Genomic DNA, 144,179 nt, shown 5'->3' on the forward strand with positions numbered 1-144,179 from the left:
ATCCAAGGCCGGAATTGAACCCAGGTCTCTGGTGCTGTGAGGCAACAGTGCTAACCACTGTGCCGGCATGTCGCCTCTTACACCTTTGGGTATGTTGATTTTGTTGACGAACCGTACTCCTTCAGGTAGCCGGAGTCAATGACCGAGCCACGACACTAGGTTTCCGAAACCCGCAGCTTGACTCCGGCTCCTCAGCGGAACAGAGCACAACAGCTTTGTCCATTAGAGAAATAAGCCAGAATCCAGTGATTGGAGATACCGATGCCGTCATAGCTAGGAGGCGGGTTTCTCCCGTCGCTGACACCGAAATCGCATTTGGCGATCGGCCGGAGAATTCCCCTTTCCAACAAAGTTGGGGGGGTGAGGCGCTTTCGCAATGCTCCTCCCCCTCCCAAGCGGCATACTCTAGGAGTACGCCGTGTGCCATGTCGACGGGTTCAGCACGTTGCCTGAGGCCCATCCCCAGATGTTCCGCCCCCAACCGGCGTGGGTCCCTCATGGTCTCACCTGTCGGGAACTTGGCGTGGCGGCTGCAGACTCAGTCCAGCACCGCCACAGTTGGGGGAGAGACGATCCGTGGGCAGTGGGGACTTTGTCAGGGGCTGGGGGCACTGTTCAGGGGGGCGGACCGTAGCTCGCAAGCCAGCCAAAGGGGGGGGGGCACTATTTTGCAGGTCGGGTCCGCGCACGGCCGGCACCATGTTACATGGCACGGCCGCTGCATGCCGTCGCCCTGCGCATGCACGGCCATGGACCCGGCAATTCTCCGGGCCGTATCGGCAGCTAGAGCTGGGTGCTCTACATTGCCTTCCTGCTAGCTCCCAGCCAAACAGAGGATCGGTGGCCGTTTTGTGCCAAATATTTGTTCGTAAAAGGCCACCGTTCCCATGCCAGCGTCAGGACATAGCCTGAGAGTCAGAGAATCCAGCTCATGATTTTACCAGCTGCTGGTTTATAAGAGTATGACTGAAAGAGGCGCATGATTTGTGTTCCAATGTGTTGGTTTTATGAGATCAAGCTGTTGCATTTCTACATTTACCCCCTCCCCTCAATTTAGGAGATAATGGAACAATTCTCAATGTTGTGTCTAAGTGTGAGGAGGATAGTGAGTGTCGACATTAGAAGTCACAGACTGGAATGGAACTGTGGCCTTAATAGAACCAATGGAAAGGTCTGTTGGAGTGAAAGGATGCTATGAAATAGGGTTTTTGTACCCACTTCGTGTGAAATTTTCTTGGCCAGATTATTGGCAGGTTGTATAGATCATGCATCGGTTAATTAAATGGGTCTTCAACAAAGCAGGAAGGCCCAATTTAGATTGTGGTAAACATTGAGAGTAACTACAACTCCCTTGCCAAAAATGACTGGAAGACTAACTATTTTCAACAAGAGCAATGAAGAGCAGCAGGTGCAGCTTGAAATTAGACTTTCATTAATTGTCAGCAATCTGTACTCTGACGGTTCTGGTTTACAAGCTGGTGTTCTCATTAAAACGGCTAACGGTAATTCAATTAAAACAGTGACATTTTATTTAGTTGCATGATTCGGGAGTTAGAGTGGTTCTGTGTGAGTTTTAATAGCAGCTAATATAAAAATGTCCAACTATGTTACAGGTTAACAATTACCCCTGTGACTCGCTGGGTAAAATGCACTATTCGGTGTGGTATTAAGTCAATCAAATCAGGAAGACTGTTGAATATTTTTATTCTCTGGTTGTGATTTTGGCGAGGCTGGATTTATTGGCCATCACGAGTTGCACTGAAAAGGTGGGGGTGGGCTATCTCCTTGGGTCACTGCCATCCATGTGGTGCAGGTACTTCCAAGATGGTATTCGTTAGGCAATTTCAGATACTGATTTGGCCAGGAGGAAGGGATACCGTGCTGGGCAGCATGGTAGCACAGTGATTAGCACAGTTGCTTCACAGCTCCAGGGTCCCAGGTTCGATTCTCGGCTTGGGTCACTATCTGTGTGGTGTCTGCACTTTCTCCCCGTGTGTGCGTGGGTTTCCTCCGGGTGCTCCGGTTTCCTCCCACAGTCCAAAGATGTGCAGATTAGATGGATTGGCCATGCTAAATTACCCTTAGTGTCCAAAAAGGTTAGGTGGCGTTACTGGGTTACAGGGATAGGTTGGAGGTGTGGGCTTGAGTAGAGTGCTCTTTGCAAGGGCCGGTGCAGACTCAATGGGCCAAATGGCCTCCTTCTGCACTGTAAATTCTATGATTGTATGATAAGGCATGGACAGTTTGTGACTTGGGGTGGAACTTGCAGGTAATGGTGTTGCCCCGCACCTGCTGCCCTTGCCAATCTTGGTGGTAGAGGTCACGAAGTGGGAGATTCTGGTGGTGACCTTGGTGAGTTGGTGCTGTGCATCCTGCAGATTGTAAACAGTGCACCAGTGGGGGGGGAAGATAAAGATTAAGCCCAGTGGCCAGGGCACCAAACAAGCAAAATGCTCTTCTGGATGGTTCTGAAGTGTTGCTGCTTCCGGTGAGTGAAGACTGTTCCATCAAACTTCTGACTTGAAGCGTGAGACAAGATGGGGAAGACTTTAAGGAATCATGAGGTGAGCTACTTGTTGCAAAGTACCCGGTCTTCACCCTGCTCGTGTCGCCATTGTGTTGATGTGGGTTGGTCCAGTTCAAGCTCTGGTTCATAGTGACCCCCAAGAGGTTGATGATGGGGTGCTTGGCAACATTGGTGCTGTTGAAGGCGGATGGCTGGATTTCCGTGTGTTTCCTCATGGACTGAACCACACCAAGAGGGCAGGTGCCCGGCTTCACTGTGCCTGTGTGTCTGAGCCATCTGATCTCAGCTAGCCATGAATACTGCAGCTGCCCATGGCCAGAGTTGGATGAGGATGCAGTGGGGTCCGCCCTGCAACCCTGCATGACAGAGAAGTGCACTGCTACTCTCGCCCATTGAATCGAGGACGAGTGTGAGTCGGTGTCTTTTTGGTGTTGTGAAGGAGGAAGAATGCCGCTGACATTCTCATCAGTCCGGTCTGTTCCACTGACAGACTAATAACCATTTTAACTCTTTCTCATTTTGACAGTCTTCCCCCGTCCAGCAATCCCCTTAATTACTGGCTCTGATGGTGTCTTTCCATCTGACTTTTTAACTATAATTCTAAGACTTGTGTGGGCTTATTTTTCATGTCGCTGCGGTTTTCGCAAAGCCGAGAGAATTCTCCAGCTATCGGTTCTGAACATCTGACGTTTATTCGATGAGAAAGCTGCAACAAAAAAAGGCTGCACCCTGCGTGTGTCGGTGCAGAATGAGTGCATCTGCATCTCCCAGAGCTGGGCAGGCTGCAGGACGGCACACAGCACAGCTCTGCTCCCACCCTGACTTGCCCTGCTCCCTTGCACCACAGACACTCTCACTTCTTGGCCTCGGTGTCATTTCTGGGACGTGGGCTGGCCAAATCCTTCTTGCCAATCCTGGGTCGCCCCCATACAACTGAGTGACTTGCCGGGTCCCTTCGGAGAGCAGCTCAGAAGCAACCGTGCCTGTGTGGGATTTGAAGCCATGTGCAAGGAAGGCCCTCGGGGACAGCACAGGGCCCCTGGATTTGTTTTTGTGCCAATCCCACTGCATATCCACCAAATTCAAAACAGCAAATTTCCAATGGCGGGTTGGCGAACGTAAATTCTCTGGATTATTGATTAGCCTGGCAACAAATATAATTTCCAAAACCGCACCCAAACACACTTCCAGACAAGGAGTCACTGGCAGGATTGCTGGTTCCTTCCCCGCCAGAGATACAACCCCCGCCTCATGAAGGTTCACGGCCATCTCCACTGAGGGCGGCAAACTATGAAGCCCAGGACTTTCCTAGAATCATAGAATTTCCAGTGCAGAAGGAGGCCATTCGGCCCATCGAGTCTGCACTGGCCCTTGCAAAGAGCACTCTACTCAAGCCCACACCTCCAACCTATCCCTGTAACCCAGTAACCCCACCTAACCCTTTTGGACACTAAGGGCAATTTAGCATGGCCAATCTACCTAACCTGCACATTTTTGGACTGTGGGAGGAAACCGGAGTACCCGGAGGAAACCCACGCACACACGGGGAGAACGTGCAGACTCCGCACAGACATTGACTCAAGCTGGTAGTTGAACCTGGGACTCTGGAGCTGTGAAGCAACTGTGCTAACCACTGTGTTACCCTGCCACCCTGTGTGGGGTGGGATGTGGGTGTGTGTGGGGGGGGGGGGGGTAGTGTGAGTGGGGGGAGAGTGTGTGTGTGTGGGGGGAGTGTTGTGTGTGTGGAGTGGGATGTGTGTGTGTGGGGGGGGGAGTGTGGGGGGGGGCAGAGTGTGTGTGTGTGGGGGGGGGGGAATTGTGTATGGGAGGAGTGTTGTGTGTGAAGGGAGAGTGTGTGTGGGGGGGGGTTGTGTGTGTCTGTGGATGGGGAGTGTGTGTGAGGGGGGAGTATGGGGGGGGAGTGTGGGGGGCAATATGTGTGCCACTTTGCACGGTGCACCGCCCCTGGGGAGGAAGAGGAGCTCCCGCTGTGCACGTTGCACCGAGGGGCTTTCAGTGAGCTCTGGATGTCGCAGCTCAGTGAACAGCGCCGTCTGACTGAAGGATGCAGATCGTGAATCAGTTTTCTGCATTTTCATCTGTTTTTTTTTAACTGAATTGGCAGGGGCCGGAATCATCTTCCAGTCAGTGCGACGGCTATTTTGTTGCTTCTTGTTTTCACCCCAGCTGCAGCGGTTTTGCTTTAACTCAGCCCAGCGCCAACTGCACAGAAAGAAAGAGTGTTGTACATCTTCACAGCACAATCTTTAAAAAAGGAGAGGCTCCCTGGCGGAGCAGGGAATCATTTCACCCGATTGCCATGTATCTCATAAAGCACGTGGGTTTCTGGCGGCAATCCCTCCAAATCGACGTTGCCGGCGATTTGTGGAGATTCCTCATTCAGTGTCCCCGGCCCCTGCGGTGTCCCGGACAACATTCATCCCTTGGCCAAAACCCCATCAGCATGTCAACCAAAGTCACCGGTCCTTCCCGTCGCTGTTTTTTGCGGGGATCCTGCCGTTCAGATGGTTTAATCGGGGCTGGGGGCTCTTTTGAGTTGAGTTAGTTGAAATGAAAATCGCTTATTGTCACAAGTAGGCTTCAAATGAAGTTACTGTGAAAAGCCCCTCATCGCCACATTCCGCCGCCTGTTCGGGAAGGCTGGTACGGGAAAGTAGAAATGGTACCAACACACACAGAGCCCCCCCCCCCCCCCCCCTCACACACACTCCCCAGCAAAACCCCCAGACGGTAAAGTGACAATTTAATGAGAAATTCCCCGCCCCCACCCCTCTCTGGAGGTGCTGAAGTGGTCCCAGTGCAAGGCCTTGCCGCCCAGTGACCTGGAGACTGGTGACGATGACATGATTTATGAACCTTGAAAGCCACATCCTGACCTTCTCTCGGTCTGTGCCAGGTGACGTCAATGATGTGTGAGGTTGGTGTGAATGTTCCGTGTGTTTTACTGTGGTGAACACACACACACACACACAGCCTGTCCTCTGGAGGAGGGTTGCTTGCCTCTCAGCGTCCCTGCCCAGGGCTCTACCTGAGCCACCCCCCACCAGGGAGGTCATGGCCACCCGCCAAAATCGACACACAACCTCCACTCTGCCTATCGCCTCACACAGCTGCCTTTGGGATTGCGGACTAGCAGAGTGAGGTACCACTATCCTGGGGCGTCAAAGAAAGACACTGAAGTTGGTAAGTGTGTGATGGGGGGGTTCTGCTGCTGTCAGGGAGATTGGATGTGGCCTTTTCTTACCGCAATAACCAATGCTGTTGACCATAGTCTCTCCGTGGCTTCTTCTCACTGCGCTCGGAGATTGTGATTCCTCTGGGTTTTCAGAGTTTAGTCAGCTTCGTTACCGTCCGTCTCTCTCCACCTCCGGCTCGCTCACCTTTTTAGTCAGCGTTAAGATTTCACCGCCCAATCTCCCACTGGGGGGAGGGGGCATGAAGGGACGAGGGGGGCTCCACGGGCTTCCCATCAAAGGTTTTGAAGGGAATTTAGTGAAGTGGCGGCCAGTTGATGCCAATGTTGAGCTTTGGGAGGTTGGCAGTAAAACTGCCCCAGCCGACAAAAGCGGGGGGGGGGGGGGGGGGGAACTCGAAAGGAATATTCACCGCCGGATCGCAGAATAGGTGTGGGACTGAGCCCAGTCAGCGCAGCAATTCCACATTTCCAGTGTGCATGCTAGCCGGGATCCCAAGGAAACTGGCAGAAGAGTTAGGATGTGACTGGGGGTCAGGGGGGAAGTATATGTGATTGCTTTCTCAGGACAGATGAGGTGTGCCTCTTGTGCAATGCACTTTGTGCAGCGGATTGTTTATTTTTTTGGGGGGGTGGGGGGGATGTTGGATTACTGAACCAGGCCCCATGTCTTGCTGAGAGGGTCGCGCATTGAAGTGCAGGAGTTCGAATTACAGATCACAACGACAGATTGCTTCCATTTTACCGTGTGCTCCCGACAACCGAGCTAAATAAGCAGTCGACTGCCACTATCTGTGTATCTGTGGGAGAAACGGATTACTTCTGGAAAAAACATTGGACTCTCTGTGGAGGAATTGGTCATTTGGTATCGTCATCAACACATACCACCTTCAGGAAATAACGGGCTGAATATCAACCTGTCTGAAAGCACCATTAACGCCACTTGGTCCTGGAATGGGACTTGAACCAGAGACCTCTTGAACCAGACTACCCACTGAGCCACAATACCATCTAAGGAGACGGGAAGTCCACATGAAAACCAATATTGGCACCTGATACCAATTCTGAGTTGCTATATTGCTAATATAGCAATATCCTGTGCCCTTTGTCCCACCACTACTCTCATCCAAGCTTTCAAATATTTAATTCCAGATTTACATCAAAATACAGTCAGGAACAGTGAAAGGAATACTGTGTTTGACACGTACACGTAACTAGGCATAAAGATTGCTTAACTGTCGGTGGTATATTGTGCTGTGTGTTGAGATATTTTATAAGAAGGATCAATGTTAGTAATATACAATCTTATCAAATGTGGCAGACAATGTTAATGGAACAAAACACTGACAGTTACGAGCCCCGTCATCCACTCAACCTGTCCCCACTTTCGGATACCAATTCCTTCATCACACACACACAAAACCTGTCCCACTCTCAGATACCAACTCCTTCATCACACACACACAACCTGTCCCACTTTCAGATACCAACTCCTTCATCACACACACATACACACAAAACCTGTCCCACTCTTGGATGCCAACTCCTTCATCACGCACATATACACACACACATACACACACAAAACCTTTCCCACTCTCAGATACCAACTCCTTCATACTACACACACACAACCTGTCCCACTCTCAGTTTCCAACTCCTTCATCACAGACACAACCTGCCCCACTCTCAAATACCAACTCCTCCATCACACACACACACATAACCTGTCCCACTCTATACCAACTCATCCATCACACACACAACCTGCCCCACTCTCAGGTGCCAACTCCTTCATCACAGCCACAACCTGTCCCACTCTCAAATACCAACTCCTCCATCACACACACACACATAACCTGTCCCACTCAGATACCAACTCATCCATCACACACACAACCTGTCCCACTCTCAGATACCAACTCCTCCATCACACACACATAAACTGTCCTCTGTCATCATCCACTGACAGCCTGTCAGACTCTCAATTATCAACACACACAGCCTGTCCAACTCTCTCATTCCCAGCCCTGTAACAGTGTGTGAAGGTACACAGCCCTGTAACAGTGTGTGAACATACATAGACTTTCAGATTTATATGCAGGCCTGGAACCTCTGTTAGTCTATCCACAACTCTCCACATTTTATGTAGCTCACCTGCAAAATAATCTTCCGATGCTACCTTTATGCTTGCTTCATCTCCTCTTTGCTGCTGTTGAGACATGTGTTGTGTATGCAATTTTATGATAGTGCAAGACATTATCTGGTATACGTGGTGTGTGATGTAATGACTGATCTGCAATTCATCAGACAAGTGACTCTGATATTAAAAATTGTGCTTTTCCTCCACAGAAAGTTCTCACAATGAGCTGCCTCTGGAGGACCCTGCTGACCACAGTGCTCCTTCTCCTATGTAGGCAGACACAATGCAGTAAGTTCAAACTAATTGCATTTTGAAATGAATTTCAATTGTGCCACCATGTCACCTGTGGGGGAAGGTGGGGAGATTTTTGTGGGGCTACGAGGCGGGTTCATGGTCCTCGTGTGATGGGGGTCTTCCGAATTTACGAAACGCAAAGCAGCCTCTGCCTGAGACATGTAGGTGGGTCTGACCTACCATCTCAGAGGCCCACAAACAACATGATGTGGAGCAGGAATGGGGCGGTAACTGATGTTAAACATGTGACAACCAGTTGGTGAAGAAGGAAACCAGTAGTTAATCTTTGCTCAGTTTTAGATTTATTCAGAAAGTGAAACATAACAAATGTTTATCTCCTAACTCTACAACCCACCACCAACCTCACTCAGTATCTCTTTATATGTGCTTATATAAGTAATTACCAAGTGAGTTTGCCTCCCCTGTATACACATAATCTTAATTTATACAATTGGCAACCAAATCATCACAATTTTTGGGAATCCTACCCTCTGTTCTCACGGGGCAGATAATTTTGTGGTAACAAAATTCATTAATTCCATCACCCAAATTATATTAATCACAAAATTAAAAAATGCACGGTTGTTTGTGCTTCAGTTGGAAGTTACATTCTTACTCAGTTCAATGCTCTTCTCAGTCAATAATAGACTCAAGCACTGTTTTTTATTACAGAAATTACTATTACTACTAGTATATACAGGACCAACTGGTTTGTGTGACTCTTATTGACCCGTTATTTTATGTATAATCCCCTGCCAACCCACTTAATTAGACTCCAGCCTGGATATCATTCTATTTGTACACCTTAACCCCAACCCCAAATCCCTTGATTATATTGCAGCCTTGAATTAATTCTGGGAATCCAATACTCGCTATGTAAATCCCCTCAACTCCTCGATTATATTCCAGCCTGCAACTCTCTCCTGGATATCTGTTATTCTGTAAAGACCCTACAAACCCCCGATTATATTCATTCCTGGGAACCTGCTATCCTATATATAAACCAACTCAACCTTTCTATCTAATTCCATCCTGTAACTCATTCCTGGATATTATTCTATATATAGACCCACAGCCTATTCCCAGATCATTTGATTATATTTCATCCTGTAACTCACTCCTGGATATCTGTTATTATAGATATAAACCTCTGAACAACTCAACTATATTCCCGGCAGCAACTCACTCTTGGGTAGTTTGCTGATGACATTGAACTAGGTGGGAAGGTAAGCTGTGGGGAGGCTGCAAAGAAATATAGACAGATTAAGTGAGTGGGTAGCAAGATAGCAGATCGAGTATAATGCAGGGAAGTGTGAAGTTATTCACATTTGGTTGTAAGAATAGAAAACGTGTGAAACTTGTAAGTGTTAATATTTAAAGAGACGAGCATGAACACAGATGTGGCAAGTAATTAGGAAGGCAAAATTAGAAAGGTTTTCTGGGTAGCACGGTGGCGCAGTGGATTTGCCCTGCTGCCTCATGGCGCCGGGGTCCCAGGTTCGATCCCAGCACTGTCCGTGTGGAGTTTGCACATTCTCCCTGTGTTTGCGTGGGTTTCGCCCCCACAACCCAAAAGATGTGTGGGGTAGGTGGATTGGCCATACTTAATTGGAAAAAATGAATTACTCTAAATTTATTTTTTTTAAAAGAAAAATTTGCCTTTATTGCTAGGGGATTGGAGTACAAGAATAAATAAATCTTGCTGCAGGATTTTGGTAAGACAACGTCAAGAATTCTGTGTGCAGTTTTGGTCTCCACATTTGAAAAAGGATATACTGGCATCAGGGGCGGTACAGTGAAGGTTCACTAAACTGGTCCCTCGGATGATGGGGTTCTCCTATGATGAGCGGCAAAGCAAATTGGGCTTCTATTCTCTGGAGTTCAGAAGAATGAGAGGCGATCTCATTGAAAGGTACAGGATTCTGAAGGGGCTTGATAGGATAGACACTGAGAGGTTGTTTCCGCTGGTTGGAGAGTATAAAACACGGGACATAGTGTCAGGATAAAGGGCCAATCAGTTAGGACTGAATAGGAGAAATTACTTCACTCAAAGAGTTGTGCATTTTTGGAATTCTTTATTTCAGAGGATTGTGAATGCTCCATCGTTGAAGACATTTAAGACTGGGATAAATAGGGAATTAAGGGATAATGGGGAGTGGGCGGGAAAATGGAGTTGAAGCCCACGATCAGCCAGGATCGTATTGAATGATGGAACAGGCTTGACAGGCCTTATGGTCAACACCTGCTTATGTTCTTGGTAGCCATTATGCTGCATATAAATTACCCAAACTCCTCAATTAGGTTCTAGTCTATGACTTACTTCTGGGTATCTGTTATTTTAGAGACAATAATGTTAACTTATAGATTGTGTTCTAGTCTCTAAGGGTGGGATTTTCAGCCCCACCTGTTGCAGGGATCATCTGGTCCTGCCCAAATTCAATGAATGTTTGGCTGGGCCGCTGAATCTCCTGTGGCAGGTCCCACCACGATGGGCGTGGAAAACCCTGGCCTAAGTCACTGGAGGAGGTCAATTCTTTCATTTGCTGTGGTATTGCATCAAATCTTGTGAGATATCAAAGATGTGCGGGTTAAGTGGGTTGACTATGTTTAAATTGCCCCTTGGTGTCCAGGGATGGTGTAGGTTAGATTAAGGAATTATTTGGATGGGGTGGGTAAGTGGGCTTGGGTGGAGTGCTCTTTTAGAGGGTCATTGCAGACTCAATGGGCCAACTGGCCTCCTGCACTGTAGGGATCCTATGATTCTATGTTAAGTAAAAATAAGGCAGTCTAATTAAGAAGGAAGTCTGGGAACATTTTCATGCAGTAAGAAAAAGAGAATGCAGAATAGGTTATCAGCGAAAGAAAATGTAAGTTAGGTCAGACGATTATTGGATACTTTTCTGGAGAGAGAGGGAAAGATGAGATGAGATTGAGGATATGAGAAGAAATTGGGAAACTGGGATTAAGGGAGAAACTGATTAGGTATAGTTGAGGGATTGAGGTATATGGGAGAAGGCAGGTAGGTGAGGTTGAGGGATATGGGAGATGGTGGGTATGTGCTGATGCAAATGGGAGAAGGAAGGTGGGATTGAGGGAGATGGGAAGAAAGCGGGTAGGTGGGATTGACGGTATATAGGTGTAGTTGAGGCAGTGGGGAGAGGGGCTGGGGTGGGATTGAGGAATCTAGGGAGGAAGTGGTTGGTGGGATTGAGGAATTTGGGGAGAAAGTGTGTAGGTGGATGTCATAATATGCACCCATGCACATCATGAGGTAAAAGCAGGCAGTGACAGACACCCAGGTGAGCCAATCAATGTACAGAACAGAACACGACCAATCACAAGACAGGACACCAGAGGGGGACTTACACCTATAAAACACATGACGCATCAGCACGTCAGGGTGTACAAATCATTCAACACCTCCAACACGTGGATCAGAGCTAACCTGGTCTAGATAGTTAGTTTTAGTTTACTTAGGGTAGTAGAGAGTCAACCCACAGGCAGCTGTGTGTCTTGTTGCTAGAGTTCAATAAATCTTTTATTGAACCAATGCCTTCGTTTGGTGTATACTTGATCAGTTAATTGCATTGTGTGCAATCCGCGTTACCCCAGGGTGAACAACACGACAGTGGAGTTAATCTGTTAGAAAGGGAAAGGTTTATTGATCGTTCCTCATTTAAGTTTTTATATTTGTCTTGAGGGTTGGGTTGGCACTGGCAAGGTCTCATGAATTGCTTATCCCTAGTTTCCATCAAGACGTTAACAGTCATCCACACACTGTGTGACTGGAGTCATATTTAGGCTCAGACTGATGAAGGACAGCCGTTCCCTTACCTGAAGGACATTGGTGAGAAAGTTAGATTTTTCACCAATCCAACAACTTTCAAATTAGATTATTTCAATTTAATATCACCACTTGTTATCGTGGGATTTGAACTCATGCCCGCTAGGTTTTTGGTCCAGCATCTGAAATCTAGCTTCATGAGTATATAGGACACAACTATCTCTCAGGCACCCCTTCAGTTCAGTTTCTTTACTACTTCAAGCCAACAGTAATGATATATGAAGTTAGAAAACAGTGAAATGTGAGAGAATTTCTCTTTGAAATGTTATGAGCATTAACCAAGGAGGATTCTGCCATCTGCGGCCATCTCATTAATACCTCCCAGTATACAGCTAGTTTTCTGAAGAAATGTAGAATAATTCTTCAGATGGGTTTATGTTGTGTTGGATCTGTTTAGGTAGTTACTTCTGCATTCCTGGCTTTCCCAAGCTTCAGTGAAATTGGAAATTATTACTTCATTCATGACCAAAGCCTCAGAACTGTGAAATTCCACCTCTCACTCAGTCTTTCCAACTCCTACAATCTACAACATTTTAAACCTTGTGCATGAGTCAGCCTGCAGTTTCACTCTGCACTCTGAGATGAGCCTGGTTTCCATTCCAAACTATCTGATTGTAGCTGGCCTGTGATAGGGCCAGATTCACAGGGACAGGGTCACTGACCTCAGTGTCCTAGGTTAGGGAGGGAAAAATCCACTAGAGGCTCCACCTCTGCTCATTGAACAGTGTGGGAAAGAGAGTGAATAGGCAATCATTAGCCCTGAATGGGGATGATATCATGAGTCATGGTTGGGCGTATAATGGGGCATCCCAACACTCAATGTAGAGTCATATGGGGGGATTGGTCAGTGGGGCAAGGTGTCCTTTCTGACCCCATGGATATCTAGCTCAATGAGTTAGTGCTCTCAGGGGAGGAATCCTGATGAGGGATAGGGATGAGGAGAGCAACATTGTCATTCATTAAATAGTAAGGAGAAAATAATTCAGTTTCATTTTGTTCCAAACGACTGGCATCTGACCGATGAGCAGGCTGGCTCAGCACAGTGGGTTAAGACAGCTGGCCTGCAATGCAGAACAAGACCAGCAGCGTGGGTTCAATTCCTGTAACAGCCTCCCCGAACAGGCACCGGAATGTGGCGACTAGAGGCTTTTCACAGTAACTTCATTGAAGCCTACTTGTGACAATAAGCGATTATTATGTGAGCCAGACGGGAGCGTGAGTTGGGGCATGAGTCGTGGGGTAGGGCATGAGTGGGCAGGAGCATGAGCTAATTGGGATCTGAGCTGCAATATTGTATGTGATCTGAAGTCAACTGTGAGATGTTGAGGTGAAGCCAACTTCAGAAACCAGTGTTTGCAGATGTATGTGTCCGGGGTCCTAGCCTGCACAGTTACTTTGTGGTAAAACTTCACTCAGTTTTCAACCCTGAACTGACAACAGTGCTTTGAATTTTGAGAGTCAGGAGAACCCACTAAGGCTGGCCAACCAGGTGTTTAAAATCCTCAACAGCTTCAAATTGTCTCACTACAATTGACTTGCACTCTTCTCTCCTTCTCTCCTGAAATCACTGATACAGTAGCAGGTGGAGGAAATGTGAGAGCTGAGGATGGAGTCTCAAGCCTTGCTAATACATCCAGCTTCCACTCAGTGAGAAAGTAGAAGAGAGCCAACTATGAATCCTTCAGGGTGACTTTGTTACTACTGGGATGTCATGATATTCAGATAAACATCATGGTGCAAACATACATACACACTGATGGACAGATCAACGGACCAATCAATACACACACAACATCACAGCCAATCACAGGCAAGAGCAGACACATTATAAAACGGGGAACACAACACTTCCCGCTGATTCCAGGAGGAGACAGCTCAGGGCACAGAGCTCACAGCAAGCGACTCAGACATTCACCATATGCTGAGTGCTTCTCCAAGATAGTATTAGGGCTAGGTCCACAGGTTAGAGGGTAATGAACGAACCACAGTAACCAGTTTACAGATGTTATTATTGTTAGTAATAAAACTGAGTTGTACCATCCGCAACCGTGTTGGTTCGTCTATGTAGCAGAGCGCCCAACACGACATGGGAGTCCCACATAAACATAAGATTGGGACTCCCAAGAGCCATATGTGCTGGAAACTTAAACAGACGTGGATTAAGAGGCGGCACAGTGTTTGCACTGCTGTCTCACAGTGCCATGGACCCAGCGGGTCCAATTCCGGTCTTGGGTGACCCTCTGTGTGGAGTTTGCACATTCTCCCCATGTCTGCGTGGGTTTCCTCCGGGTGCTCCTGTTTCCTCCCGCAATCCAAAGAAGTGCAGGTTAGGTGGATTGGCCATGCTAAGTTACCCCTTAATGTCCAAAGATAAGTGGGTTAGGTTAATTGGTTATGGGGATAGGACGGGGGAGTGGTCTTGGGTGAAGTGCTCTTTCAGGCTCGATGGGCTGAATGGCCTCCTGCACTGTAGGAATTCTATGATTCTATAAGGAGAGCTAAAATTGATTTATAAAAGTCTAGTTGTGATTCGCAGCCTAATGCTCTGGGCATCAAATCCCCCTGTGGTAGCTGGTTGAATTTAAATTATATTCTGAAACCATAAAACTTTAATTGATTATCCTAAAAAGCCACCTGGTTACCTAATCCCCTTTACAGAAGGAAATCTGCCATCCTTACCTGGTCTGGCCTTATTGTGACTCTCAGTACTCAGACTCTCAGACCCACAGCAGCATGGTTGACTCTTACATGCCCTTCGAAATGGCCGAGCAATCTGCTCAGTTGCATAAAAACTACTACAGAAAAGTCAATAAGGAATGAAACTGTACGGACCACGCATCATCGACCTAGGCCTTCATTGTCACTGAGTCAAAATAATGGAACTTCCTCCCCAACCGCACTGCAGATGTACCTACATCACATGGACTGCAACGTTTCAAGAAGGCAGCTCACCACCACCTTCTCAAGGGCAATTAGGGATAAGCATTCAATGCTGTTCCAGCCAGTGATGCCCACATCCTGCGCAGGATAAAATAAAATTAGCAGAGTTGTTTGAAGATATATGGGGCGCGATTCTCCGACCCCCCACCGGGTCGGAGAATCGCCGGTGGCTGGCGTGAATCCTGCCCCCGCCGTGTCCCAAATTCTCCGCCACCAGAGATTCGGCGGGGGCGGGAATCGCGCCGCGGCGGTCGGTAGGAATCGCGCCGGTCGGCGGGCCCAAACCCGGCGATTCTCCGGCCCGCGATGGGCCGAAGTCCCGCCCCTGTCAACCCGCTCCAGCCGGCGTGGATTAAACCACCTTGTGAACGGCGGGACAAGGCGGCGTAGGCGGGCACCGGGGTCCTGGGGGGGGCGCGGGGCGATCTGGCCCCGGGGGCTGCCCCCACGGTGGCCTGGCCCGCGATCGGGGCCCACCGATCAGCGGGCGGGCCTCTGCCGTGGGGACACTCTTTTTCTTCCGCCTTCGCCATGGTCTTCACTATGGCTGAGGCGGAAGAGACCCCCTCCCCTGCGCATGCGCGGTGATGACGTCAGCAGCCGCTGACGCTCCCGCGCATGCGTCACCCGGCGAAGTCCTTTCGGCGCCGGCTGGCGTGGCGCCAAAGGCCTTTTCCGCCAGCCGGCGGAGCGGAAACCACTCCGGCGCGAGCCTAGCCCCTCAAGGTGAGGGCTTGGCCCCTAAAGGTGCGGAGAATTCCACGCCTTTGGGGCGGCCCTACGCCGGAGTGGTTCCCTCCACTCCATTACGCCGGAACCTCCCGCCCCGCCGGGTAGGGGAGAATCCCGCCCATTAAGTGTATTGATAAAGAAAACGCAGTGGACATGGGGTTTAAAAAGCTATTGAACCAGGTGTCATCTCGGAGACTTGTTAAAAACAAGCTCTCCATGACAGAAGGAATGAGGCAGTACGGGGATAAGTTAGAGGACAACAACACTAATGGTTAATATATGCTTTTCAGACCAGAAGATATAAAGAATGGTGTCACCCAGGGTCAGTGTTTGGAAGGCTGCTCTTCTCAATATAGATAAATGATCCAGACTTGGGAAGATGTACAATACAAATTCCAGGCAATGGAAGAAAAAAGAGCATGGTAACTGTGAAGATTGGACCGATGAAGAAAGCATTTATATTTATACAGGATCATAGTGGGCCGGATCTCGAATAACGACGAGTCAGAATACAGGAGGGAGATAGAGAACCTAGTGGAGTGATGTAGCGACAACAATCTCTCCCTCAATGCCAGCAAAACTAAAGAGCTGGTCATTGACTTCAGGAAGCAAAGTACTGTACACACCCCTGTCAGCATCAACGGGGCCGAGGTGGAGATGGTTAGCAGTTTCAAATTCCTAGGGGTGCACATCTCCAAAAATCTGTCCTGGTCCACCCACGTCGACGCTACCACCAAGAAAGCACAACAGCGCCTATACTTCCTCAGGAAACTAAGGAAATTCAGCATGTCCACATTGACTCTTACCAACCTTTACAGATGCACCATAGAAAGCATCCTATCGGGCTGCATCACATCCTGGTATGGCAACTGCTCGGCCCAGGACCGACTTCAGAGAGTCGTGAACACCGCCCAGTCCATCACACGAACCTGCCTCCCATCCATTGACTCCATCTACACCTCCCGCTGCCTGGGGAAAGCGGGCAGCATAATCAAAGATCCCTCCCGCCCGGCTTACTCACTCTTCCAACTTCTTCCATCGGGCAGGAGATACAGAAGTCTGAGAACACGCACGAACAGACTCAAAAACAGCTTCTTCCCCACTGTCATCAGATTCCTAAATGAGCCTCATATGGACTGACGTCATTAACACTACACCCTGTATGCTTCATCCGATGCCAGTGCTTATGTAGTTACATTGCATATGTTGTGTTGCCCTATTATGTATTTTCTTTTATTCCCTTTTCTTTTCATGTATTTAATGATCTGTTGAGCTGCTCGCAGAAAAATACTTTTCACTGTACCTCGGTACACGTGACAATAAACAAATCCAATCCAATCCAATCCAAATTGGCATTCTCAGAATGTCAGATTAGTTCTTCACAGCTAATTAAGAACTTCTGAAGTGTAGTCAGTGTTGTTTTGCAGGCTATCGCAATGACAAATTTTCACCTAGCAAGCTCCCCAAATGGCAATGAGATAAAGGCCAGATCATGTCGGTTGGGGGATAAATGTTTCACAGGAAATATAGAAGGCGTATAAAATTTAATGCAGTGAAATCTAAGTTAGGAGATGAAATATGCACTACATGATAAAACTCTAAAGAAGCAGAGACCGATGGGGTCAGGTACATAAATCTTAAAAAGTGGAAGAACATATTGATAACGCTATTTTTCTAAAGCTAGGATCTACAGGATTGGGGTACGATGCAAAAGTGAGGAAACAATGTTAAATCTATTCAAATCCATGCTACACGGGTTCGCTATTGTCAAAGAGCGGTCACAGGTGTAATAGGTCAAAGGGGGAAAGGCCACAGGATTGAGACTAGTTGGTTATTTATTTCAGAGATTCGGCACAGCTTTGCTGGGCTGAATGACTTCCTTTTCTGCTATCAAATTCTATGATTTTCATGCTGCAGGAGCCCTCACTAAATGACCATTTGCACAGGCAAGTGAGTGATGAAGCCGACTGGACCACCATAATTCGCTTCGGTCGTGGTTGAGGACCTGCTCGGGAGAATGGAGGGTATTAGTGCTGCCAGCACTTGTATCCCACACAAAAAAAATCTTAAAAACGAATTCACGTGCTGCTTGTAACAATTATAAAGAAAAGCCAACTTTAGTGAAATACTTAGCTTCTTGGGTTTCATGAGTAACGTTTTAGCGTAGTGAATGTTGTCATGTTGGGAAATGCAGCAGCCATCTTATACACAGAAAGCTCACACAAACAGCAATGGATCTTTCACATCGGTGGTGTGGGTTGAGGGAGGAAGCTGTACCTCACAATATGTTAAGAGGGCAACAGGAGTTAAACCCCCTTAATAATAACTTCTTCCAATAATTTCTTCCAAGCTACAGGTTGTGATGGCCTGACCTGTGTCACCGACTACTTAGAGCACATAACATGTAACTGGAGAGTTACAGTGCCACATGAGCCTGGAGTTTCATACCATCTTACTGCAGTGTCGTAAGTATAGAACTATTCAAACTCTCTGAGCAGTTGCATCTTTGATGATCTGTGACATAGTTGAGTAAAAATGAAACCAAATGGCAAACCAATCACATACTTCGCACCGCTCCTTCTTGCATCCTTCGCTTTTACATCACTCACTCTTATATAGCTCACTCTTCCACCGCTCACTCTTAGCTTAATCTCTATTGCACTGCATAGTCTCACATCACTCAGTATTATATCACTCGCTGTTACACCATTTGCTTTTACATTGCCAGCTGTTACACCACTTGCTGTTATATCCTCACCGTCACATTGTGTGCACTTGTATCACTCACTCTCATGTCACTCACTGCTAATGTCATTCACTGTTACGTCGGCTGCTTTGACACCACCAGCTGGGACAGAATTCGCTCATCACACTCTGCTAAATTGCTTGCTCTTACGTCATTGGAATCATGGAATCGTAGATTACCTATAGTGCAGAAGGAGGCCATTCAACACCGTCCCTCTGAAAGAGCACCCTACCCAGGCCCCACTCCCCATAACCTAACCTTTTAACAAAATATATATTTTATTACAAACATATTCAAAAATACAAAAACATAAAGATAAATAAATTGGAGAACATTCTTCACATCCCACAATATACAGTTTGCACAAGTTTCCCCCTCAACTCAAACTTAATCATCACCATCTGGAGAAAGTCGTACAGGTCCCCTCACCAGGCCGTCACCCCCGGTGGCGTTGTCAACCGCCATTCCAGCAAAATCCTTCGCCGGGAACTAGAGATGCGAAGGCCACAACACTGGTCTTCCTTCCCTCCATCAGCTCCGGCATTTCCGATACTCCAAAAATCACCACCAGCCTCTACCCCCACAATCTTTGCTAGCGTCCCAAACTCAAGCTCCGACAGGGTAATGATCACATTTAATAACCGCCTAATGTTATTGGAAAGTTGCCCCCCCTTCACAAAACCCATTTGGTCCTCTGCAACCACCACCAGAACGCATCTTCCCATCCTCCCCGCCACCAATATAGCCAACACTTTCACGTCTTTATTCCACAGTCATATGGACCTGTATGACCCACACTCTAGCGGGTCCTTCCCTTTCTTCGGAATTATCGTGATCGTCACCTGTGCCATTGTCTCCGGCAGCTCCCCCTTCTCCGCCGCCTCACTAAACACCCCCCTGTAAATGTGGGGCCAACTCCGTCGGGAACTCCTTATAGAACTTCACCGGGTAACCGTCCAGCCCCGGGCCTTATCCGACTTCATCCCTTTTATGCTCTCTATCACTCTCGCAACCCTAATGGCTCCTCCAGCACCTGCCTCCCCTCCTCATCCAGCCCGTCCAGAAACCGCCCCATGTCTCTTTCCTCACTCCCCCGGGTTGGCCCTATACGATTTCTCCCAGTACTCCCTGAACGCCTCATTTATCTTCCCACATTTCGACACTGCCTCCCCTTCCCTGTCCGCACTCTCAGGATTTCTCCAGACGAGACCTGCCTCTGTAGCTGAATATTGATATTGAATAAAGATTGATTGAATATTGATATTGATGATTGATTGATTGATATTTATTGTCAAATGTACTGAAGTACAGTGAAAAGTATTTTTCACTGTACATACGTATGTATATTATGTACATACGTACATAGTAGACAAAATAATAATCGACAGAGTACATGTATAAATGGTACATCAACAAATAATGATTGGTTACAGTGCGGAACAAGGACCAAACAAGCAACACATGAGCAAGAGCAGCATAGGGCGTCATGAATAGTGTTCTTACAGGGAACAGGTCAGTCCGAGGGAGAGTCGTTGAGGAGTCTTGTAGCTGTGGGGAAGAAGCTATTCTTGTGTCTGGATGTGCAGATTTCTGTATTTTTTGCCTGATGGAAGGGTCTGGAAGAAGGCAAAGCCTGGGTGGGAGGGTTCGCTGATAATGCTGTCCGCCTTCCTGAAGCAGCGGGAGGTGTATACAGAATCAATGGGAGGATGGCAAGCTTGTGTGATGCGTTGGGCTGAGTTCACCACACTCTGCAGTTTCTTGCGATCTTGGGCCGAGCAGTTGCCATACCAAGCTATGATGCGGTCGGATAGAATGCTCTCTATGGCAAATCTGTAGAAGTTTGTGAGAGTTGATGCAGACATGCCAAATTTCTTTAGCTTCTGTTGGAAGTAGAGACGTTGTTGGGCTTTCTTGACTGTTGCATCAACGTGAGTGGACCAGGACAGACTGTTGGTAATGGTGACCCCCAGGAACTTAAAGCTATCGACCATCTCCACTTCGGAGCCATTGATGCAGATGGGAGTGTGTGTCGTGTTACGCTTCCTGAAGTCGATGATCAGTTCCTTGATCTTTCCAGCATTTAGTGAGAGTTGTTTCCGGTACACCATACAACCAAGTGATCTATCTCCCTTCTGTAGTCTGATTTGTCGTTGTTTGGGATGCGACCCACCACAGTCATATCATCTGCAAACTTACAGATTGAATTAGAGTTGAATTTCGCCACACAGTCATGTGTGTATAGGGAGTACAGTAAAGGACTGAGCGCACATCCTTGCGGGGCCCCGGTGTTCAGGACTATTGTGGAGGAGGTGTTGTTACTTCTCCTGACAGATTGCGGTCTGTTGGTGAGGAAGTCAAGGATCCAGCTGCACAGGGAGGGGTCAAGTCCAAGGTTGCAGAGTTTGGTCATTGTCTTGTTGGGATAAAGGTGTTGAAGGCGGAGCTGTAGTCTATGAACAGCAGCCTGACGTGTGTGTCCTTGTTGTCAAGATGTTCGAGATTTGATTGTAGGGCCAGAGAGATAGCATCTGCTGTGGATCGGTTGCCGTGGTAGGCGAACTGCAGTGGATTGAGACCGCCTGGGAGGCTGGCGTTGATCCGTCTCATGACTAGCCGCTCGAAGCATTTCATGATAATAGACATCAGGGCCACCGGTGGTTAGTTGTTGAGGCATGCTACCGTGTTTTTCTTTGGTACTGATATTATGATGGTCTTCTTGAAGCAGGTGGGGACCTCGGAGCAGAGAAGTGAGGTGTTGAAGGTATCTGCGAATTCACTCGCCAGCTGGCCAGCGCAGGCTCTGAGTGCTCGCCCAGGGTCACCTTCGGGGCCGTCGCTTTCCGCGGGTTTACTTTCAAGAAGGCAGCTCTTACCTCCGAGGCTGTAATAGTGGGTATGGGTGTGTCCAAGGCTGTGCAGGGACACACCTGCAGAGTGCATCACAAAGGGTACCACAAGGCAGGACACCTGAGAAAATGCCCAGTCTCACTTGGCACCATGGAGAGAGCCCTGACATAAAGGCATCAGGGATTGCAGGAAACCAGTGGAAGGGCCATGCACCACACTGCAAGACATCAGTGATATAACCAGTGCCAGAGTAAAGGGCTTTAGGGGAAGAACAACACACACGGTGCAGGACACCACCAGGAAATGGGTGCAGCCCCACAGTTCACCAAGCGATGGGCTGAGGTCATCATCAAGGTTGTAAGGAGAAGGAGAAGATAAATTAAAGCAGGAAATGGTGACACTAAGTTTGGTTTTAAAGACAGCAGTGTAGCAGGGAGGCCAGTCAATGCGGGGTAAAGGGATTCACAGTTTTGAAATTGAGAAGAATGAGTTAAAGCCATAGAATGAGAGAGATGGATTTAGAATGGGGCAGACAGTTGGGGAGACAGATAGAGGGAGAGGGGCAGATTGAGAGTGAAGGACAGAGTAATAGAGGGACTAGTTGGAGAGGGAAACATACAGATGTAAAGAGGGATGATGGAGTTAAGATAGTTGGATTGAGATGGGTCCAGACACAAATATGGAGAGGAACTGTCTAAGACAAGCAGGAGGGAGGAATGAGTCGACAGAGAGCAACAGAATGCTGGGTAGACAGAGGGAAAGAGACAGACAGCAAGAGAAAGCGAGAGACAAGTTAAGTGATGGACACAGAGCTTGACAGAGAACGGACGGCCATACAGGCTGCTGATGGAACAGAGTGTAAGGTATAGCGAAAGCTCGGTAGACAGACTGAGCTATGAATGTCTTTGAAGTCAGGCTGACTGTTTGGATGCTTGAGCTCAGATGTTGTGGTTTCCCCTGAGATCTCGAGCTGTGTTTGAAGTACAGTCTATGCAGAGTTAATGTCATTGCGGTGTGGAGATTGTAGCATAGTCAGTCCCGCTCATGCCCTCTCTCTGCGCCTAGTATAAATAGATCTATAAAACCTGCTGAGAGAACCACTGGTGAAAAAAATAACAGCTCCATTTCAACATTATACAAATAAAGTGACATCACTAAACATTCCGCTGACTTATTCAGTCTTAAATTACAAAATGACACGTGATCCTTTTAAACATCTGTGGCCCTGGGGGAATTTCCAGGTCATTTTATAAAAATTTTAGTTCCAGCTAATTATACTACTATAAGATTTTTTGTGTATTTGTGGGAGTTGTTTTATTACTCAGATAATAATGCTATTGAAATTGATAAAGAAATAAAGTTCCCCTCTGCTCACTGTCCCCATCACTATCGCTTAATATTTTAATTTACTTTCACTTTTACTGCAGAATTCACTGCAGCTTTCCACCAATATGTCTGTTGTGTTTTATTAGCACACTTGTCTCAAACTCAGAAAGTTATAGGGTCAAGTCCGATGAGACTTGAGCCCATAATTCAAGCAGTAGTGAGGGAATGCTGCATTGTTGGAGGCACCCGCTCTTGGATAAGGCCATGTAGGCTTTCTTGGGTGGACATAAACGATCCCATTGCACTGTGTAGCGAAGAGCCCAAATGGCTTAATTGGTGGTGCACCAGCCTCTGAGCTGCAAGCTCCTGGGTCCCACTGAGGGCAGAGTTAAGGAATTTGTCGGTCTGGAGGAATTTTAGGAGGTTAGCGTCGTGGTCCTGCTGATCGTGGCCGCAGATGGTGACGTTATCTAGGTACAGGAAGGTGGCCCGCAGTCCGTACCGGTCAACCATTCGGTCCATCTCACGTTGGAAGACCAAGACCCCATTAGTGTCGCCGAAGGGAACCCTAAGGAAGTGATAGAGGCGGCCATCTGCTTCGAACGCAGTGTATTGGCGGTCCTCCGGGCGGATGGGGAGCTGGTGGTAGGCGGACTTCAGGTCCACTGTGGAAAAGACCCGATACTGCGCAATCTGATTGACCATGGCAGATATGTGTGGGAGGGGGTACGCATTGAGCTGTGTGTACCAATTGATGGTCTGACTGTAGTCAATGACCATCCTGTGTTTCTCCCCAGTCTTTACAACTACCACTTGAGCTCTCCAGGGGCTGTTGCTGGCCTCAATGATGCCTTCCCGCAGAAGCCGTTGGACCTCCGACCTGATGAAGGTCCTGTCCTGGGCACTGTATCGTCTGCTCCTGGTGGCGACAGGTTTGCAATCCGGGGTGAGGTTCGCAAACAAGGAAGGTGGATCGACCTTAAGGGTCATGAGGCGGCCTACGGTGAGGGGGCGTAAGGAGTCCACCGAATTTTAAGGTTAAGCTTTGGAGGTGGCACTGGAAGTCCAGACGAGTAACAGGGCAGCGCAGAGGTGGGGGAGGACGTAGAGCCGGAGGTTGCTCAACTCTACGCCTTGGACGGTGAGGGTCGCGATGCAGTACCCCCGGATTTCCACGGAATAGGATCCAGAGGCCAGGGAGATTTTCTGGGGAACGGAAATCGAGGCGAGCTGTGGCAGATGCTGGGAGGGAGCAGCGCCTTACCGTTGTGGGGTGGATGAAGCTCTCTGTGCTCCCGGAGTCAAAAAGGCAGGTCGTCTCATGCCCATCGATTTTCACCGTCGTTGTTGAGGTTGCGAGGTTGCGGGGCCGGGACTGATCCAAGGTGATCGAGGTGAGCTGCGGCAGATGCTGGGAGGTCCCGGGCTGGTCAGCCGTGGTGGAGGTAGTGGCAGGCAATGAATGGCCAGACGACCAGGGGTCCTGAGGCGCTGTCCAAAATGGCGGCGAAGATGGCGTCGGCCACGGGCCGCACATGGTGGGTGGCATCAAAGATGGCGGCACACACGGGCCGCACGTGGCCTGTGGAGATGAAGATGGCGGCGCCCACGGGTCGCACGTGGCTTGCGAGGAGGAAAATGGCGGCGCCCCTGGGTCGCACTTGGGGGTGCAGTAATGCCGGGCCTGTAAACAACGGCGACCGGCCGCGCCTGGCAAACAGAAACAAAGTGTCCCTTCTTTCCACATCCGTTGCAGGTCGCGCTCCGCGCCGGGCAGCGCTGCCTGGGGTGTTTGTTCTGCCCGCAAAAATAGCATTTGGCCCCCCAAGGTTGGCTGGCTGCCACGTGGTGCAGGCTTGCGATGAGCTGGAGTCGGCAGCTGGTGGGGCCCACGATGCCCAGGAGGGTGCCGCGCGGTCGGGGGCATAGGACTGGACGTTACGGGAGGCCACTTCTAACGAATTAGTGAGCTGCCTAGTTCCCGCAAGATCAAACGTACCCCCTTCCAGTATGCGCTGGCAAACCTCCGCAGACCTCATGCCCGTAACGAAGGCGCCTCGGATTAAACGTTCTGTGTGCTTGTCTGCCGAAACTGCCTGGCAGTCACAGTTCCTCCCCAGGATGTGCAGGGCACGCCAGAAATCGTCCAGAGACTCACCAGGGAGTTGCTGTCTCATGGACAGGAGGTGCCTGGCATATAGTTGGTTGACTGGCCGAACATAATGTCCCTTCAGGTGCTCCATCGCTTCGGAGTAAGTGGGCGCATCCTGGATGAGAGGAAAAATGTCAGGGCTCACCCGTGAATAAAGGACTTGGAGCTTCTGCGCGTCCGAGGGTTCCTCAGCGGATGTTTGGAGGTAGCTTTTGAAGCAGGCTAGCCAGTGGTCAAAAGCGGACGTAGTGTTGGCTGCTTGAGGGCTCAGCTGCAGGCAATCAGGCTTGATGTGAAGATCCATCATTTAAAAAATCTTTGCCCAATAAATTAATGCACTATCAATTACCACAAAGACGAGAGTAGTGGAATAATCGGGCTTTATTGAGCAAAGATGTGGTGCCTCCTGTAGCTGGAACCAGAATGGCTGCAGCACCGGCGAGCACACACATTTATACTCCGCCTACTGGGCGGAGCCAGCAGGCAGGGATTTACCCATGTACCTCTACTATACGGGCAGGGCCGTAATACATCTAATACTGCTAGTGGTGACTACCACACTAGTGTTGCGACCCCCCCCCCCCCCCCCCCCCCCCCGCCATCTTTTCCCTTTGCAGTCTGGCCTCTATCCCTCTTCTGGTCACAGGAGGAGCATTGGCACAGCTCAAAACAGGTTTATAATCAGCCTGCAAAATCCTTCTAACACTCCATTCTCCGAGGGAGAAAGCGAGTCTGGAAATACATGCTGCAAACAAACTATGCAAAGGAGAGCTGGAGAAATTTTCAAATGCCTTTGTCAATATCTTCTTCAAAAAGCGTTCCTAAAACAGATTATCAGATCATTACAGTTTATTGGCTGCTACATTTCCTGCATCACAATAATAATGACTTCCAAAGTACTTGATTATCATATAGCACTACGGTCATGAAAGGCATGACATAAATGCAAGTTACTTGTTTTTTTACTGCCGTTCTTCATGTGCGAGATTAGACATGTTGTTTAAGTGACAGTGTCATAACCAAGTCTGATGCTGCCCTCACTCTAGATCCACACAGCAGGGAATACTGGATAGTGATCAGGAGGAGGAACACTGTGGGGATTGGTTTCAGACTCTGGAGCACCCAGCCCCAGAACCAATACCATCTCTAGCTTGAGATGCCGACTGACGGGGTATCTTGCTCGGAATTTGTCTGCTGTGTCAAGGATCAGCACCGTGCTCATTATGGGGCTCCCTATCAGATGGCAACTCACACGTTATGTCTTCCTATTTTCTACTCCAGGCAGGAAGACGAGATTTCCTGCAATCTAGCTGTGATGTCCTGCTCTGATGGGGATAAGGGTCTCACCGAATACAAGTGTAAACTCTATCAAGACATGGGAATTACAATGGAAAATTACACCATCAGCATCAAAGCGAAAATCAAAGGAGATGAGAAGTTTATTGAGACATGTCCCTACTTCGATACAACGCAAAACAGTAAGTGTGAAAGCAAAACGGTGTCAGTATCAGATGAATTGGTCACCTCAAGTGTTAATGTCTGAGAGAGCAGTGTTGTTGTTGAGAAATAAAACCCTTTCCACATTTAGCCTGTCCCATCCAACACTCCCAAGACAGGTATAACATAAATTAGAGAACATAACATATAACGTTAATTAGATACAGAATAACGCTCCCTGTGCACTAACCTATCAAATACTCCCAGGGCAGATCCAGCACAGGTTAAATAAAGAGTGAAACCATTTGTACATACATGTTAGAAACGAACGATATTTAATTTGATATTAGTTGTTTTCTTTGGATGGACAGTGAATTAAAGTGAGTTTCAAACAGAATTAGGCCCAGTTTTCAAGTGAATGGGGAGACAGTTGTCCACCTACAGATTTTGCACTCTACTAGTAACCACGGGCGGGATTTCCCGGCCGCCCCGCAGCGTGTTTTCTGGAGGCGGCTCGCTTTGGCCACTGCCAGGGAACCCACCGTGGGGGAGGGGGGGTGTTTGTCTTAGGCAGGACCAGAAGATCCCGCTGGTGGGAAGGGCTGGAAATACAACACGGTGTGTAATCGCACAGATACCTTTTCAACAAACCTCCTGATCATCTCTCTCTTTAAATACATCCAATTCCATCTTCACTCCATTTCTTTTCACTTCAAGGTTCTATTCCAGAAATTAATTCCTACACTCTGTTACCCTTTGGTTGAATGTTCCTAAGGCCTCCCTGCTACCTCCTCCTACTTAATTGCATCCTTCTGGGGTTTTCCAAAACCACCAGCGACCTGGTCAATTCACTTCATTACCCAGAGATTTCACACAACCACAACTGCATTCGCAGTGTCTGCTCCACACCCGACCCTGTGAAGACCTTCTGTTCTGCATTAATGTTCATTTTGTAATTAACTTGGAAAACAAATCTTTGTCTCTACAGTTAAACCTCTTGCACCGTTCAATCTGAATGTCTCATATGTTGCTCTATGTGAAACGTACAACTTCACCTGGCAAATCGGCTATGATGAGGATGATTACTTGGACGACTTTGAGTACGAGCTGAGATACAAGAGGAAAGAAGATAGCTGGGAGGTAGGACTGTGGCCTATCCCTCTTCAATAGTGTTACATTCCCTCTTCCAGAGGTTGACCCACTGTACCCAGGCAGTGCTGTTTGTGCATTGTCACCTCCCCTATTGTACTAGAGACACAAATTCTCACTTGGTTTTGATTCTCAATGGGCTATGTGTTCAAGTGGCACAGATTCTCAGTCGGATATGGATTCCAGGCATAAAGGGCGGAATTCTACCCCCCCCCACCCCCACCCCCCCGCCCCCCCACGACGGGGGGGGGGGAGAATCGCCGGGGCGCCGCGCGAGTCCCGGTAAGCCGCCCCGACGCCCGCATGCGATTCTCCCACCCCCCAAACCGGGGCGGCGAGAATCGCGGCTGGCCGCTGGGAGAATCGCCGCTCGCCGTTTGCAACGGGCGAGCGTCAATTCTTCGGCCCGTATGGGCCGAGCAGCCTGCCCAATACGACGTGTTCCCGCCAGCGCCGTCCACACCTGGTCGCTGCCGGCGGGCACAGCGCGGGAACGCTGGGGGGGGAGGCCGGTGGGAGGTGGGGGGGAGTTCCTGCACCGGGGGGCCCTCAAATGGGGTCTGGCCCGCGATGGGTGCCCACCGATCGGCGGGCCGGCCTCTCTGAAGGAGGACCTCCTTTCCTCCTCGCCCCGCAAGATCCATCCGACATTGTGCGGGGCGGCCTCGGGGAGGATGGAAATCACGCATGCGTGGGTGACGTCATTTATGCGGCGCCGGCCGTGTCATTTACGCATAAATGACACAACGCCGCTCCTAGCCCCCCGGCGGGAGAATAGGGGGCTGGATGCAGGCTCCGACGCCACAGTGAAACACTCCGGATTTCACTCCGGCGTTGGCACTTAAGACTCCCGATGGGAGAATTGCGCTAAAAGTCTCCTATCGGCAAATTCTTTCGACAGAAACCAACCCTCATTGTGGTATGGTTTCCACAGTTATTGGGGTGGAGATTCAAGAGGCATGGTCTCCCAGTTCAGTGGGTGTTTCACAGGCACTGATTCTCACTGGGGTACAGTTCCACACACACTGACTCTCACTGGGAGACAGTTACACACACACTGACTCTCACTGGGATACAGTTCCACACACACTGACTCTCACTGGGGTACAGTTCCACAGGCACTGGCTCTCACTGGGACACAGTTACACACACACTGACTCTCATTGGGATACAGTTCCACAGGCACTGACTCTCACTGGGAGACAGTTACACACACACCGACTCTCACTGGGTTACAGTTCCACACACACTGACTCTCACTGGGGTACAGTTCCACACACACTGACTCTCACTGGGGTACAGTTCCACAGGCAATGACTCTCACTGGGTTACAGTTCCACACACACTGACACTCACAGGGGTACAGTTCCTCACACACTGACTCTCACTGGGACACAGTTACACACACACTGAATCTCACTGGGATACAGTTCCACACACACTGACTCTCACTGGAGTACAGTTCCACACACACTGACTCTCACTGGGGTACAGTTCCACACACACTGACTCTCACTAGGATACAGTTCCACACACACTGACTCTCACTGGGGTACAGTTCCACACACACTGACTCTCACTGGGGTACAGTTCCACAGGCACTGACTCTCACTGGGGTACAGTTCCACACACACTGACTCTCACTGGGGTACAGTTCCACACACACTGACTCTCACTGGGGTACAGTTCCACACACACTGACTCTCACTGGGGTACAGTTCCACAGGCACTGACTCTCACTGGGATACAGTTCCACAGGCACTGACTCTCACTGGGGTACAGTTCCACACACACTGACTCTCACTGGGGTACAGTTACACACACACTGAATCTCACTGGGGTACAGTTCCACAGGCACTGACTCTCACTGGGCTACAGTTCCGCACACACTGATTCTCAGTGGGCTACAGTTCCACCGGCACAGACTCTCACTGGGACACAGTTCCACAGGCACTGACTCTCACTGGGGCACAGTTCCACAGGCACTGACTCTCACTGGGTTACAGTTCCACAGGCACTGACTCTCACTGGGGTACAGTTCCACACACACTGACTCTCACTGGGATACAGTTCCACATACACTGACTCTCACTGGAGTACAGTTCCACACACACTGACTCTCACTGGGATACAGTTCCACAGGCACTGACTCTCACTGGGTTACAGTTCCACACACACTGACTCTCACTGGGGTACAGTTCCACAAGCACTGACTCTCACTGGGATACAGTTCCACAGGCACTGACTCTCACTGGGATACAGTTCCACAGGCACTGACTCTCACTGGGTTACAGTTCCACTCACACTGACTCTCACTGGGGTACAGTTACACACACACTGACTCTCACTTGGGTACAGTTCCACAGGCACTGACTCTCACCAGGATACAGTTCCACAGGCACTGACTCTCACTGGGGTACAGTTCCACAGGCACTGACTCTCACTGGGCTACAGTTCCGCACACACTGATTCTCAGTGGGCTACAGTTCCACAGTCACAGACTCTCACTGGGGCACAGTTCCACAGGCACTGACTCTCACTGGGGCACAGTTCCACAGGCACTGACTCTCACTGGGGTACAGTTCCACAGGCACTGACTCTCACTGGGGTACAGTTCCACACATACTGACTCTTACTGGGATACAGTTCCACATACACTGACTCTCACTGGAGTACAGTTCCACACACACTGACTCTCACTGGGATACAGTTCCACAGGCACTGACTCTCACTGGGTTACAGTTCCACACACACTGACTCTCACTGGGGTACAGTTCCACACACACTGACTCTCACTGGGGTACAGTTACACACACACACTGACTCTCACTGGAATACAGTTCCAAACACACTGACTCTCACTGGAGTACAGTTCCACACACACTGACTCTCACTGTGGTACAGTTCCACAAACACTGACTCTCACTAGGATACAGTTCCACACACACTGACTCTCACTGGGGAACAGTTCCACACACACTGACTCTCACTGGGGTACAGTTCCACAGGCACCGACTCTCACTGGGGTACAGTTCCACACACACTGACTCTCACTGGGGTACAGTTCCACACACCCTGACTCTCACTGGGGTACAGTCCCACAGGCACTGACTCTCACTGGGGTACAGTTCCACACACACTGACTCTCACTGGGGTATAGTTCCACACACACTGACTCTCACTGGGGTACAGTTCCACACACACTGACTCTCACTGCGGTACAGTTTTACACACACTGACTCTCACTAGGGTACAGTTCCACAGGCACTGACTCTCACTGGGATACAGTTCCACAGGCACTGACTCTCACTGGGTTACAGTTCCACACAAACTGACTCTCACTGGGGTACAGTTACACACACACTGACTCTCACTGGGGTACAGTTCCACAGGCACTGACTCTCACGAGGATACAGTTCCACAGGCACTGACCCTCACTGGGCTACAGTTCCACAGGCACTGACCCTCACTGGGCTACAGTTCCACAGGCACTGACTCTCACTGGGGCTACAGTTCCACAGGCACAGACTCTCACTGGGGCACAGTTCCACAGGCACTGACTCTCACTGGGGCACAGTTCCACAGGCACTGACTCTCACTGGGGTACAGTTCCACACACACTGACTCTCACTGGAGTACAGTTCCACACACACTGACTCTCACTGGGGTACAGTTCCACACACACTGACTCTCACTAGGATACAGTTCCACACACACTGACTCTCACTGGGGTACAGTTCCACACACACTGACTCTCACTGGGGTACAGTTCCACAGGCACTGACTCTCACTGGGGTACAGTTCCACACACACTGACTCTCTCTGGGGGACAGTTCCACACACACTGACTCTCACTGGGGAACAGTTCCACACACACTGACTCTCACTGGGGTCCAGTTCCACACACACTGACTCTCACTGCGGTACAGTTTTACACACACTGACTCTCACTAGGGTACAGTTCCACAGGCACTGACTCTCACTGGGTACAGTTCCACACACACTGACACTCACTGCGGTACAGTTACACACACACTGACTCTCACTGGGGTACAGTTCCACAGGCACTGACTCTCACCAGGATACAGTTCCACAGGCACTGACTCTCACTGGGGTACAGTTCCACAGGCACTGACTCTCACTGGGCTCCAGTTCCGCACACACTGATTCTCAGTGGGCTACAGTTCCACAGGCACAGACTCTCACTGGGGCACAGTTCCACAGGCACTGACTCTCACTGGGGCACAGTTCCACAGGCACTGACTCTCACTGGGGTACAGTTCCACAGGCACTGACTCTCACTGGGGTACAGTTCCACATACACTGACTCTCACTGGAGTACAGTTCCACACACACTGACTCTCACTGGGATACAGTTCCACAGGCACTGACTCTCACTGGGTTACAGTTCCACACACACTGACTCTCACTGGGGTACAGTTCCTCACACACTGACTCTCACTGGGACACAGTTACACACACACTGACTCTCACTGGGATACAGTTCCACACACACTGACTCTCACTGGAGTACAGTTCCACACACACTGACTCTCACTGGGGTACAGTTCCACAAACACTGACTCTCACTAGGATACAGTTCGACACACACTGACTCTCACTGGGGTACAGTTCCACACACACTGACTCTCACTGGGGTACAGTTCCACAGGCACTGACTCTCACTGGGGTACAGTTCCACACACACTGACTCTCACTGGGGTACAGGTCCACACACCCTGACTCTCACTGGGGTACAGTTCCATACACACTGACTCTCACTGGGGTACAGTTCCACTCACACTGACTCTCACTGGGGTACAGTTCCACAGGCACTGGCTCTCACTGGGACACAGTTACACACACACTGACTCTCACTGGGATACAGTTCCACAGGCACTGACTCTCACTGGATTACAGTTCCACACACACTGACACTCACAGGGGTACAGTTCCTCACACACTGACTCTCACTGGGACACAGTTACACACACACTGACTCTTACTGGGATACAGTTCCGCACACACTGACTCTCACTGGAGTACAGTTCCACACACACTGACTCTCACTGCGGTACAGTTTTACACACACTGACTCTCACTAGGGTACAGTTCCACAGGCACTGACTCTCACTGGGATACAGTTCCACAGGCACTGACTCTCACTGGGATACAGTTCCACAGGCACTGACTCTCACTGGGTTACAGTTCCACTCACACTGACTCTCACTGGGGTACAGTTACACACACACTGACTCTCACTTGGGTACAGTTCCACAGGCACTGACTCTCACCAGGATACAGTTCCACAGGCACTGACTCTCACTGGGGTACAGTTCCACAGGCACTGACTCTCACTGGGCTACAGTTCCGCACACACTGATTCTCAGTGGGCTACAGTTCCACAGGCACAGACTCTCACTGGGGCACAGTTCCACAGGCACTGACTCTCACTGGGGCACTGTTCCACAGGCACTGACTCTCACTGGGGTACAGTTCCACAGGCACTGACTCTCACTGGGGTACAGTTCCACACACACTGACTCTCACTGGGATACAGTTCCACATACACTGACTCTCACTGGAGTACAGTTCCACACACACTGACTCTCACTGGGATACAGTTCCACAGGCACTGACTCTCACTGGGTTACAGTTCCACACACACTGACTCTCACTGGGGTACAGTTCCACACACACTGACTCTCACTGGGGTACAGTTACACACACACTGACTCTCACTGGAATACAGTTCCACACACGCTGACTCTCACTGGAGTACAGTTCCACACACACTGACTCTCACTGCGGTACAGTTCCACAAACACTGACTCTCACTCGGATACAGTTCCACACACACTGACTCTCACTGGGGTACAGTTCCACACACACTGACTCTCACTGGGGTACAGTTCCACAGGCACTGACTCTCACTGGGATACAGTTCCACAGGCACTGACTCTCACTGGGTTACAGTTCCACACATACTGACTCTCACTGGGGTACAGTTACACACACACTGACTCTCACTGGGGTACAGTTCCACAGGCACTGACTCTCACCAGGATACAGTTCCACAGGCACTGACCCTCACTGGGCTACAGTTCCACAGGCACTGACTCTCACTGGGGTACAGTTCCGCACACACTGATTCTCAGTGGGCTACAGTTCCACAGGCACAGACTCTCACTGGGGCACAGTTCCACAGGCACTGACTCTCACTGGGGCACAGTTCCACAGGCACTGACTCTCACTGGGGTACAGTTCCACACACACTGACTCTCACTGGAGTACAGTTCCACACACACTGACTCTCACTTGGGTACAGTTCCACACACACTGACTCTCACTAGGATACAGTTCCACACACACTGACTCTCACTGGGGTACAGTTCCACACACACTGACTCTCACTGGGGTACAGTTCCACAGGCACTGACTCTCACTGGGGTACAGTTCCACACACACTGACTCTCACTGGAGTACAGTTCCACACACACTGACTCTCACTGGGGTACAGTTCCACACACACTGACTCTCACTGGGGTACAGTTCCACACACACTGACTCTCACTGCGGTACAGTTTTACACACACTGACTCTCACTAGGGTACAGTTCCACAGGCACTGACTCTCACTGGGGTACAGTTCCACACACACTGACACTCACTGGGGTACAGTTACACGCACACTGACTCTCACTGGGGTACAGTTCCACAGGCACTGACACTCACCAGGATACAGTTCCACAGGCACTGACTCTCACTGGGGTACAGTTACACAGGCACTGACTCTCACTGGGCTACAGTTCCGCACACACTGATTCTCAGTGGGCTACAGTTCCACAGGCACAGACTCTCACTGGGGCACAGTTCCACAGGCACTGACTCTCACTGGGGCACAGTTCCACAAGCACTGACTCTCACTGGGGTACAGTTCCACAGGCACTGACTCTCACTGGGGTACAGTTCCACACACACTGACTCTCACTGGGATACAGTTCCACATACACTGACTCTCACTGGAGTACAGTTCCACACACACTGACTCTCACTGGGATACAGTTCCACAGGCACTGACTCTCACTGGGTTACAGTTCCACACACACTGACTCTCACTGGGGTACAGTTCCTCACACACTGACTCTCACTGGGGTACAGTTCCAGACACACTGACTCTCACTGGGACACTATTACACACACACTGACTCTCACTGGGATACAGTTCCACACACACTGACTCTCACTGGGTTACAGTTCCACACACACTGACTCTCACTGGGGTACAGTTCCACACACACTGACTCTCACTGGGGTACAGTTCCACAGGCACTGGCTCTCACTGGGACACAGTTACACACACACTGACTCTCACTGGGATACAGTTCCACAGGCTCTGACTCTCACTGGGAGACAGTTACACACACACTGACTCTCACTGGGTTACAGTTCCACACACACTGACTCTCACTGGGGTACAGTTCCACACACACTGACTCTCACTGGGGTACAGTTCCACAGGCACTGGCTCTCACTGGGACACAGTTACACACACATAGACTCTCACTGCCATACAGTTCCACAGGCACTGACTCTCACTGGGTTACAGTTCCACACACACTGACACTCACAGGGGTACAGTTCCTCAGACACTGACTCTCACTGGGACACAGTTACACACACACTGACTCTCACTGGGATACAGTTCCACACACACTGACTCTCACTGGAGTACAGTTCCACACACACTGACTCTCACTGGGGGACAGTTCCACACACACTGACTCTCACTAGGATACAGTTCCACACACACAGACTCTCACTGGGGTACAGTTCCACACACACTGACTCTCACTGGGGTACAGTTCCACAGGCACTGACTCTCACTGGGGTACAGTTCCACACACACTGACTCTCACTGGGGTACAGTTCCACACACACTGACTCTCACTGGGGTACAGTTCCACACACACTGACTCTCACTGGGGTACAGTTCCACAGGCACTGACTCTCACTGGGATACAGTTCCACAGGCACTGACTCTCACTGGGTTACAGTTCCACACACACTGACTCTCACTGGGGTACAGTTACACACACACTGACTCTCACTGGGGTACAGTTCCACAGGCACTGACTCTCACCAGGATACAGTTCCACAGGCACTGACTCTCACTGGGGTACAGTTCCACAGGCACTGACTCTCACAGGGCTACAGTTCCGCACACACTGATTCTCAGTGGGCTACAGTTCCACAGGCACAGACTCTCACTGGGGCACAGTTCCACACACACTGACTGTCACTGGGTTACAGTTCCACACACACTGACTCTCACTGGGGTACAGTTCCTCACACACTGACTCTCACTGGGGTACAGTTCCACACACACTGACTCTCACTGGGGTACAGTTCCACAGGCACTGACTCTCACTGGGGTACAGTTCCACACACACTGACTCTCTCTGGGGTACAGTTCCACAGGCACTGACTCTCACTGGGGTACAGTTCCACACACACTGACTCTCAGTGGGCTACAGTTCCACAGGCACAGACTCTCACTGGGGCACAGTTCCACAGGCACTGACTCTCACTGGGGCACAGTTCCACAGGCACTGACTCTCACTGGGGTACAGTTCCACAGGCACTGACTCTCACTGGGGTACAGTTCCACATACACTGACTCTCACTGGAGTACAGTTCCACACACACTGACTCTCACTGGGATACAGTTCCACAGGCACTGACTCTCACTGGGTTACAGTTCCACACACACTGACTCTCACTGGGGTACAGTTCCTCACACACTGACTCTCACTGGGACACAGTTACACACACACTGACTCTCACTGGGATACAGTTCCACACACACTGACTCTCACTGGAGTACAGTTCCACACACACTGACTCTCACTGGGGTACAGTTCCACAAACACTGACTCTCACTAGGATACAGTTCGACACACACTGACTCTCACTGGGGTACAGTTCCACACACACTGACTCTCACTGGGGTACAGTTCCACAGGCACTGACTCTCACTGGGGTACAGTTCCACACACACTGACTCTCACTGGGGTACAGTTCCACACACCCTGACTCTCACTGGGGTACAGTTCCACACACATTGACTCTCACTGGGGTACAGTTCCACACACACTGACTCTCACTGGGGTACAGTACCACAGGCACTGGCTCTCACTGGGACACAGTTACACACACACTGACTCTCACTGGGATACAGTTCCACAGGCACTGACTCTCACTGGATTACAGTTCCACACACACTGACACTCACAGGGGTACAGTTCCTCACACACTGACTCTCACTGGGACACAGTTACACACACACTGACTCTTTCTGGGATACAGTTCCGCACACACTGACTCTCACTGGAGTACAGTTCCACACACACTGACTCTCACTGCGGTACAGTTTTACACACACTGACTCTCACTAGGGTACAGTTCCACAGGCACTGACTCTCACTGGGATACAGTTCCACAGGCACTGACTCTCACTGGGATACAGTTCCACAGGCACTGACTCTCACTGGGTTACAGTTCCACTCACACTGACTCTCACTGGGGTACAGTTACACACACACTGACTCTCACTTGGGTACAGTTCCACAGGCACTGACTCTCACCAGGATACAGTTCCACAGGCACTGACTCTCACTGGGGTACAGTTCCACAGGCACTGACTCTCACTGGGCTACAGTTCCGCACACACTGATTCTCAGTGGGCTACAGTTCCACAGGCACAGACTCTCACTGGGGCACAGTTCCACAGGCACTGACTCTCACTGGGGCACTGTTCCACAGGCACTGACTCTCACTGGGGTACAGTTCCACAGGCACTGACTCTCACTGGGGTACAGTTCCACACACACTGACTCTCACTGGGATACAGTTCCACATACACTGACTCTCACTGGAGTACAGTTCCACACACACTGACTCTCACTGGGATACAGTTCCACAGGCACTGACTCTCACTGGGTTACAGTTCCACACACACTGACTCTCACTGGGGTACAGTTCCTCACACACTGACTCTCACTGGGGTACAGTTCCAGACACACTGACTCTCACTGGGACACTATTGCACACACACTGACTCTCACTGGGATACAGTTCCACACACACTGACTCTCACTGGGTTACAGTTCCACACACACTGACTCTCACTGGGGTACAGTTCCACACACACTGACTCTCACTGGGGTACAGTTCCACAGGCACTGGCTCTCACTGGGACACAGTTACACACACACTGACTCTCACTGGGATACAGTTCCACAGGCTCTGACTCTCACTGGGAGACAGTTACACACACACTGACTCTCACTGGGTTACAGTTCCACACACACTGACTCTCACTGGGGTACAGTTCCACACACACTGACTCTCACTGGGGTACAGTTCCACAGGCACTGGCTCTCACTGGGACACAGTTACACACACATAGACTCTCACTGCCATACAGTTCCACAGGCACTGACTCTCACTGGGTTACAGTTCCACACACACTGACACTCACAGGGGTACAGTTCCTCAGACACTGACTCTCACTGGGACACAGTTACACACACACTGACTCTCACTGGGATACAGTTCCACACACACTGACTCTCACTGGAGTACAGTTCCACACACACTGACTCTCACTGGGGGACAGTTCCACACACACTGACTCTCACTAGGATACAGTTCCACACACACAGACTCTCACTGGGGTACAGTTCCACACACACTGACTCTCACTGGGGTACAGTTCCACAGGCACTGACTCTCACTGGGGTACAGTTCCACACACACTGACTCTCACTGGGGTACAGTTCCACACACACTGACTCTCACTGGGGTACAGTTCCACACACACTGACTCTCACTGGGGTACAGTTCCACAGGCACTGACTCTCACTGGGATACAGTTCCACAGGCACTGACTCTCACTGGGTTACAGTTCCACACACACTGACTCTCACTGGGGTACAGTTACACACACACTGACTCTCACTGGGGTACAGTTCCACAGGCACTGACTCTCACCAGGATACAGTTCCACAGGCACTGACTCTCACTGGGGTACAGTTCCACAGGCACTGACTCTCACAGGGCTACAGTTCCGCACACACTGATTCTCAGTGGGCTACAGTTCCACAGGCACAGACTCTCACTAGGGCACAGTTCCACACACACTGACTGTCACTGGGTTACAGTTCCACACACACTGACTCTCACTGGGGTACAGTTCCTCACACACTGACTCTCACTGGGGTACAGTTCCACACACACTGACTCTCACTGGGGTACAGTTCCACAGGCACTGACTCTCACTGGGGTACAGTTCCACACACACTGACTCTCTCTGGGGTACAGTTCCACAGGCACTGACTCTCACTGGGGTACAGTTCCACACACACTGACTCTCAGTGGGCTACAGTTCCACAGGCACAGACTCTCACTGGGGCACAGTTCCACAGGCACTGACTCTCACTGGGGCACAGTTCCACAGGCACTGACTCTCACTGGGGTACAGTTCCACAGGCACTGACTCTCACTGGGGTACAGTTCCACATACACTGACTCTCACTGGAGTACAGTTCCACACACACTGACTCTCACTGGGATACAGTTCCACAGGCACTGACTCTCACTGGGTTACAGTTCCACACACACTGACTCTCACTGGGGTACAGTTCCTCACACACTGACTCTCACTGGGACACAGTTACACACACACTGACTCTCACTGGGATACAGTTCCACACACACTGACTCTCACTGGAGTACAGTTCCACACACACTGACTCTCACTGGGGTACAGTTCCACTAACACTGACTCTCACTAGGATACAGTTCGACACACACTGACTCTCACTGGGGTACAGTTCCACACACACTGACTCTCACTGGGGTACAGTTCCACAGGCACTGACTCTCACTGGGGTACAGTTCCACACACACTGACTCTCACTGGGGTACAGTTCCACACACCCTGACTCTCACTGGGGTACAGTTCCACACACATTGACTCTCACTGGGGTACAGTTCCACACACACTGACTCTCACTGGGGTACAGTACCACAGGCACTGGCTCTCACTGGGACACAGTTACACACACACTGACTCTCACTGGGATACAGTTCCACAGGCACTGACTCTCACTGGATTACAGTTCCACACACACTGACACTCACAGGGGTACAGTTCCTCACACACTGACTCTCACTGGGACACAGTTACACACACACTGACTCTTTCTGGGATACAGTTCCGCACACACTGACTCTCACTGGAGTACAGTTCCACACACACTGACTCTCACTGCGGTACAGTTTTACACACACTGACTCTCACTAGGGTACAGTTCCACAGGCACTGACTCTCACTGGGATACAGTTCCACAGGCACTGACTCTCACTGGGATACAGTTCCACAGGCACTGACTCTCACTGGGTTACAGTTCCACTCACACTGACTCTAACTGGGGTACAGTTACACACACACTGACTCTCACTTGGGTACAGTTCCACAGGCACTGACTCTCACCAGGATACAGTTCCACAGGCACTGACTCTCACTGGGGTACAGTTCCACAGGCACTGACTCTCACTGGGCTACAGTTCCGCACACACTGATTCTCAGTGGGCTACAGTTCCACAGGCACAGACTCTCACTGGGGCACAGTTCCACAGGCACTGACTCTCACTGGGGCACTGTTCCACAGGCACTGACTCTCACTGGGGTACAGTTCCACAGGCACTGACTCTCACTGGGGTACAGTTCCACACACACTGACTCTCACTGAGATACAGTTCCACATACACTGACTCTCACTGGAGTACAGTTCCACACACACTGACTCTCACTGGGATACAGTTCCACAGGCACTGACTCTCACTGGGTTACAGTTCCACACACACTGACTCTCACTGGGGTACAGTTCCACACACACTGACTCTCACTGGGGTACAGTTACACACACACTGACTCTCACTGGAATACAGTTCCACACACGCTGACTCTCACTGGAGTACAGTTCCACACACACTGACTCTCACTGCGGTACAGTTCCAAAAACACTGACTCTCACTAGGATACAGTTCCACACACACTGACTCTCACTGGGGTACAGTTCCACACACACTGACTCTCACTGGGGTACAGTTCCACAGGCACTGACTCTCACTGGGATACAGTTCCACAGGCACTGACTCTCACTGGGTTACAGTTCCACACATACTGACTCTCACTGGGGTACAGTTACACACACACTGACTCTCACTGGGGTACAGTTCCACAGGCACTGACTCTCACCAGGATACAGTTCCACAGGCACTGACCCTCACTGGGCTACAGTTCCACAGGCACTGACTCTCACTGGGGTACAGTTCCGCACACACTGATTCTCAGTGGGCTACAGTTCCACAGGCACAGACTCTCACTGGGGCACAGTTCCACAGGCACTGACTCTCACTGGGGCACAGTTCCACAGGCACTGACTCTCACTGGGGTACAGTTCCACACACACTGACTCTCACTGGAGTACAGTTCCACACACACTGACTCTCACTGGGGTACAGTTCCACACACACTGACTCTCACTAGGATACAGTTCCACACACACTGACTCTCACTGGGGTACAGTTCCACACACACTGACTCTCACTGGGGTACAGTTCCACAGGCACTGACTCTCACTGGGGTACAGTTCCACACACACTGACTCTCACTGGAGTACAGTTCCACACACACTGACTCTCACTGGGGTACAGTTCCACACACACTGACTCTCACTGGGGTACAGTTCCACACACACTGACTCTCACTGCGGTACAGTTTTACACACACTGACTCTCACTAGGGTACAGTTCCACAGGCACTGACTCTCACTGGGGTACAGTTCCACACACACTGACACTCACTGGGGTACAGTTACACGCACACTGACTCTCACTGGGGTACAGTTCCACAGGCACTGACACTCACCAGGATACAGTTCCACAGGCACTGACTCTCAGTGGGCTACAGTTCCACAGGCACAGACTCTCACTGGGGCACAGTTCCACAGGCACTGACTCTCACTGGGGCACAGTTCCACAAGCACTGACTCTCACTGGGGTACAGTTCCACAGGCACTGACTCTCACTGAGGTACAGTTCCACACACACTGACTCTCACTGGGATACAGTTCCACATACACTGACTCTCACTGGAGTACAGTTCCACACACACTGACTCTCACTGGGATACAGTTCCACAGGCACTGACTCTTACTGGGTTACAGTTCCACACACACTGACTCTCACTGGGGTACAGTTCCTCACACACTGACTCGCACTGGGGTACAGTTCCAGACACACTGACTCTCACTGGGACACTATTACACACACACTGACTCTCACTGGGATACAGTTCCACACACACTGACTCTCACTGGGTTACAGTTCCACACACACTGACTCTCACTGGGGTACAGTTCCACACACACTGACTCTCACTGGGGTACAGTTCCACAGGCACTGGCTCTCACTGGGACACAGTTACACACACACTGACTCTCACTGGGATACAGTTCCACAGGCTCTGACTCTCACTGGGAGACAGTTACACACACACTGACTCTCACTGGGTTACAGTTCCACACACACTGACTCTCACTGGGGTACAGTTCCACACACACTGACTCTCACTGGGGTACAGTTCCACAGGCACTGGCTCTCACTGGGACACAGTTACACACACACTGACTCTCACTGCCATACAGTTCCACAGGCACTGACTCTCACTGGGTTACAGTTCCACACACACTGACACTCACAGGGGTACAGTTCCTCAGACACTGACTCTCACTGGGGGACAGTTCCACACACACTGACTCTCACTAGGATACAGTTCCACACACACAGACTCTCACTGGGGTACAGTTCCACACACACTGACTCTCACTGGGGTACAGTTCCACAGGCACTGACTCTCACTGGGGTACAGTTCCACACACACTGACTCTCACTGGGGTACAGTTCCACACACACTGACTCTCACTGGGGTACAGTTCCACACACACTGACTCTCACTGGGGTACAGTTCCACAGGCACTGACTCTCACTGGGATACAGTTCCACAGGCACTGACTCTCACTGGGTTACAGTTCCACACACACTGACTCTCACTGGGGTACAGTTACACACACACTGACTCTCACTGGGGTACAGTTCCACAGGCACTGACTCTCACCAGGATACAGTTCCACAGGCACTGACTCTCACTGGGGTACAGTTCCACAGGCACTGACTCTCACTGGGCTACAGTTTCGCACACACTGATTCTCAGTGGGCTACAGTTCCACAGGCACAGACTCTCACTGGGGCACAGTTCCACACACACTGACTGTCACTGGGTTACAGTTCCACACACACTGACTCTCACTGGGGTACAGTTCCTCACACACTGACTCTCACTGGGACACAGTTACACACACACTGACTGTCACTGGGATACAGTTCCACACGCACTGACTCTCACTGGAGTACAGTTCCACACACACTGACTCTCACTGGGGTACAGTTCCACAAACACTGACTCTCACTAGGATACAGTTCGACACACACTGACTCTCACTGGGGTACAGTTCCACAGGCACTGGCTCTCACTGGGACACAGTTACACACACACTGACTCTCACTGGGATACAGTTCCACAGGCTCTGACTCTCACTGGGAGACAGTTACACACACACTGACTCTCACTGGGTTACAGTTCCACACACACTGACTCTCACTGGGGTACAGTTCCACACACACTGACTCTCACTGGGGTACAGTTCCACAGGCACTGGCTCTCACTGGGACACAGTTACACACACACTGACTCTCACTGCCATACAGTTCCACAGGCACTGACTCTCACTGGGTTACAGTTCCACACACACTGACACTCACAGGGGTACAGTTCCTCAGACACTGACTCTCACTGGGGGACAGTTCCACACACACTGACTCTCACTAGGATACAGTTCCACACACACAGACTCTCACTGGGGTACAGTTCCACACACACTGACTCTCACTGGGGTACAGTTCCACAGGCACTGACTCTCACTGGGGTACAGTTCCACACACACTGACTCTCACTGGGGTACAGTTCCACACACACTGACTCTCACTGGGGTACAGTTCCACACACACTGACTCTCACTGGGGTACAGTTCCACAGGCACTGACTCTCACTGGGATACAGTTCCACAGGCACTGACTCTCACTGGGTTACAGTTCCACACACACTGACTCTCACTGGGGTACAGTTACACACACACTGACTCTCACTGGGGTACAGTTCCACAGGCACTGACTCTCACCAGGATACAGTTCCACAGGCACTGACTCTCACTGGGGTACAGTTCCACTGGCACTGACTCTCACTGGGCTACAGTTTCGCACACACTGATTCTCAGTGGGCTACAGTTCCACAGGCACAGACTCTCACTGGGGCACAGTTCCACACACACTGACTGTCACTGGGTTACAGTTCCACACACACTGACTCTCACTGGGGTACAGTTCCTCACACACTGACTCTCACTGGGACACAGTTACACACACACTGACTGTCACTGGGATACAGTTCCACACGCACTGACTCTCACTGGAGTACAGTTCCACACACACTGACTCTCACTGGGGTACAGTTCCACAAACACTGACTCTCACTAGGATACAGTTCGACACACACTGACTCTCACTGTGGTACAGTTCCACACACACTGACTCTCACTGGGGTAGAGTTCCACAGGCACTGACTCTCACTGGGGTACAGTTCCACACACACTGACTCTCACTGGGGTACAGTTCCACACACCCTAACTCTCACTGGGGTACAGTTCCACACACACTGACTCTCACTGGGGTACAGTTCCACACACACTGACTCTCACTGGGGTACAGTTCCACAGGCACTGGCTCTCACTGGGACACAGTTACACACACACAGACTCTCACTGGGATACAGTTCCACAGGCACTGACTCTCACTGGGTTACAGTTCCACACACACTGACACTCACAGGGGTACAGTTCCTCACACACTGACTCTCACTGGGACACAGTTACACACACACTGACTCTCACTGGGATACAGTTCCGCACACACTGACTCTCACTGGAGTACAGTTCCACACACACTGACTCTCGCTGGGGTACAGTTCCACACACACTGACTCTCACTGGGGTACAGTTCCACACACACTGACTCTCACTGGGGTACAGTTCCACAGGCACTGACTCTCACTGGGGTACAGTTCCACACACACTGACTCTCACTGGGGTACAGTTCCACACACACTGACTCTCACTGGGGTACAGTTCCACACACACTGACTCTCACTGGGGTACAGTTCCACACACACTGACTCTCACTGCGGTACAGTTTTACACACACTGACTCTCACTAGGGTACAGTTCCACTGGCACTGAATCTCACTGGGATACAGTTCCACAGGCACTGACTCTCACTGGGGCACAGTTCCACAGGCATTGACTCTCATTGGCGTACGGTTCCACACACACTGATTCTCAGTGGGGTATAGCTCCACAGGCACTGACTCTCACTGGGGTACAGTTCCACAGGCACTGACTCTCACTGGGGTACAGTTCCGCACACACTGATTCTCAGTGGGCTACAGTTCCACAGGCACTGACTCTCACTGGGGCACAGTTCCACAGGCACTGACTCTCACTGGGGTACAGTTCCACAGGCACTGACTCTCACTGGGGTACAGTTCCACACACACTGACTCTCACTGGGCCACAGTTCCACAGGCACTGACTCTCACTGGGGTACAGTTCCACACACACTGATTCTCAGTGGGGTACAGTTCCACACACACTGACTCTCACTGGGGTACAGTTCCACACACACTGATTCTCAGTGGGATACAGTTCCACAGGCACTGACTCACTGGGGCACAGTTCCACACACACAGACTCTCACTGGGGTACAGTTCCACAGGCACTGACTCTCACTGGGGTACAGTTCCACACACACTGACTCTCACTGGGCCACAGTTCCACAGGCACTGACTCTCACTGGGGTACAGTTCCACACACACTGATTCTCAGTGGGGTACAGTTCCACACACACTGACTCTCACTGGGGTACAGTTCCACACACTCTGATTCTCAGTGGGATACAGTTCCACAGGCACTGACTCTCACTGGGGTACAGTTCCACAGGCACTGACTCTCACCAGGATACAGTTCCACAGGCACTGAATCTCACTGGGTTACAGTTGCACATACACTGACACTCACTGGGGTACAGTTCCACAGGCACTGGCTCTCACTGGGACACAGTTCCACACACACTGACTCTCACTGGGGTACAGTTCCACAGGCACTGACTCTCACTGGGGTACAGTTCCACAGGCACTGACTCTCACCAGGATACAGTTCCACAGCCCCGGAATCCCTCTGGGGTACAGTTCCAGAGGCACTGACTCTCACTGTGGTACAGTTCCACAGGCACTGACTCTCACTGGGGCACAGTTCCACAGGCATTGACTCTCACTGGGGTATAGTTCCACACACACTGATTCTCAGTGGGGTACAGTTCCACAGGCCCTGACTCTCACTGGGGTACAGTTCCACAGGCACTGACTCTCACTGGGGTACAGTTCCGCACACACTGATTCTCAGTGGGCTACCGTTCCACAGGCACAGACACTCACTGGGGCACAGTTCCACAGGCACTGACTCTCACTGGGGTACAGTTCCACACACACTGATTCTCAGTGGGGTACAGTTCCACAGGCATTGACTCTCACTGGGGTACAGTTCCACAGGCACTGACTCTCACTGGGGCACAGTTCCACACACACTGACTCTCACTGGGGCACAGTTCCACACACACTGACTCTCACTGGGATACAGTTCCACAGGCACTGACTCTCACTGGAGTACAGTTCCACACACACTGACTCTCACTGTGGTACAGATCCGCACACACTGGCTCTCACTGGGGTACAGTTCCACAGGCACTGACTCTCACTGGGGCACAGTTCCACACACACTGACTCTCACTGGGGCACAGTTCCACACACACTGACTCTCACTGGGATACAGTTCCACATACACTGACTCTCACTGGAGTACAGTTCCACACACACTGACTCTCACTGTGGTACAGATCCGCACACACTGGCTCTCACTGGGACACAGTTCCACACACACTGACTCTCACTGGGGTACAGTTCCACACACACTGACTCTCACTGGGATAAAGTTCCACACACACTGACTCTCACTGGGGTACAGTTCCACACACACTGACTCTCACTGGGGTACAGTTACACAGGCACTGACTCTCACTGGGATACAGTTCCACAGGCACTGACTCTCACTGGGGTACAGTTCCACAGGCACTGACTCTCACCAGGATACAGTTCCACAGGCACAGAATCTCACTGGGGTACAGTTCCACAGGCACTGACTCTCACGGGGGTACAGTTCCACAGGCACTGACTCTCACTGGGGCACAGGTCCACAGGCATTGACTCTCATTGGGGTACAGTTCCACACACACTGATTCTCAGTGGGCTACAGTTCCACAGGCACTGACTCTCACTGGGGTACAGTTCCACAGGCACTGACTCTCACTGGGGCACAGTTCCACAGGCATTCACTCTCATTGGGGTACAGTTCCACACACACTGACTCTCACTGGGATACAGTTTCACACACACTGACTCTCACTGGGGTACAGTTCCACAGGCACTGACTCTCACTGGGGCACCGTTTCACACACACTTACTCTCACTGGGATACAGTTCCACATACACTGACTCTCACTGCAGTACAGTTCCACACACACTGACTCTCACTGGGTTACAGTTCCACACACACTGACTCTCACTGGGGTACAGTTCCACACACACCGACTCTCACTGGGATACAGTTCCACACACACCGACTCTCACTGGGGTACAGTTCCACACACGCAGACTCTCACTGGGGTACCGTTCCACACACACTGATTCTTAGTGGGGTACAATTCCACAGGCACTGACTCTCACCACGATACAGTTCCACAGGCACTGACTCTCACTGGGGTACAGTTCCACAGGCACTGACTCTCACTGGGGTACAGTTCCACACACACTGATTCTCAGTGGGGTACAGTTCCACAGGCACTGATTCTCAGTGGGGTACAGTTCCACAGGCACTGACTCTCACTGGGGCACAGTTCCACACACACTGACTCTCACTGGGGCACAGTTCCACTCACACTGACTCTCACTGGGGTACAGTTCCACACACACTGACACTCACGGGGTACAGTTCCACACACACTGACTCTCACTGGGGTACAGTTCCACAGGCCCTGACTCTCACTGGGGTACAGTTCCACAGGCACTGACTCTCACTGGGGTACAGTTCCGCACACACTGACCCTCACTGGGGTACAGTTCCACACACACTGACTCTCACTGGGGTACAGTTCCACACACACTGACTCTCACTGGGGTACAGTTCCACAGGCACAGACTCTCAGTGGGGTACAGTTCCATACACACTGAATCTCACTGGGGTACAGTTCCACACACACTGACTCTCCCTTGGGTAGAGTTCCACAGGCACTGACTCTCACTGGGGTACAGTTCCACATACACTGACTCTCACTGGGGTACAGTTCCACACACACTGACTCTCACTGGGGCACAGTTCCACACACACTGACTCTCACTGGGGTACAGTTCCACGCACACTGATTCTCAGTGGGGTACAGTTCCACAGGCACTGACTCTCACCGGGGTACAGTTCCACAGGCACTGACTCTCACTGGGGTACAGTTCCACACACACTGGCTCTCACTGGGGTACAGTTCCACACACACTGACTCTCACAGGGGTACAGTTCCACAGGCACTAACTCTCACTGGGATACAGTTCCACACACACTGACTCTCGCTGGGGTACAGTTCCACAGGCACTGACTCTCACTGGGGTACAGTTCCACTCACACTGACTCTCACTGGGGTACAGTTACATACACACTGACTCTCACTGGGGTACAGTTCCACAGACACTGACTCTCACTGGGGTACAGTTCCACACACACTGAGTCTCACTGGGGTACAGTTCCACAGGCACTGACTCTCAGTGGGGTACAGTTCCATACACACTGAATCTCACTGGGGTACAGTTCCACACACACTGACTCTCATTGGGGTACAGTTCCACAGGCACTGACTCTCACTGGGGTACAGTTCCACAGGCACTGACTCTCACTGGGGTACAGTTCCACACACACTGACTCTCACTGGGGTACAGTTCCACACACACTGACTCTCACTGGGGTACAGTTCCACACACACTGACTCTCACTGGGGTACAGTTCCACAGGCACTGACTCTCACTGGGATACAGTTCCACACATACTGACACTCACTGGGGTACAGTTCCACAGGCACTGACTCTCATTGGGTACAGTTCCACACAGACTTACTCTCACTGGGGTACAGTTCCACACACACTGACTCTCCCTTGGGTAGAGTTCCACAGGCACTGACTCTCACTGGGGTACAGTTCCACATACACTGACTCTCACTGGGGTACAGTTCCACACACACTGACTCTCACTGGGGTACAGTTCCACACACACTGACTCTCACTGGGGTACAGTTCCACACACACTGACTCTCACCGGGGTACAGTTCCACACACACTTACTCTCACTGGGGTACAGTTCCACACACACTGACTCTCTCTGGGGTACAGTTACATACACACTGACTCTCACTGGGTTACTGTTCCACAGGCACTGACTCTCACTGGGGTACAGTTCCACACACACTGACTCTCACTGGGGTACAGTTCCACACACACTGACTCTCACTGGGGTACAGTTCCACACACGCAGACTCTCACTGGGGTACCGTTCCACACACACTGATTCTTAGTGGGGTACAATTCCACAGGCACTGACTCTCACCACGATACAGTTCCACAGGCACTGACTCTCACTGGGGTACAGTTCCACAGGCACTGACTCTCACTGGGGTACAGTTCCACACACACTGATTCTCAGTGGGGTACAGTTCCACAGGCACTGATTCTCAGTGGGGTACAGTTCCACAGGCACTGACTCTCACTGGGGCACAGTTCCACACACACTGACTCTCACTGGGGCACAGTTCCACTCACACTGACTCTCACTGGGGTACAGTTCCACACACACTGACACTCACGGGGTACAGTTCCACACACACTGACTCTCACTGGGGTACAGTTCCACAGGCCCTGACTCTCACTGGGGTACAGTTCCACAGGCACTGACTCTCACTGGGGTACAGTTCCGCACACACTGACCCTCACTGGGGTACAGTTCCACACACACTGACTCTCACTGGGGTACAGTTCCACACACACTGACTCTCACTGGGGTACAGTTCCACAGGCACAGACTCTCAGTGGGGTACAGTTCCATACACACTGAATCTCACTGGGGTACAGTTCCACACACACTGACTCTCCCTTGGGTAGAGTTCCACAGGCACTGACTCTCACTGGGGTACAGTTCCACATACACTGACTCTCACTGGGGTACAGTTCCACACACACTGACTCTCACTGGGGCACAGTTCCACACACACTGACTCTCACTGGGGTACAGTTCCACGCACACTGATTCTCAGTGGGGTACAGTTCCACAGGCACTGACTCTCACCGGGGTACAGTTCCACAGGCACTGACTCTCACTGGGGTACAGTTCCACACACACTGGCTCTCACTGGGGTACAGTTCCACACACACTGACTCTCACAGGGGTACAGTTCCACAGGCACTAACTCTCACTGGGATACAGTTCCACACACACTGACTCTCGCTGGGGTACAGTTCCACAGGCACTGACTCTCACTGGGGTACAGTTCCACTCACACTGACTCTCACTGGGGTACAGTTACATACACACTGACTCTCACTGGGGTACAGTTCCACAGACACTGACTCTCACTGGGGTACAGTTCCACACACACTGAGTCTCACTGGGGTACAGTTCCACAGGCACTGACTCTCAGTGGGGTACAGTTCCATACACACTGAATCTCACTGGGGTACAGTTCCACACACACTGACTCTCATTGGGGTACAGTTCCACAGGCACTGACTCTCACTGGGGTACAGTTCCACAGGCACTGACTCTCACTGGGGTACAGTTCCACACACACTGACTCTCACTGGGGTACAGTTCCACACACACTGACTCTCACTGGGGTACAGTTCCACACACACTGACTCTCACTGGGGTACAGTTCCACAGGCACTGACTCTCACTGGGATACAGTTCCACACATACTGACACTCACTGGGGTACAGTTCCACAGGCACTGACTCTCATTGGGTACAGTTCCACACAGACTTACTCTCACTGGGGTACAGTTCCACACACACTGACTCTCCCTTGGGTAGAGTTCCACAGGCACTGACTCTCACTGGGGTACAGTTCCACATACACTGACTCTCACTGGGGTACAGTTCCACACACACTGACTCTCACTGGGGTACAGTTCCACACACACTGACTCTCACTGGGGTACAGTTCCACACACACTGACTCTCACCGGGGTACAGTTCCACACACACTTACTCTCACTGGGGTACAGTTCCACACACACTGACTCTCTCTGGGGTACAGTTACATACACACTGACTCTCACTGGGTTACTGTTCCACAGGCACTGACTCTCACTGGGGTACAGTTCCACACACACTGACTCTCACTGGGGTACAGTTCCACACACACTGACTCTCACTGGGGTACAGTTCCACACACACTTACTCTCACTGGGGTACAGTTCCACACACACTGACTCTCACTGGGGTACAGTTCCACACACACTGACTCTCACTGGGGTACAGTTCCACAGGCACTGGGCTCGATTCTCTGCTCCCGCGACTAAGTGCCCACGCCGACGAGGTTCACGACGGCGCAAAACGGCCCCGGTCTCGACCGTTTCAGGGCCCGACAATGGGCTAGGATCGGGGCCACGAGAATCTCGGGGGGCGTGTCGCTAAAGCAGCATCGTCAGCGCGCGCCGGGCATTGGCGCCGCATAAATTTGGCGCCACGTCATCCGCCGCCTAACTGGCTTCACCCGCGCATGTGAGGATTGGCCGGCCCCAGCCGGCCCCAACCCGCGCATGCGTGGTTGCCGTCCTTCCCGATGCCCCCCCGCAAGGAGATGTCGGATTGATCTTGCGGGGCGTGGAGGAAAGGAGGTCCTCCTTCAGAGAGGCCGGCCCGTCGATCAGTGGGCACCGATCGCGGGCCAGACCTCTTTTGAGTTCTTCCCCGGTGAAAGAACCCCCCTCGCCCCCCCCCCCCCCCCCCCCCACAGGCCAACCCCAGCGTTCCTGCCCTGTTTCCGCTGGCAGCGACCAGGTGTGGATGGTGCGGCGGGAAGCCGTCGTTTTGGGCAAGCCGCTCGGCCCATCCGGGCCTGAGAATAGCGGGGGTGGCGGAGAATCTCCATTTTGGGTGTCTCGGTCGATTCACCGGACTGTGCCGCGCAGAACTAGATAGTGCCGATCTCGCTGCTTGGGTGCATCGCGGGAGGGCGTCGGACCGGCGTCGCGTGAATAAATGGCGCCCCAGGCGATTCTCCCAAACGGCGCGGCATCGGAGAATCGCGCCCACTGACTCTCACTGGGGCACAGTTCCAAACACACTGACTCTCACTGGGGTACAGTTCCGACATCATAATCTACAGATACCTCTTCGACAATAATGCTGACATCTCACTAGCTCCACCTCCCAAGCTACTTTGTAAAAGTAATGTCCAAATTTATTTTGGCCATTTCATCTGTTTAGCGACCTTTTTCAAAAGAAATAAAGAATGCTTCCACATCCTTTTCCTCAATTTCTGGAAGAGCTTTTATAAATGTAAACATTTCCCCACTAGGTTCATGTCTGGAACTACTTCCTTCCTCAACCTACTTTAGTGTCTCTTGTTTAACTTCCAACATTTTAAGTTTAACTGCTCTCTCTTTCCCCTTTTCCCTTTCTGCCACTGCTAACTTCAACATTTCCATGTCAAGTTTCTTCATTTCCACTTCCCTTTGAAAAATTCTCTTTCTTTTGCCTGCATTTCTAATTTCTTCATTTCCATTTATAATTGAATTTGAGCTAATTGAATTTCCTCACTTTTCGGCGAGCTTGGTCTATTTGACAACCCTTGCAATTTTAAATGTTTCACTCTGCTTTCAATAATCACAGCTTTCCTTACCCCTGTAGGCAATCCCAACTCCAATTTATCTGCTAATTCAGTTAACAGACTCTTGGGGCGGGATTCTCCGACCCTCCGCCGGGTCGGAGAATCGCCGGGGGAGGGTGGCGTGAATCCCGGCGGGGATTTGGCGGGGGCGGGAATCAGGCCCGCCGGTCGTCGGCCACTTGCAGCGGCCCCTCTGGCGATTCTCTGGCCCGCGATGGGCCAAGTGGCCGCCCGTTTTCGGCCAGTCCCGGCCAGGCCAGGTATTTGCCGGCGGGACCTGGCTGCGCGGGCGGCCTCCGGGGTCCTCGGGTGGTGCCCCCACGGTGGCCTGGCCCGCGGATCGGGGCCCACCAATCCGCGGGCGGGCCAGTGCCGTGGGGGCACTCTATTCTTCCGCGTCGGCCGCTGTGGTCCTCCGCGATGGCCGACGCGGAGATGGACCCCCCCCCTGCGCATGCGCCAACTCTCGCCGGCCGGCAGAGGCCCTTCGGCGCCGGTTGGCGTGGCGCCAAGCCCTTCTGCACCTTTGGGGCGGCCCGACGCTGGAGTGGTTCACGCCACTCCTTCGCTCGGGAGTTGCCCGCCCCGCCGATTCCAGCAGAATCCTGCCCCACGTTACTTTCTGTCAACCAGTCAGAGTTACATCTCCCATCTTTAGGAAAATCTTAGCAATTTCCAACACCACTTCCAGCCTGTACAATATACCTCACAGTAACTCCAGCCTCAGTACCCCACTTTTTTTATTAAAGATTCATCGATCCCACAATTTAACCATGAATTTCAGAACAAGTTTCACTATTCAGCATCCAGTACCTTGCTTTGCACGTTTAAAAATCTCCCAACAAATTATAACTGGCCAGCATCCAACAACCCTTTCTCCACATTCTGAAATCCTGCAAGAGCCCCCACTTTCGTTATGATTCCAGATAATGGTATCACTGAATGAAAAGATCCCAGAATGGAACCCTGCCTAAAAAGACTGGGGGCGGGATTCTCCGATTATTTTAGAAGCCTTTAGAAACTTAGCTTTTCACCAGCCAATCCCTTCTCAACTTTGCCTGTGCTGCCCACAAACATTATCCTGTTCTATTTCCAGACTCCTAGAACTAACCATCCTTTAGTTCCTCTGGAGCTAGCTTTCTTGCATTTTACTGCCTTGATCTGAGCTATGGGAGCTGCCTTCTTGCCCTCTTCCTGTCTCCAACTGCTGTTAGCAGTTCCCTCTCTGGCGGACTACACTAACCGCCCTGACGTCCAATTAAAACTAAAGAACAAAGGGAAGTTTTTTTTCCCCTTATCATTGCCATTTTGTGGACCTTCAGCCACTTTGAGTGGCGTCCACCAGGATGAAAAGCATCAAACTTTGAAATTGGTGTGCATGCGGGCTCAAGGGTGCCCGGCCACTCCCAAGGGTGCAGGGGTACCGTCGTGGGGAGCTGCTGGTGCGCTTCACAGATGGAACACTGCTGAATCAACATCTCGATATCCATGTCCAAACCCGGCCACCAGACGTAGCTTCTCGCCAGCATCTTCATTTTGGACATTCCTGGTTGTCCGTTGTGAAGATTCTTCAACACGATAGCCTGTCCTTTTCCCGGGATAGCAACCCTCGTGCCCCATTGGAGGATGCCGTCCTCCACGGTCAGCTGCAACAAAGCCTTCAACTCCCCTGATAGCAGCCGATGCTGCCCACCGTATAGCACGAGATGTCCAACCTTGGCAAGTACAAGGTCGGTTTGTGTCCAGTCACGAACACATGAGTCAGTGACGAGCAAGGAGACTGTGAAGTTCGTGACAGTAACCTCTTTGTTTGTCGTAGGGGGGTTCGCGGATTTGATCTTCAGGGAAATCGGCCCAACGCATCCGCATGTGCAATTTTGGCCTCTGGGCGGTACTTGAAAGTGTATTTGTAAGCAGCCAGTAATAAAGCCCAGTGCTGAATCCTCACAGATGCTATAGCAGAATCGTCCTGTCATCACGGCAGAGACCTAGCAATGGCTTTTGATCGGTGACAGTAAACAAATGGCAGCCATAGATATATTGATGAAACTGCTTTACACCGAATACAACCACCTTTCTCAATCTGGGCATATTTTCTGGGCCGCAGCCAGCGTATAGGGGGCGAAAGCGATCGCACGGTCACGGCCGTCGCTCATCCGATGGGACAGATCTGCCCCAATGCCCTATGGTGAAGCATTGCACGTTACATATAACGGTTTTGAGGAGCCAAAATGTTTGAACATCCCTGAAGAAGACAATCGCCACTTCACCTTTCTAAATGCTGCATCCTGGGCCTTAGCCCAAGGCTGGCACTTCTTCAAGAGCAAGCGGAAGGGGGCTCGGACGGTAGTTAAAATTAGGAATAAATCGCCCATAGTAATTTACTGGTTGAAAAAGAGAGTGAAGTTCTGTGGTGTCCCGCGGAGCCGTGTGTTGCGGTTCTACTCGGTGACCGTGTGTAGGCTGTCCCAGTCCACCCGATATCCCAAATATACCACTTCTATCGCGTGAAACATGTACTTTGCGTGACGCAGGCGGACCCCATGGGCGTCATTCTCCAACCCCCCGCCGGGTCGGAGAATGGCCGTTGGACACCGCGAATCCCGCCCCCGCCCCCGCCGAAGTCTCCGGTACCGGAGATTGGGCGGGGGCGGGAATCGGGCTGCGCCGGTTGGCGGGACCCCCCCGCTCAATTCTCCGGCCCAGATGGGCCGAAGTCCCGCCCAGAAATTGCCTGTCCCGCCGGCGTAAATCAAAGCTGGTATTTACCGGCGGGACCAGGCGGCGTGGGTGGGCTCCGGGGTCCTGGGGGGGGGGCGCGGGGCGATCTGACTCTGGGAGGTGCCCCCACAGTGGCCTGGCCCGCGATCGGGGCCCACCGATCCGCGGGCGGGCCTGTGCCGTGGGGGCACTCTTTCCCTTCCGCCTCTGCCACGGCCTCCACCATGGCGGAGGCGGAAGAGACTCTCCCCACTGCGCATGCGCGGAAACTGTCGGCGGCCGCTGATGCTCCCGCGCATGCGCCGCATTTCCGCGCCAGCTGGCGGGGCAACAAACGCCATTTCCGCCAGCTGGCGGGGCGGAAATCCCTCCGGCGCCAGCCTAGCCCCTCACCCTCAATGTTGGGGCACGGCCCCCAAAGATGCGGAGCATTCCGCACCTTTGGGCCGGCGCAATGCCCGTCTGATTGGCGCCGTTTTTGGCGCCAGTCGGCGGACATCGCGCCGTTGGGGGAGAATTCCGCCCCATATTCGGAAAACTGCATCAACACCGCCTCGATGGTCTGGAGATGTTCTTGGTCTGTGGCCCCTGTGAGTATCACATTGCCTAAGTAAACCGCAACACACGGCAAACCACGTAGGATGTTCTCCATGATGCGCTTGAAGATTGTGCATGTCGAGGATACTCTGAAGGGGAGCCGGGTGTGCTCATAGAGTCCCTTGTACATAATGATTGTGACGTACATCCGTGACGATTTATTGAGCACCAGCAGTAGATAAGCGTTGCTCATGTCCAGTTTAGTGAATGTACAGCCACCGGCCGATGTTACATACAAATCCTCCATGCGCGGCAAAGAGTAACGGTCTAATCTTGAAGCTATGTTAACCGTCAATTTACCGCTGCTCCTATATTCAGCTCATTCACTTGAATCATAACACGAATAGGAGCCACACGAGGCGGTGCCAAACTGTTCAGCTGCATCCCAGCCTCATCCTCGGCCTTTTCAGGGTCACCCAGATACAAGGCTTGGCCCCGGGGCTGATGCTGACCTTGACCAGGGCGCCTGGAGCACTGTCCTCCTGCTGCCTGTGGGCACGCCTTGGCCAGCGTCCACACATCGCACACGGGCTGGAATCACCTTCAGCTGGCTCTGGGGATGTCCCACGTCTTGGCGGCCGGCTCTTCGCTTAGAGCCACAGCGGCGTTCGGTCCACACAGCAAGGATATGACGTGAGAGGTGACGTCTGCAAAGCGTTCACTTCCATCCCTTGTATCTCTTGCACACCATATTTGTGCTTTCTTGGGACAGGGAAGCACCTGCTGAATAATTAGGGAGACTTTGCCCAAAAGCTTTTTCTGAATCTCCATATTATTGATTCCGCAGACCAATTGATCACGGAGCATATCGGACAAAGCAGTTCCATACTCACAAAACCCGGCTATCTTTTTGTAGCCGAAACTAGTTGACGGACTCACCGGTGGACCTCTCCGCCGTATTACACCGATACGTCTGAACGATTATTGACAGGGTTGGGTTAAAATGTTGCGCCACAAGTGTCACGAGCTGGTCAAATGGTAGCGTATCCGGCGTCCCTGGATACGTGAGACTCCGGGTCACCCTGAATGTATGCACTCCACAGGCTGTCACAGTATGTCCGCTTGGCGCTCGTTCTCCGTGATAATTTAGGCCTGGAAGAAATAACCCATTCGTTAAGCGTATTGGTTCCCGTCTTCAACACCAGCGCAAATGCATCTAACCGCCCAAACAGAGACATAATGAATGAAAGAAATCCAAACCTGGGTCCAGAAAATCGGGGAGGTGGCTCGGCTGAGTAGGTCGCAGCGTTGACAGCCAGCCAGTTGTCAGTTTAATAAGGACACGGGGAGTTCACACTGAGTAAAATAAGAACAAAGTTTTAGTTATACAAAAAATATGTACACTGCCCGTAGCTCCCTAACGGTTTTCTACTCTGGTCGGTGACCTTTTATACATTGTGTAATGAGATAGCCCTAGTGGGGAAACCCGTACTCTGCAAGGAGCAAGGGGAAGACGAGCGTTCCCATCCCATAGGTCCCGTGCGGGATATTACACTCGACGCCACCTTGAATAAAGTTTAACCTTCACTCTATACACTCACATTGCGTTGCACAGAGGTAGCAGCGTGTACTGTCTGCAAGACGCACTGCAGCAAGTTGTAAAGGCTCCTTTGACAGTGCATTCCAAACACCCCACCTCCACCAGCTAGAAGAACAACGCCATTGGACACATGGAACTCCACCACCTGCAAATTCCTCTCTGTGTCCCACACCATCCTGACTTGGATCTGTTTCGCTGTTCCTTCACCCTACTTAAGCTCACACCTCCACCCTATCCCGAAACCCAGCAACCCCACCTAACCTTAAGGGCAATTTAGCTGGGTCAAAGTCATGGAGCTCCCTTGTACCAGATGGACTTGTACCAGATGGACTCTGGCAGTGCATGAAGGCTACCACCTTCTCGAGGGCAATTAAGGATGGGCAAGAAATGATGTCATTGCCTGCGACTCCTAAATCCCATGAACTAACAAAGAAAATTGCTTCCTCTAGTCAATGAGACCATTAATTCCAAGAGGTGCACATTTACTATAAAATAAACTTGGGAAATATCTTTACACAGAATGCAGGATTCTGATAACAATCCCAGGTTGGAAAAAGTCCAGGAATTTTACAAAATGATAATTAGATGGTTGCCTGAACTGGGTAAATATTAACGAGTACAGGAAGCACGGCAGCACAAGTGATTAGGCAGCACGGTAGCACAAGTGATTAGCACTGTGGCTTCACAGCGCCAGGGTCCCAGGTTCGATTCCCCGCTGGGTCACTGTCTGTGCGGAGTTTGCACGTTCTCCCCGTGTCCGCGTGGGTTTCCTCCGGGTGCTCCGGTTTCCTCCCACAGTCCAAAGACGTGCAGGTTAGGTGGATTGGCCATGATAAATTACCCGTAGTGTCCATAAGGGTTGGGAGGGGTTATTGGGTTGCGGGGATAAGGTGGAAGTGAGGGATTAATGTGGGTCGGTGCAGACTCGATGGGCCGAATGGCCTCCTTCTGCACTGTATGTTCTATCTATCTATCTATCTATGAAGTGAGCAGGTGAGTGTGATTATATAGTGGGTGACAAGTCAGCAAGTGAATGGGAGAGTGGGATTAGACTGGATGAGGTACTGTAGGGTACAGGGAGTGAGCTGGGGGTGGGATTAGACTGCGTGGTTCATGTGGACTTGATGGGGTTGTGTCCTGGGACATTCTATGGTCCTATGTTCACTTTGAGCTGCTGGTTATCAAGTTGATCTCTTGTGAAATTGTCATCTTGCAGCCCCCTCCAGTGGCTGCTTGATGTACTGCACCATTCATAAAATCATAGAATTTACAGTGCAGAAGGAGGCCATTCGGTCCATCCAGTCTGTACTGGCTCTTGGAAAGAGCGCCCTACTTAAGCTCACAACCCCACTCTATCCCATAGAGCAGCACGTATTCAGTACTGACCCTCTGACAGTACAGCACTCCCTCAGTGCTGACCCTCTGACAGTGCAGCACTCTCTCAGTGCTGACCCTCTGACAGTGCAGCATTCCCTCAGTGCTGACCCTCTGACAGTGCAGCACTCTCTCAGTACTGACCCTCTGACAGTGCAGCACTCCCTCAGTACTGACCCTCTGACAGTGCAGCACTCCATCAGTACTGACCCTCCGATAGTGAAGCACTCTCTCAGTACTGCCTCTCTGACAGTGCAGCACTCCCTCAGTGCTGAGCCTCTGACAGTGCAGCATTCTCTCAGTGCTGACCGTCTGACAGTGCAGCACTCTCAGTACTGATCCTCTGACAGCGCAGCACTCCCTCAGCGCTGACCCTCTGACAGTGCAGCACTCTCTCAGTACTGAACCTCCGATAGTGCAACACTCTCTCAGTACTGACCCTCCAATAGTGCAGCACTCCCTCAGTACTGACCCTCCGATAGTGCAGCACTCCCTCAGTACTGACCCTCTGAAAGTGCAGCACTCCATCAGTACTGACCCTCCGATAGTGAAGCACTCTCTCAGTACTGCCTCTCTGACAGTGCAGCACTCCCTCAGTGCTGACCCTCTGACAGTGCAGCACTCTCTCAGTGCTGACCGTCTGACAGTGCAGCACTCCCTCAGTGCTGACCGTCTGACAGTGCAGCACTCTCTCAGTGCTGACCCTCTGACAGTGCAGCACTCCCTCAGTGCTGACCGTCTGACAGTGCAGCACTCTCTCAGTACTGACCCCCTGACAGGGCAGCACTCCCTCAGCGCTGACCCTCTGACAGTGCAGCACTCTCTCAGTACTGAACCTCCGATAGTGCAACACTCTCTCAGTACTGACCCTCCAATAGTGCAGCACTCCCTCAGTATTGACCCTCCGATAGTGAAGCACTCTCTCAGTACTGCCTCTCTGACAGTGCAGCACTCCCTCAGTACTGAACCTCTGACAGTGCAGCGCTCCCTTAGTACTGAACCTCTGACACTGCAGCACTCCCTCAGTACTGACCCTCTGATAGTGCAACACTCTCTCGGTACTGAACCTCTGACAGTGCAGCGCTCCCTCAGTACTGAACCTCTGACAGTGCAGCGCTCCCTCAGTACTGAACCTCTGATAGTGCAACACTCTCTCAGTACTGAACCTCCAATAGTGCAGCACTCTCTCAGTACTTGCCCTCTGACAGTGCAGCACTCCCTCAGTGCTGACCCTCTGACAGTGCAGCACTCTCTCAGTGCTGACCGTCTGACAGTGCAGCACTCCCTCAGTGCTGACCGTCTGACAGTGCAGCACTCTCTCAGTGCTGACCCTCTGACAGTGCAGCACTCTCTCAGTGCTGACCGTCTGACAGTGCAGCACTCTCTCAGTACTTGCCCTCTGACAGTGCAGCACTCCCTCAGTACTGAACCTCTGACAGTGCAGCACTCGCTCAGTACTGAACCTCTGACAGTGCAGCGCTCCCTCAGTACTGAACCTCTGGTAGTGCAACACTCTCTCAGTACTGAACCTCCAATAGTGCAGCACTCTCTCGCTCTCTCAGTACTGACCCTCTGACAGTGCAGCACTCCCTCAGTACTGGACCTCCGATAGTGCAGCACTCTCTCAGTACTGAACCTCCGATAGTGCAGCACTCACTCAATACTGACCCTCTGACAGTGCAGCACTCCCTCAGTCCTGAACCTCCGATAGTGCAACACTCTCTCGGTACTGAACCTCTGACAGTGCAGCGCTCCCTCAGTACTGAACCTCTGACAGTGCAGCACTCCCTCAGTACTGAACCTCTGACAGTGCAACGCTCCCTCAGCACTGAACCTCTGATAGTGCAACACTCTCTCAGTACTGAACCTCCAATAGTGCAGCACTCTCTCGCTCTCTCAGTACTGACCCTCTGACAGTGCAGCACTCCCTCAGTACTGAACCTCCGATAGTGCAGCACTCTCTCGGTACTGAACCTCTGACAGTGCAGCACTCACTCAATACTGACCCTCTGACAGTGCAGCACTCCCTCAGTCCTGAACCTCCGATAGTGCAACACTCTCTCGGTACTGAACCTCTGACAGTGCAGCGCTCCCTCAGTACTGAATCTCTGATAGTGCAACACTCTCTCAGTACTGAACCTCCAATAGTGCAGCACTCTCTCAGTACTTGCCCTCTGACAGTGCAGCACTCCCTCAGTACTGAACCTCTGACAGTGCAGCGCTCCCTCAGTACTGAACCTCTGATAGTGCAACACTCTCTCAGTACTGAACCTCCAATAGTGCAGCACTCTCTCGCTCTCTCAGTACTGACCCTCTGACAGTGCAGCACTCCCTCAGTACTGAACCTCTGATCGTGCAACACTCTCTCAGTACTGAACCTCCGATAGTGCAGCACTCCCTCAGTCCTGAACCTCCGATAATGCAGCACTGACCCTCTGACAGTGCAGCACTCCTTGTTCTACACGCTAATGGAACATTAAACATAACCTTCTGTCTCCGGGCAAGAGTGCTGCCCACTAAGCCGCATTCAATTATGAAATTTAATGAACTGGCTGATAATTACCATGGCGATCAGGCCGACAGGGTGGGTGTGATGACCACAATCGGTCCGCAAGAAACAGCTGATGCAGCTCCGAGGCAAAGGGTTTATATTTTCAACGATTAATTAAATTATTGCTTTTGATTTACAGAGCCAGAAAGTCAAGTGGATAAGAAATGGCCAAACAGTTTTCCCACTGGTGGCCTCGGAGTTGGTCTCAGGCACAGAGTATGCAGCAGAGATCCGCAGTTGCCCTGCAGAAGGCTCTGGTTACGTCGGGACCTGGAGTGACTGGAGCCCCCCTGTGAAGTGGAGGACAGGTTAGTGACACACTCAGAATGATGGGAGGGATCAATGGATTTCTTTGTTCAAAGAGTCACAAACCTGGGCAGAATTGGAGAACGGTAAATTCCCACAGGTCTGAACTCCATATTAGCAGAATATGGGGGAGGCGCTTGGAGTGGGCAAGGGAGGAGAGGAGGGGGCTGAGGTGGAGAGGAGTGAGGAGGGGCAGAGAATAGAGGGGTTAAGGAGAAGGGGAGAGAGGAAGGGCATAAAGGGTGATGTGGAACGGGCTGAGGCAGAGCACCGAGGAGAGGAGATGACCGAGGAGGAATGGATGTGGGTGTGAGGCGAGGGTAGGAGAGGGAGAGTGAGGTGCAGGGTGAAGAGGCGTTCCACTCTGTGCCTCTCACTTTGCTCCGCAGCATCACTAGCGATATGAAGCTAATTCTGTCATGACTGATAGAACACCCTGTTGTATAAAACTCATCTCAGTCCCTCAGAGGTCAGTCACTTCCGACTGGGACTGTTTAGCTTTGTTCCCCCCTCGCTCTCTAGTTCCCCACTGCTTTCCAGAATTGCCAATTCCTTCTGGGACTCAGTTCCACTGGCTGCTGCAGCCCCCGATCAAGCAACCATTCTCTAAGTGTTGGAAATGAGTATTGGCAGTGTTGACAGGTTCAGAGGTCACAGAGGTCTCCTCCACTGATGCAGCCATGTGCAGGCGTCCTTGATCTGATTCCCATTCCTGTCCAGGTGCTGAGACACCTGCTAAAGGTGCTGCCTGTTTTGTTATGTACTCTGGGATAACACAGGCTGCAACTTGATGCAGCTTTGACCAAAAGATACTCCAGACTTTGAAGTAAGTGAAGGGATTTATTGAACCATTAGCACAGTTCTCTATGGGTTTGACTCTCCTGCTAATCTTGCTATAGTAACTCAGTCTAACTAACCAGTCTGCTCTAAGCCACGTGGTGGGTGTGATGCTTCTGATCTGCCCCTGTCCTACTCTCCAAGTGTCACCTGTGGAAAGAGACAGAGCATGTGTGTCCTGTCCTTATATATGGGTTGTGTAATGCCCCCTTGTGGTAGTGTCACCTCTGGGTGTCTTGACTGCCCATTGGTCGTGTCCTATTCTATGTGTTCATTAGCTGTATGTCTGCATGCCATGACGTCTCTGGTGCTCCCTCTAGTGGTTCCTTAGTTGTAGTGTATTTACATTAACCCCTTGTGTATTTACAGTGATGCATATCACCACACTGCCATAATTGCCATTTCTTCACTCAAGCGCTAACTGTTTGTCTATGGTGGGTATCACAGCTATCCAATCCTATGTTTGTACCACTCACAACATCCCCACCTGTATCTGTGGATCCCTGAATAATGATCAAGTGTTAGGACAGTGGCTACTTTGCTTTGCTCTCCATTGTTCAGGCCAATCATCAGAGCATAATAAAGTCAGAAAATATTGGAAATACTTATGTTACTCTGGCAGTATCTGTGGAGAGGGAAACAGAATTAACGTTTCAGGTCAACAACCTTTCATCAGAATTGAGAGTACTTTGAGATGTAATATTTTTAAACAAAGAGGGGAAGATCGGGAAAAGAACAAAAGAAAGGAAGCAGGATTCTCCGTTTCAGAAACTAAGTGTTGACACCGGGACTGAATTGATTTCTACGATAGTTAAAGTTGCACTGGCCCCGGAGCTTTTCATGCCCCATTAGTGGGCTAGCACCGGCACCATGTAGAACTCAATCAATTCCACTGTAAAACGGTGTCTGATTCGTTGGGCTTGAGATGCCACTCGAGAGGCTGGCAAGCTGCAGCCGCATATCAGCAGCACTCCACTCCCCACTCATCCCAGCCAACAAGATGGCAGCACGGAGAGCAGCACCCTGGTGTCTGGACTCAGAGCGTGAGACCCTGCTGGACCCTGTGGAGGAGAGGCGGGCCACCCTGTTCTCTGGGGTGGGAAGGAGGCTGCCGCCTGCCGCCTACATCAGGCCTGGGCGCAGGTGGCAGAGCTCATGCGCCCCATGGGCCCACTGCCAGGACTGGTCAGTAGTGTAGGAAGAAGCACCTTGACCTCCTCAGTGGGGCCAGCGTGAGTAACCAGCACCATGCCCCTCGCACCAAGCCCTGTTCCACACACCCATAACGCCCCACCCTCTGGCGCTGTGAAGCAACAATGCTAACCATTGTGCTAACGTGAAATTCTGAAGATCGGAGTGATGGTTCGCTATGCGGTGGGGGAAAGTCTCCCGATCAAAGAAGTGGTCGTGGTGTAGAGACCAAAAGCAAATTGTGTAACTGAGAAATTGAGAAACACCTCCATTCAGACCCCAAACCTCTGGTCGCTTATTGTATTAATTCCCCACTCCGCTCTCACTCCAACCTTTCTGTCCCCAGCCTTCTACATTGTTCCAAAGAAGCTCGAAGCCTGGGCCTCTGGACTGCTAGTCCAGTGACGTTACCATTGTGCCATCGTCTTGTCAATGTGCACTTGCAATGCTGCAATGTACAGAGCTATGGCCCATGATCTGGAAAGTGGGATTAGGGTGGATAATCCTTTCACGGCCAGCAGACAAAATGGGCCAAATGGACTTCGTTTGTGCAGTACTTTTTCTCTTGTTTCTTTGATTCTATATAAATTCATGGAGAATACGTTGGGCGGCATGGTAGCACAGTGGTTAGCACTGTTACTTCACAGCACCAGCGACCCAGGTTCAATACTCGGGTCACTGTCTGTGCGGAGTTCTCCCCCTCTCTGCGTGGGTTTCCGCCTGGTGCTCTGGTTTCCTACCACAAGTCCCGAAAGACGTGCTGTTAGGTGATTTGGACATTCTATGTTCTCCCTCTGTACATGAACAGGCGCCGGTGTGTGGCGACTAGGGGCTTTTCACAGTGACTTCACTGCAGTGTTAATGTAAGCCTACTTGTGACACTAATAAAGATTATTATTATTTCCTTGGACCCCTCCATTTCGCCTCTTGTCCTCTCTAGATTTTTTCATCGCCAACTACCACCGTGACATCAGCCATCTGAATTTCTCTATTCCTCTCAATCATTCTCACCCATGTCCCTCTGAACTTGCAGCATTCCATTCTCTCAGGTCTAATCCCAACACTATCATCGAACCTGTTGTTTTTTTCGCAAACCTTTATCTCGCCAATTGAGAACACCAACACTCTGGCTCTTTCTCCTCCTAACTCCCACTGGACCAGGTATATTGATGATTGCATCAGCACTGTTTCCTGCTCTCACCCTGGATTGACAAATTTCATCAACTGGAATTCCAATTTCCATCCTTCCCTCATCAGAATCTACTACTTTCATGCCTCGATTTCTCTGTTAGCTACTGTTGTTCACATTTGGCTTCTTGTAAAGACTCCATTCCATTCTCACAGATTCACCATCTCCACGGTTTTGACAATGCAACCTCTTACACCAGCACTTTCAATATATCTTCCTTCTTCCATATCCAGGGATTCATTGTCCACCCTGGTCTCACAACCATGTCTGTTCCATTTCCCGCATCTCTGCCCTGTCCTTTTCCCCTTTCCAAAACCACCGTGAGTTTCCCCTTGTCTTTACCTTACAGCCTCTGCATTGAATGGTCCACCCTCAGCCATTTTCCCCACCTCCAGCATGAGGCCACCGCAAATACATCTTACCATCCCCATTTAGCATTCCCAGGGCACTGTTCCCTCTGCAACACCTTGGCTCACTTCTCAATCATCTCCTATATGCCCCTCCCTTTCCACAGCATCTTCCCATGGAAGTGCTGAAGATACAATACGGCCTTTTTACCTCTTCCATCTTCACTGTCTACGGCCCCAAACACTCCTTCCAGGTGAAATACAGTTTACTTGTACTTCTTTCATGCAGCTCACTCTGTGGTCTCCTCTACATTGGGGAGACCAAACACAGATTGGGTGGCCGCTTTGTATAATGCCTCTCATCAGTCCATGAGCATGATCGCGAACTTCCAACCACCTATCATTTTTATTCTCCGCCTCTTCCCCTCAGATCTTGTCCTCTTTCACTGCTCCAATGAAGCTCAATGTAAGTCTGAGAAACAGTACCTCATCTTTTGACTAGACATTTTGCAGCCTTCCAGACTCAATACAGGTAGCATCTGCCCCCATTATGTTCCATGTTTTTGGACAGCAACTATTGGTGATGACTTTACTTTGCACATTCACATCTCCTCAGGATACATTTTTTGTTTCTTTACTTGTCCCATTACCATCTCCTTTTGTCTTGCACTATCATCCCTGTAGTATACGGGTATGTGGCAGAGAAAGGTTAATGTGGGATGGGAAACAGTACTGCCCACAGTATAAAGATTTACATGAACTGAGACTAGAGAGAGTTGTGGACTGGACAGAGACCTGTACAGAGGCAAGCATGGAGTTAGCTCATAGTTTGGGCTATACCTTGTTTATATGTACGTAGTATGAAGTCTCACAACACCAAGTTAAAGTCCATAGGTTGGGCTATACCCTGTTTATATGTACATAGTATAAAGTCTCACAACACCAGGTTAAAGTCCAACAGGTTTGTTTCAAATCACTAGCTTGATGAATCACTAGCTTCATTGTGTCTAATCACTAGCTTCATCACTAGGTGATGAAGGGGCTGCGCTCCGAAAGCTAGTGATTTGAAACAAACCTGTTGGACTTTAACCTGATGTTGTAAGACTTCTTACTGTGCTCACCCCAGTCCAACGCCAGCATCTCCACATTATATGTACATAGTTATGTTTTGCCAATAAATAGTTAAGAGTGTGATCTACCAGCCACGCTGCACCTGAAAATCAGTGTGCCGCAGTGCAACATGGCCGGTAAACGACTGGAGATCCTGCTCCCTGGATCTACCCGGCTCGCGATGTGAAGCCCGCCCATTGTGGGCAGGGTCATCTTTTGGCAAATCTGCATATTAGAGCGAGACAGCTAGCAGGCATGAGCAAAACATTCCGTGGTAAGCCAGTTTAAAAAGCTTCAGTGCTGTAAAGAAAAGTCAGAGCAACTTGTCCCTGAAAGCACTGTGGCCTGCCCAGTTCACAATCGGCGCCATATTGTGTGGTGGCCAAGCTCATTGTAAGAAAAGAAAGGCATAAGATTTTAAAAACCTCATCCAAAGCTGGGGATCCATTGTAAAACGCTCAAAAATCCTCTGATATTCCAGGGAAGGCCCCCAATTGTTGAGTTCACAGATCGCTGCAAAGAGCTAGACCCCAAAGAGATCAGGACTACCATTACCGTGGGAACGGACCAAATCGTGACGAGTGGGGGAGTCTTTGTGCAGCATTTAAAGCTGTACTCACCTGAACTTGGACAACAAATAAACATTACCAGACCAATCTGAACTTATCCAAGGGCCAGACCAAATCCAAAATTGGGGACTTTGATGGAAAGATTGTTAAGATACATGATAGCTTCAGGACTAGATAAAAATATAGAAGTTGAACGAGTGAATGCACCTCTTTATTCAGTAGGTACGATAGACAATGATATAATTGTGAGGCAAGGAATAAACAAATCCTCAGATAAATTTAATGAAGTTCTAAAATATTTTGATACATATTTTAATCTAAGAAGCAATAAAAATTTAGAGAGTGCGAAATTGAAAAAATATGTCCAATAGTCTAGAGAACCAGTTGTCTCTTTTATAAACAAATTGTGCAGATTGGCTTCAGGTTGTGACTATGGTAACCTTAATTCAGAACTCAGGAGGGACAGAATTGTTGTCAGAGTGGCTGATGATGCCCTTTCAGACACACTACAGGCCAAGGAAGATCTGACTCTAGAAAAGACCTTCCGTAAAGTCAGACAGTCAAAAATCCGTCAAGGCCACTGATCCATTTTATATGGTGAAAGCAAGCCATGGTACAGAGCGACTCCAACTGTCCCACCAGTAAAGCAACAAGGGGGCAGAGAAAATCTGGGCCAAAGAAGGCTGACCACAAAAGGGTGGTCGACCATGTCAGACAAAGTGGAGTTCAACTCCAAGGAGTGGAAACACTGTATCAGAAAAAGACAACCAAGTGCCAGAAACACAAACTCCAACAAAGATTGCTCAAGTCAACAGAGGCTATTACTCCTCCAAATGTGACCGGATCGAAATCTGGAAGAATCGTCAAAGTTCCAGATCATCTGAGTTTATAAAATTAAAGGCTTGAGAGGGAGAGAAGGGGGAGCCTGAATGAAGACTTGGGGGTGGCGGGGATAAGGTTATGCGGCATTGCAAGGGTTAATGTGGGACTGGGAAACATTACTTCCCGCAGTATGATGTAAAAATACACTTGAACTGAGACTAGAGAGTTGTGGAACTGGGCAGAGACCTATGTAGAAGCAAGCATGGAATTAGTTCATAGTTTGAGCTATATACTAGAAATGTACATAGTTATGTGTTACCAGCAAACAGTTAATGTTCAACGATACAAGACTCAGAACCTCTTTGTGAGACCTACTGAACATCCAACAACCCATTTTGTCATTTTCTCTCCCCTGCCTTCCTCCATGTCACAGATCTTCCAGTTTGCCCTTTAGTCCCCACCCTCCCTTTCCCTGCTCCACTAAAATGTGTTACATCTCAAAGTGCTCCCAGTTCTGATGAAGTGGGCCACTGACCTGAAAAGTTAGCTCTATTTCTCTGTCCACAGGTGCTGCCAGACCTGCTGAATATTTCCAACATCTGGAGTGCCTTGCTCTTGTGCAATATCAGAGCAGCTGCTTGCATAATGCTAATATAGACTTGAACCGTGGTACAAGCTTTCAGGGGAGAAAACACTTTTAAAACTGAAAGCACGATTAAAATTTAAAACTGCCACCACTTTTAATGTAATAATAATCTAGTCTTTTTTCGCACTCTACAGCAGTGTGCAAGACAGAACTTGGACAGATACCCTGGCTTCCATTCCTCTACTGCCTTATCCCTGCACTGATTGGAGTGGTGGTGTTTGTGACACTCAACGTACCTCAAAGGTAAGATTACCTGACACCTCCCTCACTTCTTGTCATGTCTATTGGTTCTATCATTATCCACAAATTCTATTCAGTGGGTATGATGTTGGCATGATAGTGCATTACATGCCACTTCATTCCTGATGCACAACCCAGGATCTTCTGCATCCTTTTTGTGCACACACACACATGCACACACACCACATGTGCACACACCACACAGACCAGATGCGCACACACACACAGACCACACACACACCATGCATACACACACACCACACAAAAACGCACACATCATGCACACACACCACACACACACTCACACAAACCATACATACATACAGCACACACATCATATACACACATTGCACACATATACCATACACATACACCATACGCAGACACAAATAGCACGCACATACACCCACTCACACATCATATTGTGGTAGTCAACACTAGTAGTATATTACATGTATTACGGCACTGCCCGTATGATAGAGGTACATGGGTAAATCCCTGCCTGCTGGCTCCGCCCAGTAGGCGGAGTATAAATGTGTGTGCTCGCCGGTGCTGCAGCCATTCTGGTTCCAGCTACAGGAGGCACAACATCTTTGCTCAATAAAGCCTTGATTATTCCACTACTCTCATCTTTGTGGTAATTGATAGTGCATCAATTTATTGAACAAGATTTTTTAAACGATGGATCTCTGCATCAAGCCTGATCACCTGCAGCTGAGCCCTCAAGCAGCCAACACTACGTCCGCCTTTTACCACTGGCTAGCCTGCTTCGAAAGCTACCTCCGAACAGCCGCTGAGGAACCCTCGGACTCGCAGAAGCTCCAAGTCCTCTATTCACGGGTGAGCCCTGACATTTTTCCTCTCATCCGTGATGCGCCCACTTACTCCGAAGCGATGGAGCTCCTGAAGGGACATTACGTTCGACCAGTCAATCAACTATACGCTAGGCACCTCCTGGCCACGAGACAGCAACTCCCCGGGGAGTCTCTGGATGATTTCTGGCGTGCCCTGCACATACTAGGTAGGAACTGTGACTGCCAGGCAGTTTCGGCAGTCCAGCACACCAACATTTTAATTCAAGACGCTTACGTTACGGGCATGAAGTCTGCGTACGTCCGCCAGCGGCTACTGAAAGGAGCCACGCTTGATCTTGCGGGAACTAGGCAGCTCACTAACTCGTTAGAAGTGGCCTCCCATAACATCCAGTCCTATGCCACCGACCACGCAACACCCTCGTGGGCATCATGGGCCCCACCAGCTGCCGACACCAGCTCACCAAAAGCCTGCGCCGCGCGGCAGCCCGCCGATTCTGGGGGGGGCCCAAGTGCTATTTTTGCGGGCAAAACAAACACCCTAGGCAGCGCTGCCCGGCGCGGAGCGCGACCTGCAACGGCTGTGGGAAGAAGGAACATTTTGTTTCTGTTTGCCAGGCCCGGTCAGTCGCTGCTGTTTCCAGGCCTGGCGTTCCTACACACCTCACGTGTGACCCACGGGCGCCGCCATTTTCCCCTTCGCAAGACACATGCGGCCTGTGGGCGCCGCCATCTTCTTCACCACAAGCCACGTGCGGCCCGTGGGCGCTGCCATCTTTGATGTTGCCCGCCATGTGCGCCCCGTGGGCACCGCCATCTTCGGCGCTATTTTGGACAGCGTCTCAGGACCCCTGCTCATCTAACCATTCATCGCCTGCCGCTATCTCCACCACCGCTGACCAGCCCGGGCCCTCCCAGCATCTGCCGCAGCTTGCCTCTATCACCCTGGATCAGACCGCGACAACGACGGTGAAGATCGATGGGCATGAGACGACCTGCCTTTTTGACTCCGGGAGCACAGAGAGCTTCATCCACCCCACTACGGTAAGGCGCTGCTCCCTCCCAGTACACCCCGTCACCCAGAAAATCTCCCTGGCTTCCGGATCCAATTCCGTGGAAATCCGGGGGTACTGCATCGCAACCCTCACCATCCAAGGCGTAGAGTTCAGCAACTTCCAGCTCTATATCCTCCCCCACCTCTGCGCTGCCCTGTTACTCGGCCTGGACTTTCAGTGCCATCTCCAAAGCCTAACCTTACCGTGCCATCTCCAAAGCCTAACCTTACCGTATGCGGCCTCACGACCCTTAAAGTCGATCCACCTTCCCTGTTTGCGAACCTCACCCCGTATTGCAAACCTGTCACCACTAGGAGCAGACGGTACAGTTCCCAGGACAGGACCTTCATCAGGTCGGAGGTCCAATGGCTTCTGCGGGAAGGGGTCATTGAGGCCAGCAACAGCCCCTGGAGAGCTCAAGTGGTAGTAGTAAAGACTGGGGAGAAGCACAGGATGGTCATTGACTACAGTCAGACCATCAATCGGTACACGCAGCTCCACGCGTACCCCCTTCCACGCATATCTGACATGGTCAATTAGATTGCGCAGTATCGAGTCTTTTCCACAGTGGACCTGAAGTCCGCCTACCACCAGCTCCCCATCTGCCCAGAGGACCGCCAATACACTGCGTTCGAAGCAGATGGCCGCCTCTATCACTTCCTTAGGGTTCCCTTCGGCGTCACTAATGGGGTCTCGGTCTTCCAGCGAGAGATGGACCGAATGCTTGACCGGTACGGACTGTGGGCCACCTGCCTGTACCTAGATAACCATCTGCGGCCACGATCAGCAGGACCACGATGCGAACCACCTAAAATTCCTCCAGACCGCCAAACTCCTTAATCTCACATACAATAAGGAGAAAGTGTGTTCCGCACCAACCGCTTAGCCATCCTTGGCTATGTCGTGGAAAATGGAGTCCTAGGGCCCGACCCCGACCGCATGCACCCCCTCATGGAACTCCCACAGCCCCAAGGCACTGAAACGATGCCTGGGGTTTTTCTCCTACTATGCCCAGTGGGTCCCTAATTATGTGGACAAGGCCCGCCCACTCATTTAGGCCACAGTTTTTCTCCTAACGGCTGAGGCCCGCCAGGCCTTCAGCCGTATCAAGGCAGACATCGCCAAGGCCACGATGCACGCGGTCGACGAGTCCCTCCCCTTCCAGGTCGAGAGCGATGCATCGGACGTAGCTCTGGCCACCACCCTCAACCAGGCGGGCAGGCCCGTGGCCTTCTTTTCCCGCACCCTCCATGCCTCCGAAATTTGGCACTCCTCTATCGAAAAGGAGGCCTAAGCCATTGTGGAAGCTGTGCGACATTGGAGGCATTACCTGGAGATTCACTCTCCTCACTGACCAACGGTCGGTCGCCTTTATATTTAATAATACACAGCGGGGCAAGATCAAAAATGACAAGGTCTTGAGGTGGAGTATTGAACTCTCCACCTATAATTATGAGATCTTGTATCGCCCGGGGAAGCTCAACGAACCCCCTGATGCCCTATCCCGCGGTACATGTGCCAGCGCACAAGAGGGACGTTTTCGTGATTGCGCATGCACGGCGACTCGCGCATGCGCAAACGGACCTTCCCGTTCTGTGCACTTCTCGCGCAACTGCACAGGTGCAGTCCCTTTAGAAAGATGGCCGCCGATCAAAGTTGTTCTCTGCTCCGGGATCTCGGCCTCGAGGTGAGTACTGCCGCTTCTCTTACCTTTTCTTGCTGGTTGGAGTGTGTTTTCCTCACAGTATTTGCCGAATTTTTCCAAGACTGCCTGGAAGTCGCTCCTGTTTTGCCCTTTGGAGAACTTGAATTTTTAAAAGATTTCTTCTGCTCTGGCACCGGCGATGGTGAGCAGAAGCTCTGTCTTTTCAGCATCGGCTACGTCTTGTAGGTCGGCTGCTACCAGGAAGATTTCAAACTTTTGCCGGAATGCCCGCCAGTTTTCGCGGAGATCGCCGTGGCACTGGAGCTGGTGCGGAACCCGGATCTCGAACATCTTGCCTGGGTATCATTGCTGGTTGTCACTGGACGCTGAGGTATGGCTATCTGGATTGAAACAGTTCAGTCCTGGTGCCATGATTTGTTATGCTCTCGGTGTAGCATAAGCAGCTTCCTTGTGGTGCACTTGACAAAGGAAGGTGCAGACGTGGAGATAACTTCAACACGTTTATTAAACTATTCACACTTCTATTACTCGGGTTCGACACTACTGCTAATCCTACTATAGCTACCCAGACTGACTAACCAGTTTGCTACAATCCACGTGGTGGGAGTGATATTGAATCAACCCTGTGTCTGTACTCACTGACTGTCTCCACTGGAAAGAGGCAGATCAGGGGCGTCATTCTCCGACCCCCCCGCCGGGTCGGAGAATGGCCGTTGGCCGCCGTGAATCCCGCCCCCGCCCCCGCCGAAGTCTCCGCTCCCGGAGATTGGGCGGGGGCGGGAATCGGGCCGCGCCGGTTGGCGGGACCCCCCGCTCAATTCTCCGGCCCGTATGGGCCAAAGTCCCGCCCAGAAATTGCCTGTCCCACCGGCGTAACTCAAAGCTGGTATTTACCAGCGGACCAGGCGGCGTGGGCGGGTTCCGGGGTCCTGGGGGGGGCGCGGGGCAATCTGACCCCGGGGGGTGCCCCCACGGTGGCCTGGCCCGCGATCGGGGCCCACCGATCCGCGGGCGGGCCTGTGCCGTGGGGGCACTCTTTCCCTTCCGCCTCCGCCACGGCCTCCACCATGGCGGAGGCGGAAGAGACTCTCCCCACTGCGCATGCGCGGGAAACTGTCGGCGGCCGCTGACGCTCCCGCGCATGCGCCACATTTCTGCGCCAGCTGGCGGGGCACCAAACGCCATTTCCGCCAGCTGGCGGGGCAACAAACGCCATTTCCGCCAGCTGGCGGGGCGGAAATCCCTCCGGCGCCGGCCTAGCCCCTCAATGTTGGGGCTCGGCCCCCAAAGATGCGGAGCATTCCGCACCTTTGGGCCGGCGCGATGCCCGTCTGATTGGCGCCGTTTTTGGCGCCAGTCAGCGGACATCGCTCCGTTGGGGGAGAATTTCGCCCCATGTGTATGGTGTCCTTTATATATGGGTTGGTGTAATGCGGTTGTGTCACCTCTGTGTGTATCGTGAATGTCCATTGGTCGTGTCCTATCTATTGGTTGTGTGTGTGTGTGTGATGTCTCTGGTGCTCCCTCTAGTGTCTAGCTAGCCTACGTGTATTTACATTAACCCCCTGTGTACCCACAGTGATGCACATTACCACACACACCCTCTCTCTCTCTCTCTAAATTTTACAACCCCTTCTTTCTCATGAACCTTCTCCTATTCTCCTCCTGGACCCTTTCCTCCTCCGTCCTTCTCTTATTCCACAAAGGATGCTCTTTACAAGGAAGTTGTTACGCAGGTTCTCAGAAAAACTATCAGATCGCACCCATGCTGCAATGTTGTAGAAATACCCTTAGTTGGTAAGATATGGCAGGGGAGGAGATGTGGATTATGGAGTTTAACATTGAGATTAATTTCAGAGGAACTTGATGAAGTCCCCCATTCCTGGGATGTCAGTGATCCCAGTATATAGTAACTGATCTCGCCCTAATGGTTCCAATTGATTAATAACTGAAACTGATGTGGAGTAATCATAATGAATTAATTAATAAATTAGTGTTTGAGATGTTATGTTGTACCACATCCTCAGTCAATTGTCTCAATTGGGTCCTTTCAGTCAACACAATCAACAAGAGTAAAATGTTGAAAATCTTCAATATGGGGAATGTGACGGGGTTGAGTTGTTGCCTCAGATAACGTTCCACACAGTGTGTCATCCAAGAGTTTAAATCCCTCCATAACAAGGCGGCTCGGTGGTGCAGTGGTTAGCACTGCTGCCTTACAGCGCCGAGGAACCGGGGTCGACCCCGGCCCCGGGTCACTGTCCATGTGGAGTTTGCACATTCTCCCCATGTTTGCTTGGGTCTCACCCCCAAAACCCAAGGGTGTGCAGGGTAGGTGGATTGGCCTCGTTAAAATTGCCCCTTAATTTGAAAAAAAAAGAATTGGCTACTCTAAATTTATATATTTTTTAAATCCCTCCATAATTTGACCCCTCCCTATCTCTGTAATCTCCTCCAGGTCTACAGCATTTCCGCATTCCTCCAACTCCCATCTCTTGTGTATTTCCTACTTCCTTCGCCCACCCCTTGACAGCTGTGTGTAAACCCTAAGCTCTGGAACTTCTTCCCTAAATCCCGCTACCTCTTTCTTCTTTAAGCATGCCTTAAAACCTAATTCTTTGGTTTATATTTGACCAGGTTCTTAGACCTCTTAATTTCTTCTTCATTAGTTCAGCATCCAGATTTTCCTCGTTATGCTCTGGTGAAGCGCCTTGCGATGTTTTTCTGTGTTAAGGGCGCTTATTGTTATTGAGTGTCAAGTACATAGCAGCACTCCCCAGTTAGAGATTCAGCTGTTCCCAATAGGAATGTCTCAGGGTTATTCTGTGAGATTCCAGTCCCAAATTAACAGATCTCATGGCTCAGGATTCCTGGCTTAAAAAGAACAAAAATCTGTCAAGGGCCAAGGGGGGTCATGCCCATGAAACGAGGGGGGAGGGGGGGGGGGTTGATGGGCGGGGCAGCTAAGTAGGGGCCTCCAGGAGGTTGGAAGGGGGTGATTGGTGTGGGTCCTAGAAGGGAGGGGATGCTGTCAGAGGGCTTGGGGGGCCTGAAGAGGGGACCCCACAGCGGAATGTCCTCACTTGGGAGGTGTGGGGTAGTGTCCAAGTGTGTGAGGGGTGACATTGCCCTGGGTGCAGGATGTGGGAGACCCACAAACTCACTTAGAGATCAGGACACCCTTTCAAAATGGTGGCCCGATCTCTGCGTTCAGCTCACCACTGCTAAAAAAAATTCTAAGTGTGGGCTAAACCGGTGAGAAACTCCCCAGGGCATAAAAAAGTGACTGAGTGTCATTGAATAGCGGTGGGGAACTTGCCGGACAGCGGGAAACTCCCTGAAAAAAACGCCACAAGTTAACTTAGAAATTTTGGGGGAGAATGGCACCCTCTGCTTCAGTCTCAGCAGATGCTGCCAGACCTGCTGAGCTTATTCAGCGTTTTCTGCTTTTATTCCTTCCTTCTAAAGTTCACAGCAACATTTTCTGAGAGATGACAAAATGCTTTGTAATGTTGTGTATGGATCAGATTTGACTAATGATTGGTTTGAGTGATCAACTCAGGTTCTATCTTTTGGCCCCTCTGAGGAATTATTGAAAACCATAGTCCTTTATACAGCATATTAAGCTCATGTTAAAGGTACATGACATTTGACGCCAGTCGATTCATGTAATCAGTTGTAATTCTTTGCTGCAAACCTATTTCCCTGAAACTGGACTTCCTGGTGTAACTGTTCTTAAATCCCTTTAAAAACAGGCTTTATCAACTGTTATCTCTACCTCTATCATGTTTCTTACCCGAGCCCCTAAAGTTACTCTTCAATTTACTCACGGCTGCTGTCATTACTCTCATGTATTCCTTTATAGAACAGAAGACAAGGCCATGCTTTCCTTCAATGACATTTCACATCCACTGTGCTTATGTTGGAAAGTCTGTTGCTCCATGATGAAATGTTCAACTCCCTATCCCTTTAGCTCTCCACAATGTTTAACAGATTCCTGTCCCTAATCACTGTCCAGTCACTCCGGGAAAGTTTGCGAAATCAGGCCATTATCAAATAAAGAATCAAAACACAGTCAGAAAACGCTTTTAGGGGGCGTCATTCTCCGACCCCCCCTCCGGGTCGGAGAATGGCCGTTGGCCGCCGTGAATCCCGCCCCCGCCGAAGTCTCCGCTCCCGGAGATTGGGCGGGGGCGGGAATCGGGCCGCGCCGGTTGGCGGGACCCCCCGCTGGATTCTCCGGCCCGCATGGGCCGAAGTCCCGCCCAGGAATTGCCTGTCCCGCCGACGTAAATCAAACCTGGTATTTACCGGCGGGACCAGGCAGCGTGGGCGGGCTCCGGGGTCCTGGGGGGGGGGGTGCGGGGCGATCTGACCCCGGGGGGTGCCCCCACGGTGGCCTGGCCCACGATCGGGGCCCACCGATCCGCGGGCGGGCCTGTGCCGCGGGGGCACTCTTTCCCTTCCGCCTCCGCTACGGCCTCCACCATGGCGGAGGCGGAAGAGACTCTCCCCACTGCGCATGCGCGGGAAACTGACAGCGGCCTCTGACGCTCCCGCGCATGCGCTGGGAAACTGACAGCGGCCGCTGACGCTCCCGCGCATGCGCCACATTTCCGCGCCAGCTGGCGGGGAAACAAACGCCATTTCCGCCAGCTGGCGGGGCGGAAATCCCTCCGGCGTCGGCCTAGCCCCTCAATGTTGGGGCTAGGCCGCCAAAGATGCGGAGCCTTCCGCACCTTTGGGCCGGCGCGATGCCCGTCTGATTGGCGCCGGCTTTGGCGCCAGTCGGCGGACATCCCGCCGTTGGGGGAGAATTTCGCCCTAGTCTATCAATAAAACAAATTATTCCAATTCATTTCCAGAATCTCAATGGATCAAAGCCTCCCCAATTCACATCCTTTGTATATAATTCCAATGGATGAAACCCCTGCAAAGTCACTCCTCGCATCCAGAATTCCAGTGGAGGAAGCCCCTTTGCATTCATTCCCAGTCTGCAAGATGCCAACATACCAAACCCCTTCCATTCCTCATGTGTGAAACCAACGGTCACCCTTGGCAGGGTATTTCACCATGGGGACATCACAGGCCACACCAATATTCATCTCATCAGAGAAAGACACATACATTTTCAACAGAGATAACTGGAGTAATCAGGACCAGAAAGCAGTGCTCATATTCCTTGCTGATCCCAAGGGACCCAAAGCCATTAATAGAAACCTTACTTCCATTACAGTTGAGAGAAACTAACCCCACATAGATTGGGGATCAAGTCTTGAGTGTGCTGATGTGAATGACTCAGTTCCACATCGACCATTGATTTATCAAATCGATATTTAGGGGGCCTAATGTTGTAAAATCAGATTGTAAGAGTCTAGGGGAGGCTGTGGAGTGTAGTGCACAGTGTGGAAAAAATCTAGAGACTGCATTGCCACCTCTATCAAAGAGACATTCTGCCGGCTTGGCTGTTGTTCCTCGCCGCCTCCTCTCATTTTTACTCAATCATATTTCCTCAGGAAGCTGCTTGTCAGCTTAGCTAAAAATATAAAAACGCAAACAGGGCAGACAGACCCTAAAAATAAAAACCTGCAGCTGCAGCATCAACCTCAAACAAAGCCATTAGTCTTCGTAAAAGTCACGTCTGTGCAGTCCTCTTAGAGATACTCACTTTGACTTGGCTGCTGTCCTCAAATTACAACTCGTTACAATCATACAGAATGGTAATGGAAAAACAGGACATTCAGCCCAATCAATCCTCCATCCTGTTCCCATATCCCTTTAATCCCCCTCTCCTTAAACCACCAGTCCAACCTATCCTCAAATGTTGACATGCTTCAATCACAGTGATCTGTCCAAAGGTGTTGAGCGATGGGTTTTCAAAGTTGAATAGGTATATGATTCCCCCTATTCGGGAGTCCATGACAAAGGAATAAAATAATTAGAAGGATGAAGAGAGAGGATAGGAGTCATATCTTCACACAGAGAATTGTTGCGGAATGCACAGTTTTTTCAGGAAGGCTGGGCTGAATTATGCAGGCAACCGGGAGGCAGTAAGATGGTCATGCACATGGAAGCAGTAGGAAAGCTGAGTTTGTTAAAAAGTCATTGGGTGCGATCTATCGGCCTCGCCGCTCCCGACTTAGGATGCAACAAGGCCGGTAGATCTCATGAGAGGCCTCTCTCGAGATTAATCGGCGGCATCGTGCTCAGGTTCCCGCCCAGTGAGGGCGGGACCCAGATTTGCACATTTAAGTTGAGCAGTTAGTCTCACTTGAATACATCAATGCCGGATCTACCCAGCGCCCGGGACCTAATGGCCTCACCTCGGAGACCCTAAGCGGGCATCGTTTAGCACTGGTTTCCACAAATGTGGGCCAGGCACTTGGGGGGTCTCCCAAGCGATCGGGGGCCCCTGGGTGGCACTGACTTGCTGTCAGGGGCACTATTGCACCTTGCCCGTGTTGGGGATCGGGCCCGGGGGAGCCTTGTCCTTATGAGGTGGGGGTGCGGGGGGCTCAATGATCCCCTTATTGGTGAGTTGGGAAATTGGGGGATCCAAAGGCCATGGTGGGGGGGGGGGGGGTCTAGAGATCGGGGCTATGTATGGCCTCGGAGGGGCGGTCCTTGCAGAGTCCCGTTTAATAGCGGTGTTGTTCTCAGCATTGCCTGCGGCGGCCGGAAGATCGCGCCCTAAGCCAATTTCTGATATTCTCGTACCTGGGCTTCAGCACTGATAAATCTCATGCTATGTGCCTGAAGTGAAAGTTACGAGTCTCTGAGAATGGACTTTTCTCTGTTTGTTTCTCTGTTCTCCCTCCTGCTGTTTCACCCTCTCATATCGTTCAAGGTAATATTCGCTTTTAGTTTCTGTTGCAGAGCTGAACATTGTGCACTCAATCTCCTTCCTATCAGCAACTCTGATGCTGAGAAACCGTTTTGTAATGATGATGTGCTGTAACTAAAAAACTAAATTAAGACCTCCATTCTCCTTCATCAAGTCTTTGATGGCTCACAAACCTCTCTCAGCTTCTCCATTTGCCTGAGGATACTGAGGTGAGCTGATTATGCGAATCAATCGTATTCTTTTGCAAAGTTTTGGAATAACTCATTCGCAAATTGCGGACCATTGTCTAACAATACAATGTCTGGAATGCCATGTGTTGCATAAATTCTCTTCAGTGACAAAATAATTGTTGCCGTCATGTTACTGTTCAATCTGTTCACTTCAATCAACGTTGACTGGCAATCAACAACAATAAGGAATATCTTGTTTCGAAAAGTCCATTCTCAGGCACTCCCATGGCCTTGATGGAAAAGTAGACGATGATAGTGTTTCTTTTTGCTCATGGCCATTCACTGCTCACATAAGACAATTCAAAATCATTTCTTCTATAAAATGATTAATGCCTGACCAGCAGGCTGATTGCTGGGCCTTGGCTCAGCATTTTGCTGTCCCTAGGTGACCTTGGTGAAGTCTTTGAAGAAGATCAAGGCGAGGTGTTCTCGGAATGATTATTCTGTCTTTAAAATCCATGATCGTGAGGTTTTTTTCTCTGCTTGAAGTACTGACGTGGTACTAGACTTTTGAGACTATAGTCTGGACACATTCATCATCTTCCTGCTGTGCTTGTTTTGTCTCCTGCAACTTCTTTGCAGTAGTGGTTGGGGTGTTAAGTATGAGAAATGTACATGCATCCACCCCCTGGACGAAATTCAAATCCTCTAAATTGGTTCCTTCAACAGGAATTGTTGATAGTGTATCTGCGTGTACTCTGCTATGGAATCATATCTCATTAAACGTAATCAGAACGATTGGATTCAAGGCGGTATCTCCGCAATCACTTTCATGTTCAGAAGAGCCATTCGTGGCTTAAGTTTTGTTTCAATTTTGAACCACAATCCCATCACATAGTCCAAGAATTTCTCGCATGCCAGTGTTGCTGCCAATCTTTCCTTTTCAATTGCAGCATATATTTTCTCTGTGTCTTGTTGCTCTTTTTAGCCTTAGTTTATTAGCTCTGATTACGTCACCTTTGCTCACGAGTCGCCAGGTATCTTTCTGATACCGCCACGTGGTTCAAGTTATGGTTAATAAGTCAGCCCACCGCTTAGTAAGATTGAAATCAACGGTCATTTATTATATACAACAATTAATGCTTACACAATAATCCTACTATCTATATAATAAACCTATCACTACTGGCCAATACTTAACTTTAGGAAGAACCCACCAGGTCAGGGAAACAAATGGCTTATCCAATCGGATCTGGCCCGCGGGATTCAAAAGGCTGCTACAGGTCGATGGCTAGGAGTCTTTATCAGATAGCGATCGCTGGACTCAAACTTACGGTTGCCGGTTGCTGTTCTTGCGGAGGACTCGAGCAGGCGAAGAAGGGAGAGAGAGAGATCTGAATTTGGCCCCTCACTTTATAGGGCCCAGGGGCTTCCCGCCTCTCGGGGCGGCCCTTGACCCTGAGTCCCAAGTGATTGGATTTGTTCCCAATCCCTGGGGTCGATGTGTCCAATGGTGAGGCGATTCCTCGATCGGGGGGTGGTCGTTCACCTGCCTTTGTTTCGGCCACTGCAGGCGCCGACAGGTCTGGCCCGGTATTCAATTGCTAATATGTTGCAATTGTTCCCAGGGATTGCTCATTACACTGCAGCAGATGTCTGGGTGGATGGGCTGTTAATAGTCCTGAGTATCAATCTGGGCCAACTTCCCCAGAGCCGAATATGCTATTCTGTCTGCAGCTGTCCGTTTCTGTCTTGTTACCTGCTTTTCCCAGCAGCCTTTCCGGTTAGCCATTTTAAATCGGGTTTTGGCCAAATTAATCGGGACGCAGCCATTTTACGTGGCTACAGTCTGTGAATGGCCTTGAGGTAAAGTAAACTGGTCTACGTTTACCGTCTCTTTGTACTTAAAATAATACTGCACCCAGACTTGTAGATGATGCATCTGCTGCTATTATGGTCGGTAATTCTGGGTCATAATGTGCTGAAATTTCAGAGGAAATCAGATTATTATTTTTCTGAAAAGCATTTTGCTGGCCCAGATTCCAGCAACACTGTTGACCCTGTCTCAACAGCTGTCTCAAAGACTCATTGACTTCTGACAAATTTGGCCGGAACATGAAACAAAAACAGAAAATGCTGGACAATCTCAGCAGGTCTGGAGCTAACGTTACGAGCCTGGGTGAATCTTTGTCCAGTATTTTCAGTTTTTGTTTCAGATTCCAGCATCCGCAGTAATTTGCTTTATTTTGGTAGGAACTTGTCTACTTGACTGACCACCGCGAGAAATCTGTCATGTTCAGTAATGTACTCGGGTTGGAGAAACTGTCTGATACCTTTGCTTTGTTATGCCAGAGGTATGTGCAATATGATCTACAAATGTAATCATAAGTTTGGCCAACTCACATTTGTCATTCAGTATTAAGCCAGCATCCTGTAAGACTTTCAGGACTGCTCTAGTTCTAGTGTCATGCTCTTCTCTTATGGACCCAAATACAAGTATGTTGCCCAAATTGCAAATTAGTCTTTCCATGCCTTCTTGGTTTGAGACATTGTTCTCTGGAAAATTTCAGGAGCGGACACGGTTCCAAATGTCATTAAAGCAATAAAGAGATCTTGGCGTTATAAGTGGTCAGCAATCTGGATTCTTCGTCCAGCGGCAAATGCCCAAATTTGCTGTTTGCATCCAATTTGTTGAATAGAGTTCGCTTGGCCAATTTGGCAAGACTCTCATCCACTGAGGCCATTAGGTGGATCTCACATTCCGCTGATTTGTTTAGTTAAGTTAAATCCGCAAAGATTCTAATTGAGCAATTTGCTTTGGTATTGTGATCATTCCTGAACTCTGTTTTGTTGACATGCTTACTGGTGAGATAACCCATTGCTGTAGCATGTTTTCAATTCACAGGAACATATAAAATAGAAGCAGGAGGAGGACATTCAGCCCTTTGAGCCTACTCTGCCATTCATTATGATCATGGCTGATCATCAAGTTCAATACCCTGACCAGCCTTCCCATGATCCCCCGAAGAGCTATATCTAATCCCTTCTTGAAATTACACAATGTTTTAGCCTCAACTAGTGGTAGTGAATTCCACAGATTCACCACTCTCTGGGTGAAGAAATTTCTCCTCACCTCAATCCTAATTGGTTTACCCCTTATCCTCAAACTATGATCCCTAGTTCTGGACTTCCCCTAGGTCTTAAGGGACTTTCCACAACATAAAGAGAAAATTAGTTTAGCATCAAAGCTCTTAACGGTGATATGGGGCAAAATTCTCCCCAAACGGCGCGATGTCCGCCGACTGGCGCCCAAAACGGCGCCAATCAGACGGGCATCGCGCCGCCCTAAAGGTGCGGAATGCTCCGCATCTTTGGGGGCCGAGCCCCAACATTGAGGGGCTAGGCCGACGCCGGAGGGATTTCCGCCGCGCCAGCTGGCGGAAACGGCCTTTGTTGCCCCGCCAGCTGGCGCGGAAATGACATATCGGGGCGGCGCATGCGCGGGAGCGTCAGTGGCCGCTGACAGTTTCCCGCGCATGCGCAGTGGAGGGAGTCTCTTCCGCCTCCGCCATGGTGGAGACCGTGGCGGAGGCGGAAGGGAAAGAGTGCCCCCGCGGCATAGACCCGCCCGCGGATCGGTGGGCCCCGAACGCGGGCCAGGCCACCGTGGGGGCACCCCCCGGGGTCAGATCGCCCCGCGCCCTCCCGAGGACCCCGGAGCCCGCCCACGCCGCCTTGTCCCGCCGGTAAGAAAGGTACTTTAATTTACGCCGGCGGGACAGGCAATTTATCGGCGTGACTTCGGCCCATCCGGGCCGGAGAATCGAGCAGGGGGACCCGCCAACTGGCGCGGCCCGATTCCCGCCCCCGCCGAATATCCGGTACCGGAGACTTCGGCAACCGGCGGGGGCGGGATTCACGGCAGCCCCCGGCGATTCTCCAACCTGGCGGGGGGTCGGAGAATGTCGCCCCTGGTACTCAGTCTTCACTCTTCTCTAGCCTATAAATAATCTTGGAAATTATTTCTGTCCTGCTCATCAGCAACTTGATCGATTTTATAGATCAGCTTCAATTTTAAGCATGCCTTCCTTCGTAGTAAAGAAGATTCTTGATTCTGGATGACATACAGAGGTTCAACAATTTCCCTGGGTGGGATTCTCAGTTGGTCGACGCCGCAATTGCGAAAGGCGATTGGGCGGAGAATCGATTCTGACGCCGAAATCGCAGCAGGTGCCGATTTGACGCCAAATCGCGATTCTCTGTCACTTTGACAGTGGCGACAATGCTTTCTGGAACACACGTACAGTAAACACCGTTTGCATGTCATTAGCAAGCCCGACCCGGTATTCTCCGGGGCCTCCACGATTCTCCTCCTCTAATGAGCCGAGTTCCCGACGCCATGGTTCACCTGTGCTTTTACAAATCGTGAAACCAGTATGGTGGCTGCTGAGGGAGCAAGGGTACAGAAAGTGTCCAACATCACCATGTTTGCTGACACTTGTGCCGCTGGCCGGGGGCTTCTGCCAAGGCCAAGGGGAGTAGCGGCAGGTGGCCAGGAGGTGGGCTGTGGGGTCGGGGTGGATGAGCACGGAACACCATTGCTGGAAAAGCAGCCATGCAACTGTGCACGTCGTTGACAGCCCACTGTGAACTTAGGGCCATGGGTCGTATAGGTCCCCCCCAGGCCACTCCCCCTGGGTGCCCTCTGGCCCCAGCCAACCCATCAGCTGTATGGACACGCTCCAGCACAACCAGTGCCATGTAGTTGGCTGGGGTGAATGTGTGTGGGGATTGTAATGTGTATGTGCGGCTGCAGCTTGTCAGCCTCCCGACTGTCAATCACAGACCCGGAGAATCCTGCACCGTTTTTCATTGCAATTGATTGTGTTCCACGTGGTGCCGGTGCGAGCCCCTCCACAGTACTGGAATCGGTCCAGGCGCGATGCCAGTTTTGCCGTCGTGAAAGTCCACGAGTTCTGCGTTGGTGTCAACACTCAGTCTCAGAAATGGAGAATCCTGCCCCTGATCTTTGTACTTCAATTTTGCCTCGTGTTGGCCTTTGCCTTTCAGTGTAATCCCACCTGGACCCTGTAACATGATAGATGGCGGTTGTGGTGTAATATGCTTAAACCACATTGTTGGATAGGACAGAAACTCCTGCCTCTTGTTACTAACTTTAAACTCTGAGGGAAGTCCATCCACTTTAATTTTAATACTCCATAATTTATTTTCCATTTCATCTAATTCCCCAAGGAAAGTTATTTCCTTTTTCTGTGGTTTTCCACTAATTGTATGTGCTTTGTCTTTCATATTTTTTCCTTCTTTTTTCAGGCTGTGTTCAATCAGCAGATAATTTTGAAATGTCCTATTTTTCCACAGTTGAGGCACTCTGCTCCCCTTGCTGAGCATTCTTCCTGCTTGTGCAGGTTTTACCCTCCACACCGTGCAGTTGTCCCAGTGCTCGAGCCTGTTGTCAGTCTTCAGTGCTGGTAGATTCCATACTTGTAATAGTTGTTGCTTCACTGGTGCTGCTTGCTGCTCCTGGTCTGTGCCCACTACTGTCTGCACTCCGGGTCTGTCTCTCATTTTGCATCTGCTGCACTCGAGGTCCTCTGACCTTTTGATGAGTTTTGAATCTGTTCCTTTCTTCCTTCTGTTGAGGATCTCTTGACTTTACAGGTCTGCGGCTATTCCTTGGAGTTTTTTCTGACTCCTTTACTCATTGTTCTCTCCCACCACCACAGCCACCATGTTTCGCCATGTGTGTTCAGGGTCCAAACGGAATTCTTTGAGGCTTGTCCATTCTCCCAAAGTAAGCTGCTTGAGATTGTAGTCTATTAAAACCCAAAGTAAGCTGCTGCTCCGTCCAGATCTCTGTTACTCAATCATGTTACGCCACCATTACATCAGTATCATGTGCTTTTGATGTACGTCCTTTACATTATCCAGATGAGGCCTCAGACTCTGAGGGGAAGGTTAGTCATTGTGGGTCTGCCTTCGATTGGATTAGAAACTTCAACTAAAATGGAGGCGAGGCTGTTTCAAGTTTAATGACAGCTGAGCTTCATCAGTGACAGGATTTATTGAGTTGCCCTAAGATGTCTGCCTCCAGAGAGCCAGCCTCATGGCAGAGCCACATAACTACGGGAAGCCAGGTGTGACATCAGACTGATTATATTTCAAAATTCAAACCGAGGCCAGTAAACCTGTAGAGCTGACGGACAGCTAGGAAGAGCAGAGGGGCACGTGTAGGACATTCCTGCACAGGAATAGCCGAGCTGGGCTGATTGTTTCCCCATGCTCATTGAAACCGTGAGCTTCCCTGCTGTGGATGGGGTAGCTTACCCAGCACTCGTATAAAAGGTCGGCCACTGCAGAGCCAAATAGAAAGGAAAGAGGACCCGGTGAAGTGTAACTGGGCCTCGTGTAGATAATGTTGTTAAACTTGTCGGACTCCCCTCGCTTTACTAAAATAATAAAAGGGCAAGTGGGCGAGACATGGGATTCATCCACCCAGTCCTCCTGGGCCCACAAGCATCGGAGAGCCGCAGAGGAAGGGCGCACCAGGCCCCGGAGCCACCAATGATTCGCAACAGCAGCAGCAAGAGAGGCAGGACTGGCCACAGACGGAAGCCATGGGGGAAATGGCAACAAGGGAGAGCCCAAAGTATTCCGGAATTGCATGAACAATCTCCAGCCATCAAAGTGGCAGTGCCAGGGAAGACTGTGGCTGTTAAAGGAGTCCATCACCGATCGCTGTTTGATACTGTGACCAATGGGACTGGGTGGACACCCAATGCCAGTGATGATTGAAATCATCACAACACTAAATTTCTAAACCTCTGGCTCCTTCCAAAGATCCACTGGGGATATGTGCAGGATATCCCAGGAGGCTACATGCAGCTGTATTAGGGAAGTGACCAGTGCAGTGTTTAAGAAGGTTGGTGTCTTGATGTGTTACCACATTGACCGTGATAACCGGCTGAGGGGTCTGTTGGTTTCAGATCATTGCAGGCTTTCCACAGGTGCAGCATGTAATCAATAGCACCCATCAAAGCTTCCTTGAACCAGCCTGCAGTCTTCAGAAACTGGAAGGGTTTCTACTCAATAAATATCCCAACTTGGTTTTGATTGCCGAAAGTGCATCCTGCAGGTAAGTGCCTGCTTCCTGAGGAGCACTCATGATGCCTGTGCGCTTCAACATTCCCAGGAGTTGTTTCAGCTTTGTCCACTGTTCCGGGGAAGGATCCTCCGTGATAAGGGGTACCTTCTCAAAAGCCGGCTGTTGACCCCAGTGAGGAACCCTCGCACAGCAGCTAAGGAACTTCACTGTGCCTGTCATGGGCCAACCTGGGCTACAATTGAACAGACAATTGGCGTACTCATGAAATGGTTCTGCTGCCTAGACTGCTCTGGGGCAGCTCTGCCAATATGACCCAGTGAGGGACTCCACCACCAGGCCACTGGAAGACCACCAGGCGGCCTTGCCCTCAAATGTCATAACACTTGGCACTTACCAGCATCCATTGCTCAGCCTCTTGCAGCTCTGTGACCTGTACACGGAGATGGCAAGACGTGGCCTTCACCCCTACTAACGGGCAGATGAGGGTTCACAATGCCAGTCAGAAGCCATCAGTCACTGAATAAAGTAGTCTCCTTGGTTGGATCTACTCAGCTGGCACATGATGCAGTCTTCCAGTTGTCACTTTCCATGTCTATTCTCATGGGACTTGGAGAATGCTGGCATCGAGGGGCAGATGCCTATCACCATATGAAGCAATTCAACCTGAGGCAGCTGCTTCTGGGGTATGCTGTTCATTCACCCACCCAGTTGATCCCTCCCCACATTGAGACACCAAGCATATTGCCCCCTGGGCAGCCACGTTGTGCTCAGCATTCACTCAGAATCACTCTAGCAGTGCGGAGGAGGTCATTGATCTGCTTTTGACACTGGACCCAGGTGTTTTGCTGGGCCTCAAATCTGCTAATCTCTGTTGCTGTCTCCATCCAGACGTCATAGGTCAGGCAGGAGGGTCCCTTCCTGCCATCTGTTGGAAACAGGCAGGAAGACATTACTGAACTGTGCAGCCATCCCTTTTCTGCCCAGCAATATTCCACAGATGACAGCCTCCTGCATTACTCCGTGGATTGAGTTCTTCAGACAGACACAGGAGACTTTAGCTGTTGGTCTAGACCTGAAGACGGATCTAGTCTTGGAGCTGAGCGGTCTGTCTTGGAGCTCAAGGATCTATGTCTTGGAGCTGGGGAATAATCTTGTAGCTCAAGGATCTACTCTTGAGCTGAGGGATATGTCTTGGAGCTAAAGGATCTATGACTTGGAGATGAGGGATATGTCTTGGAGCTAAAGGATCTATTCTTGAGCTGAGGGCTCTATTTTTTGGAGATGAATGATCTACGTCTTGCAGGTGAAGGCTGCTGGTCCGTGCTGGAAGGTGGGTCCTCATAGTGGCAGGCATGACAACGCAGAATGTTTTGAGGCAGTGCAGGCAGCTCTTACTGCCATTTTAAAAATAGCATCAGCAACCATGTCTGTATCACCTGACAGGGAACTAGCACCTTCTTGCCCACCTCCGGCACTTGATTCACCAGACCCCGCCCCTCCATCTGGTTAATCGGCCTGCCACTACATGATCATATTTGGCCAGACAACACTGCTAACATTAAACTCCGTTCAGGGTGTGATTGAGGCAGAGACCATAGCATCTTTTAAGGGAAAACTGAATAAATATTTGAACACGAAGATTCATAGCACCAGGAGTAGGCCATTCAGTACCCTGAGCCTGTTAAGTCATATTCTTGACCGTTGCTATATGTTTTTTGCATCCCTATCCCTGGACACTCTTACCTCATAAAAATGTTAATCACAGGTATAAAAATTTCAATTCCCCCCCCCCCCCCCCCCCCTCCCCCTCCCCCCACCCCCACCCCCCACAAGCTTTGGGAGAGTGAGTTCCAGATTTCCAATAACCATTGTGTGAAAAGGTTCTTCAGAGTTTTCCTCCCAACCAGCCTACCTCTTATTTTTTTCCAATTAAGGGGCCACTCCACCTACCCTGCAAATCGTTTGGGTTGTGGGGATGAGACCCACGCAGACACGGGGCAGAGTGTTTAAACTCCACACAGACAGTGACTCGGGGCCGGGGATTGAACCTGGGACCTCAGCGCCGTGAGGCAGCAGTGCTAACCACTGTGTGCCGCCGCAGCCTCCCTTTTATTTTAAAACTGCGGTGTTCTGGATTCCCAACAAGAGGAACTTGTTGCTCCGTTCTACCCTATCAAATTATTTTATCATTTTCACACCTCGATCAGACCTCTCCTCAACCTGGAATACACTGAATGGAAAACAAACCGAGTGTGTGCAACCCGCAGTCATTTTCTGACCCATAATTTTCTGACGAATCTGCACTGTACCCCTTCAAGATCAGTAGATTCTTCCTGATTGGATTGGATTGGATTGGATTTGTTTATTGTCATGTGTACCGAGGTACAGTGAAAAGTATTTTTCTGCGAGCAGCTCAACAGATCATTAAGTACATGGGAAGAAAAGGGAATAAAAGAAAATACATAATAGGGCAACACAACATATACAATGTAACCACATAAGCACTGGCATCGGATGAAGCATACAGGGTGTAGTGTTAATGAGGTCAGTCCATAAGAGGGTCATTTAGGAGTCTGGTGACAGTGGGGAAGAAGCTGTTTTTGAGTCTGTTCGTGCGTGTTCTCAGACTTCTGTATCTCCTGCCCGATGGAAGATGTTGGAAGAGTGAGTAAGCCGGTTGGGAGGGATCTTTGATTATACTGCCCGCTTTCCCCAGGCAGCGGGAAGTGTAGATGGAGTCAATGGATGGGAGGCAGGTTCGTGTGATGGACTGGGCGGTGTTCACGACTCTCTGAAGTTTCTTGTTGCACTTAGAACTGAATGCAGTTCAGATGGTGTCTGACAAAGGCTCTGTACAGCTGAAGCATTACATGCTCCCTTTTGTATTTCAACAATCCAGTAATATTTTCTATTACCTGTGCACCAATGTTTTGTGTACCTGGACACCCAAATACCTTGGCTCCCCCACAGTTTCTGGTCTCTCTTAATTAAGAAACTATTCCAGTTTAACTTCCTTAAATCCAATGGAATACTTCACACTAAACTCCATCTGCCATAGATTTTTGCTCACTCATTTTGTGTCTCTTTGACGGGTCCCTTTCACAGCCAGACAAGTTGTTGACTATGGAGAAAGGGTGGGGCAGTGAGATTAGGGGTGGGATTCTCCGGTCCCCCAGCCGCATGTTTCTTGGTGGCGGGATTCTCTGTTTCCCCCACTTTTAATGGGAAAGAGAATCCCGCTGCGAGTGAATGGCTGGAGAATTCCGGCCTAGGTTTTGGATTGCCCTAGGAAAGAGCCAGCAGAGAATTCTATGCACCCCAAGCAAAGTAAAGTGGAATAGAGGGAGTGGAGAGCAATAACATCAGGGCTGGGGTGTACTGAGGCCTGGTAAGAGCATCTCGATGAGGCTGTTCCCAGGTTCCCTCCTCACTCTCGGTATCCCACAACCTCAGTGGAGAACTCTGCGCACTGAAAACTGGTGGATGTCCAGCTGGATGAGACCATGATGAACATCTCAGGTGTAATCCGGTCGACAAACAGAAATTGACTACCTGTGCTCTGCGACATTGCGCCACCACAAATCCATCGTGTAACTAGCACAGCACGATTCTGTGAAAGAGTGCACGAAAATCCTGATCTGCCATTTGTGGGAGATACCACCCACCCTCCCAGAAAACACCTAATCTCAAGGTGGCCAACCTGCCCGAGCTGGGCAGTTCTGGTGTGAACCTGTGGAAGGACCTGTGGCACAACACAGCCCAGAATCAGCACTTGGTTGGTGATCCCAAGTTAGAAATCCCAGGCTTCGACTGCCCGTGTGGCAAAATCGGTCAAACCGAACAGGTTTCACACTGGACCCTGCCACAACAATCTCTTCCGTTGGGGACACTGTGACAGGGGCAGCATGGTAGCATTATGGATAGCACAATTGCTTCACAGCTCCAGAGTCCCAGGTTCGATTCCGGCTTGGGTCACTGTCTGCGCGGAGTCTGCACATTCTCCCCGTGTGTGTGTGGGTTTCCTCCGGGTGCTCCGGTTTCCACCCACAGTCCAAAGATGTGCAGATTAGGTGGATTGGCCATGATAAATTGCCCTTCGTGTCCAAAATTGCCCTTAGTGTTGGGTGGGGTTACTGGGTTATGGGGATAGGGAGGAGTTTGGAGCTTGGGTAGGGTGCTCTTTCCAAGAGCCGGTGCAGACTCGATGGGCCGAATGGCCTCCTTCTGCACTGTAAATTCTATGATATGTAAATTCTATGATATGTAGACCCCTGTGCAACTGTAGTGAAGTGTAAACCGCGGTGATTGTAATCGACAATTGTCGCGGCCTGTGCTTCAGTGACCATCTCACTACCCTACACCAGGCTGATGAGGAGTCTGCCAATTGGCTGAAGAATTTGAAATTTGATATCTAGCTGTTCGTTGACAGTGGTAGTCGTGGAGGAATGACAGGTAAAACCCGAGCGCAGGGAATGTTTTCTATGTGCATGTCAAATCGGAACATTTCAGGGACTATCAGACTTCCAGTCAGTCACCCAGCACTAGACAATCTTCTGTCTTGGAATCGCTGCCCCATCTGAAGGGCTACCAATGGGTAACCAGAGAGGATAATCATTCCTCTCGCCATTCATTGATTTATGGTCTGCTGTGCACAGAATTATGAGGTTCTTGGGAAAATATTCAGTGGGAAGCACTCAGAAGCAGAAGTGCACGTGATGTTAAAACAGTGGCTCCTTCTTTATTTCTCTTAGACCCCCTTCAGCAGGTACATGTTTGTATGGTGGCCTCGTGTGGGCAAAATACACATTGCAACTTTTAATACAGTACAGAAATTGCTGCTGCATTTGCCTGGACTTTAAAAGGAATTCATTGTCTGCAGTATTTGAAATATAAGTGCAGGCTTTGACTCTCTCAATTTCTCTTACTAACGAATCTCCTTTTACAGGCTGCGGAAGAAGCTTTGGGTGATGACTCCCAATCCAGCCCCATTCTTCAAACCGCTGTTCGTGGATCACGGAGGAAATTTCACGGTAATGATCAGTCAAATGTTTAATGGGAGTTTGGTTACTGTGGATTCCTGCAGCACGGAGCAAATGCCTCAACTTTAAGTCTCAACTTTAAGTCAGGGGCATTGGAAACTAAAATAGCCTGTGACATATGAATGTAACGGCAGTGCAGAGTGATACAGGGAGTAAGGTTAGTGACACACTTTGATATCCACAATGCAGAGTGATACAGGAAGTGAGGTTAGCGACACAATTACATATCCGCAATGCAGAGTGATACAGGGAGTGAGGTTAGCGACACACTTCCATATCCACAATGCAGAGTGTCATGTGAGAGTGCCTTTAAGAAATTGGTGTTTATAAATGGGTGTGTATATAAATATCTGTAGTGAGAGTTCCTTTAAGAAATGGGTGTTTATAAATGGGTGTGTATATAAGTATCTGTAGTGAGAGTTCCTTTAAGAAATGGGTGTTCATTACTTCAGTGCTGTCAGAGAGTGGGTGGAGCTGGGCTGTCTGTCCGCTTTTTACTGTCGTTTTAGGCTGTTTGCTGCAGGGTGTGTTTTAGTTTAGTTTTCAGAGCTGGATAGCAGCAGTCACAGCCAGAAGGTGCATTAGAGTCTCTCTCTGTAATCTAAAGACTGTAAATCAATCCTGGTGATTTAAAACTAATAACAGTAGTGACGTTAACCTGATGTGCTTCTGGTAAAAGGTGTTTTAAGTCTTTGGATGTTAAAAGGAAAGCTTAAAGGATTACTTAATGTTGTATTCTTTGGAGGTTGTAATAGAATTAATGGTTGCTAAGATGTTAACTGTATGTTTTGAAAAGGTTAACTTGAGTTCATAGAATAAACATTGTTTTGCTTTAAAAAATACTTTTCCATTTCTGCTGTATCACACCTGTACAGTGGGCCGTGGCCTCCCCATACCACAATCTATTAAACGTTGTGGGTCAGGTGAACTCCATGATACATTTTGGGGTTCTCTAAACCCTGGCCCATAACAAGAGTGATACAGTGAGTGAGGTTAGCAACACGCTTACATATCCACAATGCAGAGTGATACAGTGAGTGAGGTTAGTAACACACTTACATATGTACAGTGCAGAGTGATACAGTGAGTGAGGTTAGTAACACACTTACATATCTACAGTGCAGAGTGATACAGGGAGTGAGGTTAGTGACACACTTACATATCTACAGTGCAGAGTGATACAGTGAGTGAGGTTAGTAACACACTTACATATTTACAGCGCATGGAGTGATAGAGGGAGTGAGGTTAGCGACACACTTACATATCTACAGTGCAGAGTGATACAGTGAGTGAGGTTATTAACACACTTACATATTTACATTGTGGAGTGATACAGGGAGTGAGGTTAGCGACACACTTACATATCCACAGTGCAGAGTGACACAGGGAGTGAGGTTAGTGACACACTTACATATCCACAATGCAGAGTGATACAGTGAGTGAGGTTAGTAACACACTTACATATGTACAGTGCAGAGTGATACAGTGAGTGAGGTTAGTAACACACTTACATATCTACAGTGCAGAGTGATACAGGGAGTGAGGTTAGTGACACACTTACATATCTACAGTGCAGAGTGATACAGTGAGTGAGGTTAGTAACACACTTACATATTTACAGCGCATGGAGTGATAGAGGGAGTGAGGTTAGCGACACACTTACATATCTACAGTGCAGAGTGATACAGTGAGTGAGGTTATTAACACACTTACATATTTACATTGTGGAGTGATACAGGGAGTGAGGTTAGCGACACACTTACATATCCACAATGCAGAGTGATACAGGGAGTGAGGTTAGCGACACACTTACATATCCACAATGCAGAGTGATACAGGGAGTGAGGTTAGTGACACACTTACATGTCTACAGTGCAGAGTGACACAGGGAGTGAGGTTAGTGACACAATTACATATCCGCAATGCAGAGTGATACAGGGAGTGCGGTTAGTGACACACTTACATATCCACAATGCAGAGTGATACAGGGAGTGAGGTTAGCGACACAGTTACATATCTACAGTGCAGAGTGATACAGGGAATGAGGTTAGCGACACACTTACATATCCACAATGCAGAGTGATACAGGGAGTGAGGTTAGTAACACACTTACATATCCACAATGCAGAGTGATACAGGGAGTGAGGTTAGCGACACAGTTACATATCCGCAATGCAGAGTGATACAGGGAATGAGGTTAGTGACACACTTACATATCCACAATGCAGAGTGATACAGGGAGTGAGGTTAGCGACACACTTACATATCCACAATGCAGAGTGATACAGGGAGTGAGGTTAGTAACACACTTACATATCCACAATGCAGAGTGATACAGGGAGTGAGGTTAGTAACACACTTACATATCCACAATGCAGAGTGATACAGGGAGTGAGGTTAGCGACACAGTTACATATCTACAATGCAGAGTGATACAGGGAGTGAGGTTAGTAACACACTTACATATCCACAATGCAGAGTGATACAGGGAGTGAGGTTAGTGACACACTTACATATCTACAGTGCAGAGTGATATAGGGAGTGAGGTTAGTGACACACTTACGTATCCACAATGCAGAGTGATACAGTGAGTAGGGGAACACAACTTGCTGCAAGTTAAGACGTGGGCAGCAGAATTTATGCTGACCTGGAGTTTACAGAGGGTGGAGTGTGGGACAGCAGCCAGGGGTGCACTGGAACAGTCAAGGCTAGTGATAACTACGGCATGAGATGCAACAGGGGTGAAGTCAGGCAATGTGACATCATGGTTGCGAAGAGACTGCTTTAATCTCGAGACTGTTGCCAGGAAGAGGGGTGGAGTGGTAGCTAGGGAACTGAGTTTAAATCGAGGATTGGCTCGAGGCTTCCCAGTATTTAATTTCTGCTCGTCGAGGATTGGCGGTCTGGTGAGCAGACTGGCAGTTTAATGACAGTGGAGGAATTGTGAGGAGCAGTGGTGGGGTAGAGCTGGGTGCTGTCAGTGTACTTTAAGTACAGCCAGCCTTTCCAGTACCTCTTCTTTATCAATTTTAAGTCCATCCAGCGTCTCAACCACTCACCAAGACTGGAAGCCAGCTGCGGTGGGAGGCCACACATCTGATAGCAATAAAGCCTCAGTTGGATTCAACTATCGTCTTTGTCCAATTGAGCGTGCCTCAATTTATTGCTATCAGTTTCGAAGGATGGACCTCCGTATCAAACCGGATCGCCTGCAGCTGGATCCGCACACAAGCGACGCCAGAAAGGACTTCCAGCACTGGCTAGCTTGCTTTGAAGCGTATATCAACGTGGCACCAACCCCTGTTCCGGAGGCTCAGAAGATTCAGATTTTATATTCCTGGTTGAGCTCCAAAGTCTTTCCGTTAATCCAGGACGCGCCGAACTACGCCGAAGCCATGACTCGACTCAAGAACAACTACGCACAGGAAACAAACACGCTCTTCGCCAGGCACGCACTCGCCACTCACTCTTAACTCCCTGGTGAGTCCATAGAAGACTCTGGCGGGCCCTAATCCCACTAATCCGGAACTGTGACTGTCAGGCCGTTACGGCCACGGAACACTCAGACCTCCTGATGCGGGACGCTTTTGTGACTGGAATTGGATCAGATCTCATACGCCAGCGGCTCCTAGAAGGGAGACTAAAACGCTAGCGCTCTCCATGACGGTTGCCCTGCGCAATGTCCAGTCCTACACCCCCAACCGCATGGCCTACCCCTCCTACGCTTCGTGGACCCCACAGACAGCCGCCCCAGCGGGGGCGCTGGCCAGCCTGCGCGGCACGCCAGCCAGCGAACCCCGGGGGCCCCCAATGCTATTTTTGCAACCAACAGAAGCACCCCTGCCAACGCTGCCCGGCCCGCGCTGCCCTTTGTAAAGCCTGCGGGAAGATGGGCCACTTCGCCGTGGTGTGCCAGGCCCGCTCAGTAGCCGCTATCGCCCCACCCCCCTCCGTCACAGACAACATCTTCCCCTCCGCGCAACACGTGCGTTCCTTGGGCGCTGCCACCTTGTTCTACCCCCGCAATGTGCGTTCCATGGGCGCCGCCATTTTGTTACCCTCAAGATCTTCGGGCGCCGCCATCTTGTCTGTCCCTCAGCACATGGGCACCACCAGCACTCCAGGACCCGGGCTCACCAGCTGTCCCATTACCCGATGACCAACCAAGACTCGCCTCCATGTCAATCGACCAGTCTCGTCGGCATAACTTGACCAACGCATCCACCAGCGTGAAAGTCAACGGACATGTAACCTCCTGCCTGCTGGACTCCGGGAGCACCGAAAGCTTCAAACACCCGGATACGGAAAGGCGCTGCTCCCTCACAATACACCCCGCCAACCAAAAAATCTCCCTGGCCTCCGGATCCCATTGCGTAGCGATCCAGGGGGACTGCACGGTCACGCTCACGGTCCAGGGCGTAGAATTCAGCGGCTTCCGCCTCTACGTCCTCCCTAACCTCTGCGCTGTACTAATCCTCGGCCTGGACTTCCAGTGTAACCTCCAGAGCCTAAATCTGAAATTCGGCGGGCCCTTACCACCCCTCACTGTGTGCGGCCTCGCGACCCTAAAGCTCGACTCACCTTTCCTCTTTGCCAATCTAACTCCAGATTGCAAACCCGTCGCCACCAGGAGCAGACGATACAGCACCCAGGACAAGACCTTCCCCAGGTCCGAAGTCCAGCGGCTGCTTCGGGAAGGCATCATCGAGGCCAGCAACAGCCCCTGGAGAGCCCAAGTGGTAGTGGTTAAAACTGGGGAGAAACACCGAATGGTCGTGGACTACAGCCAGACCATCAACCGGTACACACAGCTCAACGCGTACTCCCTCCCACGCATATCTGACATGGTTAACCAGATTGCACAGTACCGGGTCTTCTCAACTGTAGACCTGAAATCCGCCTACCACCAGCTCCCCATCCGTAAATCGGACCATCCATACACCGCCTTCGAGGCAGACGGCCGCCTCTACCACTTCCTTCGGTGTCACAAACGGGATCTCGGTCTTCCAAAGGGAGATGGACCGAATGGTCGACCGGTACAGGTTGCGGGCCACCATTCCGTACCTAGACAACGTCACCATCTGTGGCCATGATCAGCAGGACCACGACGCCAACCTTGCTAAATTTCTCCACACCGCAACTCCTCTAAACCCCACTTACAACAAGGAGAAGTGCGTATTCAGCACGAACCGCTTAGCCATCCTCGGCTATATAGTCCAGAACGGAGTTCTGGGGCCCGATCCCGACCGCATGCGCCCCCTCATGGAGCTCCCCCTCCCCCACTACCCCAAGGCCCTCAAACGCTGCCTGGGGTTCTTTTCGTACTACGCCCAGTGGGTCCCAAACTATGCGGACAAGGCCCGCCCACTCATACAGTCCACCCAGTTTCCCCTCACGGCCGAGGCCCAATAGGCCTTCGCCCGGATCAGAGCTGATATTGCCAAGGCCACAATGCACGATGTAGATGAGACACTGCCCTTCCAAGTAGAAAGCGACGCATCAGACGTCGCCCTTGCCGCCACACTCAACCAGGCAGGCAGGCCCGTGGCATTCTTTTCATGCCTCAGAAATCCGGCACTCATCCGTCGAAAAGGAGGCCCAAGCTATCGTTGAAGCTGTGCGGCATAGGAGGCATTACCTGGCCGGCAGGAGATTCACTCTCCTCACTGACCAACGGTCGGTAGCCTTCATGTTCAATAACACACAGCGGGGTAAGATCAAAAATGATAAAATCTTGTGGTGGAGAATCGAGCTCTCCACCGACAATTACGAGATTATGTATCGCCTCAGCAAACTCAACGAACCTCCAGACGCCTGATCACGAGGTACATGTGCCAGCACATAGGTAGACCGACTCCGGGCCCTGCACGACAACCTTTGTCACCCAGGAGTCACACGGTTGTGCCACTTCATCAAGGCACAAAATCTGCCCTACTCCATTGAGGAAGTAAGGACAATCACCAGGGATTGCCAGGTCTGTGCGGAGTGCAAGCCGCACTTCTACCGGCCAGACCGCGCGCGCCTTGTGAAGGCCTCCCGCCCCTTTGAACGCCTCAGCGTGGGCTTCAAAGGCCTCCTCCCCTCCACCGACCGCCACACATATTTTCTCAGTGTGATCGACGAATACTCCAGATTCCCCTTTGCCATCCCATGCCCCGACATGACGTCTGCTAAAGCCCTCAACACAATCTTCGCTCTGTTCGGTTTCCCCGCCTACATCCATTGTGACAGGGGATCCTCATCCATGAGCGATGAGCTGCGTCAGTTCCTGCTCAGCAGGGGTATCGCCTCCAGCAGAACGACAAGCTACAACCCCCGGGGAAACGGACAGGTAGAAAGGGGGAATGGGACGGTATGTAGGGCCGTCCAGCTGGCCCTACGGTTCAGAAACCTCCCGGCCTCCCACTGGCAAGAGGTCCTCCCTGATGCACTCCACTCCATTCACTCATTACTCTGCACTACCACTAACAATACACCCCATGAACGTCTATTTGCCTTCCCCAGGAAGTCCACATCCGGGGTGTCGCTCCCGACTTGGCTCACAGCTCCGGGAACCGTGCTCCTCCGTAAGCATGTCTGACTCCACAAGGCGGACCCGTTGGTGGAGAGGGTGCAGTTGCTCCACGCAAACCCCCAGTAGGCCTACGTGGCATTCCCCGACGTCCGCCAGGATACTGTCTCCCTCAGGAACCTGGCACCAGCAGGTTCCACCCCCACACACCCTCCGCCCCCGGCACCACCCTCCCCACCCCGTCGCTCCTAACAGCACCCCCCCCCCCACCCCAGGACCATCTGCCCCCCCCCCCCCCCCCCCCGCCCCTGCCCACGCCTGACGATGAAGAGGATTTCAGCACGCTCCCGGAGTCACCACTGACCAGATCAGCACCAACATCGCCGACACCACTGCGTCGCTCCCAGAGGAACATCAAGGCCCCGGACCGGCTAAACCTCTGACCGGTCCACCGGACATCAAAGGACACTTGTTTGCTCAAATCTTGTAAATATTAATTCAATGTTGTATATAGTTATCCACTACCCCTGCCGGGCTCAATTTTTAACAGGGGGTGAATGTGGTAAACCACTGTTGCACCTATATTAGGTGATGTACGGTAGGACCTGTACTACAGGTTCGCTGGTAATCCCTGCCTGCTGGCTCCGCCTAGGAAGCGAGGTATAAATATGCATGTCCTCCAGCCAGCAGCCATTTCGCCAGCTGCGGTGGGAGGTCACACATCTGCTAGCAATAAAGCCTCAGTTGGATTCAACTATCGTCTTTGTCCAATTGATCGTGCCTCATCACGTTTGACAGGTCCTCCGGGTAGAGCCCGGTGGTTCCTCACCTCTGCGACATCCACCAGCCTCCGCGTGGGTGACCGCTCTGTCCTCGGCAACACCGGTCACCTCCAGGGCCGGCTCCTCGAAGGTGGTGAGGATTCTTATGTCCAGCACACCACCGCCAGTCTGGGCCCTCTCCCGGTGATTGTGGGGGAGCTTTTCCTGAGGAGACACAGAGAGGGCATCGTTAGTTACACGTGTAGTTAACAGTGGTGGGAGGGGGGGGGGTGAAGGAAAGGTTGGGGGGTTTAAGGGGTTGTGGTGGTGGAGGGCGGGTTGGGGCCACATGGAGAGTTGGGGGTGGATGCTCCCATGGGGGCAGAAATGTCTCCGGGGTGGGTGGGGAGCATTGGTGCCTACTCAATGCTCTCGTGCTGCCCGCTGTAAGTCGTTGACGTTTTTCCTGCACAGGAAGCCAGTCCTGGCCGCACTCCCCGAGCTGACAGCTGCCGCCACCTCATCCCAGGCAGCACTGGCTGCCCTATGGCTGACCCTCCCAGACCCTTGGAGGCACACCCCTCCTGGCCTCCACAGCGTCTAGCTGCCTCCATGGGTCAGCATCCCCGAACCTTGGAGCTGGCCTCCTCGGTGTCACTATTGCGAGCTGGCTGGGGTTGGCTGAGCAAGTGCAGCTTAAGTGCTGCTCGACCTCGTTAGCGGGGGGCCGGCGGGCGCAGTGCCAGCGAGTCAGCTGGCGAGCCTTCATTTGCGGCGAGAAGCCCGCGAGGCCTCGTTCAGTGGAGCGAATAATGTTGAATAGCATTTCCGGCCTCAATGGGCCGAGCGCCGGGAAGTTTGCGGCCGTTCCTGCTCGCCACAACAGTTCAAAATCTTTCCGGAGAATCGCACCCTCCGTCTCTTTCATTACCCAGGAAGCTGTTGCCTTGAGTTGCCTTACCTTCTGTTGTCTTCCTCATTGAAGTATACTTCGACTGTACCCAAACAAACTTCTCTCTAAGGGCAGCACATTATTCCACTGTAGTTTTGCCAGCCGTTCTTTCATTTCAGCTTACCTGGGCCAGAGCTGATCTTACCCCATTCAATTAATTAATTTTACTATAGATTGCTCTTCATCCTTTTCCAAAGCTAACCTAAATCCTATCATACTCTGCCCACTGGCCCTTGAATGTTCCCCTAGTGATACTTGATCCACTGGACCCAACTTATTTCCCAGAACTGTATCTCGCTTTCTTCCCCGATTTTCAATTCATCTCCACTTCTTTCCTACTTTCCTGAATTGTGGTGATGTCGTGCACTGTGGAAATGACTTATTCTCTTGGTCCCCTGCTCGCACATCTCAGCCTTTCACCTGAGAAAACAGAGCTCGTAAGCTGAATGGGAAAACATCTGAAAAGTTTATGAGTTTCCGATCTGATCCCTGGTTAAAAAGGATGCAAAGCTTCAGTTGCCTGCACTATTCAGTTCCACCACAAGATGTCATGCAGGTGCTGCACAAATTGCCTGTTGCTGTTTAACTGCCCATCCTCACACTGCGCGCTACTAATTATTTGCTGGCGAGCGACGAGTTTTGCTGGTTAGGCAATTGATGGAGTGAGGAGGAAGTAAAGAGAGAGGCTGCAGGTTGCACATAAAAATGAGCTATTAAAGTAAGCTTCCTCTAATCTGCCCCACCAACACACCCAGGACCTTTAGTGACTCTCCCAAGGGATGTCTGAGCGTCTCTGCTAAGATCAGCATTTTCTATCCTTCCCTAATTGTCCTTGAGAAAGCGGTGGGGAACCGCCTTCCTGAATTGCTGTCATCTGGCTGGTGTGGGTGCACTCAAGAGTGCTAGGGAGGGGGTTCCAGCTTTTTGGCCGAGCAACAAAGGGAATGAATGGCGTTGTATTTCCAGGTAAGGGTGGTGTGTGGCTCAGAGGTGAATCTGCAGGTGGTGCTGTTCCCATATATCTGCTGCCCTTGCCTTCCTGGGTGGCGCAAGTTGCGGGTTCGGAAGGTGCTGCCGAAGGAGCGTTGCTGAGTTGCTGCAGTGCATCTTGTTGACGGTACACACTGCTGCCACTGTGCGTGGGTGGTGGAGGGAGTGAATGCTGAAGGTGGTGGATGGGGATGCCAATCAAGCAGGCTGCTTTGTCCTGGATGCTGCTGAGCTTCTTGAGTATTGCTAAAACTACACTTATCCATTCCATCATCCTCCTGATTTGTGCCTTGTAGATGGTGGACAGTCTTTACACAGCATGGCATCAATACATAGTACTGAGCAGTTTGGAGCTGTCTTTACACTGTCCCATTAAACACTCGCAGGACAGTTACAGAACAGGTTAGATGCAGAGTGGATTGGAAAAATCTCCCTTACAATTTTGCCAATTCCTACAGTCTTACGTGATGCAGCCTGCACCCAATCGTCCCCAGCGTTCTCATTTCCCACCATTAGTCATCAGGCGCCCGCCCAGGCTAAAAATTGAGACTGGGCAGGGAAATGCCCTTAACTGGCCACTAAGGTGCCATAATTGGGAAAGGGCTCTGTCTGTCCCAGTGTAAAATTGTGTCTGGATCTGGGCGGGCGGGATCCTGGAGAGAATCCTGTCCATATTACTTAATACTCCTGCAGCCCACCAGGGGGAGCACAAAATTCTGGCCCATATGAAAGGTACCCAGAATGTGAAGAGGGGGCTTTTTCTGTGCAATGGGCACTCCTACCAATACTGGCCCATATCTCCGAAATGGCCATAAGGTGATACGTAATTATTTATTTCAACGCCGGTTGTGCAGAGCAACAATTTCTTACATCAAATTGAATCTTCAGTCGATCTTCAGTCGATTTCTGGTTGCATTGTGATATAAAACATCACTGGACGCTGACTGTACAACAAAAGGGATGTTCAAAAAAATTTGTGATGCCCACAGATGCCAATCATTGACCTTATTAAGATAAAAAGAATGAAAACATCCGGCTATTGATGCAGTGACAGGAAGCTCAGCCTACAGTAGATTTTGCAGCAGTTGATACTCTCAAATACTTGAAGATTAAGGAGATAGACTTCCTGAATGTTGCACTTATCAAGACCTATATCTGTCTCTTCCTTTACAACATTTGGCAATTGCTCTTTGCAGGTATATTACAGCAGTGTGCACATTGAATAACCTGTTTGGAATTCCAATGATGCAAACCCTTTCCCATTCAGTCTTGTTGTATAGAATCCCAATGATGCAAACTCTTTCCCATTCAGTCTTGTTGTATAGAATCCCAATGATGCAAACTCTTTCCCATTCAGTCTCATTGTACAGAATCCCAATGGTGCAAACTCTTTCCCATTCAGTCTTGTTGTATAGAATCCCAATGATGCAAACTCTTTCCTATTCAGTCTTGTTGTATAGAATCCCAATGATGCAAACTCTTTCCCATTCAGTCTCATTGTACAGAATCCCAATGGTGCAAACTCTTTCCCATTCAGTCTTGTTGTATAGAATCCCAATGATGCAAACTCTTTCCCATTCAGTCTCATTGTACAGAATCCCAATGGTGCAAACTCTTTCCCATTCAGTCTTGTTGTATAGAATCCCAATGATGCAAACTCTTTCCCATTCAGTCTCATTGTACAGAATCCCAATGGTGCAAACTCTTTCCCATTCAGTCTTGTTGTATAGAATCCCAATGATGCAAACTCTTTCCCATTCAGTCTCATTGCACAGAATCCCAATGATGCAAACTCTTTCCCATTCAGTCTTGTTGTACAGAATCCCAATGGACCAAAGCTCTTCCAAATCCATTTTGATTATATAGAATTCCAATGGTGCAAACCCTTTTCTCATTCACCCCCAATATAAAGAATCCCAATGGGCCAACCCCCTTTTCCATGCAGGAATGTTGGAGATTGGAACCCCATTTGGAATCGCCACATTCAGGAGAGGAAAGGACCTAAACTCCAGCAAAACCCAGAACCTTCAGGAACCTGAAACCAGTGAGAGTCAGGGACCTCAGGGGAGCTGTGAAGAAAATTAGTCTTCACGGTAACCATCATCAATACTGACACATGTTCCCAATGGAAGTGCTGAACCCCCTTCAACCTTTCCAGAATTCTGATACCACCACTGAGATTCATGAGCGGTGGTTCATAGAGAACTTTTTCAAAAAGAATACTGCCCTGGAATTCAACTCAACCCTTGAGTGACACTTGATGGGATGCAAAAATATATCAGTGGCTTCAGGCGGGCTTCGTCTTCGTGTTATTGATTGGTTGAACCAGTTGTCATGCAGCGGGTTTGGTCTGAAGTGTTGAGTTCTCCTCCCATCTGATCATCCTTTGATAAAAAAAATGGAAATAACATAACTTAGCAGTTGCCCAGAGAATTGAACATGCTCATGAAACAACTCCACTTTGCAGTCCTGTACAGGCTGATTGTTGGTGGGGAATACACTAGATCAAGGAGGACTTTCAATAACAAAGCACACTGCTGCTCTTACGTTCCAACAGTTTCTGACTGTGTGCATCTGCTCAATACACTGTGAGTAACCAGGACTGGAAAATCATTTTTAAAAACATACTGTTATTAGGATCACAAGAATTGGGCAGCACGGCGGCACAGTGGTTAACACTGCTGCCTACAGCGCTGAGGACCTGGGTTCGATCCTGGCCCCGGGTCACTGTCTGTGTGGAGTTTGCATGTCTGCGTGGGTTTCATTCCCACAACCCAAAGATGTGCAGAGTAGGTGAGTTGGCCACACTAAATTACCCCTTAATTGGGGGAAAAAAAATTGGATACTCTTCTGATACCACCACTGAGATTCATGAGCGGTGGTTTACCAAAAAAAAGGATCACAAGAATAGATCAGATTGAGAAAGTCTTTCAGTACAAATAATCTTGGCCTTCTAGATTAACGATCCCACCTGAGCAATGGTGAAACCTATCAAATCCACTGGTCTCAATGTCCATCCCAATATGCAATAACTCTACATGTAGTTTGAACCAAAGCTTTGACTGAGTTGGTTGTCTTCATTGGCTGAGTTTACCCTTTAATGGGCCAATTCTGCCGTTATAGGCAGAGGAGAGAGAAACAGAATTGATGGGCAGAATATTCCCAGCCTCAGAGTGGCAGATTTGAAGGCTTGGGGGGGGGGGGGGGCATGGATGGGGGTGGGTCACTCTGCCAACAGCAAAATGCTGGCACGCTAAATCACCCTTAATTGGAGGCTTCATTATTTAAATTGGCTGCCCGCCTCCATTCAACTGGCATCAATCCACACCCAGACCCGTCTCTGGAAATGCTTGTTAGCTATTGGCATGCACTGAGGAATATTAACACAGCTGCCTGTTGTGCTCTGAGGACATTTTGTTGTTGGCAGAGTGACCCACCCCTATCCATGCATCACTCCTCCCCTGATATGGGAGGTTGCCCACGCAATGGAGGCAGTCTCCCTGCAGCAGGACGACGGGCTATCCCACATAGAGGAGGCCAATTAGGAGGGTGTCTCTGGAAACATAGTCTGGATCCCAGCAACATGATCAACCTTAATGCTGCGTTTTTCCATGGGCTCAAGAATCCATTTGTTCTTGACCTGGAGGCCTCAAAGCCCCTTGGGTTTGACTGGAAGATTTAGCCCAACCTTTCAGGTTGATGGCCTCTCACCAGAATGGCCTTTCATCAGCTCCGGCTGCTGAGTTGACCTACATAACGATACCCTCTGAACTTCAAGGCATTTGTAGCCTGACACATTCAGAAACATGCCAAAGTGATGAGCACTATTAATGCAAATACACACCATTAAACCCTCTTCTGACAAGCTTCAACTCAGATGCCAGCCATCTGGTGAGGGTGGGGGGGCGGGGGGGGGGGGGGGGGGGGGGGTAGCAGTTGGAGAATAAACCATTTTTTCTAGTTTGAGCTATAGAAAAATAACATTCTAAGTAATCCAAAGAGGAACTGTCATCATTGAGATCCCCCTTTGAAAGGATGGAATGCCGTGTGGACCTTCTTTCAGGAAAGGGTCTTCCCTGAAGAGAAGAGGCTATTAACCCTCTTCCCACCAAGCTGGCTCCTTAGAGAGTTCCATCCACTTAGTCCCATTCTCTTCTCCCCTTCTATCATGTTTTATTTTTGAAATATTTGTCCACTGCCTTGTCCTGTTTTCTACTGTTTCTGGTCAGATAATCTATGTTCTAACAATGCTCTGTATTAAAAAAAAATCATACCTACCCTTTGATCTTGAACTTCAACTTATACCCACTGCTCACTGTTCATCCATGATTGGGAATAGGTTTTCTTGATTTGCCTTTTTTTAAATTCATTTTTCCGGGATGTGGGCTTCGCCGGTTAGACCGGTGTTTATTGCCCATCCCTAATTGCCCTTGAGAAGGTGGTGATGATCTGCTTTTATGAACCGCTGCAGTCCCTCAGGTGTAGATATGCCCACTGTGCTGTTTGGGAGGGAATTCAAGGACTTTGACCACCGATAGAGAAGGAACGGTCAATATATTTCCAAGTCAGGATGGTGAGTGACTTGGATGGGAACTTCCAGGTGGTGATGTTCCCATGTGTCTGCTGCCCTTGTCCTTCTCTGTGGTAGTGGTCATGGGTTTTGAAGGTGCTGTCTAAGGAACCTTGGTGAATTCCTGCAGTGCATCTTGTAGATGGTTCACACTGCTGCCATTGATCGTCGGTGGTGGAGGGAGTGAATGTTTGTGGATGGGGTGCTAATCAAGCTGGCTGCTTTGTCCTGGATGGTGCTGAGCTTCTTGAGCGTTGCTGGTGTTGCACTCATCCGGGCAAAGTGGAGAGTATTCCACCACGCTCTTGACTTGTGCCTTGTAGATGGTGGGTAGGCCTTATTAAAATTTATTAAAAGCTCCTCATAATTTACTTGACCCCCATCACCACCGTAATACAGAATAAACACTTTAGTGCACAACCAGTATGATGCCTCTGTCACTTTCTACCGCAATGCGGGATGACCTCCGAACCCTTGGCCCACCCTCCCCACTCCCCATGGCACTCACCCACCCTCCAGCCATGGACATGTCCCCGGAGCTGTGTCCCATCCCCTGGGTGTTCAGATGCTGGCTGCTGCGTGTGTGGGGTTGCCTCCCGCAGTGTTCAAGCTCTGTGTCAATGCATCAAAGTGTGATTGGAATGCTGGGCAATGACTCCCACATGCTACTTGGCCCACCCATGGGAATCCACTAGGGTTGTGTGAAGTGCTCACTTAACCACGATTGCCAACTCCCTATTAGCATGAGCCTTCAGCCACATGGCCAGAGGCCTCGGCAGTCAATGGGTGTTATGGGTGGTCGGTGGGGCGGAAGGCAGGGACAAGGATTGCCCCAGAACAGGTACACATGATCCAGGGGTTGGCATGGTGGTGCCGCGCATGGTTGTCCCCCGGCCGCCCCCCCCAGCCTCCAATGGCGCCCACCCCTGCGGAGGGTCCCCCACCCCCAGCCATGGGTCCCCCACCCCCCACCAAGCACTGGGGTGTCAGGCCCAGCACCCTCAGGTTCTTTGCCTGTGAGCACAGATGGCTACTCACCTCGTCGGCTCCCCACAGAAGCCTTTCTGTCAGGATCACCTTTTTCAAAAGGAGTACTAATCGGCGGCAGCGTGACAACCTGCTGGGGAGGCCAGTGACTGGCAGGAAGCCGTTGATTGTGGGGTGTCATTCATTAATTGTGTGGTAATAGTGCTTAAGTGGTGATAATTAGTTTCTCGCCATGCTATGACGAGATCCCGATTTCACCTACGGGAGCGGACAGGTTGCATCGTAAACATTTTGGCACCCGGCATGGTTCTTGTTTTCTCCCTCTCCCACTATTCACCGGCCTCGTTTGGCTTGAGCGAAAGCGCAACGAGGCCGGTCAATTGCGCCCCTTGAAGAGTTGTTCATACTTTTTCCTGTTTGGCGGTCCCATTAGATAATGATATAGAAATTAATTAAAATGAGGAATTTGCAGGTTCTCACCCGCTTTGGATGAGAACCTCATCTGGGACAGCACCAGATCTGTCAAAACGAAATAGCAAGTGAGAAAACCTCAAAGCTGGCTCAACACTTTCACAGAGAGGGAGAGTGACGCAACAGTTTCCTCTCCAAAGCAGATCTACAGCGCGTACTGTGATGAAACAGGAATTGGTGTGCAGGACTTGCTGTCACTGTGGTAATACCGCTAACACAGCACATCTATCTGTGCTTCACTGCATGAGACCCCTGCTTTCGCTTTTTTAATCCATTACTATCATAGAATTATAGCGGGAGATTCTCCATGGCTGCATGCCCCAAGCGGGAATTGCGATGGCCTGGTGAACCAAACGTGAGGGCAAAAACAGGATTCCCACCCGGCATCATACCCGTTGCAAGCCTCCCGCCCTGCTGGCCCAGGCGAGGTTCTCATCCACAACGGTGATAACCTGCAAACTCCTCATTTTAATTCATTTCTATATCATTATCAGGCAGTAAGCCTGATTCACCAGCCTCCTGGGATTCTCCAGTACCCCCTGCCGGGAGTTCCACTAGCATGAATTGGTGCAATTCCTGACTGATGGGGACCTGGCGCTTTCCACACAGAGGCAGGACAAGGGATGGTGGGGGACGAGGGAGGGGATCCTTCAGGGGAGGTGGGGGGTCCTTCAGGGGAGGTGAGGGTCGAGGGGGGGGGCTGGGCTGGAGGGCCTCAGGTTGGCAGACGGCAAGTCGTCCCACTTGTAGACTTGAAAATCATGAAACTGTCATTCAGCGTGTCAAGTTTCAGTTTAAAGTCTTCCTTCTGATGTGTTGTAACCATTTGATGTCACTCCCAGCATGTTTAGTTCAAAGATCTGTAGCCTTAAAACCATTAAAATCTCTCCCAACATGTCAATAACAATGATTCCTTTTTGTTATTTATTTATGTTCGAATGCGGGCCGTTGTTTGGGGGTTGGTGGGAGGATGGGATTGTTGTTGATATGGGGATTGACGTTATATTCGTTACTGCTTATTGTTTATTGTTGGTGGGTGTAAGTTTGGGAGGAAATGTGAAAAAGGAGGAGAACAAAAATATTTTTTAAATAAAGGTAAAAGTCTTCCCTTTAATGTGTTGGAAACCTTTGAAGTGCTTTTTTCACAGCCAATTTAATGCCTCTTTAACTTTTGTAAGCCTCTGGGCATGCTTAAAAGCCTAAAAGCTTTGAACCGCCTGGTCTCAAGCCGCTGGGCATGCTTAGACGCCTTAATGCTTTGAACTGCCTGATTTACATTCAATTTCACAATACATTACCTTTTACAAGCTACTTCCTTGACAGGTCCAGGCAATTTCAAAGGAGATAAAGTGCAGGTGTGGGACAGCACTCAGACAGAGCACCTGTTTTTTCTAGGCTCTTCAGAATAAAGAAACAACCTCTTTTTAAAAATGCAGTCAGAAAGAAAACCTGCTCAAAAGAGGAAGCACTTCAGAGTTAATGGGCCCCTGCAGAACTATAAAAACAAACAACAGTAATCCTTTCACTTGAAATTGCCTGGACCTCCCATTTCCCTTTTGAACGTAGATGCTAAGCTCCTGGCCAAGGTGATGGCGACGAGGATAGAGGACTGTGTCCCGGGGGTGGTCCATGAGGATCAAACTGGGTTCGTTAAGGGGAGACAGCTGAACACGAACATACGGAGGCTGCTAGGGGTGATGATGATGCCCCCACCAGAGGGGGAGGCGGAGATAGTGGTGGCGATGGACACCGAGAAAGCATTCGACAGAGTGGAGTGGGATTATCTGTGGGAAGTGTTGAGGAGATTTGGCTTTGGAGAAGGGTTTATTGGATGGGTACAGCTGCTATATAGGGCCCCGGTGGCAAGTGAGGTCACGAACAGGCAGAGGTCTGACTACTTCCGTCTTTATAGAGGGACGAGGCAGGGGTGTCCCCTGTCTCCATTACTGTTTGTATTGGTAATTGAGCCCCTGGCCATAGCACTGAGGGGCTCCAGGAAGTGGAGAGGAGTACTCAGGGGAGGAGAAGAACACCGGGTATCATTGTATGCAGATGATTTATTGCTGTATGTTGCGGACCCGGTGGAGGGGATGCCTGAGATAATGTGGACACTCAGGGAGTTTGGGGAATTTTCGGGGTACAAATTGAATATGAGGAAGAGTGAGTTGTTTGTGGTGCATCCGGGGGAGCAGAGCAGGGGAATAGAGGATTTACCGCTGAGGAAGGTAACAAGAGATTTCCGGTACTTAGGGATTCAGATAGCCAGGAGTTGGGGAACCTTACATAGGCTTAATCTAACACGATTGGTGGAACAGATGGAGGAGGATTTTAAGAGATGGGACATGGTGCCCCTGTCACTGGTGGGTAGGGTGCAGGCGGTCAAAATGGTAGTCCTCCCGAGATTCCCTTTTGTGTTTCAGTGCCTCCCGGTGATGGTCACGAAGGCTTTTCTCAAGAAAATCGAGATAAGTGTTATGAGTTTTGTGTGGGCTGGGAAGACCCCGAGAGTGAGGAGGGTTTTTTTGCAGCGTAGCAGGGATAGGGGGGGACTGGCACTACCGAGTTTAAGTGAGTACTATTGGGCCGCCAATATCTCAATGGTGTGTAAGTGGATGGGAGAAGGGGAGGGAACGGCGTGGAAGAGATTGGAGATGGCGTCCTGCAAAGGAACCAGCCTACAAGCACTGGCGACGGCGCCGTTGCCGTTCTCCCCGAAGAAATACACCACAAGTCCAGTAGTGGTGGCAACGCTGAAAATTTGAGGGCAGTGGAGACGGCATAGGGGAATGACGGGAGCCTCGGTGCGGTCCCCGATAAGAAATAATCATAGGTTTGTCCCGGGGAGAATAGATGGGGGATTTAGAGCATGGCAGAGAGCTGGGATTGTGCAACTGAGGGATCTGTTCTTAGACGGGACGTTTGCGAGTCTGGGAGCGCTGACGGAAAAATATGGGTTGCCCCAAGGGAATGCATTTCGGTACATGCAACTGAGGGCTTTTGCGAGGCAACAGGTGAGGGAATTCCCGCAGCTCCTGACGCAGGAGATTCAGGATAGAGTGATCTCAGGGACATGGGTGGGGGATGGTAGGGTGTCGGATATATACAGGGAAATGAGAGACGAGGGGGAGATCATGGTGGATGAGCTGAAGGGAAAATGGGAAGAAGAGCTGGGGGACGAGATTGAAGAGGGGCTGTGGGCAGATGCCCTACATAGGGTAAACTCTTCGTCCTCGTGCGCCAGGCTTAGCCTGATACAATTCAAGGTTTTGCACAGGGCACATATGACCGGAGCAAGGCTCAGTAAATCTTTCGGGGTAGAGGATAGGTGTGGGAGATGCTCGAGGAGCCCAGCAAACCACACCCACATGTTTTGGTCATGCCCGGCACTGCAGGGGTTCTGGGTGGGGGTGGCGAATGTGCTTTCGAAGGTGGTGGGGGTCCGGGTCGAGCCAAGCTGGGGGTTGGCTATATTTGGGGTTGCAGAAGAGCTGGGAGTGCAGGAGGCGAGAGAGGCTGATGTTTTGGCCTTTGCTTCCCTAGTAGCCCGGCGAAGGATATTGCTTATGTGGAAGGAAGCCAAACCCCCGGGCGTGGAGACCTGGATAAATGACATGGCAGGGTTTATAAAACTAGAACGGATAAAGTTTGCAACAAGGGGTTCGGCTCAGGGGTTCACCAGGCGGTGGCAACCGTTCATTAACTACCTCGCAGAACGATAAAGGAAATGGGAAGGTAACAGCAGCAACCCGGGGGGGGGGGGCTCAGGTGGGTCCTCAGGGGTGTTTTTGTATCGATATTTGTACTTGGTTATGTATATTGGATTGTTTGATTTTATTATTTGGGAGAGCTATTATTTTTGTTATGGAAGCTGCCATTTAGTTTATATATCATTTATCTATTTGTTAAAAAACGGTCACTGTTATTTATATTGTTTTATTGTTGTAAAAAGGGAAAAACCTTTGTACGGTTTTGTTTGGCCGAAAAATTTGAATAAAATATATATTTAAAAAAAAAGAAATTGCCTGGACCTGTCAATCAAGAGGCTTGTAAAATGTAGTGGACCGTGAAATTGAATGTAAACAATGCAATTCAAAGCTTTTATGCTTCTCAGCATGCCCAGAGGCTTGAAAACATTAAATGGGAGTGAAATTGACTGAAAAAGCACTTTAAAGTTTTCCGACAAATTAAAGAAAAGACTTTCACCGTAATCTGACATATCATTGCATTTGATGCAGCTCAAAGGAGGTTCACTCGATTGATTATTGAACTTGACATGCTGGAAGAGACATCAGAGGGAAGACTTTAAACTAAAACTTGACATGCTGAATACAGTTTAATGATTTTCAAAGCTACAGAGGGACGACCAGCCACACAACCCTGATCCCGGAAAAGATTCAATGCTTCCCTCTGCTTTCCAGCCTTGTCTCTTCTGAGCACTGAGGGTCCCAATACTCTGTAATCTCTTCCCTCCAGCTTTGCTCTATAGAAGTCAAATGTGATCAGAGATTTCTACTCCGATTCACTCTCCCCAACACCTAAATCCTGAAAACCCTCCAATCAGGCTTCCACCCTTGTCACAGTACCAAATCAGCTCTCAACAAAATCACAAATGGCATCTTATGAGACTGCAAGGTAAACGTTCCCTCCCTCATCCTATTTGACTTGTCCACTCTATCCTAAAATGCCAATCCACTGTCAACCAGCTGAGTGGAACTGCACTCGTGTGGTTCCCTTCTTATTTATTGGCAATATCATCCAATGGCAAAATGTTAGATTTCACATCTACGTTGATGACATCAAGCTCCATCTCACCACCACCTCTCTACACCTTGTGCTAAAATATCAGACCTCTTATCGGACATCCAGTACTGGATGAACAAATATTTCCTCCAATTAATATTGGAAGGACTGAAGCCATTATTTGCTGTTCGCACTACAATCTCCGTTCCCTAATTAACCAATCTCATCCCACTCCAATTGGCCTGTTCAAAGCCTCGGTGTCACATTTGATCCCGAAATGAGCTTCCGACTTCATATTTATGCCACCACCAAGACCTCCTATTTTCACCACCATATCATTGTCATCTTCACTCTGTTGTAGTTCATCTGCTGCTGAAACCCTCATTCATGCCTTTGTTACCTCTAGACTCAACTATTCTTACAGACTCCTGGTTAGTTTCCCACATTTCTACCCCCCATAATTTTCAGGTCATCTGTGTCTTAACTCGCACCATATCCCCCCATCACCCCTGTGCTTGCTGACCTATGTTGACCTCCCAGGCAAGCATCCTTGCCTTCAAATCCCTCCAGAGCCTCGGCCCTCATTATTTATGTAATCTCTTCCAGCTCTACAACCGTCTGAGATATCTGCACGCCTCTAATTTTGGCCTCTTTTGAACCCCCAATTTTAATTGCTCCACTATTGGTGCCTGTGCCTTCAATTGTCCAGGACCTATGCCTAGGTCACAAACAGTATTATAGAGATGCAAGTTCTATTTTTATTTCTATCTTGGCAGTGATTTGCATAATGCCCTTTACCTGGTTTTCTATGCTTCAAAAAGGCAGACCTGATTGAAAATGAAATGAAAATCACTTATTGTCACCAGTAGGCTTTAATGAAGTTACTGTGAAAAGCCCCTAGTCGCCACATTCTGGCACCTGTTCGGGGAGGCTGGTACAGGAATTGAACCCACGCTGCTGGCCTGCCTTGGTCTGCTTTAAAAGCCAGCGATTTAGCCCAGTGTGCTAAACCAGCCCCTTGTCCTTCTTCAATTATACCTACCTGTTATCATGTTAACTTGTTTCCTTTGATCCCACATAAATTCAGCAGAATGTTTTTACATAGAGGTGAAAAGGGCCATTCTGAGATGTGATGCTGTTGAATTTGCAGTATCAACTAATATATGATATTGGTTGACAAATGTTAGTTGATTTATATTAAGAAGTTGGTTGTATTTTGTAATCCCTAGTATAGTGCAGTTATTTTATTGATCCAAATATTTCACTCCATATCCTCTATTCAAACTGGTTGATAAAATTATTTTGGTAGAAATATTGTAATACTAGTCGACGACTTGCCATCTTTAGTTAATTTTAACTGTCTCTCTCTTTACCATTTCAGAGCTGGGTTAATGCCCAACACCCAGATGCATTGTATGAAGTCAATGAGAAAAATGTAATGGTCTTGGAGAAGGGGGACAGTGTACAGGTATACGATGAACCTATTGCTATGGAGAAAAGGTTGATGATGGGATTGAAACCCTGGGACAAACAGTCAGAGATCCATTCCTCGTGGCAGGCCTTGTGTGGTCCAAGTTCTTGTGTTTCATCTCACTCTCGGGGCCAATTTGGCAACAACATCCAACAGTGGAAGGATAAATCCTATGGACTGGTATCTATCGACACTGTAACAGTGACTGATGAGGTTGTACCTTGTTGTTCGCAGTGCAGTTACAAATGCAAGTCAACCAGACCACCCTACTTGACCCAGTGCAATAGCAATTCTGATTCAGACAATTCAAATAAGCAGGATTATCCTAATGGTAACCAACTGTTCAATCATTTGTACCCAGTTACATCAGAAACCCCTCAGAGTTGTGACAGCGCCACACCACTGAACACCATTATGTCCCGGTTTCAATTCTCCGATTCCCAAGAAGGGACAAGTGGGAATGTTCTTGATCTTCATTGCCTCAATATGGCTGATTGGGGATCAGAAAATGAACATGTTCCTTTGAATGTTGATGAAGATGCCTCTTGGAATGACAGAAATGTAGGTGACGGTGGTTCTTGGAGTGATGGGAGCCTTGATACCATCTCATCAAGCAGTAGGCTAGAACCAGACCTTGGTTATCCAAAGATATCACTGGATTTAGACACTGTTGACAGTGGATTCATTGAGACTGACACCGATTCTATGACTGCCGTGGATTCTGGATATAAAACAAACAAGGACACAGGTGGAATAATCAAGGCTGAACAGGAACAAGAATCGGATGATAACAGCTCTGTTAATTCAGAGCAGGAAGAGCAGTATTACAGAAGCTATGTCAAGCAGTGGGCCAGGTCCACTACAACCTATACAGACTGCAGCAGCCATGGATAGTGCCGCCGGTTACTTTCTGATCTCCACTAGAAGGCATGGCTCCATGGGAATGTTTTGCACTGGTCTCAATTCCTAAAAATGACAGCACTTTGTGGGAGTGGTTGATATTGACAAAAAAATTCACCACTTATTTTTCTTTGACTTGATTTCACATGGAGAAAAGTTGAATTGTGTTGCAGAATATGTGTCTGTACAGATATTTTTAAATGATAGGCCAAACCTTATCATACATGACATCTATTTCTAATTAATTTTGTTTAGATTTCCTGCCAATGTGATGCTTCAGAAATACTGCTAATTCACTCAATCTTGCAAAACTGCTAACATCCTGCATCCCCGGTATTGTTAGGTCTTAGTTAATATAGGAAATTTTAAAACTCACATTTCGGCAACACTTATCTTGTGAAAATTGCTTTCAGCTCATCCTCTGATCGTTCCCAGAAGCAGTAACCACTGTGCAACAGAATCTGTAATTATACTACTGGCTGCTCCTGTTCGTCAAACTTTTTTCAACCAATTTATATGTCAGTTTTAAATAAATAAAGCCAATTTGAGCTGAACCTAACCATAGTTAAACCCACATAAAAGTAATCGAGCAGAGAAGGACTGATCGCCCTGAAGAATCAGAAGCCAACCAGCGGATTAACACAAATCAGGGACTAGTCAGTCACCTTGTTCTAAAATGCGGAGGATAAATTTTCCTAAGGTTCAAACTTGAGAATATTGGGGAAATATTAAGAATCAGAGGGCTTGGGACAAGCTTGAAGATTTCAATTTCTCGCTGCACTATTGGACTTGTTCTTGGCTTTGAAATTCTAACTTTTATCATTAAAAAGTGTATTATTCTGAAAGCTTGACCCTGATGGACTGCACTATTCCACAAAGCATCATCAATAGAGTCGGTGTTAAATCCTGTTATATAATATTAGCATTTTACAAAACAAGTCTGGAGATTCTCAACACTGGACCTTGGAGTTTAAATTGAATGAATAAATTCATTTAAATCTCCTAAAAGAGAGAGAAAAAATCAATCCATTGAAAGCTTTATATTCAGGGCCATAGAGAGAAGAAATTCAACAAAGAATGAAGATTTACTGTGTGCACGTGGAAATTATATATGAAGGTTCAAATTTGTTCTCAGATTTGGAATCTTTATCTACCTGAATAAAATAGACTTTCTACCATAATTACATTACTGAATGATGCAACTGTTGTTTCCTGCTTGTGTTTGTTCAATAAACGTTCCAAAGATTAACCTAAATCAAAGTCTAAAAGGTGTGACGCCGTACTCACTCATCACATTTCAAAGAGGTCCTATGAAGGGAATATATAAGTTTGGTGGCTTCATCGGATGTTTGCCAGTGATGACCAAACAGGTTTGTCTGGACACATTACTCAAAGCTTATCTAGACTATCACGGTTAGGGTAGACTTTCCTGACAGTCCGAGAGTTGCGTTTTACACATGGAGATAATCCAAGTTACAAGAGTTAAAATAACATGAAGTCAAAATAGTAAAATACAGTCCAAGCATAACCTGGGATTTCACTGATATTTTCCTTCTACTCTTTGGCTCCAACTCTCACTGCGCAACATTCAGTTGCATTGTGTGGAGACTGACCAGAGGTTTCCACATATGCAGTTTGCTGATGACCACTTGCTGCACTGGAATGGAGTGATACATGCAGGTGCCAATCCACCTAATCTGCACGTCCTTTGGGCTGTAGTGGAAAACCGGAGCACCCGGAGGAAACCCACGCAGATACGGGGGCAACGTGCAAACACCACACAGACATTTACCCAAAGCTGGAATCGAACCCAGATCCCTGGCGCTGTGAGGCAGCAGAGCTAACCACTGTGCCACCATGACAGTTTTATCACTCCTTTGAAGTATCCCTTTTCCTGGCCTGTTCATATTGGCATGTGATCAGTTATTTATGCTGGGATCGCATAATGGTTATTCAATTCAGCTATTTGTGTTTCTTATCAGACTATTGAAAAGAAAGTGTTTGCACTAAGGCTTGCACGCTAATTAACTTAGGCATTCCAGAAAGCATTTCTTAATAAGGCACAGTTTAGCTGGAAGGCTGATGCACAATCAATTACTCTCGAGACAAGGTGAGTCATAACTAATAGGCTTTAATCTGCTAGAACTGTTCCCCAGCAGCTTCAATACAGAAAGTGAAGGCTGCTGGGATGGCATTGGTTCTTATACGCCCCCGCTCAGGGCGGAGCTATGTACATTAGCCAATGATAGACTCCTAGGTCTAGCCAATGGTCATCCACCTCTCAGGTACTGCAATACCTGGTATTACCACATTCACCCCCTGTTAAAAAGAACCCGGCGGGGTGATGGCCAGCGTTAATGTCGCCTTTCACATGGTAGGACCAGGTATGGAGGTACCGTGATGTCGAGGGTAACAGAAAAGTGTTCATGGTGCAACAATCAGTCGATCGGGTGGCCTGGTCGTCCTTCTGGAGTGTCTGAGCTTCGGCGATGATCCTGGTGGGGGCCCCGGCGGTTGCGACTCCGGGAACGTGGTGTCTTCCTCCCAGGCAGCTTCATCACCCCTAGGCGGCGCTGTTGGGGCGAAAAGTGGGCAGGGGGGAGGGGCGCCTGTAGGGGGCGTCGGTGCTTGTTCGGCGCTGGGTAGGGGCGGCGGCAGTACTGACCCTCTGGTCAGGTGCTGCGGGGAGGGTGGGGGTGGGGGCAATGGTGCGGGTGCGCGTGGGGCTCCGGCGGGCGCCAGGTCCCGAAGGGAGACCGTATCTTGGCGGCCGTCAGGGAACGCTACGTAGGCGTACTGGGGGTTGGCATGCAGCAGGTGGACCCTCTCGACCAACGGGTCCGACTTGTGCGCCCTCACATGTCTCCGAAGCAGGACGGGTCCGGGTGTCGCTAGCCAGGTTGGGAGCGAGGTCCCGGAGGAGGACTTCCTGGGGAAAACAAGGAGACATTCGTGAGGTGTCTGGTTTGTGGTAGTACAGAGCAGCGACCGGATGGAGTGAAGGGTCACCGGGAGGACTTCTTGCCAGCGGGAGACTGGGAGATTCCTGGACCGTAGGGCCAGCAGGATGGTCTTCCAGACCGTTCCGTTCTCCCTTTCTACCTGCCCGTTTCCCCGGGGGTTGTAACTGGTCGTCCTGCTGGAGGCGATGCCTTTGCTGAGCAGGAATTGACGCAGTTCGTCGCTCATAAAGGAGGACCCCCTATCACTGTGAATGTATGCGGGGAAACCGAACAGTGTAAAGATCCCCTGGAGGGCAATGATGACGGTGGTTATGGTCATGTCTGGGCAGGGGATGTCGAATGGGAAACGGGAATATACGTCAATCACGTTCAGGAAGTACGTGTTGTGGTCAGTGGAGGGGAGGGGGCCTTTGAAATCCATGCTGAGGCGTTCAAAGGAGCGGGAAGCCTTTATTAGGTGCGCTCTCTCTGGCCGGTAGAAGTGCGGCTTGCACTCCGCACAGATTTGGCAGTCCCTGGTGACTGTCCTGACCTCCTCGATGGAGTAGGGCAGGTTGCAGGTCTTGATGAAATGAAGGAAACGAGTGACCCCCGGGTGGCAGAGGTCCTTGTGGAGGGCTCGGAGGCGGTCCACTTGTGCGGTGGCACAAGTGCCGCGGGACAGGGCATCAGGAGGCTCGTTCAGCTTCCTGGGACGGTACAAGATCTCGTAATTGTAGGTGGAGAGTTCTATCCTCCACCGCAAGATCTTGTCGTTCTTAATCTTGCCCCGCTGTGCGTTATTGAACATGAAGGCAACCGACCGTTGGTCCGTGAGGAGAGTGAATCTACTGCCGGCCAGGTAATGCCTCCAGTGTCGCACAGCTTCTACTATGGCCTGGGCCTCCTTTTCCACTGAGGAGTGGCGGATTTCGGAAGCATGGAGGGTACGGGAGAAGAAAGCCACGGGCCTGCCCGCTTGATTGAGGGTGGCCGCCAGAGCTACGTCGGACGCATCGCTCTCGACCTGGAAGGGGAGGGACTCGTTGATGGCGCGCATCGTGGCTTTTGCGATGTCTGCTTTGATGCGGCAGAAGGCCTGGCGGGCCTCCATCGACAGGGGGAAGGTTGTGGATTGGATCAGGGGACGGGCCTTGTCTGTGTAATTAGGGATTCATTGTGCATAATAGCTGAAGAAGCCGAGGCAGCGCTTTAGGGCCTTGGGGCAGTGAGGGAGGGGGAACTCCATGAGGGGACGCATGCGTTCAGGGTCGGGGCCTATGACTCCACTTCGCACTACGTAGCCTAGGATGGCTAGACGGTCGGTGCTAAACACGCATTTATCCTTATTGTAGGTCAGATTAAGGATATTTGCGGTCTGGAGAAATTTTCGGAGGTTGGTGTCGTGGTCCTGCTGGTCATGGCCGCAGATGGTGACGTTATCAAGATACGAGAATGTTGCGCGTAAGCCGCACCGGTCAACCATTCAGTCCATCTCACGTTAGAAGACCGAGACCCCGTTCGTGACACCGAAGGGAACCCTTAAAAAGTGATAGTGCCACCCATCTGCTTCGAAGGCAGTGTACTGGCGGTCACCATTACGGAGGGGTAGCTGGTGGTAGGCAGACCTGAGATCCACCGTGGAGAAAACCTTGTATTGCGCAATCCTGTTTACCAGGTCGGCTATACGGGGGAGAGGGTACGCATCCAGCTGCGTAAACCTGTTGATGGTCTGGCTATAGTCGATGACCATCCTATGCTTCTCCCCGGTCTTTACCACCACTACTTGAGCCCTCCAGAGGCTGTTGCTTGCTTCGATGACCCCTTCCTTCAGCAGCCTTTGGACCTCGGAACTGATGAAGGTCCGGTCCTGGGCACTGTACCGTCTGCTCCTGGTGGCGACGGGTTTGCAATCCGGGGTGAGGTTCACAAACAGGGAAGGCGGGTCGACCTTAAGGGTCGCGAGGCCGCAGACGGTAAGGGGGGGTATAGGGCCGCCAAATTTAAAGGTCAGGCTTTGCAGGTGGCACTGGAAATCCAGCCCAAGAAGGGTAGCTGAGCAGAGGTGCGGCAGAACGTACAGGCGGAAAGTTCGGAATTCCCTGCCTTGGACAGTGAGTTTCGCTAGGCAGAACCCCTTTGTCTCCACTGCGTGTGACCCAGAGGCCAGGGAGATCCGTTGGTTTACGGGACGGGTGACAAGAGAACAGCGCCTTACCGTGTCGGGGTGGACAAAGCTTTCCATGCTCCCGGAGTCGATCAGGCACGACGTCACGTGGCCGTTGATGGCGATCATTGTAGTGGCTTTCGCTAGCGTCCGGGGCCGACTCTGGTCCAGGGTAACGGAGGCCAGCTGCAGTAAGGAGGAGTTCTGGTCGGGCAGTGAGTAGTCGACTGTGCTGGGGGCCTGAGACCCCATCCAAGATGGCGCCAGCCACGGGTCGCACATGGAGTCCGGGGATGTCGAAGATGGCGGCGGCGAGGGACAAAATGGCGGCGCCCACCCATCCAGCGTGGTGGCCGGGGGGCAAAATGGCCACGGCCGTGGGTCGCACGCTGCCTGGGGATAGGAGGGCGGCGGTGGGCCTTGGACGACCGGGGCCTGAAAGAAAGGCTGCTGATAGTCGCTGGAGACCGCGGCCACGGCGCGGGCCTGGCAGACCGCGACATAGTGGCCTTTCTTGCCGCACCCTTTGCAGGTGGCGGCGCGGGCCGGGCAACGCGCGCGCGGATGATTCGCCTGCCCGCAGAAGAAGCAGCGTTGGCCGGCGGTGATAGCCGCGCAGGCCTGCGGGGTTAGTGGAAAAGTCTGGGGGCTGCCGCGACGGGGTGCCATGCAGCCCAGGGGGGCGCCGCGCGTCCGGGAGCAAAAGCCAGTGCGTTTTTATACGCAACGTCCATGGACCCCGCCATGGCCCGTGCCTCAGTGAGGCTCAGTGTGTCCATTTCAAGGAGCCTTCGGCGGATGTCGGGGGAAGTCATACCTGCCACGAAAGCATCCCGAATTAAAAGTTCCGTGTGCTCGTTCCTCGTAACTGGTGGGCAGCCACAGTTTCGGCCCAGCACTAGTAGTGCCCGATAGAAGTCTTCCAGTGTTTCTTCAGGGCGGATGTAATGTCCATCTAGCAGCTCGATAGCTGCAGCATAGTTCGCCGCCTCTTCGATCAGAGGGTAGATCCCAGGGCTGACCCGTGAGCGTAGAAGGTGCATTTTCTGCCTTTCCGTGGGGGTGTCGGCGGCCGTGTCGAGGTAGCCCTTAAAACACGCCAGCCAATGCTTGAAGATAGCAGCGGAGTTGTCTGCGTGGGGGCTGAGCTGAAGGCACTCCGGCTTGATGCGGAGATCCATCCTTTCAGAAGTAATAGCTGATTAAATTGATGCACAATCAATTACTCTCGAGACAAGGTGAGTCATAACTAATAGGCTTTAATCAGCTAGAACTGTTCCCCAGCAGCTTCGATACAAAAAGTGAAGGCTGCTGGGATGGCATTGGTTCTTATACTCCCCCTCTCAGGGCGGAGCTATGTCTAGGTCTAGCCAATGGTCATCCACCTCTCAGGTACTGCAATACCTGGTATTACCACAAAGGCTGAACACAACTTTGGAGCAAGGTTGACAGATGGTTGTAGTCCTATGACTGTGAACCGAGGACAGCACGGTGGCGCAGTGGTTAGCATCGCTGCCTCACGGCACCGAGGTCCCAGGTTTGATCCTGGCTCTGGGTCACTGTCCGTGTGGAGTTTGCACTTTCTCCCCGTGTTTGTGTGGGTTTCGCCCCCACAACCCAAAGATGTGCAGGCTAGGTGGATTGGCCACACTAAATTATCCCTGAATTGGAAAAAAATGAATTGGGTACACTAAATTATAAAGAAAATGACTGTGATAAACATTCCTTGGTCTGAAAGTGCTGCTTCCTATCACAGTCCATGGTTCTTGCTTATCTGTGAACAAGCAGCAGTGGCTTTTAGCAGGTTACTTCAAAACATCTTGTTTGGCCTTACAAAGCATGGTGGTTAAATTTGATCAATTTTTAAGTTATTGGTCAATGACAGCAGACCTGCATTTTTACACAAATTGTGGAGGGAGTGACTGCTTCAAGTGATGGATGGGCTGCCAATCAAGCAGACTACCTTGTCCTGAACAGTGTCTAGCTTCTTGAGCACTGATGACCTGCACTCGTCCAAGCAAGTAAAAAGTGCCAAGATGACAAACAGGCTGAACTGTCCCAGTAAGTTTCTCAGAGACATTAATGAGAAAAATGGGCGAAATTCTCCACCCCGCCCCGCCACATTTCTGCGCCGACCGGCCGGCGGGAGTCTCCGTAACACCGGCCGGTCAATGGGGTTTCCCATTGTGGGGCAGCCCCACGCCGTCGGGAAACCCCCGGGCGCCGGCAAAACGGAGACTCCCGCCGGCAGAGAATGATGCCCCAGTTATTGGATTAAAAGGTGAGAACAGATTACTTGTTCCTGATAATCACTATAATATCTGACTAAATAGAATCTAGTCGTTTACAGCTTTCCTCTCCTTATTTACTGACATGCAAGCTAAGGATGTGTGTGAGTAATCTAATAATTGCCAAGCTAGTGAGAAGATTCAAAGGTAGTATTATTATGTAATGTATCCACGGTGAGCGTAATTCTCCCAAAATATTAATTAGGGCACGATTCTCTGGCCTCGGTGCGCTCTTGTGAGACGAGGCAGGCGAATAGCAGGTGAGGCGGAAAACGAGAACTGTGCCAGGTGCAACCCGCCCGCTCCCGTAGGCGAAGTCAGGAGCGTGGCAAGAAACCAATTATCACCATTTCAGCCCTAATTTCATACAAATAATGAGAACGATCCCACTTCCAACGGCCTCCCGTGATTCAGCAACCTCCCCAGCAAGTGGTCATGCTGCCGCCGATTAGTACGCCTTTTGAAAAATGTGAACCTGGCGGATGAGTTACTGTGGGGAGTTAAGAAGGTGAGCAGCCATCTTCGCTCTTAGGCAATGAGCCTGGGGGCACTGGGCATGCTGCCCCTGTGTTCGGAGGGCGGATGGCAACCATGGGGGGCAGCCATGTGGGTGGGCCACTGAGGGGGGGGGGGCTTGTGGGGTTGGCTGTGCATATGTTGTTTAATTGCTGCTCGACCTTGTTAACAGGAGGGCTGGCAAGCGCAGTCCGGCGAATCGGCTGGCGAGCCTTCGTTTGTGGCGTGAAGCCTGCGGGACCTCATTAAGTGGATCAATTAAAGCTGGATAGCATTGCCGGCCTCGCTGGGCTGAGCACCGGGAGGCTCACGGCAGTTCCCGCTCGCTTGCACACTTAGGGCTGGATTCTCTGGCCGCTCCCGCCCGGTGACCGGAGAATCCCGTCCGAGGTCAATGGACTTTTCCATTGTCTGCCCTGGCGGCGGGCGGGCGGAAGAATCCAGCCCTTAGAAACGTTTCTGGAGAATCGTGCCCTGAGTGTCATCTCTGGCGGGAAATGCTGTGCGATTCCCGCCAGGTGAGGCGGCGGGATCCCAATCGCAATCCTGCTGTACTTAAGTCATTATTTATGGAGAGGGATGTGTTTTGCACCAGCATTGAGAGAGGCGGCGCCTAAACACGCTGGCAGATCCGGCTCCTCAGGTGATCTCAAAGTTAAGAGACAGGCACACTTCCACGACCATGTCGTATGCACCCCCCTCCAACCCCCACCCCTCCGGGAATGAGCCAGTGGTCTGTCATCAGAAAGCCGTAAGTCAGACTTTTTCAGGTTATGAGCAGCACCACTGCTTTCCTCACAGTCATCAAACTCCTGCCTTACGAGACCTGCTGACACTGCCAGCCCAGCCCCATCACCCTGGTGTGATGTACACTTGACCCTTGGAAGGGGTGGGTGGAGAGCACTGGTTGTGGGATGGGGGAAAAGGTTGAAGGAAAGGGGGGGGGGATTTCTGGCAAGAGGGGTGCACAAGGATTATGAGGAGAGAGCAAGGGATTTTGCAAGGCAGGGTTTGAGAGTAAAGGGGGTGGTGGTAATAGAGTTGCCGCACAAAGAGCCTCCCAGTTGCTAATACTGGAGGCTATGACAGCCTCCTTCTTAGCCATGTAGGACCCTGGTTACCGCCTGTCCACCATCCTCCGGGTCCTCCTTGGACTCTTCCTCGACCCCTTCCTGGTCCACCTCCTGGGATGACGAGGCTTCGTGTTCCTCCTCCTCCATGTTGGTCTGCTGCTGCGCCAGGCTGTGGAAGACACAGTGTGTGACCACGATTCGCTAGACCCTCTGGGGGCTGTATTGGAGAGCCCCACCAAAGGGGTCCAGATAGCAGAACTGCATCTTCAGAAGACCTATGCACCATTTGATGATGCTCCTGGTGGCAGAGTGGGTCTCATGGTATTGGGTTTGCGCATCGGCCTCAGGCTTTCCCACTGACATCATTAGTCATGATCTTAGTAGGTAACCCTTGTCCCCCACTAGCCAACCCCTCAGCCGAGGGCGACCCTTGAAGACAGCAGACACCTTGAGTGTGCCAAGATTATATAATCATAGAACTCTACAGTACAGAAGGAGGCCATCGTGTCTGCGCCAACTCTGAAAGAGCACCCATATCACTGCAACCCTGTAACCCACTTAACCCACACATCCCTGGAAACTAAGGAACAATTTAGCATGGCCAATCCACCTAACCTGCACTTTTCTTTTGGATTGTGGGAGGAAACCGGAGCTCCCGGATGAAACCCATGCAGACACGGGGAGTAAGTGCAAACTCCACACAGACAGTCACCCAAGGCTGGAATTGAACCCGGGTCCCTGGTGCTGTGAGGCAGCAGTGCTAATCACTGTGCCACCGTGCCGCCCCGGATGTAGGTGTCGTGCACATTACATGCATGATGTTCAGTTGGTGGTTGCACATTATCTGGACTTTAAGGGAGTGGAACCCCTTCCTGTTTATGAAGGGCACCCCCTGTCGAGATGATGGGGCATCCCATTGAGAACCCTGCTCCCTGGGCATCCTGTTGGGCCTGGTCCACGTGAAATGTGATGTAGTCCGATGCCTTGGCATACAGGGCATTCGTCACATCATGGATGTACCTGTGCACTTATGTCTGAGATAGACTGCACAGGTTCCCGCTCGAGCCCTGCTAAGAGCAGGAGGCAAAGAAATTCAGGGCAGCCGAGAGTTTAATGGTCGCCGGGAGTGGGTGTTCTCTTCATCTTGGTGCCAGATGTGCGAGAACCTGGCACAAGTGCCGCACTGCCTCCCTGTTAAGCTGGAATCTTCGCCGGCACATGTTGTGCGAAAGATTGTTACAAGACCAGCGGTTCCTGCAGACACATGGCCTACAGTAGCGCTGTCTTCTGACCCCCTTCCTCGGCCTGCTGTGCAGCCAGCACATGAGCCTCAGCGGCAGCCCCTTGATGTTATGGTGCAGGTTCATGTGCTGCTGGGTCAAGCCTGGGCTTGCTCTGGTGCTCTCGCCATCGTGTATCTGCCTCAGCAGCAGTTATCAAGGAATATTACTCGCTAAACTTTTGTGATTTTAAAAGAAGATACATGTTGATTACTCAACACCTGAAATGTATTCAAATACTACCCAATCAAACACTCATAGAGACACACATACACTCAAGAAAAGATGTTGATTGCAAAAACAGTAGTGAAGGGGGATGTCGTGAGATGAGACCCCTTAAAACCGGACACCTAGGATAACACTAGAATAGTTCTACATAAGTTAGTTTATTAAGGATTGAGATTAATCAAAGAAAGTATACCCAGTAATCATTATTAACTATTAAACATTTATTTCTAGGACATAGCAGTAATAAGCATTCAAACTCATTCTAAAAGCTGTGGCCGCAATGCATGATGGGATTTAAGCTAGCTAACTTGCCCATGTTTTTGAGACAAACAGGATTAGATAGAAATAGTGACACAGTCAGCCCAGTAAACGGTTCTTATCAGTGCCCCCAATATCCTGTCTTAGACATGGTGTAAAGAGGAACCATCTTCAGCATCCTGCCGCTAGATGAAGTATGAGATGGACAGGAACTGCCTGCGATAAGTAAGATGGGAATGTCAGAAAAACAACTTTATAATGGATACAGTATCCGAGTAAACAATAAGTGGCAGGATGGGGTTAAATCATGAGCTGGTCACAGTCATCAGGTTACTTAAAGTACATTTCGCTGGTCAATGTAAAATTGACAGCTCCAAGGATTGGATCAAGTCCAACTGGGGCGGGCTATTGATTTTTGGAAAACTGTATAATTGGTGTGTTTGTACAGGTGTTAGGTAGAGTGATGTTGGCATTTATCCAGATCACTCTTCCACGTACATGGACCGAGCTTGGAAAAATAAAGCCACCTTAACCGGAATTGATGTGAATTGTCTGTGTGTTCAGCTGAGCTGTAATTAAGCGGTAGGAACCCCACGTAAAAGCTAGCTCAATACTCAGTCCTTGGAAACGCTCCTACAGGTAGCATGTACTTAGGTCACAAGAGTCCCAAAAATTCACAGTCATATTTGCTTCTTTTGGGATGAAACCTTGAAACACTGCAGGGCTATGACTATTTTTTTGATTCACTGCAGAAATAAAGCTTGGTGGTTGATGAAGGCAGATCTGAAGTGGCTTGCTCTTTGCAGTGCCAGACTTATCTTGCAGCAGTCTGGACCAATTGCAATTGAACTGTTGAAGTGAAAACCTGGTTTGATTCTTCAAATATGTAGGTGAAGGTTAGCCCTAATTCCCTATCTTCTGATGGATCTTACGAGGGTCCTGTTCCTTTGCGAGTCTGGATCTTTTTTCTTCCCTTTTTTTCTTCCAAATATGTGTCTTATCAAATGTCCATTATTAGAACCCTGTTTTTCGTTATGTGACCATAGTATGTGTTTTTTAATTATTTGGATATGGGCAGTCATTAATCCACAGGAAAGGTATGTTAATGACTTTTCAGTAAGATGTCCAGAAAGTTTGTTTGCATTTCAATGCTTTCTCCAGACATGAAGGCTAGCTCCTTGTGTAGTTCCATGTATATTACAGGAAAGCAAAGGTCATCGGACCTCCCAACTCAATTTTGCTTTTTTTTAAGTGAAGGACCTATTTTACATTTTTGTTTTAAAACAAAGTATCCATTCTCCATAAATGCACAAGCCCTTATTACATGAACCATAGCCGGACACTATTAAAGAAAAAGCATCCAGAAGCCAAAATGTTCTAAGCAGACAGGATATAAAATCAGAAAAATGATGCTAAACATGAACAGATCATTGGTTATGACTAACATTAGAATATTTTGGGCATCTCACTTTTCTCAAGGGAGATACATTCAAGTAATGCCAGGTTTAGGGGCTTCAATTTTAGAGATAAATTGAACAAACTGTAGAGGGTGCCATCTCTGCTACTCCACTACTGGGCCGATATCTGGGGTTTGAATATCTGTGTGTGTCTCTCTCCAGCTGGCACTGAAACTTCAGAGGCCAGGGGATGCCGCACTGGGACACTTCCTCTGAAGAGAGCACTGAATCAAGCCTGCCGTTTATCCCTAACCGGCAGCCTGAGGCTTATATCACACAGATCTACAGACCCCTACCAATACCCAGGTGATTCTCTCTCTTGCCGGTGGTGCAACACCCACCCGGTTCCTACTTCGCTAGAGTAGCTTTCCCAAGAGAGAGAATAGGACACTGCTGTTTATTCCCTAACCAGCAGTCTGTCCTGAGTGAATCGCTCAAGATGACCCTTGATTCTTGAACCCGGAATTAAGGTGAGGAATATTTTAACAATGACTTGGTCAGAGATCGCTGGTGAAAGATTGAAGAATTTAAACGACTCCAATTATCAGCAAATCAAGGTTTATTGCAAAACCCAGGTCAAAATCATCAACAGAAGAAAATATAATAAAATCTTAAACTCTAACACAAACTAAGTCTATTCAAAAAAAAGCACTATAACGGACACAACGAAAATTCTTATGATTACACAGTTTTAGCAATAGCACAAGACACAAAACAAGTTCCCTTCCCCAAAGCCTCAACCACTATTAAAGTCAAGGGAGTTTCGCAAGCTGCTGCAGGGTACTTACGGTCACAGGCTGCAGAGGTCAAGTCAGGGGTGCAGAGGTCGAGCCAAGAACGAAGAGACCCTCAATCGAAACACCGCCCCTTTTATATTGTTTTACCTGGCTTTTTCCTGTGTTCGGCCAGCCCCTTTTGCATTGAAAAGGTAAGGTTTAAAGTTCCCGCTGGTCCCGCCCCCTTTGAGCCGGTCAGAGCTGTATGTTTCCGGGTATTCCTCGCAGGTCCGCTCCTTCCAGCTAGGCAGACCTGCGCGATTTGAATTTGGCGCCGACTCCGCCCCCTCCTTCCAGTGAGTTCCTGCCGGTAGCTTCTGTCAAGATTGGAGTACCTCCCCCAGGTCCGCCTCCAACTTGGTTTTTTTTCCTACCGTCCGCGATTTGAATTTGGCGCTGGCTCCGCCCCCCTCCTCCCAGTGAGTTTCTGCCGGTAGCTTCTGTCAAGATTGGAGTACCTCCCCCAGGTCCGCCTCCAACTTGGTTTTTTCTACCGCTTATCTTCTAGGGGCTTTTCCAGCGCAATATACTGAACCCAGACAGTCTGTTTTCTAGGATAACGAGGTTAGGCTCTCTTGTGGAGAATTTCAGTGTCTTCCAGCTGCTCCGGAGATGGCTGCTATTCTCACCTCGCTATGTTGATGGGGTGTTAATTGGATTCTGCTCTGGTGGAGGCCAGGTCATTTACATTTGCATGGGGCTATGACCATCCCATTGTCCTGCTTGCAGGCAGGCCTCCTGTGTATTCCCGTGCCCCTTTGTCTGTGTTTTGATGTTATCTCGTTGTCTGGCTCCTTCTTCCTTGTAGCTCCTAGGGGGGGGGGGGGTTTGTAAATACTTATGTACTTATGTCCCTACTCAGCTCAGCGGACCAAGCCTGCTGGGAAAACTGGTTCCGTTCTCTTGACTGAAAGGTCAGTTTACAGTCTCTGAGTTTTTATTCTTGGGCAGTTCCAAAAAGCCGAATTGCCCGAACACCTTACAGATGCCCCTTCGATACGTCCCTACCTGCTTGGACCGTATCGACACAGGTGAAGGGCAATTATTTCCTCTTGTGTGGACCGTAGGCCCCCCCCCCAACAACATGCGAAATTACAATTCCCAAGACAGTTCCCTTAATCTAGGCTACCCCTGGTTTCAATGAAAGGGAAAGACAAGACCATAGCAATAGCACACACAGTAACATATACACATTTCACCGGAACCCCAAACGTAAGGGTCCCTGTACATATATCACAATCAAGTACACATTTCACCAGAACCCCAAACGTAAGGGTCCCTGTACATATATCACAATCAAGTAACTGAAACCCGCGAATCCATACAACTATTTACAATTGCATCTCTTTATTTCACCAAGGATCCTCCTTTCTTGGCTGCACTTCGCTTCTTCCCGTTGAAGGCTCTTCATTTTTCCTCCATCGTCGATACCTGCAGCTGAGAGGTTTAGTCCAACTGAGGCGACAGCATAATGTACCCCCTGTACAACATTTTCTTTGTGGGGGCAAACACTAAACCATTCTCAGGCCCCCCCCTGGTGGTGATCGGACAGTTGTGAGGGTCGATCGGTTGGGCTGTGGGCAGGGGTCGCTTTACCTGAACCAGCAGTTCGGTAGCTTCTACAGTCATCCCTTCCCTGGGCGTTACACATCCCTCCCCACTGCGGTCAATTTATCCCGTTCCCTGGGTTCTGCCACCACCTTACAAAAGTGATTAATGCCCCTTCTTGACATGCCTTGGTAGATCCCCATGAACACAAATAAATGCCCTGGTCAGAAGCCCACCACTTATCCCAGCAAACGGTGATCCTACCCGGTGACCCCGTGATGGTCCGGTAGGTGTTGGTGTCCGGGCGTTCCCAGTCCGAGGACCGATCCCTCATGTCCAGCCTCAGCTTCCTGGGCCACCACCATCTCCCCAAAGGAACGTCCCCCTCACAGGTTAAACACACCCGCCTGCCCTCAGTCACCCTAACCCGGTCAGTCGAAGGACTCTTCTGTCTCGCCTCTGGTCCCACCATCGCCAAGATCATCAAACTCCACATCGTCGGGTGCCCCATCTGTAAAAAACAAAACACATCCTTGCCTCCACAGAACTACCTACCTTAAAGTGCATGGGTTCTATCCAGCGGCAGCAGCAGCTCCCGCTTTGAAGTTGCCGCAGCCTGTCTGTGATTCTGTGTCCACAGCCCGGCTCCCCAGGGTCCTAGTGCCTGCTGCTATCCGGCGGCAGCAGCAGCTCCCGCTTTGAAGTTGCCGCAGCCTGTCTGTGATTCTGTGTTTACAGCCCGGCTGCACCAGGGTCCTAGTGCCTGCTGCTTCATCACTTTACCATTGCACTAGGCGCTTCTGTGTTCCCACGATCCTAAACAACTCACACACCACTACACACTAATTAGAACTAACAGGGGGGGAATGCTATATACAATGCCACCCGTCTCCGGGTGGCCAAATTAAAACTGTGCCCCGCTAAACTGGGGCAGTTCACCTGTTTGGTCCAACGGCTCGGGCCAGACCGTCCCCTCCCGGGGGTTCGGGCTGCCCCTTGCCTCTCCTTTCCCAACAGGGTTCGGTGATCCCTCATCGCTCCCTTCTACTCGGGCCCCCTTACTGCGGGACCGGGTGACAGGGAGGTGTGATGGGGACCATCTTACCGGGGGCTTGGAGACCCGATTGCTCCTTCGTCCCCTGACTGGTTCCCAAGCCCAAGGTGATACCTCCACTTCCTCCGCCTCCTTAGCCTCTATACTAAGGCAGGCCACCTGACCCACAGGTAAGGGCTTGGGAATCGTTACTGTCCCTGGGCTGGGTGCTTGCAGCACTGGAAGGTCTCTTTGGGACTGCCCCTTCGGGACAGCACCTTGTCACCGGTTGTGTGATCGTGGAGTCAGGGACCTCCCCCACCGTTGTTAATTCTACGGGGGGTTTCTCCACTACCACCCCCAGTCTTCCCCCCACCTTTATCTTTCTTGCCCTTATGGGGTGGAACAATTTAAATTGACTGATGTGGCGTTCGCATGGGTCCCACCTTAAGGGATTTAAACTGCAAATAGCCGCTGAGGCAGCCTCCAGAATGGGACCCTGCACCTGGACCGGACCAGGGTCTGGGGCTAGAACTACCCCTGCGCTCCCTTTTTCCTGAGGCTGCTCCCTGGGTAGTCATACGGGTTCTTGTGGTGTGGGTGCGGGCAGGCCCTGGCCCGTTGCCATTGCCACCTGTCCCGACCCAGCTGCTAGGCTCTGCAAAAAGGCTAAAAGTTTCTTTACCTCGAAGGTTTCCGGGGCAGCTGCTCCTGCCGCCGGGGTCTGACTCTCTACTGCGGGAGCCCTCTCCTCCTTGCTAGGGTTTTTACATTCCCTCTTGAAATGCCCGGCCTTCCCACACCCGTAGCATAAGTATTCCTCATGCTTCCACTCTCTCTTAGGGGCTGCTGGCGCGATTTCATGCACCCTACCCTTAAGGGGCTTGTCCTCACCCCTCTCCCCATTACGATATGCAAGGGTGAGTTTTCTAAGGACCTCTGCCTCATTAAGGTCCGGACTCTGCGGGTCGAACCAGTGTTCGGCCTTTGCCCTAACGTGAGGGAGACAGTTAGCTACGAGGGTCTTCAGCCAGTGGGCTGTTCTCTCATCTAAATTCCGTCTATCCGCGGGAACCCCGCATGCCTCCATATAGACAGTCCACAGTCTGTCTGCGAACATGGTGGGAGATTCCCCTGGTTGCTGCTTGGTTTCCCCCACCCTCATGAAAGGGCTCCCCAGATTCAAGCCCATCGCTTCCAGAACAGCAGTCTGTGCTGCCGCCCATGTGTCAGGTCTTCCCCCATTCCCAGAGGTCACTGTCCTGCATAGCTGTGCATCTAGGGTCATCAGGAGCATCTTTATTTGCTCCCCTTCGTCGCAGTCATTGATGCTGGCTGCCTGTTCCACCTCCATAAAATGCAGCGACGGATCCCCCTTTGGAGTTAGTCTGGGAACGTGGGCCACCATCCCCCTGAGCGCGGATGCCCCATGAGGAACGATAATGTCGCCCTCAACCGGTCCCCTATTTGCCATCCCCGCCGGGGGACCATACCTTCTTTGCCTGACAGGGCACATCTGCCCTACCTGGGGTTCCTGCTCCTCCTCCCCACTGTCCAGCTCTCCTGCCCCGTTGGGTAGCCCCCCTGTCCCCGGGCCAGCTACCCATATAGGAGACGCCGCTATCTGGGGATACACCACTGGCCCCCCTTGGACCTGCCCCTGACCGGGCGGTCCAAACCCTACCTGCTGACCCGGCCCCGTCACCGGCATCCCAGGCAGTGGTCTGTCCTCATCCCATGGGGACCCCCATACGAAACCAGGCGGACACGCCTCCAGCTGGGGGTACCCTGCCGACCCCCCTTGGACTTGCCCTTGAACGTGCAGTCCGTTCCCCGCCTGCCGACCCGGGCACGATCCCGGTGCCTCAGGAGGCGGTCTATTCCCCTTGGCCTGTGGGGAATCATCCGCTGCGAGGAGCACCTTGCCCCTTGGGGACCCCCCTGGACCTACCAGGTGTATCTGTCCCCTGACCTTGGACAAGGCCTCCTCCAACTCCGTTATTCGTGCCTGGCACGGCCCATGGGCACAGTCCCCTACTTCCTCGCGAGCCACTCGGTACGCTGCCTGGATGTCCCGGAACTTCCCCTCCAGCTTCCTACACTGCTCTGTACTCCGAGCATAGAGTTCCTGGAGCCTCCGTTCCTTTTCTTTACCCTCCACTATCTGGCAGTGGAGATAGTCCTTCTCACACCGGTTAGACTCGCTTTCCTGTTTCATTTCTGCCATTTCTTCCCGCAGTCGTTCCGCTGCGCTAGCGCTGTCCCCTGCGCTGGCCCTCACTTCTCTCAACTCCTGCTCTAACTCTTCGACCCTATCCTCTGTCTTGACTACCTGCTCGGACAGGCAAACCAGCCAAACTGCCTTCTCCAAGTGCCTTTTGTGCGCCTTACTGTCTGTCCATGCAGCCGCTGCCATTACCGGTTGCTCCGCATTGATTAGTTCTGAGACCCAAGGTTTGGTGAGGTTGACCTTTTGCCACAAATACGAGGAGATTCTCTCCTCCATTTTACTTCGTTCCCTCACCCCCTCTGCCAAGTCACATACTCCAAACCACCGGGGTCCCTTCGTGGTCGCCATTGTAGAGGGTGCCATCTCTGCTACTCCACTACTGGGCCGATATCTGGGGTTTGAATATCTGTGTGTGTCTCTCTCCAGCTGGCACTGAAACTTCAGAGGCCAGGGGATGCCGCACTGGGACACTTCCTCTGAAGAGAGCACTGAATCAAGCCTGCCGTTTATCCCTAACCGGCAGCCTGAGGCTTATATCACACAGATCTACAGACCCCTACCAATACCCAGGTGATTCTCTCTCTTGCCGGTGGTGCAACACCCACCCGGTTCCTACTTCGCTAGAGTAGCTTTCCCAAGAGAGAGAATAGGACACTGCTGTTTATTCCCTAACCAGCAGTCTGTCCTGAGTGAATCGCTCAAGATGACCCTTGATTCTTGAACCCGGAATTAAGGTGAGGAATATTTTAACAATGACTTGGTCAGAGATCGCTGGTGAAAGATTGAAGAATTTAAACGACTCCAATTATCAGCAAATCAAGGTTTATTGCAAAACCCAGGTCAAAATCATCAACAGAAGAAAATATAATAAAATCTTAAACTCTAACACAAACTAAGTCTATTCAAAAAAAAGCACTATAACGGACACAACGAAAATTCTTATGATTACACAGTTTTAGCAATAGCACAAGACACAAAACAAGTTCCCTTCCCCAAAGCCTCAACCACTATTAAAGTCAAGGGAGTTTCGCAAGCTGCTGCAGGGTACTTACGGTCACAGGCTGCAGAGGTCAAGTCAGGGGTGCAGAGGTCGAGCCAAGAACGAAGAGACCCTCAATCGAAACACCGCCCCTTTTATATTGTTTTACCTGGCTTTGTCCTGTGTTCGGCCAGCCCCTTTTGCATTGAAAAGGTAAGGTTTAAAGTTCCCGCTGGTCCCGCCCCCTTTGAGCCGGTCAGAGCTGTATGTTTCCGGGTATTCCTCGCAGGTCCGCTCCTTCCAGCTAGGCAGACCTGCGCGATTTGAATTTGGCGCCGACTCCGCCCCCTCCTTCCAGTGAGTTCCTGCCGGTAGCTTCTGTCAAGATTGGAGTACCTCCCCCAGGTCCGCCTCCAACTTGGTTTTTTTTCCTACCGTCCGCGATTTGAATTTGGCGCTGGCTCCGCCCCCCTCCTCCCAGTGAGTTTCTGCCGGTAGCTTCTGTCAAGATTGGAGTACCTCCCCCAGGTCCGCCTCCAACTTGGTTTTTTCTACCGCTTATCTTCTAGGGGCTTTTCCAGCGCAATATACTGAACCCAGACAGTCTGTTTTCTAGGATAACGAGGTTAGGCTCTCTTGTGGAGAATTTCAGTGTCTTCCAGCTGCTCCGGAGATGGCTGCTATTCTCACCTCGCTATGTTGATGGGGTGTTAATTGGATTCTGCTCTGGTGGAGGCCAGGTCATTTACATTTGCATGGGGCTATGACCATCCCATTGTCCTGCTTGCAGGCAGGCCTCCTGTGTATTCCCGTGCCCCTTTGTCTGTGTTTTGATGTTATCTCGTTGTCTGGCTCCTTCTTCCTTGTAGCTCCTAGGGGGGGGGGGGTTTGTAAATACTTATGTACTTATGTCCCTACTCAGCTCAGCGGACCAAGCCTGCTGGGAAAACTTGTTCCGTTCTCTTGACTGAAAGGTCAGTTTACAGTCTCTGAGTTTTTATTCTTGGGCAGTTCCAAAAAGCCGAATTGCCCGAACACCTTACAAAACTAAGCTCTTTTTTTCTCACAAGCAGAAACAGTTCAGATTAGATCTGATAGAGTTGAGAATTATGTGAGACTGATGAGGTAAATAGGGAAAAACTATTTCCACTGGTTGGTGAGTCAGCAATAGAGAACACAAATTAAAGGTCATCACCAACATCAAATGAGGCTCGGAGAGTATGCTTTAATGGTTAGTAAAAAAAATGGAATGCCTGGCCAAAAGCAATAGGGGAGACAGTATGCAAAATAGCTTTAAAAAGGGATACATTAATGTTATTCTTAATTCTTGCATAAAATGTCAGCATCGTTGGTAAGGCCAGCCCACCCCTATTGACCCTTGAGAAGATGGTAGTGAGCCAGCTTCTTGAACCACTGCAGTCCATGTGGTGTAGGTACATTCACAGTGCTGTTAGAAAGGGTGTCCTAGAATTTTCACCCGGTGACAGTGAGGGAACGGCGGTGTAGTTCCATTTCAGGATGGTGTGTGACTTGGGGTAGAACTTGCACAAATTCTTGTCCTTCTAGGTGGTAGAAGTCCCGGGTTTGGAAGGTGGTGTCAGAGGAGCCTTGGTGAGTTGCTGCAGTGCATCTTGTATACAGTACACACTGCAGTCGCTGTGTACTACTGGTGGAGGAGGGAGTGAATGTTAATGGTAGCACAGTGGGTAGCACTGTTGCTTCACAGCTCCAGGGTCCCAGGTTCGATTCCCCGCTTGGGTCACTGTCTGTGTGGTGTCTGCACGTTCCCCCCTTATCTGTGTGGGTTTCCTCTGGGTGCTCCGGTTTCCTCCCACAAGTCCTGAAAGACGTGCTATTAGGTCATTTGGACATTTTGAATTCTCCCTCTGTGTACCCGGTGTCGGAATGTGGTGACTAGGGGCTTTTCACAGTAACTTCATTGCAGTGTTCATGTGACAATAAAGATTATTATTAATATTATTATTAATGATGGTGGATGGGGTGCCAATCAGTGGGCTGCTTTGTCCTGAATGATGGTAAGCTTCTTGAGTGTTGTTGGAGCAGCATTCATCCAGGCAAGTGGAGAGTGTTCCATCACACTCCTGATTTGTGCCTTGTAGATCGTGAACAGCTTTTGGGGAGTCACAAGATGAGTTACTCACCTCAGAATTCCCTGTGGCTCCTGAAGCCACAGTATTTATATGGCTGGTCCAGTTCAGTTTATGGTCAATATTAACCCCAAGCATGTTTATAATGGGGAATTCAGCGATGGCAATATTATTGAATGTCACGGGGTGATGGTTAGATTCTCTCTTGATGGAGATGAACATTGCCTGGCACTTGTGTGGCACGAATGCCACTCTCAGTGTATCAAGCCTGAACGTTGGTTAGCTCTTGCAGCATATGAACACGGACTGCTTCAGTATCTGAAGAGTTGCAAATGGTAGTGAGCATTGTGCAATCGTCAGTGAAAATCCACACTTCTGACCTTATGATGAAGGTAATTGATTAAGCAGCTGAAGATGGTGGGCTTAGGACACCACCCTGAGGAACTCCAGCAGTATTGTCCTGCAGCTGAGATGATTGTCCTGCAATGGCCGCAACCATCTTATTTTTAAATGAGAGGAGACAAGTAAAGAGCATTGGGAATAAGAGATAGCAGTGAGGACAATGGACCAAATGGAGAAAGGGTGGGGAATGGGCCTGAGAGAGCTCCTTCTGAGCGAGGGCATGGGGCAATGAGACAAAAAGCTTCTGTGCTGGAAAATGATATTGGATACCTCTCACGACACAGATTTTCCCATTCGTTTATCGTAGCTATGGTAAAAGAGCCACCAGAAACCCTGAGAAAATGTGAAAATACTGTTCAGTCCTTTATCCAGAAATCTGTGGCTCTCTGTACAAATGTGAGCAAGAAGAGAGGGAGAATCATCCTGCCAAAAAGGAAGAAAGCAAAATAGAAAAACAATGAGGAGAAAAAAGAGATAGAATTGGGACAGAGAAAATTAAAATGTAAAAATAAATTAGAAAGAAAAGGGGGTTGCTGGGAAATGAAAAGGGAGCTAATGAAAATAGAAAACAAGAGAGATAAGGAAAGGGAATAGGTAGAGAAAGTAAGAAAATAGCTAAGAGGGATAAAGAAAGGAATAAAAAGAGGTAGAGATTAAGGAAAGAAAGATAGAAGGAAACGGAGAGAAAATAAACAAAAAGATGAAGTGGAACTGAAAGAACGTGCACATCATTACAGTATATCATCACTCACATCTGGAGGAGCTGGCCACACCTTCTAGAGCTCATTGGTCTAGCAAATCTTTATCAGATGTTCAGTTATGTGGGAGGAAGATATAAAATGAGTCTGACAGATAGCTTTTTAAAAAAACCTCAAAAGGTTGCTTTTTGTGTTCATGTGGAAATCATTCGCAGCTACAATGGAAAGCATCCCAAGGCACCACATCTGAACTTGTCATATCTGTGGGCCAGTTGAAGGGACTTTTCATCCAGAGCCAGCTACTGCAGGTATGTCCAGGAGTGTTGTGGAGAACGTGACGTACAGAGGGTTGGGCATCTCAGTCTTATTCTTGGTTTCTTAGTCATTGTCAGTCTCTGTAGTTTCTTTGCATTCTGGGCTATTTTCAAAGCAGTGATGAGAAGATTTGCTAACAGTAGTAAGAGTAACTCATAATTATTGAATTGCAGAGGGTATCTGTTTGAGCGGTAAGATTGGAGAGGGGTAGCAGCAAAAAAAGGAGTGGGCAAAAACCACAGCCTGGTCCCGTATCCAGCCCTGTGGACAGAAGGAGGAATAGAAGAAAATCCACATGATCTGTTCCTGGTTTTGACTTCTATATTCTCCCCATATGATGTCAGTGAACTGGTTTATGCTTCGGTTTACTTGGCAGCGCCCTTGTTAGTGGAAATTCCATCGGAGCGTGAGGCATTGTGAGAACTTGCCCCCTGCCCAAGGCCTGTCTGGTGAGAGTGTGAGAGGGAGTTTGTTCTGTGGGTGAGGGGGTGATGAGGTACGAGGGGTGCCTGCCTTGTGGGTTGGGGGTAATGGAGCAAAAGGGGTGGCTGCTCTTTAGGTTAGGGGGGGTGCTGGGGTGTGAGGGGTGACTGCCCTGTCGGGGGTGATGGGGTGCGAGGGGTGGTTGCTCTGCAGTAGGGAGATTGGTTGCAACCGGTGTCTGCTTTTTGGGTGATGGGGTGCAAAGGATGCTCTAGGAGGGGTGTGAATAAATATCTACTCTGCGTGTGAGGGGGGAGGGTGGTTGGAGTGAGAGGTCTCCCTCCTCTGTGGGCATAAGAGTGTAGGAGTGTGAAGGGCACCTGCTCAGTGGACAAGGGAGTGATAGAGAGTGAGCGGTGCCTGCTCAGTGGGGTCGGAGGGAGGGTTGATGTTGTGCAAGGGGTGTCTGCATTGTGGGTGAGGGGTTATTAGATGTGAGGGGTGTTTGCACTGTGGGTAAGGGGTGATTGGGTGTGTTGGGTGGGTGTCTACACTGTGGGTGAGGGGTGATTGGGTGTGAGGGGTGTCTACGTGGTGGGTGATTGGGTGTGTGGGGTGGGTGTCTGCACTGTGGGTGAGGGGTGATTGGGAGTGAGGGGTGTCTACATGGTGGGTGATTGGGTGTGAGGGGTGGGTGTCCGCACTGTGGGTAAGGGGTGATTGGGTGTGTGGGGTGGGTGTCTGCACTGTGGGTGTGGGGTGATTGGGAGTGACGGGTGTCTACATGGTGGGTGATTGGGTGTGAGGGGTGGGTGTCTGCACTGGGGTGAGGGGTGATTGGGAGTGAGGGGTGGGTGTCTGCACTGTGGGTGAGGGGTGATTGGGAGTGAGGGGTGTCTACATGGTGGGTGATTGGGTGTGTGGGGTGGGTGTCTGCACTGTGGTGTGGGTGATTGGGAGTGAGGAGTGGGTGTCTGCACTGTGGGTGAGGGGTGATTGGGAGTGAGGGGTGTCTACATGGTGGGTGATTGGGTGTGTGGGGTGGGTGTCTGCACTGTGGTGTGGGTGATTGGGAGTGAGGAGTGGGTGTCTGCACTGTGGGTGAGGGGTGATTGGGAGTGAGGGGTGGGTGTCTGCACTGGGGTGTGGGTGATTGGGAGTGAGGGGTGTCTACGTGGTGGGTGATTGGGAGTGAGGGGTGGGTGTCTGCACTGTGGGTGAGGGGTGGTTGGGAGTGAGGGGTGTCTACATGGTGGGTGATTGGGTGTGTGGGGTGGGTGTCTGCACTGTGGTGTGGGTGATTGGGAGTGAGGGGTGTCTACATGGTGGGTGATTGGGAGTGAGGGGTGGGTGTCTGCACTGTGGTGTGGGTGATTGGGAGTGAGGGGTGGGTGTCTGCACTGTGGTGTGGGTGATTGGGAGTGAGGGGTGTCTACATGGTGGGTGATTGGGTGTGTGGGGTGGGTGTCTGCACTGTGGTGTGGGTGATTGGGAGTGAGGGGTGGGTGTCCGCACTGTGGTGTGGGTGATTGGGTGTGTGGGGTGGGTGTCTGCACTGTGGTGTGGGTGATTGGGAGTGAGGGGTGGCCTGTTCAAGAATCGGCCTGTTCAGCTATATGAAGACCCATGGTAGAAATGTGCGATGCTGACCAGGGGGTGAGGGGGGGTGAGAGCTGTGTACTCTGTCGGTTTGGGAGTGAAGGGAGGGAGAGGTTTCTGTTTCTGCTGTGCACAGCTGCTCATTACTCCTACAACATGCTGCACTTCTGTGCTACTTTCAAAATCTTTCCACGACTGACACAGTGTGCCTGTATAGGTCACACCTGGGGTGCTGTGCGCACTGCCCAGAGAGCAATAAATATTGAAGTAATCTGAGTTACTTGAATGAGAGTCTGGTTTAAGAGTGGGCTTGTGAAAGGGTGGACTGGTTAAAATGTGTTCTGATTAATAAGGGGTCTGGTTAAATGTGCATGAAGAGGTAGGTTCCAGAAACATCTATATAGACAAAGTCAAAGATGCAAGATGATACTTTGAATGCGAGCATTTGCAGGTAATTAAGTCTTTACAGAGCCAGAGAGAGGGGTAATCCCAGGTTAAAGAGAAATGAATTGTCTCAAGCCAGGACAATTGGTAGAATTTCGCAAGCGCAGGCCAGATGGTTGGGGGTGAATGTAATGGGACATGAATCCAAGGTCCCGGTTGAGGCCGTACTCATGTGTGCGGAACTTGGCTATAAATTTCTGCTCGGCGATTCTGCGTTGTCGCACGTCCTTAAGGCCGCCTTGGAGAACGCTTACTCGAAGATCAGAGACTGAATGCCCTCGACTGCTGAAGTGTTCCCCGACTGAAAGGGAACATTCCTGCCTGGTGATTGTCATGCAATGTCCGTTCATCCGTTGTCGCAGCGTCTGCATGGTCTCGCCAATGTACCACGCTTCGGGACATCCTTTCCTGCAGCGTATGAGGTAGACAACGTTGGCCGAGTCGCACGAGTATGTACTGCGTACCTGGTGGGTGGTGTTCTCACGTGTAATGGTGGTATTCATGTCGATGATCTGGCACGTCTTGCAGAGATTGCCATGGCAGGGTTGTGTGGTGTCGTGGTCGCTGTTCTGAAGACTGGGTAGTTTGCTGCAAACAATGGTTTGTTTGAGGGTGCGTGGTTGTTTGAAGGCAAGTAGTGGGAGTGTCGGGATGACCTTTGCAAGATGTTCACCTTCATCGATGACGTGTTGAAGGCTGCGAAGAAGATGTCGTAGTTTCTCCGCTCGGGGAGCGTCCATAGAGATGTTTCTGGAACCTACCTCTTCATTCACCTGCAGAAGGAGCAGTGCTCCAAAAGCTAGTGATTTGAAACAAACCTGTTGGACTTTAACCGGGTGTTTTAAGACTTCTTACTGTGCTCACCCCAGTTCAACGCAGGCACATCAACATCATGGTTGAATGTGGATCTGGTTCAAGTATAGTCTGATTAATGAGGGCCTGATTAACTAAGTGTACAGTTAAGGTGGGATCTAATTTAATGGAGGGCGTCATTACAGTGAGGTCTCACCTTTAAAAGGCATGCAGCATACTCAGATAGAGCATGTATCTCTCAGGTCAAGGAAGTAGGGCAAGAGAGTGCCGTTTGTGAGGGGTGAAATTGGGATAGCTGGGAATGATTCCTGTATATGGAGGGTGGTGAACTGCTGAAATAGTTTCAGGCTGTGAGTGAGGCCAGGACAAAGGAGGTGTTTCAGCCAGCTACTATCTGTGATGAGGTGAGAGTGAAGTGCGAGCTATGGAGTGTTGGGCTGAAATGGGTTGGGGGGTGTTTTTGTCTGAACAGATAGATCAGTGACCGGGTGAGTTTAAATACACAACGTTCTTATTTTGGTCAATTAATTCCATATGTTCAAGCAGCTTCTGATTTCGGGCACTCCAATATTTTCTGGATCGGAAACCAAAGAGTTGCCTGTCACTTGTGGTTTACCCCATGGTTAGTCACCTCCCTTAGTGAGTGTAAAACCAACAAGAGCTTGTAAGAGAAGTTCCTGCTCCAGATCTCCACTCTTTATGAATGGGGTTTTGATGGAGTTGCTCTGGACACACCTACCCCTGATCAGAAGCATCTGTGAATATCCTCAATCTGTATGTTTCTAAGGTAAGTTCATGCACAGCAGAAGTATTAGGCTTCAGTCAGTTAATACTGGTCTACAAGATTGTAAATGTGCTTACAATCATGCAGAGTAGGTATAAGGGGATGGACACTATGGGCTGAATTTTCCGGCAAAGTGTCAGGTTCTGACTGAAAACCAAGTTGTTGCCAGGTTTTCTCTCCAGATCTTCTGACATTTTGTCATAAAATAGCAGGGGGCGTGTTTTGCACTGTCATTCTTGAGGTGTGGGGCCTGAAACACCAGCACGCTTGGCTCCACAGAGATCGGGGCACCCTCTCAAAGTTAACTGACAGCCCCTCCCAACCCCCAGGACATCAGGATCACTCCCTCCCCCCTCCCGTCTGTTAATCATCGCCTGCAATTGCAATTCCACCCCCCCCCCCCGCATATTAATCATCCCGGCAATTTCACCGCCGTCACCCCATTAATCATCACTGGAAATCCCCCCCCCCCCCCTCATATCAATCATTGCTGGAAATCCCCCCCCCCCCCATATCAATCATTGCTGGAAATCCCCCCCCCCCCCACAATCAATGATTGGCAGCAATTCCATCTCCTCCCACCTGTCATAATATACACCAGTATATCATGGTGCAGACACACACTGATGGACACACAGTGGGACCAATCTACATACACAACACCGCAGCCAATCACCAGTGAGAGCACACGCACTATAAAGACAGGGAGCATCAGAGTTCCCGCTCATTCGAGTAGCAGCTCGCTAGGATGACAGAGCTCACAGCCTGCAACACAGACAATCACCATGTGCTGAGTGCATCAACTGGTTAGGACAAGGCAAAGGTCTTTAGTTAAAGCTAATATCGTGTAAACCCAGAGTCTGAGTATGTTTCAACAGTTAATGATTCAATAAAATAGTGTTGCATTATTTCAAGTGTTGGTGACCTGGGGCGACATTCTCCGACCCCCCGCCGGGTTGGAGAATCGCCGGGGGCTGGCATGAATCCCGCCCCCGCCGGATGCCGAAGTCTCCGGCACCGGAGATTCGGCAGGGGCGGGAATCGCGCCGCACCGGTTGGCGGGCACCCCGCTCGATTCTCCGGCCCGTATGGGCCGAAGTCCCGCCGATAAATTGTCTATCCCGCCGGCGTAAATTAAATCACCTACCTTACCGGCAGGACAAGGCGGCGTGGGCGGGCTCCGGGGTCCTGGGGGGGGGCGCGGGGCGATCTGATCCCGGGGGGTGCCCCCACAGTGGCCTGGCCCGCGATCGGGACCCACCGATCCGCGGGCGGGCCTGTGCCGTGGGGGCACTCTTTCCCTTCCGCCTCCGCCACGGTCTCCACCATGGCGGAGGTGGAAGAGACTCCCTCCACTGCGCATGCGTGGGAAACTGTCAGCGGCCGCTGACGCTCCCGCGCATGCGCCGCCCGGAGATGTCATTTCCGCGCCAGCTGGCGGGGCGGAAATTCCTCCGGCGTCGGCCTAGCCCCTCAATGTTGGGGCTTGGCCCCCAAAGATGCGGAGCATTCCGCACCTTTGGGGCGGCGCGATGCCCATCTGATTGGCACCGTTTTGGGCGCCAGTCGGCGGACATCGCGCCGTTTCCGGAGAATTTTGCCCCAGTATGTGATCCAGAACACCCAACACATCATGATACCAGGACTGGTGGAGATATTAGCACTTCTTAGACCTACCTGCAAGTGATCTGCCTTCCGCCAGCATTCCGTCATCCTGCAACATGGACAACATCAGCCCGCCGCCGCCACTCCGCATCGCCGGCAACCTCGGGGCCAACTGGAAGATTTTCAAACAGCGCTTCCAGCTCTTCCTCAAAGCCACAGACAGGGAGGGCGCCATGGATACCAGAAAGATTGCTCTTCTCCTCTCCACTGCCGGGGACCATGCCATCCACATTTTCAACTCTCTCACCTTTGCGGATGATGAAGATAAAACAAAGTTCAAGACGGCCCTCCTCAAGTTTGACACTCACTGCAGCGTAGAGGTGAATGAAAGTTTCGGACACGACGTGTTCCAGCAGCGTTTGCAGGGTAAGGATGAACCTTTTCAATCCTTTCTCACGCACCTCCGCATCCTTGCGCAATCTTGCAGCTACGGACCCACCTCCGACTCCATGATACGCGACCAGATCGTTTTCGGTGTTCAGTCGGACCTGCTACGTCAGCAGCTCCTCAAAGTAAAGCAACTCACCTGAGCAACCGCCATCGAGACCTGTGTCTTACATGAAAACACCACGAGTCGGTATTCCCATGTACAAGCGGCTGAAATGGCGCGGCAAGGTCCCCACGAGGCGGAACAGGTCCAAATGATTGAGCACCTCCAGGGCCTCAGCCTGGATGAGGGCGGCCATTTTGTGCGCTTTTCACGGATTCCCGTGCTTGTACGCACCAAACAAGGGGACGGCGACGTTGAGGAACATAATGCGCAGGCGCGCATCATGCACGACCGCACCGCGCATACGCGGTGGCGCAGCGAACGTGCTGACGTCACGACGTGTGGGAACTGTGGCTCCGCCCATTTAAAGCGGCAATGCCCTGCAAAATCTCAACAATGCCTACGATGTGGAAGACTTGGCCACTGTGCTGCCTTCTGTCGATCAGCTCAGCCTTCCAATTCATATCGCTTCAGCCAGCCTCGCAGGAATGTTCGGGCAATTCAACCCACGGTCACTGAGTCCGATTCCGACCTCCCGCACAGCAGTGACACCGAGGACTCGAAGGCGCCTTTTCGAGTCGGTGTCTTAACAAAAAACAGGCTGTCCCCAAAGCAAAGACACCAGCCGCTGTCGGTATACAGCATCGATCCAGACGATGAGTGGTGTGCCACCCTGACGGTCAACCGGTCCCAAATACGATTCCGCCTGGACACTGGTGCCTCCGCCAATCTCATGGCATGGTCTGATTTCCAAAGCCTTCATGTCAAACCATCCATTCTCCCATCGGCCTGCCAGCTATTGGACTATAATGGCAACATTATAGTCCAATTCCTGTTAGCGGCTCGTGCCAACTTGAAGTGACGCACAAGTCACGCAAACCATCCTTCCTTTCGAGATCGTGGGCTCCTCGAAGGACTCCCTGCTTGGCGCGCAGCATGCAAGCTGTTGAACCTTGTTCAGAGAGTTCACTCTCTCTCTCCTGATGACACGTCTGCCTTCCAGGATGCTGACTTCAAGGCGCAACTCGATGCCATCATCGACCAGCACCGTGACGTCTTCGAAGGCATGGGCACGCTCCCATGTACTTACAAGATCCTACTCAAACAGAACACCACGCCTGTGGTGCACGTACCTCGCAGAGTCCCAGCACCCCTTAAGGACCGCCTCAAGCAGCAGCTGCAGGACCTCCAGGACCAAGGAGTGATCTCCAGAGTTACGGAACAAACTGACTGGGTCAATTCCATGGTGTGTGTAAAAAAGCCTTCCGGTGAGCTGAGAATTTGCGTTGATCCCAAGGATCTGAATTGCAATATCATGAGGGAGCATTATCCAATTCCCAAACGCGAAGAGATCACATGCGAGATGGCTCACGCCAAGCTCTTCACCAAACTCGACGCCCTGAAAGGATTCTGGAAAATTCAGCTCGACAAATCCAGCAGGAAACTGTGTACCTTTAATACCCACTTTGGCAGATATTGTTACAACAGGATGCCGCTTGGGATCATATCGGCTTCAAAAGTGTTCCACAGGATCATGGAACAAATGATGGAAGGCATTGAAGGTGTTCGCGTCTACGTCGACGACATAATCATTTGGTCCACCACCCCGCAGGAGCATGTCAGTCGCCTCTGTTGCTGATTTTCTCCTTGGTTCAATTGCTCTGTTTTATTACCTTTGCTCTCGAGTCGCCAGGTATCTTTATGATACCGCCACGAGGTTCAAGTCCGAGTAATGATCAATTGGTTCGTTCCTTGAACCAGAAGAGCAGTTACGAACGGGCGTCTGGTACCTGAACAAATCTCTGCAGACAAGCTAGTTCCTTTGAACTAGTGTCTGGCCAATAGCAAGTCTCTGTGGGCAAGTCCTCAGTGGTTTCGGCCGAAAAGGCGTGGGACAGTGAAAAAAAAATGCCATACAACATTTAACAATA

General features: G+C 50.4%; 1 protein-coding gene across 2 annotated transcripts; it reads left to right on the forward strand.

The window, feature by feature from the left end:
- Positions 1-5,491: 5,491 nt before the first annotated feature.
- Positions 5,492-114,967, forward strand: LOC140394209 (interleukin-21 receptor-like). 2 transcript variants are annotated; one of them, XM_072481198.1, is made up of 9 exons: positions 5,492-5,731; positions 8,094-8,172; positions 18,045-18,159; positions 26,050-26,246; positions 27,194-27,345; positions 61,553-61,721; positions 68,565-68,673; positions 91,286-91,370; positions 112,743-114,967. In XM_072481198.1, the coding sequence occupies exons 2-9, from the start codon at positions 8,106-8,108 to the stop codon at positions 113,724-113,726; spliced, it is 1,878 nt and encodes a 625-aa protein (XP_072337299.1). In that variant the 5' UTR covers positions 5,492-5,731; positions 8,094-8,105; the 3' UTR covers positions 113,727-114,967. The 2 variants fall into 2 exon arrangements, with proteins under 2 accessions (XP_072337299.1, XP_072337300.1); XM_072481199.1 differs by having other exon boundaries at positions 18,051-18,159.
- The last annotated feature ends 29,212 nt before the right edge of the window (positions 114,968-144,179 follow it).

Source organism: Scyliorhinus torazame, chromosome 17 (genome assembly GCF_047496885.1).
Source record: "Scyliorhinus torazame isolate Kashiwa2021f chromosome 17, sScyTor2.1, whole genome shotgun sequence".
NCBI classification, from domain to species: domain Eukaryota; kingdom Metazoa; phylum Chordata; class Chondrichthyes; order Carcharhiniformes; family Scyliorhinidae; genus Scyliorhinus; species Scyliorhinus torazame.

What these genes read in the sequence shown, in the direction of transcription:
- LOC140394209 (XM_072481198.1), top strand. Translation starts at nt 8,106, where the DNA reads ATGAGCTGCCTCTGGAGGACCCTGCTGACCACAGTGCTCCTTCTCCTA. An exon ending in TACCATCTTACTGCAGTGTC is followed by an intron (nt 18,160 to 26,049) that starts GTAAGTATAGAA and finishes TTTCTACTCCAG; the next exon opens with GCAGGAAGACGAGATTTCCT. An exon ending in GGAAAGAAGATAGCTGGGAG is followed by an intron (nt 27,346 to 61,552) that starts GTAGGACTGTGG and finishes TTTGATTTACAG; the next exon opens with AGCCAGAAAGTCAAGTGGAT.